This window comes from Sciurus vulgaris (assembly GCF_902686455.1).
Source record: "Sciurus vulgaris genome assembly, chromosome: 14".
Lineage (NCBI taxonomy): Eukaryota > Metazoa > Chordata > Mammalia > Rodentia > Sciuridae > Sciurus > Sciurus vulgaris.
The window spans coordinates 1129248-1251143 of NC_136475.1; the positions used below are offsets into that span (position 1 = coordinate 1129248).

The following is a 121896-nucleotide window of genomic DNA, read 5'->3' on the forward strand; positions in this document are numbered from 1 at the left end:
TTTCCTACATAACATGGAGTCTCAGAGCAGAATGGAGTCTGTTTAGTCATCTCCCTTAGAGTCTGGCCTAGAACACTCCCATGGAGCCAGATCTGTCAGCCTGTCACAATGGAAATATCAATATCAATTCTTTGTACTGCAAATACTCACTCCCATTGTTTATCTTTTAAAAGATTTGCCGATCCTTTCATTATGTATAATTACAATGCACAACAGAATGCATGGAAAAGTACCTATTTGCTTACTGAGACGGCAATAGGACCACAGGTACCGGTAGGCCTCCCGTGGGTAGGCCGTGCTCAGAAGAGCACTCTTCCTCCCCGCTGCCTCTGCGCCTGCCTCTGGTCCGCAGCACCTGTTGGATGGTTGGATTCTTTTGGAATTTTCTGGCTCTTCTTCGCTTACTCACATTTATGTCACCAAATCCGTTCATGGCGTCCTCCGTATGTTAGAACACGCCCAGAGGCTCAACAAGCCCGTCGCCGATCCTTGAGACCTGTCCCGCCTGGCCTTTGCCGGGCTCCTGTGTCTCCTGACATGCCCCTGACTTCACTGTGTTACCGTGCGTCAGCGAGGCCCAGTACTGCCCTGCTCGAGTCCTCACTGGTTTCCCAGCAGGTCCTCAGGGTCTGCCTGGGTGGGCGCAGGACCTCGGCCAGCACACTCTGCTCCTGTTCCAAGCCTACGTCCACCGTTGGTCCCGGGGTCCTTGTCACCCGAGAGCAGCAGATGGTCCACTTCCAGATCCCTGGGACGGCTCCTGGCATCAGCTGTCCTATGGTTCCCGTCCTGAGATGGAGCAGGGCACAGAGAGGGTCTTCGTGTTTACGAGGGCCGTGCAAAGGGCGTGAGGAAGGCAGGGCCGCAGCCTCCCAGGCCCGGGCACGTTGCCCCCTCAGAGTTGCCCCAGACCGAATCGAGGGGGCTGTGTCCACTGGTGGTTGGTGTGTGAGGGCTGCTCCCACCAAGGGCAGTCCCACTGCCAGGGCAGTTCCCAGGGAACTCGGTCAGCAAACAGCCCTTCCAGCAGCTGCGGATGGGTGTGTCCGCCCAGGGTGGCCACGGGGAGCGCCTGGCCCGAGGCAAGGCCCCTTGGTCTGTGTCACCACATGGCCAGTCATGCCGCTCCCTGCTGCCTCGTACCTACAACATCTCCCCCTTGTGCCTCGGGGACTCTGGAACTCGACTCCGCACACCCCTCTGTAACTTCTGCGGAGCCTCAGGAGGGTAGAGAGGGCTCCTGGGACCGCTTGTCCCCGACATGTCAATCACCCATCATTCCTTTGGCCCCCACTGCTCAAGGGCGTGGGACTCTCCTGCATGGTGCCACAGTGCCCTCGAGAAAGAGGGGACGGAGCTCCTGGGCTCAGTCCTCCCCGCTCACACCATCTCCGTGTGTGCTGTCCAACCAGCAGCCATGCCCAGGAAGGGGAACGTTAGTTTGAATGAATGCAAGCTCTTGCTTCCAGGGGCGTTTCTGTGTGTGTGTCGTTGCTGCCCTTCCATGGGACTCTTGAAAAGAGAAGGGAGTCGGTCACACAGTGACTTTATAAGTGTCTGTTAGAATCCAATTCCTTTTGATCATGCCGGAAGCTCTTGGAATGGGTGAAGCACACTGGATCTTTTTGTTATGCAGCCCGCACGTCTTCACCAAATGGAGCTGTTCACAATCCCCACCAGACAGAACCCGCTCTGGCAGGCGGAAGGCTGAGGAAGGGGCCTGGTCTTATCCCGTGACTGTTGGGAGGGCACATCAGCTAAGAACAAACTGGGCTGGGAGGCTGGGGGTGGTGGGGCTCCGGGTCCTGGCCCAGCTGGGGGGCGTCTGGCGCTGCCTCAGGGCGGCTCTCTCGGGACTGAGTCACCTTGCTGAGCTGCGGGTTTCCTTCTCTTTCTGCTCTTGCACAGGGGTGGGGATGCGGGACTCAGACTTCAGAGATGATAGGCAGAGGAGATGAAAGGGGCAGAAAAGACCCGCCTCCCCACCCGGTGGCTTTGCTCCTAGGGAGGAGGCCATCTGAGCGCCAGCGTCCATGAGACCCTGCTACTGAAGGCCGAGGCGCACAGGCTCCTCAAAATGCCCGGTGCCTCTCGTGTGTGTGTGTATGTGTGTGTGTGTGTGCGTGTGTGTGCACGTGTGTGTACACGGTGCTGGGGCTCAGACCCAGGGACTCAAGTGTGTGAGCAAACGCTCTGCTTCATCCCCAGCCCTCATAGTCTCTTTTAGCTATAAAGATAACATTTGCTCAGTGTGGGAAACATGGAAAATACAGACAAATAGGAAGAAAAGGAGGAAAATTGGTCCTGACCCGGGGTAAGCACCATCCCACATCCTTCTGGTCTGGTGTACACACGCCCACTTTTATTATTCTAACTTAATTGGGAATATGCCATAGACACATTTTTGTCCTTTTTTTTCTTTTTACATTCCACCTTGAGTATATTTCTATTGCATTAAAATCATTTTAAATGTCTCTTACACCAGCACATAATCTTCTGTCTTAAAAACGCACTGTGATTTATCTAATCATCCCCCAGGGGCGACTTTGAACAATTCTCTTCCTCTCTTGTGAATGTCCAGGCAGTGACAATTAGTGGCATCTGCTTCTGTGGCTTCCTAAGATGGAACTCCAGGTGGAAGGGCAAAGACCTCTGGAAGTACCGGGTGCCTGGGCTGGGGGCTGGCGGTGAGCCTCTGCCCACTGACCTGCACCTATGGACCAGCCACGCCATTTCCTACCAGAGGTGGCGTCCCACACAGATCAAAGGAGACCCCTTCCTAGCGTCCTGACTCGAGAGGTGGTTGGGAGAGTGTCACTTACCAATTCATCATTTTTCAGCTCCAGACGCTCCCTTTACGCCTGCTCCATCAAAGCAGGGCTGGGCCCTTCGACTGTTCTTCCTTTCCCAGTGAGGCACTGCAGGAGCACAGTTCTGCTCTGGGGTCCGGGGCCCTGCTTTCTACGCAGCGGCTTCTCCGCCCCAGGCTCCGGTGCCACGCAGAGGCTGGCAGCGTCCCTGGCACTCGGTGGCAGTTTTACAGTGCAGAGGCTCCAGCAACTCCCAGGTGCCGCCTGCCCAGCTCTCGGGGCTGGTCTCCAGCAGGTTCTGCAGGCACAGACCTCAGCAACTCTGCCGTCCTGTTGTCCACGGCAGCCTGAGTTGTGGCTGCTCCGTGCATGTCTGCCATTCCTGTGGGCTTTGGAATGATCTTTGCTTTTTACTAGTGCATCCCTTGTGGCTCAAACCATTAATTTAACTAACTCTTAGTATTAAACTTTCCCTGTTAAATCACTGTGTGGTTTCTGTCTTCTGCTTGGACCCAGACTGATCCAGAGCCCTAAGCTCAAAGATCTCTCCCTCGGCATTCCTCTTTTCCATGTATTGCTCCTACTTAGCACCAGGGGCATCTGGGACAATCTCCAGCCACAACCTTGGGTGGTTAGTGACCTTGTGCACGAATAAGCATCATTTATTTCCCCTGTCCTGTTATTATCAAAAGCCACCAGCAATGAACCTGCCCAATTTGTCCAGTGCATTAAAAACATCAAGGATAACCACGATTCTGCTCTGTTCAGTGTAAAAGAATCCCTCAGTTAAGAAGAGTTGAAGCCTTAGTAAGCCATAATAAACTCCTGCTTCTCTGCTTGCTGGACTTCACACACCTGCTTCAAGATCCAGATCACGAGTTGCTGTTACCAGTGGTCCTAAAGTTCTCTTCCTGACCTGTGGTGCTCGGCCGTTGGCCCTGAGCCAGGCTGACCCTGCATCTGCCACCCTCCTGTGGACTCCTGTTGAGAGGGCACAGTGTCCTTTTCACTTTTATGCTGACTCACAGTAAGTGGTAACTGATGGAGGCTACGTCAGCAACAGCTCACGTCCTGAAATCCTCACTCCTTTTCCACTGGTAAACATGCCCGGGAAAACTGCCACCTGGTAAAGTCACCTGGAGGCAAGTGGTTTTCAGACTTCTCTCTCATCAGAGGCCTGGGGAGGCCCTACGGGGATGGTTCTTATCCAGCTGGTCTGGGGCGGGGATTCCAAATCCACAGTTTTAGCAGGACCCTGGGCAAAGCCGAAGCTGCTGGCTGGGACCACACTTGGGACCACGAGGCTATCGCACAGCTGTCCACCTGGAACCCCCACATCCACTCTGCAGTCCTGAGATGCACCCCAGCTCCTGCGGCTCCCACCCCAGGGCACCACCCGTCACCGTCCCAGAGCCCACGGGCGCTTCAGCACGTACCTTCCAAGTTTTCTTAATCTTAACTTTACACCCAGGTCACAAATCTCTTGGGCACTAGTGGCGCCAGGTGTCCTGTTGCTGTCAGGTTTGACCCTCTCAGGGCTGGACAGGATAGTTCCTGCCCCACCCGCCTGCCTGAACATGGGGCTGAGGTGCCGGCTGGGCAGCACCAGGACTGTTCTGCCATGCCAGCTGCCGTGGGCTTCGGGGGCTGAAGTGTCACCCACCTGCTGCTGACGCCTTCTGCTCTTACGGTCTGGACGCAGCCACCGCATCCTCCGCACCCTCCGCCCTCCCACAAACCTGCTGGCGCAGCAGATCTTCGAAGGCCCTGAACCCTCGCCCAGCTGCTTTGGGGGCCTTTCTGCCAGCTGCCCCAGAGGGCAAGCCGGTTCCTGGCGGGGTCGCCCAGGATTTCCCTTCTGGGGCCTTCCTCTGGTAGCACGGCTCTCCAGGGGGAAAGCCAAGTGGCCCAGGCTCTCTTCTCAGGGGACGATGGCAGGATGCAAGCTTCTGGGGGTCGGTGGGGCAGCTGTCAGCCTGGGTTGGGTTGTGGGTGTAGACCCTGTTCCCACTCTACATTCCTGTGTGACCTCAGGCAAGTTGCTCACTGTCTCTGGAGGCTTGGGAACTCACAGGCCTCTGGTGGAGATACAGCAAGAAGGCCATGTAGGGCTCTTTGCACCAGCCTGGTGCACAGCATCGCTGTTGGTTACTACAGTTACGTTTGGATCGACCCATCTCCTCTTGAGTTGGTGTTCTGTCGTCAGACGGGGTATGTTAGTGGAACCACAGCACAGGTCTGCAGTTAGCAGGAAAGTGGGGTGGCTGGGAGCGCAGAGCCGTCTGAGGGTTGGGGGGCAAATCGAATTTAGGGGAAACAGTGTGACAGTTTTGCACCCACTGTTTTAGATGATTCTTAGAGTAAAGGAAGCCACGGAGCTGCCAGGTGAGAAGGGGGTGCAGGGAGGCCAAGCCACTGCCCAGGGAGCACAGCCGGGGTGGACCCTAGATCTGAAGGCTGTGCCGACAGAGCTCCCCAGTCCCTGCTGGAAGCCAGGGCAGAAGGAAGCTCCAGGTGAAGGCACCCTGGGCAAGACCCAAGGGGCTCAGAAAGGAGAGGGCTGGTCTCAGAGGATACTGTCCCCTGGGGGCTCCCCTGGAGCCCACAACAGAGGCCAAGTCCCTAAGCCCACACAACCCTGTGCCCTGGAAATCATATCCAAGCCTGCCTGCCTGTGACGTATACCAACTGTTTCTCAAGACTGGCTGCAACTGGACCTGTCACTTGACTGAGGCAAAGGCTAGTGGCCTAATGAGAAGTGCCTGGGTTTGTGTCTAGCCAGCTCACCAGCTCTGCCACTAACCAGTCCTGCCACTAACCAGACCTGCCACTAATCAACCCTGCCACTAAACAGTCCTGCCACCAACCAGCTCAGTCACTGAGCAGCCCTGCCACTAACCAGACCTGCCATTAACCAGCTCTGTCACTAAACAGACCTGCCACTAACAAGACCTGCCATTAACCAGCCCTGCCACTAACCAGTCCTGCCACTAACCAGCTCTGCCACTAACCAGTCCTGCCACTAACCAGACCTGCCACTAATCAACCCTGCCACTAAACAGTCCTGCCACCAACCAGCTCAGTCACTAAGCAGCCCTGCCACTAACCAGACCTGCCATTAACCAGCTCTGTCACTAAACAGACCTGCCACTAACAAGACCTGCCATTAACCAGCCCTGCCACTAACCAGTCCTGCCACCAACCAGCCCTGTCACTACCAGCCCTGCCACTAACCAGCCCTGTCACTACCAGCCCTGCCACTACCAGCCCTGCGGCCTGGAGCAAGCCACTGAGCTGCCTGGGCCTTAGCCTCCTCATCTGCAGAGTGGGGAGAGGATGGTATTCACCTCCTAGGACTCTCTTGACATGATGGATTGTATCTGAGAGGCCTCAGCACAGAGTCTGGCACACAGGACGCACAGATCAGCGTGTCCAGCGGTCAGCCTCTCCCCAGCCCTCAAGGAGTCATTGCTGTCCCTGGGCAGCAGCAGTCTCCTCTGCAGGGACAGCAGAGCCCTTGGCTAGAGCTCTCAGACGTCCTGCACTCCTGACATCCCGACCACCCTTGGAGACATGCCACACTATCCCCATTTCCCAGCAGGGACACTGAGGCTCGGAGGCGAGGGGTGTGGGTCACAGGACTGTGGCGAATCAAGTCCGGAAACGGGTCTTTCTTCACTGTCCCATGATAAATCCTGTGGGTAAAATGGCTCCCCAAGGCCCGGCCTGGGGGCAGGGACTCACCAGGAAAGGACCCCGTGCCAGGACCCTGTGCCAGGTGCTGCCTGCCTCTCCCCACCTCCTCCTCCAGCTCAGGACTCCATGGGGCCCTTCCCTCTGCGCCCTGAGGGGTTGGTCTGGACCCCGTGGACACCTGGATCTGCGATGGTCATGTCCCTTACCTAAAATGGCACAGTGTTCCCATAGGCCCTACGCACGTCCTCCGGGTGGAGACCTAATGTGAGGTAAGCCCTGCGTGAACTGCCTCACTGTTGTGCAGGAATGACACGGGGGACCCTGTGTGGGTCTTCCTTCCAAACGGTCTACCCCGCTGTTGGGAGGCTGTGGAGGGAGCCGTGGAGACGTGGCCGGTGTCTCTCCCTCTCTGCGCTCAAGGGCAACACCTGGCTGTAGGATAAAACAGGCGGCCCCTGAAGCACAGCCTCCCTTGGGCGATCCTTCCCCTGGAAGGCTCTGGATCTCCACTCCACTCTTTCATGTAAGAATCGCAACGGTTTTTATCTCCCAAGGGTGGAGGCTGAGTGAGGAGGAGCCTGGGGGCTCTCGGCAGGAGCCATGTCTGTCTCTGCAGATCTTCCCACCACTGTATGTTGCTTCTCCGGCTGAGCCGTGTCCGAAGCCCGGGCCGTCTTCAGCTCTGTGGTTTCTCCTTTCTTTGTCCGTGCACATGTCTTATCTGCCCGTCTTTGTTACTTTCTAGCTCTTTGACCTTGAACACGCTGCAAGGCTGAGATGCGGCAATGCTTATAAAAAGCGCTCGGCACAGTGCCCAGGGGCATGGCGCTCAGCGGACAGCAGCGTTCATCTCGGCGACATCATGAATCTCTGTATCACAGATCCAAACGCCACTGGCCTCCTGGTTGTGTCCCCAGCATCCGGTTTGGCAACGAAACTCTGCTCGCCCGTGAGTGCTCCCCACAGACTTGGCCCTGGCATCGACTGCTGTAGCGGTGTGGAGCCCACCCGGCCGGGACACCGCACAGAGCTGGCAAGGCACTGTCAGAGGCCGCCTGTGGCTGCTGCCTCAAACCCCTGGCGCTGCCCACACGACAGAGAGTCCCACCCTGCCTTGCAGACCAGGCAGAGAGCTCTGGCCACAGAGCACACGGCTGCAAAGGCAGGTCCAGGCGGGGCCTGGAGCCCCCGGTCCTGGATGCGTGGGCCTCCATAACCAATGACCATAAGTCAGGCAGTTTAAAAAAATGGATTCTGTCTTAGTTCTGTAGGCCAGAACTCCAAAATAAGGTGCTGGCTGTTGGTTACTGCTGAGGTTCTGAGGGAGGATATGTTCAGGCCCCTGTGCAGCTGCTGGTGATGAACTGGGACCTGAGCGCGTTGCTCCAACCTGCCCCCTCATCCTGGGCCTCTTCCCTGTGCGTCTTCTCCCCACTCCTCCCCTCCCCCTCCCCTCCTCCTCTTCCTCCTCTTCCTCCTCCTCCTCCTCCTCCTCCTCCTCCTTCTTCTTCTTCTTCTTTCCCCCCCGCCCCCCTCTCTCTCTCTCTCTCTCTCAGCTGGGGATCAAACCTGGAACCTCATGCATGCTACACAAGCTCTCTACCATTAAGCTACACCCAGGTCCTCCTTCCACTGCTTGTAGGGACACCAATCTCAGGAATTAGGGCCCAGCCCAGCCTAATCACCTTAATTACATTTCAAAACACTCTATTTCCAAATAAGTTCACATTCTGGGGTTCTGGTGGGTGTGTATTTGCAGGGAAGGTGAGTCAACCCACTCACTCCCTTGCCTCCCAACCCATCAGTGGGGTTGCTGCTGTCCATGGGTTATGACCTCAGACCCTCTCAGGGGAGAGAGAGATACATGGTCTACAGGCCTGGGGACAGAGAGGAGAGAAGGTTGGGGACAGAGAGGAGGGAAGGCTGTGGGCAGAGAGGAGAGAAGGTTGGGACAGAGAGGAGGGAAGGCTGGGGGCAGAGAGGAGAGAAGGTTGGGGACAGAGAGGAGGGAAGGCTGTGGGCAGAAAGGAGGGAAGGCTGGGACAGAGAGGAGGGAAGGTTGGGACAGAGAGGAGAGAAGGCTGGGACAGAGAGGAGGGAAGGCTGGGACAGAGAGGAGGGAAGGTTGGGATAGAGAGGAGGGAAGGTTGGGACAGAGAGGAGGGAAGGCTGGGACAGAGAGGAGGGAAGGTTGGTACAGAGAGGAGGGAAGGCTGGGACAGAGAGGAGGGAAGGCTGTGGGCAGAAAGGAGGGAAGGCTGGGACAGAGAGGAGGGAAGGTTGGGATAGAGAGGAGGGAAGGTTGGGACAGAGAGGAGGGAAGGCTGGGATAGAGAGGAGGGAAGGCTGGGACAGAGAGGAGGGAAGGTTGGGACAGAGAGGAGGGAAGGTTGGGATAGAGGAGGGAAGGTTGGGACAGAGAGGAGGGAAGGCTGGGACAGAGAGGAGGGAAGGTTGGGACAGAGAGGAGGGAAGGTTGGGGACAGAGAGGAGGGAAGGCTGGGACAGAGAGGAGGGAAGGTTGGGACAGAGAGGAGGGAAGGTTGGGACAGAGAGGAGGGAAGGCTGGGACAGAGAGGAGGGAAGGTTGGTACAGAGAGGAGGGAAGGCTGGGACAGAGAGGAGGGAAGGCTGGGACAGAGAGGAGGGAAGGTTGGGATAGAGAGGAGGGAAGGCTGTGGGCAGAGAGGAGGGAAGCCTGGGACAGAGAGGAGGGAAGGCTGGGACAGAGAGGAGGGAAGGTTGGTACAGAGAGGAGGGAAGGCTGGGACAGAGAGGAGGGAAGGTTGGTACAGAGAGGAGGGAAGGCTGGGACAGAGAGGAGGGAAGGTTGGGACGGAGAGGAGGGAAGGTTGGGATAGAGAGGAGGGAAGGTTGGGACAAAGAGGAGGGAAGGCTGGGACAGAGAGGAGGGAAGGCTGGGACAGAGAGGAGGGAAGGCTGGGACAGAGAGGAGGGAAGGCTGGGACAGAGAGGAGGGAAGGTTGGGACAGAGAGGAGGGAAGGTTGGGACAGAGAGGAGGGAAGGCTGGGACAGAGAGGAGGGAAGGTTGGGACAGAGAGGAGGGAAGGCTGGGACAGAGAGGAGGGAAGGTTGGGACAGAGAGGAGGGAAGGCTGGGACAGAGAGGAGGGAAGGCTGGGACAGAGAGGAGGGAAGGTTGGTACAGAGAGGAGGGAAGGCTGGGACAGAGAGGAGGGAAGGTTGGTACAGAGAGGAGGGAAGGCTGGGACAGAGAGGAGGGAAGGCTGGGACAGAGAGGAGGGAAGGTTGGGATAGAGAGGAGGGAAGGTTGGGACAGAGAGGAGGGAAGGCTGGGACAGAGAGGAGGGAAGGCTGGGACAGAGAGGAGGGAAGGTTGGTACAGAGAGGAGGGAAGGCTGGGACAGAGAGGAGGGAAGGTTGGTACAGAGAGGAGGGAAGGCTGGGACAGAGAGGAGGGAAGGCTGGGACAGAGAGGAGGGAAGGCTGGGACAGAGAGGAGGGGAGGGTGGGACAGAGAGGAGGGGATGGTGGGACAGAGAGGAGGGAAGGCTGGGACAGAGAGGAGGGAAGGTTGGGGGCAGAGAGGAGGGAAGGCTGGGACAGAGAGGAGGGGAGGGTGGGACAGAGAGGAGGGAAGGCTGGGACAGAGAGGAGGGAAGGCTGGGACAGAGAGGAGGGGAGGGTGGGACAGAGAGGAGGGAAGGCTGGGGGCAGAGAGGAGGGAAGGCTGGGACAGAGAGGAGGGGAGGGTGGGACAGAGAGGAGGGAAGGCTGGGGGCAGAGAGGAGGGAAGGCTGGGACAGAGAGGAGGGAAGGTTGGGGGCAGAGAGGAGGGAAGGCTGGGACAGAGAGGAGGGAAGGCTGGGACAGAGAGGAGGGAAGGCTGGGACAGAGAGGAGGGAAGGTTGGGGGCAGAGAGGAGGGAAGGCTGGGACAGAGAGGAGGGGAGGGTGGGACAGAGAGGAGGGAAGGCTGGGACAGAGAGGAGGGAAGGCTGGGACAGAGAGGAGGGAAGGTTGGGGGCAGAGAGGAGGGAAGGCTGGGACAGAGAGGAGGGAAGGCTGGGACAGAGAGGAGGGAAGGCTGGGACAGAGAGGAGGGAAGGTTGGGGGCAGAGAGGAGGGAAGGCTGGGACAGAGAGGAGGGGAGGGTGGGACAGAGAGGAGGGAAGGCTGGGACAGAGAGGAGGGAAGGCTGGGACAGAGAGGAGGGGAGGGTGGGACAGAGAGGAGGGGATGGTGGGACAGAGAGGAGGGAAGGCTGGGACAGAGAGGAGGGAAGGCTGGGACAGAGAGGAGGGAAGGCTGGGACAGAGAGGAGGGAAGGCTGGGACAGAGAGGAGGGAAGGCTGGGACAGAGAGGAGGGAAGGCTGGGACAGAGAGGAGGGGAGGGTGGGACAGAGAGGAGGGAAGGCTGGGACAGAGAGGAGGGAAGGCTGGGACAGAGAGGAGGGAAGGCTGGGACAGAGAGGAGGGGAGGGTGGGACAGAGAGGAGGGAAGGCTGGGACAGAGAGGAGGGGAGGCTGGGACAGAGAGGAGGGGAGGGTGGGACAGAGAGGAGGGAAGGCTGGGGGCAGAGAGGAGGGAAGGCTGGGACAGAGAGGAGGGGAGGGTGGGACAGAGAGGAGGGAAGGCTGGGACAGAGAGGAGGGAAGGCTGGGACAGAGAGGAGGGGAGGGTGGGACAGAGAGGAGGGAAGGGTGGGACAGAGAGGAGGGAAGGCTGGGACAGAGAGGAGGGGAGGGTGGGACAGAGAGGAGGGAAGGCTGGGACAGAGAGGAGGGAAGGCTGGGACAGAGAGGAGGGAAGGTTGGGGGCAGAGAGGAGGGAAGGCTGGGACAGAGAGGAGGGAAGGCTGGGACAGAGAGGAGGGAAGGTTGGGGGCAGAGAGGAGGGAAGGCTGGGACAGAGAGGAGGGAAGGCTGGGGCAGAGAGGAGGGAAGGCTGGGACAGAGAGGAGGGGAGGGTGGGACAGAGAGGAGGGAAGGCTGGGGGCAGAGAGGAGGGAAGGCTGGGACAGAGAGGAGGGAAGGCTGGGGACAGAGAGGAGGGAAGGCTGGGACAGAGAGGAGGGAAGGCTGGGACAGAGAGGAGGGAAGGCTGGGACAGAGAGGAGGGAAGGCTGGGACAGAGAGGAGGGAAGGTTGGGGGCAGAGAGGAGGGAAGGCTGGGACAGAGAGGAGGGGAGGGTGGGACAGAGAGGAGGGAAGGGTGGGACAGAGAGGAGGGGAGGCTGGGGGCAGAGAGGAGGGAAGGCTGGGACAGAGAGGAGGGAAGGCTGGGACAGAGAGGAGGGAAGGCTGGGACAGAGAGGAGGGAAGGCTGGGACAGAGAGGAGGGAAGGCTGGGACAGAGAGGAGGGAAGGCTGGGGCAGAGAGGAGGGAAGGCTGGGACAGAGAGGAGGGGAGGGTGGGACAGAGAGGAGGGGAGGGTGGGACAGAGAGGAGGGGAGGCTGGGGGCAGAGAGGAGGGAAGGCTGGGACAGAGAGGAGGGAAGGCTGGGACAGAGAGGAGGGAAGGCTGGGACAGAGAGGAGGGAAGGCTGGGACAGAGAGGAGGGAAGGCTGGGACAGAGAGGAGGGAAGGCTGGGGGCAGAGAGGAGGGAAGGTTGAGGGCAGAGGAGGGAAGGCTGGGGGCAGAGAGGAGGGAAGGCTGGGACAGAGAGGAGGGAAGGTTGAGGGCAGAGGAGGGAAGGCTGGGGGCAGAGAGGAGGGAAGGCTGGGACAGAGAGGAGGGAAGGCTGGGACAGAGAGGAAGGAAGGCTGGGGGACAGAGAGGAGGGAAGGCTGGGGGCAGAGAGGAGGGAAGGCTGGGACAGAGAGGAAGGAAGGCTGGGGGCAGAGAGGAGGGAAGGTTGAGGGCAGAGAGGAGGGAAGGCTGGGGGCAGAGGAGGGCGGTTGGTGCAGGCACACAGGCCTTGCTCTGCCACCCCACAGCCTGGCTGCTGCTTCCTGGACACGGGGTCCCTCCTCCCAGGCCGCTCCTCACCCTGCACCTTCCCTGTGCCTCTGGAATTTGAGGACTGGACTGATAGGCCCTGAATTGATCCCAAGTGTGTCCCCTCAGCTCAGATCCCTTCCAACACCGAGTCCCCAGTCCCGCCCCCCAGAGCCACCTGAACCTCAGTGATAAAACCACAGTGCGTTGACCGTGGCGGCCAGGACCCGTTGGCCGGGCTGGGGAGAAAGCAGATCTCAGGCCACACCCCACAGGGTCATCTCTGACTTCACGGGTCCTGGGCTTGTCTACATCTCACCATTTTACCACTGCATTGCTTTAAAAGAACGCCATCCAGGGCCCTTCTCACTCTGCCCGCGCCTCCTGTGTCTGGCCGGCCACCCTGGGCATTAGCACGGGAAGGGAGAATTCACACGTGAACTGTCACACAGACAGCACCTAGAGGAAGAGAAGATCATGTTTTCAGAAGTGATCCCAAACACAAAAGAGCAAGAGCAGGTCCCAGGAGGCAGCCTCGGGGGATCCCAGGGCCAGGCGAGACTTTGACCCCCGCCTACGGCACCCCAGGGGACAGTGGGTGGTAGGGCTGCCTTGGTAGGACCGTCTCCTGGAGCGGGAGGTAGAGGCAGAACAGAGGTGGAGGGACCAGACACGCCCCTGGCGATGTCAGCCTTGGTTGGGACACTGGGGCACAGGGCCATCAAAGAGGCACAGGAGGGCTGGGGAAATAGCTCAGCTGGTAGAGTGCTTGCCTCAAAAGCACAAGGCCCTGAGTTCGATCCCCCGTACTGCAAAAAAAAAAAAAAAAAAGGCACAGGAGAGCTTGGGATCCACCCCCAGCAACGTCGCCCATGCGCAGACATAACCCACACTTGCACAAGGTGGAGTGCGAAGGTGCGTGGAGGCCAGGTCCCCTCTCCCCTCCAGGGCTGCTTCCTGTTCTCTGGAAAGGGGATGCGGCCTGTCCATCGTCCCCTGCAGCCCCCTTCTCCTGACCAGCCTGGAACACCCAGCAGCTCTGAGGGCGCATCAGAGTCAGCAAGCTGGCCAGGACCCAGCCCTGAGCCCAGGCTCCTATGTCCATGCACACTCCAGAGGGCCCTGGCGGCACTGCCCACTGTGTCATTGGGCCTTGCTTGTCCCCCATCACCCACTTTAATGAGCCCACAAGTAAAAACGTGAGAAGCAGCTTTCTGGGCATTTTCTCTGGGCCGTGGAGCTGGGTTCACATCTTATCCCTCTGAGGCCAACTATCCAGAGCACAGCTCTTCACTGCAGGGTCAGCCAGCACCCAGCACATCTGCAGGGCCTCCTGGGTGGGGTCAGCCAGCACCCAGCACATCTGCAGGACCTCCTGGGCGGGGTCAGCCAGCACCCAACACATCTGCAGGGCCCTCCTGGGCAGTGTTAGCCAGCACCCAGCACATCTGCAGGACCTCCTGGGTGGGGTAAGTTAGCACCCAGCACATCTGCAGGACCTCCTGGGCGGGGTCAGCCATCACTCAGCACATCTTCAGGGCCTCCTGGGTGGGGTCAGCCAGTACCCAGCACATCTGCAGGGCCTCCTGGGCAGGGTCAGCCAGCACCCAGCACAGCAGCATGGCCTCCTGGGCAGGGTCAGCCAGCACCCAGCACATCTGCATGGCCTCCTGGGTGGGGTCAGCCAGCACCCAGCACATTTGCAGGGCCTCCTGGGTGGGGTCAACCAGCACCCAGCACATCTGCAGGGACCTCCTGGGTGGGCTCAGCCAGCACAACAGCAAGGCCTCCCAGGCCAGGCCACGCAGCACCCACATCAGTTCCAGGTGTGTTCACTAGAGTTTATGGTGGCCACTCACCCAGCTCCACAGAAACATGTACAGAAGGAAGAGGCTGCAATTGATTCCGAATTAAATTAACTAGGAAAAACTGAAACCCTCGCTCTCTCATCTAGCCATCAGAGAAAAGCCAGTGCAGCCAGAATTCAAGCTTCACACACTCAGCTGGCTCAAAGTCTCAGCGTTGACCTTGTCTTCTAAATAACCATTTAACTAAATCAATTAAAAGATAAAAGCGAAAGATGATTTTGTAAAATAATGGTCCCTGGTTATTGAATGGAAAGTATATAAACAGCAGTGTAAATAAACGTGCTTATGTGAAATACATACTCACATTGGTATTTATGTGTGATATTGTGCTATATAAAATATCTTTTCTGAATCATATATGTAGGTGCTACTCATGTTTATGCTGTACACACACACACACACACACACACACACACACACACACACACACACACACACAGGTTCTGGACCCGTACACTCTCCTCACTTGGTAACCTAGACTTTCCTTTCTGTGTTGCTGGGCGGGAGCCCAGGGCCTCTGCCAAAGCCACAGCCTCAGCCCTCAGGTCCGAGAGGATGCTGTCACTTTGCTTCTGTGGTTGGGAAGCACTGAGACTCAGGGAGCAATTCCTCTGTCCACCTGGTGTCACCTGCACCCTGGTCCCCCCTGTCCACCTCACTGAGTTTTAGCTTATCATGTAAACAGCCTGTGGAGATGGCCATTTTGTGGATAAGCACACGGAGATTCTGAGTGCTAGTTGATTACTAATTCCTCGGGGATGAACTCTTCTTTCTGGAGAAACCTCAATCCCCTCTCGAAGGCAGGGCGTGACAGGTTTCCTCTGATCTGGACCCTGGCTGCACCAGGTTTGCAGAGAAAGGCTTGTTTTTCCGGACTTCTCAGCCAGTTCTGCTGAACAATGGTGTTGCAGAGAAGTGTGAACTTCCTGGAGTTTCCCAGTGGGCTGCTACCCATCCACACCCTCCGGGCCTGGGGAAGGAGGGTGAGCTGGGAGCCGGCTTGTGGGGTAATAGAGGAGCCCTCAGGATGGTTGCCATGGAGGCTGCAGTTGCTCTGGAAGGATGCAGGAAGCTCCAGAGGCTGGGGCAGGAGCAGGCTGGGGAGAGAAGCCGCATCGCTCTGCTCTGGGCTTGATCCATGCTCCGGGGAAACACGGTTCTCTTCTGGGGGGCTGCCAACCTGGGGGAACGTAAGCCTGGGACCATCTCGTCTTTGGCCTTCTGTGCGGACAGTGTAAATATCAGACAGGCAGAGAGAGAAGAGGAAAGGAGATAACCAAGGCGATTTGGGTGAAGTATTCCAGAGTAAAGAGACAGGCAAGCCCTGGGAGCTTGCCTCACGTTTTCATTTATTCGGCAAGGTTATAAGGAATGCCTGTCAGATGACTGCCAAGGGCCACAAGCGAGGAGCAGAAACCGAAGAGACCCCACCACGTTTCCCCAGTCCACTGGGATTGAAGGATGTGCGAGCAGAGACCAGCTGTTGCGGCTCTACATGTTCCAAGAGCAACACTCCTGGAGAAGCCAGTAGAGAGTGGATGGGGTTTGCTCTAGACAGGTCTCGTGCGATGTGCCAGAGGCCAGCAAGATGAGAGAAGCATCCTCCTGGCCCTGAGCATGGCCAGGATAAGGCCCAGGTGGACGCTGCATGCCGTGTGACCTGGGACAGGGTCGTGGTGGCAAGCAGCCCCTGGAGCCTCTCCCTGAGCCCATGGCAGTCTCAGGAAGTAGGAAGGGCACAGGCCATCCGTCTTCACAGCTGGAACAGAAACCTGAAGCTCAGGGAGGTTGTGACTGGCTGATCTTAGGAAGCCTGGCCTGGAGGGGCCAGGGCAGGGCCGGCCTGGGACCCCAGGCTGGCCTCGCTGCCCAGTCTTCTCTGAGAGCCTGGTTGGTGGCGGCAGCATCCAGGCCTGCCCCTGCCCCACCTGCCTGCTTCCTACAGGTGCTGTGATGGCCAAGCCACGTGTGCGTCCGGCTGTGACAGAGGGGCCGGCTTCTCCTGCAGCAGGCCTTTGTTCAGATCAGAGGTAGTGAGTGACTGACACACGTCTGTCCCCTCCGTCCCCTGGATTCCAGGTCATGCTGAGACTTCTACCTCGTCCTCACTCTTTCCCACTTTACATCTTCCGTCCTGACTGCCTCCCTGTGGACGAAAACCTGCAGCATCGGAGGAGACAGGAGACTCCCAGAAGCAACTAGTCAGCTCCCACAATGCCATGAGGTCAAATCTTGTAACAGAGAACATACAGAGATGGGTGGATGGCTGGGTGGCTGGGTGGGTGGACGGACGGATGGACAGAGAGAGAACGACCCTCTAGTGGCCTTTCTTCTCTGGTTGATACATTCTATGTATTTCTACTGACTACATGTCCCTCTGTCCCCGCTCAGAGAAAAAGGATGTCAAATTTAGGATGTCTTTCTCATTCTTATTTTTGTACTATGTGTGTTTGTCCATGGAGAACACACAATGCTGATTCTTGGATCCTCATTTACTTTAATGATCAATTAAACAATGGCCCAAGCCCCTGCTTCCTTGACTATGATTCCCAGGTCCTTCTAGCCCCACAGAGTATCTTCCAAAGTAGCCTCAGGGGTCCCAGAGGAAGTCTTCACATGAACCCACATACCCTTCTGTCCACTAAGGTTCGCTGCAGCATAGCAGCACCTTCCTGTCTTGTTCCCAAGATGAGGAGAGCGTTACCACGGCCACTACCAGTGATGCTCCCAAAGATCACAAGCGTTGTGCCAAAGGAGTCACCTCTCTAGCTCCTGGCTCACTTGACCCTGTGGCCAAGCCAATTTGGGTCCTACCTGCAGAGATTGAGGAAGCCCTTTCCTCTGTCCACAATACCACACATCTTTACCTCAGTCCCAAAGCAGCCCAGCTGGTGCCCAGGGTCCCCACACAGTCCCTCATTGAATAGACACTTCCTCTTGTTCCCACAAGCCCCAGGCTTGTGAGCAACACGCTTCCATCCACCAAACCCCACCCCACCCCATCACCACGCAGGAGACAACCTCTCAGGCAGAGAACCTTCTCCGACCGACCGTCCACTGCCAGACGCCACCTGCACACACTCACACCTTATTAAAGAGAACCAGAGAGACGGACAGAGGGGAGGCTGGAGTCCCCAGCTGCAGGGGCCCAGCGGGCTCCTCAGGCTGGGTCCACGTAACAGCAGTGCCCACCTCTTCCCCAGGAACGACGTGGCACAGGCTCTCCACCTTGAGGGAAGGACGGTCGTCCTGGTCATCTCGGTCAAGTCGCAGTTGTGTTCCCACCAGGGTCCCCTGTGAAGTGAGGTGCTGGGTGAACCCAACTGGACCCCGCCCTGAGTGGGCGGCCAGAGCTTGGGCTCCAGCCCCAGGCTTCTTCCAACTCTCGGGCGATGGCTCACTCCTTCACCCCACGCAGGTGCCTTCCCTGAGAATTCCAGAAGTATTCCGTAGCCCAGGTTTTAGGCAGAGCATCCCATTACATGTAATAGGAACAAACTTAGACCCATTTTCTTGAGGTATCGTTTTCACCTAATAAGTCACAGGATTTCAAGTGTACAGCGCTGAGTTTTAAGAAGACGTAGGTGCCGAGAAGTGGCCACCACAAGGAGGACGTGCAAGAGTCACCTGGGAAGCTCCCTGCAAGTCGCCCAGTCTTCTCGCTCCTCCCAAACGCCCATCAGCCTTCTGTCCTTCTAGATTAGAGCGTCTTCCTAGAGTTTCATATGATGGAATCGTACATTGTGTCCTCTCTCATTACTGTCGTGGTGGCTGGCAGGAGAGAGGACAGCCAGGGACAAGACACACCCTTCAGGGACATGCCCTCGGTGACCTCCTTCCTCCAACTAGACTTCTTCCTGAAGTTTCCATCTCCTCCCAATAGTGCCACCACATCATGACTCACCATTGCATCAATCTACTGATGAGGTCGGACCCCTCGTGGCCCCCCGTGCTTCGCCTCACTGGGGACCAAGCCTTTGGGGACATTCCAAATCTAAACCCTAACAGTGGCCTCAGGGACATCACGCTTCTTTTATGAGCTCCAAGAATGGGTGGCAGCTGAGGTGGAAACGGCGTGCCCTCCACGCCTGGCCTGAGTCCTGTGGAATCACTTCCCTTCAGGATGGCGGTGGAACCAGCGCACCCCAGATCCAGTGCAGCGGGACAGGACCCACCTCCTGAGGGAGGCCAGCATTTGCAGCCAGTGTGTAGAACCCTGCACTGTCCCCGCGTTTCCGTTAGTCTGCTGGACAACGTGAGATGGCATCACCAGCCCCGTTGTGTAACTGAAGAAAATCAGGCTCACGAAGGCCAGGAAGTTCACCACAAACTAGCCACGTCCTGAGCTCATGTGCTCCTGTGCTCAGGGACCTCGGCCCAGACCCACCCCCACAGCCACCCCCGTTGCTCAGAGGCCAGGCCTGCCTTCCCACCGCCGGCTCCTGGCCCCCAGCTCTGCTTCCCCAGCTCTGCTTCCTGCTCTTGGCTTCTCGCGGCTCCTCTGGGCTCCCGGCGGGGCGGTGCCTCTCTGAGTTTAACTGCCCCCCCCCTCAGTCCATGCTGGTCTGGCCTGAGGCCACGAGGACTTGGACCACCTCATTCAATGGCCTCACCCAGTACCCGTTAGATAGGAGGTGGCCCTGACAGCTGGACCATCCCTCACCGACGTCTCTCAGAGGTGGCCTGGCCAGGGACACACATTTATTTCTCAGGACTCTTCCTTGCAAGCACTAGAGGCTCACCCTGTGCCCAAAGGAGGGATGTCCTGGGTACACTTAGGGAGCACAGGAAAGGCAGCAAGGTCACCAACCAGAGTTGGGAACCGAGGAGAACACTGCCATCATCCCCCCCTTCTCTCCTGTCTGCGTGTCGACTTAAATTCCTCCGATCCTGATGATCTTCCACACGAGGAGGACAGTGAGAGAAACAGCCTCGGAGTCAGACCTTCCCCTCTTCGCGGGATTCTTACAGTTCCCCGCTGCAACTGGGAAACTCCCGGGGACAGGATCTGGTGGACTTGCATGAGTCAGATACCCACCAGCCATGGCCAGAGACGTGTCAACTGCCAGACTGGACCACTCCGGCCCCACCCTCCGACATCCAGTTGACCCCTTGAGCCCCACCCTCAGACATCTAGGCTTGACCTCTGCCCTTAAACACTTGGGTCCTTCCCCCTGAGTCAGGTAACCACGCTATGCAATACATACCTCATTATGATGACCACTGACCGTGGCAGGGACCGCTGACCATGGCTTAAATAGCAGATGGAATAAAGAAGTGTCCCATTCCTGTCTGCCTGAGAGTCGGCCTCCTGGTGTCCAGGCTTCTGCACACGGCCCTGAGCAGTGAGAATGGGGTTGGTGGCCTCTGGCATTGCCCACGCAGACCCTTCCGTCGACCTCTGTTCTGCTCCACCGTTTCATCTCCACCACTTCCCCTAACGCAGGAGGGGAAGTCCTCAGTGTGTTTGGGTGGCAGGGGTCCCTCTGTCTCCTGGCTGCTCGGTACAACCCGCTCTCCAACCTGTAGGGCAGACTCCAAAGCTCCCGCTCACCCAGATCCAAGAGCAGGGGCCGTGCAGCCGGCCCTCACGAGGCTGCTCCCAGGCCGCCTTGCTGGGTGGCTCCTGCTCTCCTGGCTCAGAGCCAGGCGCCACCCTGTGGAAGGCGTGCTGAAAACGTCAGTCTCCTGGCTCAGCTGGGTCCGGAGAGGCCCTGTGGCCTCAGGGGACCAGATGCCAGTGCAGCTGGGAGGGTCCTGAGGCGCCTCAGCAGGAGGCAAGATGTGGGTCAGGTGACATTCAGAGGTACCTCGGCCAGGGCCAGGGCGCGAGGATTAGTTTATTCCTCCTTTCCTGCCCACACACTTGAGGCGCCCCTGTTGTCAGTGCCTACGTGTGGGTTTTCCAGGTGTTAGAGACCCAGCGAGCACCTGAGATGTGGTCTGAAGCCTCTCTGTCTCAGGCCAACTCGGGCACCACGGGCTTTTCACTGTCCTCCTCCCCCTCCCCCTCCTCCCTCCTCCCTCCTCCTCCTCCCCCTCCCCTCCTCCTCCCATCCTCCTCCTCCCCTCCTCCTCCCCTCCTCCTCCTCCTCTTGCCCCTCCTCCTTGGCAGGTGGCATGAGGTTATTTCAAGGAAGTCCAGAACTATGGGATGGGGAAGTTGGTAGGAGCTAAAATTCCCCAAAGAAGAAATCCACATGGCCAATCAGCAGATGAGAGTGACCTCCACCAAACACAATGCGGATTGCAAATGAAGTATAATAAAATATGTGGGGGAGTGTTGAGGTTTTGTGAGGACTGACACTTGTAGGGGTCCCCCAAGCTGAACCTCAACATTAAATATGAATGTGAACATTTTCGGGAATGAGAAAAGAAATCACAACAAATGACACATTTTAAAAAGCTGAAAACTACCACCAATGTCACTAATGCCAATAGAAATAGCACAGTAGTTTTGTCTAATATCCTTTAACACACGTCCCCTACGCTTTCTGGTTTTGTGTGTTTTCATCCTATCTTCCTTTGACAGGAACCTTGCATTGCCATCTGCCTTGCCTAGCATGTTGGAATGAAACGCATTTCTCGTTATTTAGAGTTGGAGTCACGTGCATCGTGACTCCACAGGTGGATTAGCTGTCCCTTTTTCATTGTAGTTTTGTTTTGCACCCAGGACCTTAAGAAGCGAGGCTCTACCACAGCTCCACCCAGCCCTGACCTGCTCTTTGTAGTTCACCACAGGTTTGTATTTCACACACTCAGGAATGCTATATATTCCACATCACGCCCATTGAGAAAGCAAAGAGAAGCTACAGTGTATTTGCAATGGCCTGCACTACATTTGGAATATGTTCCTGAAAGAGGAGAACCGTTCTGATCAGGCACTGACGAGAAGCATCCTCCACCCAGACTGTCCAGGTCTGACCGCTGGGAGAACATCACCCCGGAGACTCGGGCTCTTAGATTTCAATCCTGCTCTCTCTTCCACTTTCCCATCAGTTCAGGGACAAGGCTGTGGGACACGATCATGTCAGCATGCCGTCTTCAGCTCTGCAGCTTTGTGTCACGAAGCTGGGTGAGTCTGGCCCCTCTGGCCACTCAGATGACGGTCAGCACAGTGAGAAGTGTGTCGCAGAGTTTAAAAAACAGCTTAGTTGGAATTTTAATTAAAATGTTCTACTTTTGCACATGTCACATACACATATAATCACGTGACCATAGAGCGGGGGTCTCAGCCAGGGCCTTAACTAAGCACCTAAAGCTTTACCTTCATCTCTGGGTGTACCTGGACCTTACACTGAGTTTCTGTGTTGATATTCATGTTCAAGGCAAAGGTCTGTTTGCCATCAAAATTCTTCATTTGGCCCTGAGTGGACCAACACAGCCAGTTCTTCCAACAGGGTGGATCAGATCTCTTCATATTTTTGTGCATTTCCAGTCGGAACATTGAAAGCCCTTAGAATCGTGTTGTACAAAGAATGCGAACACATGAGCCCTAGGGCCACACGCAGGGTGGCCACTCAGGAAGCGAGTGCCCCACACATCAGCACATGGCACCTTCCCACCAGGCCATGACCCTGCCGCTGTTTCCCTGCCCCCTCCCCCCAGGGTACCTGGAGTTAAATTCCAGGGGATTTTTCATCGTATGGTGAGACTCACACTACTACAAGAAGCCCAATTTTCAAAAATTGAGGCAACATTTTTAAAAACTTTTTTGGGAATATTATTTAGCGTTAGACACCAAAAACCCTAAAAAAAAAAAAAAAAAAAAAAAAAAAAAAAAAAAGTGCACAGCCCCAAACATTCGGTTTTTGGGAATTTATCCTGACAAAATCATCATATACTAAAATAAATAGCTACCGATATGTTCATTGCTAGGTTATTTTTTAATTGGTAGAATTTGGAAATAGGGTCAGATGTGTGGTACATACCTATAATCTCAGTGATTTGGGAGGCTAAGGAAGGAGGACTGGAAGTTCAAGGCCAGTCTCAGCAATTTGGTGAGACCCTCAGCAGTTTGGTGAGACTGTGTCTCAAATGCGGTTGTGGCTCAGAGGCAAAATGACCCCTGAGTTCAACCTCCTATACCTCTCCCAGAGCGGAAAAAAAGAAACAAAGAAGAAGGAAAGAGATTAAAAATAAGGATGAGGACGTAGCTCAGAGAGAGATGCTTGCCTAGCATCTGCAAGGCCTTGGGTTCAACCCCCAGTACCACCAAAATAAAATAAAACACATAAAAAATGGAACTGACCCCAGGTCTACTGGTAGGACCCGATTAAATGAATCCCGACAGAGTCAGGAAACTAAACACAACACACGGATCAAAATGGCAACGTAAAGGATTGTGTGAGGTCTGCTACAGGAGAAAAAGCGAATGCTCCTAAGGACATGAACGAAAATCCGAGTAAATGACAACAAGGAACCTGCGCTTGGATAAAAGGATGAAGGCCCGGCCGCTGCCAGTTCTAAGTCACTCTACAAATTCAGCACCATTCGGACTGGAAGTAGCAATCAGAATGTTCTGAAGTGAGGTGACTCTAAAGCCTTCCAAAAGTATAGTCGGCAAGAGTCACCAAAGAGGCTGGGAAGTGAAGCACCACACCCACTAAGCGGCCAGACGCGTTCCTACGCACACCGCACACCGAGCCAACGGGCCAGGAGCTCCTGAGAGGAGGTTCAGAAGGGAGTCCAGGCACAGAGGCTGAAGTTAGGAGCAGAGTGCAGGCCAGGGGCCTTCAGACCAGGGAGAGGCGGCCTCAGGACAGCGACTTCTACACTAAAACAGATCCCAAGGGCATGAAAACAGAACCACAAAAGCAGGAAACTTGAGGGGATTTAAGAACATCTAAAACTTAAAAAAAAAAAAAAAGAAAAGAAAAGAAAAAACGTGCGACTTTAGGGTGGGAGAGGCTCGTGCAGAACACACCCACGTAATCACTATAATCATGCAAATACGACCACACGGAGTCCCGGCAGGAAGAGAGGCCACGGAGGTCTGAAGAGGGAGACGACAAGCTGAGACGTCCCTGACGGACAAGCAGCTCGCTCTCCGTGTTCAAGCGTCACCCGTAAGTCAAGGAGGGCCAGACCAACGAGAACGGGTACCCACAGTCACAGAGCGAGGCGTCCGCATCGTGACCAGGTTCTGCGGAGGCAGACCCTGCACCACCACCTTCTCCACTGCAAGCGCGAGGATGGGCAGGGTTGGCACAGCCCCACCACGGCCTGGACGCAGGGCCTCCTTCAGCCAGCGAGTCCCTCGCGCCCTTCTCCGTGGATCCGTCCCCTCCCCTGACGCCTGGGACCACAGACGTCCTCCTGGCCCTCCTGGCCGTGTCACTCTAGTGTCACAAGGTGGGGTCCCGAGGGAGACGCTCATTCATGGTGGCTCCTCCCAGACGCTGGTTCCTTCCCCTGCTGTCCGGCGTCCCTGGAGGGGGATGGGAGAGGAGGCCCCGGGGACTGAAGTGGAGCACCTTACCGTCCAGACGAGGGTGACCGTCAGAAGGAGCCCCTCTACTAGTACGACTCTAATGCTCTAATAAAGGCACACGAAGAAGTCACTTGTACCTGTAGAGACCCGCCAGGGGACTTTTCTGCGCGTGCCCGCCCTGGTGCTTCTGCCCTCGCCACGCGTGCCTGAGCTGTCCCGCTTACCAAGAGACGGGCTTTTGGGCCCCCGCTTTGGAGGTTTCATCCGTGAGGATTGGCCTGCCGCTTGGGGGCCTGTATGGAGGCCGCACTTCAGGGCAGAGCAAGTGGCAAGACAAGGCCCTCACACGAGGCAGGTTGCAAAACAGGGAGCAAGGGCTGGCTCCTGCTGTCCCCTGGGGCAGCCCCGTGACCCTAGGAGCCCCAGACCCTCCCTCAGGCTCCGACACCACTCTGGGAACAAGCCTCTAACACAGGGGCCTGCAGAGGACAGTCTGGACCCGTAGCAGCGGCTGAGCTCCAGCTTCTCGCTCTCCTGCCAGGACCTAGGGCAGTCTCCTGACTTCTCCCCTGTGTGCAGAGACGCCTTGGGGTCCCCGTTTCCATTGCCCTAATGGCGGGTGAGGCCAAGCACCTCTCCATGCACTTTTTGTGTTGCCGTCTTATTTTCCCTGGCGAAACGCCTGTTCAAGCTTGACAGGATCTAAGGACCTGGTCTTCTTTCTCGGTCGGGTCTGGGTCTCTCTGGGTCGACTGATTTTCCACTGCTGGACTCACCATCTCTGCCAGTCTGACGAGTCTTGCCTGCATGCTGCACATTGGCTTAGCCCATCTTTCCGCTGTCAGACACCCACCACAGACTGGGTCCCTTGTTTGAAAAGGAAAAGTGTTTCTGGAGCTCTGGAAGTTGGGCAGCCCAAGGCTGAGGGGCACATCTGGGGCAGGGCTTCCTGTGGCGAGGTAACTGCAAGGGCATCGCCTGCTGAGAGCAAGGGGACGGGCCAGAGGAAGCAGAGGGAGCCAGGTTCCTGTGGCTGACCCACCTGGCGGGCTCACCTGAACCCTCCTGGACGCCCCACCTCCCAATGCAGCAACATGGTCAGTTAAATTTCCACATGCCTTCCAGAGGGGCCACTCAAGCCAGAGCAGAGCTGTGATGTTATTTAGTGGGTGCTCAGTTTTTAAGGTGTTAGAATTACTCACCCCTCAGCCCCCACCGCTGCTGCCCAAGCACATTTAAGTTGCTTAGGATCAGGTTGAGCCTTTTGAGGCTGCTTGATTTCAAATTTTAAGGCAGGTCAATGTTTCGTTTAGGACTAATTTAACCTCACAAGTAAGAAGTCCTGAGACTCTGTGAGACACATTGTCTGTAAGAGGTCTCTCTGTTTCGGCTGGTGTGAAGATGACCAGCCTGTGTGGGCTCCAAGAGCTTTGTGGCCTCCTGGAATTTCACCGTGCGCCTGCTCAGGACGGAATCAGTTCCCCTGAAGACTCTGCCCTCTGAGGTCCCTTCCTGCTGGCACTCCGTCCCGCAGACTCTACCACCTTAGTTTCCCTGAGCCCTGGATTATTATTATTATTTAACTATATTTTTAGTTGTAGATGGACACATTACCTTTATTTTACTTATTTTTATATGGTGCTGAGGATTGAACGCAGTGCCTCACGTGTGCAAGGTAAGTACTCTACCACTGAGCCACAACCCTGGCCCTCTGAGCCCTGGCTTCTGCTTCCCCTATTCTGTGGTTGCTGGGCTCTGGGTTCTCCGCCTGCTTCGGGATAGAGAGTGGGACATTATAAGACTCCTCATTTATTTTTCCCTGGTTTTCTAGTTGTTTACAATAGAAGGGCATTTCTTGTGGCGATTAATGCTTCATGGGTGAAAACAGAAGTTTTAGTCCTGTTTTCCATTTAAAGACTCCTAGTCGAGAATTTGGCCCAGTTTGTCTGGTGACCCCTCCCCCCTTCCATGAGCCAATCAAGGTGGGACAGAGTCATCATTTCTAAGGTTAGAATGTGGGAGAATCAGTTCCCAGCGAAAAACGAAGAGCTCTTCCAGAAGCGAGAAGGGCGGGCGTGGGGGTGGCAGAAACAGAGAAGAGATGCCTGGTGTAACAGGAGTTCACACGAAAAGGATCTCAGAGCGAAGCAAGAGACAGGGCTGGAAGAGCCCCGTGGTCTGGAAGGCTGAGTTCATTCCCTGGCCCGAGTTTTCCAGGGTCAAGGACAACGCAGAGGCCCTGCGTGCAGATTCTGAGAGCAACAGTTGCACTGAGAGACAGAGAGAGACAGAGAGACAGAGAGAGAGAGAGAGAGAGAGAGAGCTGCAAGCAGCATCACGCTGTCTGCCTCCTCCCACCCCCGCCCGTCAGCCCTGGGCTGTGGAACGAGCCCTCTCCCACCTCTTGAGAGAGATCTGGGGCTGGTCCACCCTTCCAGACCTCCACACCTTTTAACCCCATGAAGAGTTTTATTTTGCTAATTGAAATGTTCAGTTCTGTGCAACAGTCAGACCTAATTCCATGTGAAGCCGAGTGCTCGGGAAGGCAGCTGCAAGGGTCCATCTGCGTCTTCTGTCTTCCCCAGGCCCTCTTGAACCTCAGGCCCTATCCCAGGACGGCTGTGAGCACCTTCTGACCTCTCCAGGGAGTGGAGGGAGGGCCTGGGGGGGTCTCAGGAAGTCCCCGGGCTGCCTGCCCTCCAGGTCTGGCTTTGGTGCTCTCTCTGCTCAGTCATTGTCCAGAACTTTTACTGCAGGGCCTTGTTTTAACTCCATCACCTCGAGTGAGGTATGGTGAGGCCAGACGCACACCAAGAGAGAGAAACAAGTTTTATGGTGTTGTTCTCCTCCCAGATCCCTGGGGAGGCCACAGGGCGTGCCAGGTCACAGACGGAGGGAGAAAGGGAGGCGTCTGGCAAACAGCACACTTGTGGTTTGGGAGGGCAAGAAAGCGGAGGAGCGACAGGGCTCAGGACCCGCTAAGTGAGGACTCCAGGGCGCTCTGGCAGGGCTGTCTCCAGCGTCTGGTCCTTGACCCTAGGGCGTCCAAGGTGGCTACACAGTGGCCTGGAGCGTGAGAGTCTGATAAGAAGGGAACTAACCAGCCTCCAGCCAGGACCTTGAAATGGAGTCAAGCAGCATTAAAACCCCCCGTCACGGGTGTGCTGTGGGTTCCCTGGAGATCCCTTGCCACAGAGGACGTCCGGGTGTGCGGGGTCTGTCTCCCGCCTTGCTCTGGCATGTGTGCATACACACTTTCCTCCACAATGGAGGGCTCTTTCTGGCCTTCTCTGCCGAGGTCTGAGGGCACCTTCCTCTTCCAGAAGCCCGCTTGGGCAGAATTCCTTTAGAGAAGGCTCACACAGGTCTCTCCTGTGCCTGTCACATCTGCCGCTGGTTCATAAATGGCATGAGCATCAGCAAAAGAGAACAGGCCCCCAGAGGACCAGAGAGGACCCAGGCTGCAGGAGGGTGGGAAGCACGGCCAAGCTGAGGGTGAGGACAAAGCTCGCCTGTGTACCAGAGGGCCATGCAGGCCCACCACGGGGTGAGCTCCAGGGTCCCGAAGGGAGGGCAAAATCAAAGGGGCCCCACGAAATTCAGTGGTCAAGATAAACCTATTTAATGCGATATTCTTAAAAGACATTAAAATGTTTATATTGGGTATAAAATGTCCCTTTTGCCTGAGCCGCATGGCCCTGTGGGGCTCCCGCAGCAGCAACTTCCAGCTCTCCAGCCCTTCAGCGGAGGCTTGAAGAGACTAAGGCCAGCGGTGAGGCCCGGAGAGCTCGGTCGCGGGAGGACCATGCGCCCGCGGCGCACAGAGCTAGAGGGACAACTGGGGACCCATGGTGGCGACAAGGGTGTGGGCAGCCGGGATGGTGTAGGGACTCTGGAATCGACCAGGGAGACACACGCCTAGGGCTGTTCCTTGGCCTGTGGGGGCCGATGAAGCGGCCGGTCTGGGTACCGGCAGCCGGTCCCTCCCGAGGCTGGCGCATTGTCCGCTTGGGGTGACGGAATCCCATCTCGACAGGTGCAGATGGACTCCCGAGGACCCTGTCCGCGACCCCGCGGGCGGGTGCCGGGGCGCGAGGACCCGCCGGCCTCCGCGGGGGCCGAGGCGACGGGGCGGGGCGGGGCCGCGGCGCTACCCGCGCGCCGCCCAATCGCCGCGGGCCCGGAGCCCCGGGGGCTGGGGCGCCGCCGGACGTGCCGCGGCTGCGCCGACTGCGCCAGCGCCGGGCGGGCAGGGCGCGCTCAGTCTGGCGGCGGCGGCCGTGCGCGCACTGACGTGCCGAGCGCCGCTCCGCCCGCACCGAGCCGCGCCGCCACCGGGCCGCGCCGCCGCCCGCCATGGTGTCGTGGATCATCTCCAGGCTGGTGGTGTAAGTGCCTTCGCCCCCGCCGCCCGGCCGCGCGCCCCCGCAGCGCCCGCCCGCCGCGCTATTAATACCCGGCGCCGCTAAATTTAGCAGGTGGGGAAGCTGCCGGGCGCCTGCGGGCCGGCGGGGTCGCCGGGCCGGGCGCGGGGCTCGGGGCTGCGCCTCGCCGCGCCCCGGCCGCTTTGTTCCCGGCGGACTGATTGGCAGAGGCCCCGAGGGGCGCGCCGCGGTGACACGCGTCCCCGCGGGGACAGATGCTGGGGTCGCAGGGCGCCCGCCCGGCGCCACGCTTTTGTCGGGTGGAAAGGACCGACGAAGCCAGAGGGGCGCTGCCCGGAGGGTCCGCGCGGAGACTGGGGAGACGGAGACGGAGGCGGGGCCCTCCAGGTCGAAAAATCCTCCGTTTTAGGTTTCTCAGATGGACAGCGGCGAAGGCAGGCGGGACATAGGAGGATGGCTATGAATCGGGGTAGACACCTGCGTCCCCAGGTCTGATTTCCACGCAGGGGGTTGGGAGGCCGGGGCAGGCATCTTCAGGAATGCTCGGGAAATTTCCAGGTGACAGACAGCCCCCAGGGCGGTAGCAATGACACCTCGGAGCAGGAGAGCGGAGTCATCTGGGGTGAGGCCCGTGAAGTCCTTGGGGATGGGCGTGGGGACGTTTTTATCCTAACCTTCCCTGCCTGGGGCAGGACAGATGTGCCTGCCACCTGCTCAGGGGAGCCAGGGCTGGCATGGGTCTGGGGTGGCCTGAGGGGAACCGGCCTGGGCTTTTTCTTTGTCTGAGCAAGAGGGGACCGCAGGATTGTGCCTCATCACACACAGGGTTCGACATGTCCCTCTTCCCTTCCTTCCCTGATTTCCAGAGCGGCAGAAGCCCTTCCCAGCATTGTCTCCCAGCACCCTGCTGCTGTCTTCCAAAGCCAGTACCCTTGTCCTCACCCCTAGTCAGTCCAGGAAGGCCCCTCCACAGCTGTCGCCAACTGTTAGGGCTTGGGCTGTACCTTGAGAGGGCATGTTAAATATTTAGAAGATTACTGCGGGCAGAGCGAGCATGAATAACCCAGGAAAGCACCCCAGCGCCACGCCTCAGGCCAGGCCAAAGCCCTTCTTGCCTTCAGGGTGCACTGTGATCTTTGCTTTTACCAGTGGCTTCGGGAGGGAAGGGTGGGGCCGGAGAGGATGGTGGGACTGACTGGTGCTCTCTATAGGTCCACTGGGCTGGGGTGAGGCTGGTCCAGGGACATGTGACCACCTCAGTTTTATTAACACACCCTGCTCCCAAAGGGGGCAGTTGAGCAGAGTGAAAAGCAGAGGCAAGGATTTGGGAAGGGCGTCTCAGTGACTTTCTAAAACAATTACACTCTGCAGAACCGGACTTCAGAGAATTTGTATGACCCTGAGTACTGCCCCTCGGGTCAACATGCAGCCTGTAGCCCAGGGGAGAGTTGGAAGGATTTGGGCTGTTGGTCCTACAGTCAACTCCAAAAGGTCAAGACGGATATCACCTATCCCCTAGGCCCGATTCACCATTTAAGCCCAACCTGAAGTACGAATTATTAGCGTCCCTTTTAACGAGCAGTAACACCTGCCTTACCTGAGTAATGCCTGCTTGTTGCAGGGTAATTAGAAAATACAGGTGAGTAGACTGGAGGTCATGCACAACGGCCCCACACAGAGATAACTCATAATAATTTTGGGAGGCATATTCTTTAAGAAGTTTGCCCTTATGCATATATGCCCATGTGTTAACTTTACAGTTCAAGGGAATGGGTGATTAACCCAGTGCTCCGGATACCTAGAGGAATCTTAGGCAGGGGACGGATAATGTGTTTGTACTCAGAAAACCCTTGGCTCAAATCCCATTTCTGCCTCTTGCCTGTGGTCCCGGGTCACAGCCTGGATCACGACAGAGCTCAGTTCACAAGCGGATTAAGCTCATGTTGCAGTGATTTCAGTGACACATGATGTGTGGATTCCCAGTAGCCGGACTGCACTGAGTCAATGGTGACTCCTGTCCTCCTGAGTACATCACCAGAGGGTGGAAGAACTCTGGAAGGGGTTCTTCCCGCTGGACTCCCTGAGGCATGGTGGCCCTAGTATGTGGGCTCTGGGCTCCAAGCCCTGTTTTAACTGCTAATGGAACCACTGGTCTAGTCCGCCCGGCTTCTCTGTCAGGTTGGCAAAGGAAGGAATGTCCCTTGCTCAGAGACAGCTGAGCAGGTGAGGAGGACAGGCTCCATGCCCCTCCACCTTGGAGCCGTGGTGGGCGGGCATGCTGAACTGCGCTCTCTCCAGCTCCTGGGCCCCTGGCAGGAGGGCAGCCTGTGATTTTGTCTCTAGATCCCATTTCCTGTAAGCAGTCTTTTCAAGGTTGTGTGAGCCTTTGTCACATCAAAGAACATTAAGGAAGCCCCATCGCCGTGTTCTGAGGATGGAGAGGGAGGGCCTTCCTGTCTTTATGGTCCTAGGCATCCCCCCAGGGCAGACAGCCGCACTGGCCGCGCGTGTCGAAGGGCAGCAGTTGTGGCTTGTTTCCCTCTTCAGCCCCTGGCCCCTCCCAGGGTTATTTTTGAGGCACCTGTGCCACCCAGCAAAGGTTGGTTGCCTTGACGAGATCAGAGGTTCTCGGGATAAGCAGGGACACTGTCTGGTGTTGTCCCTTGCAGGTGGGTCCCTGGGCAGGCACCGTGACAGGCCCATGCCCACTGGGCAAAGCTCCTGGCATGGCATCAGTCTGCAATTCTCCTTTCTGGCCAGCTACCATTCTCCTTGGCTCACCTCGGGAAGAGTTAATGAAGATATGTGCAGTGTCAGGTGGACCACTGGACAGACAGCTGATGTCTGTGGGCAGACGTGTGGCCCAGGCGTGCCGCGCCTGTGTAAAATACTTTGTTTTCTTTACAGACAACTCAAGGCCTCAGCTTGATGAGTTTCACACTGGGGAGAACATGTTCGCACACACCCTGAGGGCGGGGGACACAGACGTTCTGTGACTTGGGAGAATGTGCCCTTTTGTAGCATTTATTCCAAGAATCAAGTGTTACTTCGTTGCCCCTGGACCGAGCTTTGGCCAAGGTCCAGGTGGTTGGTGAACGGAGTCAGAGCTCCCCAGTCCACAGGGGTTTGAAGACCCAACCCTCTGTTCACTGTGCAGGAAAACCATCTGAATTCAACACAATTTTCTGAATAACTGATGGCTATGCAGGAAAATAATTACTTCCACCCTGCACACCTTTAAAACGTCAGTCTTAGGAAGGCGCAGTGCGATGCTCCGGTGCTTAGCTAAACGGCTGGCGCTCATGATCCAAGAGAGGCTGTGGAGAGATGTGTGTGCCTCCTGGGTCAGGATGTGAATGTGTGGGCGGAGGGGAAGGAATGGGGTGTGTCCTCAAGATTCCCCACCTGCTGCAAAGCAAGTGGGAGACCTGGAGGACCACCGCCCTTAAACATGAGCCCGCCTCTCTTTGGAGGCGGCTTTTTAAAAGTGGAATGTGGCAGATGACCCTGTGGAGGGTTCTGGCTGGCTGGGGCACCGTCTCCTGGCACTGCAGGGTGGCCCGCTGTGGGAGCTGGGTCAGGAAGAGGGAAGACGCTGGTGTGAGCGCGGGACCCTGGCACAAAGGCTCTTACCCCGTCAAAACCTCCCGCCCACCCGTCCACCCAGGACCTGGTGCTGACCAGCATCCCAGGGGTCCTGCTGTATAGCCGGTGCTCCTCCAGGCCCGCTTTGCCCCACCTGGCCCTGGCTGCACCACACCTATTAAAAAACAGGAGGTGTCCTCAGGGAAGTGACAAATGCCAGCCTGGGCTTCGCCACGGTTCAGCTGCCTGTCTCTGCCGCCTGCTTGCTGGGAAGTGGCTCCTGAGGTTTCTCCCCGCTGTGTCTTATTGGAGGTTAGGCTGACAAGGAGGTCTCCCCTGCTGGCTACCGGTCTTCCCTCCTTCCTTCTAAAGAGTGTCTCCTTTGGAGGGTGGAAGGGCCCTGGGAAATGAGGGAAGGGGAGGTGGGCCCTCATCGCTGCCACTGAGCTGCCTGCCATTCTACTGGGGACAGCTGGGCAGTGCGGGGGCTGCAGCCCGTGGAAGTTCACTGCCAAGGGCGAGTCTCGCACGTGCCCTGGTCACCAGCTGCCAACAAGAGCCGCGGGCGTCTGCGTCTGGGCTCCGAGCGTGCCCTCCTCTACTGAGGGATTGGGGCCTGGATAACTGCACCATTCATCCCGGACCTTCAGGATCTTGACTGTCTTCACCCAGAAGTACGTTGTTGGCCCCTCGGAGTTTTTTAGTGACTCCCTAGAAATATGGAGAAAAAGGAAATGCCAAATGAAAATGTTTGGTGCATGGAGGAGGTGCTGGAGGAACCCCAGGGGCCGCGGGTCAGCCCTGCAGCCCGGCGCTGCCTCACGGAGCAAGGGTAGCACACCGGCTGTGTCAGTGAGAGCTGGGGAGCACCAGGCCGGCCGGGCCCCGCGGGGCTGGGAAGGAGCCCTGGCATCCTGCAGGCAAGGTGGCATTCCTGTAGCTGGCTCAGCGTGGGCTCTCCCGGGCCTCGCCTGTTCCCAGTCAGGAGGAGGCTGCCCCGCTGTGAGAGGTACAGGTAACAACCAGGGCACCCACTGCCTGGTCCCGTCCCTTCTGGCCGTCCTGCTGACCAGGCCCTCAGACACCCAGGTGCCCTATGGCAGCACAGGGGGCCATCCAGCCCTGCTCCGTGCACCACCTCCTTTTCCCGGGAATCGCGGTTCCACCGAGCTCCCCCTCCTTTGCCCTCTGCCAGCGACAGCGCAGTTCCTGTCCACGGTGTTCCTGTGCGCGTTTGCTTGTGTTCTTTCTGCCTCCTGGATGGCGCGGTGGACGGTGCTCCAGAGCAGAGTGGTCCTGTCCTCTTCCGCCAGCACACCCACCGGCCGCTCCCTCTCCGTGGGGGCCCAGGAGGAGCTTGGGCCCAGGGCGCACTTCCCTGGACACAGACGGGCCCAGAGGTGGGCATGTGACCAGGCTGAGCCAGCAGAGCCTCCCCCAGGCTTCCTTGATCTGGAACTGGGAGAGCGGCCACACCCGTGGTGCGGGCCTGGCGTTGGACAGACTGAGGGGCACTGGCACCTGCAGAGCCCAGTGCCTGCGTGGAGAGAGCGGGGAACAGAGGCCGCAGAGGGCCGTGGGGAGAAGGAGGAGGGCCGAATGCTTGCCACAGGGTTGGGTGGACGGCTGGGTGGCATGTGACCCCCAGCTGGTGGCTCAGAACAGAGGTTCCTGTTGTGCTCAGCGCTCTCTGCTCACCCTGGCTGACCGGAGCCCATGCTGACCCTCACTCTCAGGGTGTGGCTGCCACATTGGATCAGTGGACTGCCGCGGTGAGAGAAATGGTCTGGAGCGCCTCCACGGGGAAGCGGTAGCCTGTCCCCTCTTTGCCGGGGCCACGCCTGAACCTGGGCAGCGGAGGGTCACGCTCTCACCTGAGCGTCATGAACAGCGGGAACCAGAAATGGGCAGGAAGAACTCCCAGCAGCCCGCCCAGCTCCGGCGTCCTTGGTGGGGCACGACTCCCCTGTGCCAGGTCCTGCACGTCCTGTACCCTCTACCTTAGACGTCGCTGGCCCCTCGCCTCCCGCCCAGCTCCGGCGTCCTTGGTGGGGCGCGACTCCCCCTGCTGGGTCCTGCGGGTCCTGAGCCCTCTACCTTAGTTGTCGCTGGTCCCTCGCCCCCCCCCACCTCCTTTCCTTTGTTGTTTGGTAGATCAAACAAGGAGGAGGCCTTTGTGTGTTTTTTGGGTTTTTAAAAACCTGTTCTTTTTCGTTATCCATGACAGTAGGATGTATTTTGACAAATTACACGTCCGTAGGGCATGACTTATTCTATTTAGGATCCCATTCTGTGGCACCTTAATTTCGAGGAGGCTTTGGGGATCTTGGGAATGCGTGCCATTCTGTGTCTGAGCGCTGGGCCGTGCCCTGATCTCCTCTGCATGTCCTCTGTCCTCTGTGTGTCTCTGGCTACCTTTCTGCACCAGGCCTCCTGTGGTCTCCTAACTGGAGGAAGAGTCCTTTCCTCTGGGTCACTTTGTGCCTGGTGATATGGTGGTCTGTGCGTTTACTCCCCTGTGGGCCCTGTTTCTTTGTCTCCCTCTTTTCCGTGTGCAGTAGGTGCCTAACGTGTGCATGTTGAATCCTGAGTGAGTCACAGACTCACCACTCAGGGTGTGGTCTGGACACAGGCCTCGTCACCCTGGAGGTCTTAGGAATGCCCAGTTCCAGGCCCCAGTAAGACCTGAGGGGATCCCCACGCTGCCGGGCGGGGTGTGTCGGGGTTGGGGTACCGGTCGCCTCCCGTGTGGTGCCCACGTTGGCTGTAGAGCTGGGGCTGCCCCCACGCCTCTCCTCTGTGCTAGGCGGTGGCTCACGCGCTGGTCCCGAGTCCTGACCTCTCTGGAAGATCTGAGTGATGTGATTCCACAGGGGCGCAGGGACCAGCCGGACGCCTTGCGCAGGTGGCTGCCCGGCAGAACCCCGGTTTGTCACACTGGGCTTGGGGCTGGCAAGGTGGTGCCTGGCAGGCCTGCTGGGGGCTGGCAGGTCAGTGCTGAGGAGAGTCGGGGCAGTCCGCCTGGAGAGAGGGCAGGACATGGCCGACTGGTTCTGGACTCTTGGTGGGTTTCCCGGAACCTGCAGCTCAGAGCCTGTGGTCCACAGGACTCCCTCCTGAGCAGCCGGGCTCAGGGCACCTGTGGGCACTGCTGGCAGGCCCGTGTGCTATGTGGTCCTCGGAAGTCAGCTCTATCTTCAAAACGCCTCCAACTGGCCATGGCTCACATCTCCCCGAAGACCACACCCCAGCCCCGGATACTCCTCTGGACCATCCAGAACTCTCCGTTGTCCCCGCTTCTGTTCCTGCCCCGCCCGTGATTAGTGTGCTAGGGTGTGGATATGGCTGGTGTGCCCCAGCTCTGTGGGAGAAGTGGTCCACAGTGTGCGGTATTGGGGGTGGGGCCTTGGAGTCGGGGCCTTCTGGGAGGCCCTTCAGCCAGGTTGGGGGCATGACCTGTCACCTCTGAGTTCCCTAGCACATGATCTCCCTGTCTCACGCCATTGCTATTCATCATGAGGTCACATAGCCAAGGGGCCCTCGCCCAAACCCGTGCAATACTGTTTCTACTTTCAGCCTCCAAACTGTGAGCTCAGCAAACCTGTTTCCTTTTAATGTGAGCCTGCCTCAGGTATTTTGTTATAGTAATAGAAACACACATATAAGATGGGTCTCCTCTTTCCCCTGCTGTTTAATAACTGTCTGTAACCCTCCCATCCCATGGAGAACACAGCACAGTTCCTTACCATTCTCAACAGGTCTGGCTCCTACCCATCTGACCTCACCATGGGCTGCCCTTCAGCTCAGCCTCCTTGCTCTTCTGGGAAAGAGAACACATCCACCCTGGCTTCTCCCTCTGCCCACAGCTCTGCCCTGGGTTGTCCACGCCCTTCTCTGTCCAGTTAGGGCTCTGCTCAGGCCCCCTCTTCCGGAGGGTTCTTTCGTGATCACCCTCGCAGAAACCCCCCTTCCCATCACCCTCTCCCGGGTCATTCCTGGAATTGTGCTTTTGATAAGCTTGTTCACAGTCTCTCCTTCAGCACTCTGTCTCCATGACTTTCTACCATCCTCTTGTGCTCAGGTATTTTCCCAGTGTCTGGAGCAGTCCTGCGCACATAGTAGGTCTTTAAAAATATTTGCTGAATGAATATGGTTCCATAGTCCCTTTGGGGTGAGAAGATCATTTTCAACCCCCAGTTTTATAGAAATTGATCTGTGATGGTGGCAAGGAGTTTAATCCCTTTAAGCCTTGGTTTTCTCATCTGTAAAATGAAAGATTTGATTTCTGTTCCTGGAAATATGAAAGAGTAAATAGTCTGAAAACCCTCCCTAAAACTGGATTTAGAACTTCTAAAGATCTTGGAGGAACTATATCAACAGCCCAGGGATCTAATGACTGGTCAAGATCGCAGCCCGATCAGCTAGTCCCAGATTGAGGGCCACGGCTCCACTTTCTGAGAATGTTTTAATGTGGACAAAAAGAGACTTGTGTTTTGTGGCCAGGTAAGTGGACCAGTGGGTCACTAGAAGGCACATTTTTGGCATGACAGAAGGAAAGATTTCCATTAATAGGCACTCACAGTGCCCGGGTTGCCTTAGGAGCAGGACCTTCCGATCCTGAAACTTGAGGTACTTGAATACCTCCTTCGTCGGGTGGAGGAAGAGAGAAGAGTGGGAAGTTTTTCTGTCTCACTGGTTAGGACTCCGTCCCTGCCTAGGAGTGATGATGGATGGATCCGCTCATTGCTGGGTTGGTGGTTCATTGATTTGCAACCTTGGATTGACCATTTGCTATGTGCTGGGCCTACACTGGGCACCGGGGATATACAGATGGATGGGTTAGGGTTCCGTCTCGAGAGCCAGTCCGTGGCAGTGGGACCTGAACTCAAGGGCACCTCCCGCCTGGCCAGGGCTCTTTCCAGGGAGGTGTTCTGGGGCTGACTTCCCTGGTGTTGGTGGAGTGCCAGGAGGGGCCTTCCAGCAGGGGAACGGGGGCATCTGACGTGTGAAGGGCTTAAGCCACTGCAGCGTCCCCCTGCCTGGGGACCCTCGGGAGAGAATGGAGGGTGGGGAAGGGCAGGCTGTGCAGAGATGGGCGAGGTGGAGACCCCCACCCTCTGGCTGGTCTGCCATGGCTGTGGGCTGTGGTCTGGACAGTCCTGGAGACCAACACTCCAGCAATCTTTGGAGTCAACACCAAGGTGTTGGCCAGGCAGCTCCCCAGTCCCAGGGAGACCGTTCCTCCCCCTTCCCAAGTCACCGGCAGGCCTCGGCCTGTGGCTGCAGCGCTCCAGTCTCTGCCTGTGATCACAGGGCTTCTCTAGCCTGCGTCTCCCTCTCCCCCCGCTTCAGACACTCAGGTCCCACCTGAGTAAGCCAAGGCTCAAAACCCTTGGTCCAGTTGCTTTGCCTGAGGAGGTGACACCTGCAGTCCTGGGTTGGGACCTGGCCCTCTCTGGGGCACTGCTCAGCCTTCCTCACCCGTGGTTGCTGGTCCTATTTTCGGGAAGGTGAGGGGAACCCATCTAAGAACAGCCTGAGAGGAGGCAGGGGGAGTGGGCAGTGCTCTCTCGTCTCCTGTCTCTCTCTCTGGGCTCTCCTTGGTTTGTGAAGATTCGCTTTTGAATCAGGCAAAAGGGTTGGAGCACAGTGGATGAGGGCGCAGCGGGTAGCCTGGTTTAAGAAAGAGAAGGTTACCCCTGGCCATGGCGGCGCACAGCCATCACCCAGCGACAAGGGGACTGAGGCAGGAGGGTTCCAAGTTCCAGGCCTACCTCAGCAACTCAGCAAGACCCTGTCCCAAAACTTAAAAAAAAGGGGGACTAGGGATACTAACTCAGTAATCAGCACCCCTGGGTTCAGTCTTCAGTACCAAAATACATACACGTGTACGTAACCTTCATTGTATGAATGATTGCAGTTATCCATCAGACCCTCGGTGCGGGATGGAACCCAGGGCCGCTTAGCCTGAGCCACATCCCCAGGCCTTTTTATATTTTACTTAGAGACAGGGTCTTTAGGGCCATGCTGAGTTTGAACTCGCGATCCTCCTCATCTGCCCCGAGAGCTGCTGGATGGCAAGTGCGCCCTGGCGCTCGGCTCCACTGAACTCTGATGGACACTTGGGTGGTTTCTGGGCTCTCCTTTTCCTCTTTGCTCTTGGGAAGAGTGGTGGGCTCTCATGCGTATTCCTGGCTGGGCGGGCTGGGCGTGGGGCCTCTGCTTCCTCCCTTGGCTGTGTGGCCCGGGTCCTACTTGCACAGAGGAGCAGACTGTGCCTGGGCTCTGCCTGCGCCCGCTGTCAGCATCCCTGGCCCTGCACAATACCATGCCCGCTCGGTCCCCATGGCCTCAGAAGTTCCTGACACCTGGCTGGCTTCCTGGGTGCCCCCGTGGTGGCCGTCCTGGCGCAGAGGGTGACTTTGGTGTGCCTCGTCTTTGTCAGCACTTAGTGTAGTCCCACGGGCATTTCTGCCAGTCTGGAGGTACGGGCAGAGCCTCGCTGTGGCTCTAGTCTGCATGTCCCTGGAGGCTGATGAGGCTGAACGTCTTTCCCGTTCTTGGCCACCCCTCCTCTGTGAAGTGCCCGCTCGCCTCTTGCCAGCGTCCCTCCATCTTGTCTTGGTGATCTGGAGCAGGTCTGTGAATATGCTGGAAGTGACTGCCGTCACCTCCACGGTACAAATGCCTCTCCCTGTCTGTGGCTGGTTTTCTCATTTTCTTTATGTGTATTTTTTATTCTAATTTTTAAGCCTTTTTTTTTAGTTGTGGATGGACACAATACCTTTCTTTGATTTATTATTTCTTTGTGGTGCCTCACAGGTGCCAGGCTAGTGCTCTATGCTGTGCCCCCACCCAGCCCGTGTGGCATACTTTGGTATTGATGCGGTTTGTCAATTCTCCGCTGACACTCTGCCCTTGGTGCCGGGAAGCCTTCCCTCCTGGAGCCCTGAGGATGTCCTTCTGTGTTGCTCCTGGTGGCTTTGTCGCTTTCCTATTCACATTTAATTTCCTGGCCCATCTGGAGCTGGTTTTTGTAAAGGACGTGAAGCCGCAGCCCAGATTTCTTCCTTTGCCAGCAGCAGCTTACGAGCGAGTTCCTGCTCTGCACCCGCAGTGCCTGCCCTGTCTCCAGGCAGGCGGCCTGCCCTGGGTCTGTTCCTTCTGCTCATGCTGCAGTGGCCTGCCTGGCCTGCACCAGCACCTGTCCTGGTCACCATGCGCTCAGGGAGTGCTCCGTGTCCTGTGTGGAATTGGTGGTGAATTACTTACTTCAACACACACACGATTTTAAGAACCTGTTGGTCTTTTGATTGGAATAGCCTGGAATGTACAGAACAACAGAAAATTGATGGGTGGGGGTATTCCAATCCACGTGGCATCTGCTTCCACCTATGCAAGTCTTCTCCAATGACCTCCAGGAAAACGCGGGGCCCTAACGTTATCCAGGCCTGCCTTGGATTCGTGCTCTGGCCCGTGACTTCGGCAGTGCCGTTGATGCAGGATCGTAATAGAATTCTGTCGCACTCTCCCTGTTGGACAGTGGCCTCCCGAGGCCTGAGTTCTCTGGGTTTCCACAGTCACTTTGACTAGGGTGGTGCCCTGTGTGTCTTTGCAGTCACGCCCGCTGCCCTGCCCCAGTGCCCAGCTCCTGGTGACTGCAGACTCTCGTTCCTAGTTAGAGGGAAGTCTTCCGTGTCTTCCTGTGGTGTGGCTGCTGGGGACTTTCAGGAGCGTGCTTTGTCACTTGAGAGCTTTGGTTTGTGAAGCTTCTATAACAAATGGTGTTGTGCCAAATGCTTCTTGTGAGATTGCAGTTCAGAGGCAAACTACTGATTAACCTCACCGTTAACCTCACTGCCCAGCCTTCCCTGGTGGACTCTGCAGTGGTCTGTGTAGATTGGTGCTTTCTGAACAGAACTTCCCAGGTCAATCATCAGGGTCATCTCAGTTGATTTTTGTAAATGACATGAAGCAGAAGTCCACAATTTGTGTTCTTTTTTTTTTCCATGTGAAAAATCAATTGTCCAATTTATAATGAGTTCCTTTATTTCATAACTGCTTATGATTTCTTTTTCTATGGGAAGATTCTAGAGTACGGATTCAGTTTCTTTAATGGCTGTAGATTTCCTCTTTCTTCTTGGGTCCATATCATTTTAGGACTTGTTTGACACTCTTTCAAGTTTGCTGACATCTGACAAAGCTGCCTCTGCGTGCGGCCGCTTCTCCTTCCAGCTCGCAGCAGACCCGGGCTGGATGTTCTTCCTCCGTCTTCCAGCCGCGTCTTTCCTCATGCTGAAGTCTTTCTCTGTCCCCACTGCACCACGGATGCTTCTCTGCATGTCCTCAGCCACATCTGACCCGCCGATGAGCAAGCCCAGGGTGTTTAGATTTCTCCCGTCGTATGTCAGAAGTCCTCCTCACCCAGTCCCACACAGCTCGGCCATATCATGCTGCCTCTTCTCGTACATTTTAAATCTACTCCCATCCTTCATTTTCAATGTGCTCGTGTTGTATTGGAGTCGCATCTTTCTGGCATCCTAAGCGGTTTCTGAAGGGCAATGCGGCATCTCCTTCCTCCTTCTGTGTGTGTGTGTGTGTGTGTGTGTATGTGTGTGTGTGTGTGATACTGGGGATGGAACTCAGCGTGCATGCCAGGGGGTGCTCTGCCCGTGAGCTGCACCCCAACCCCGAGAATCGAGGTGCACTGTGAGTTTTGTAAGTTCTTTCCCACTGTGAGTGGGCATTCCTCAGGACTTCCTCCCGAGGGGCCGTCTGAGTCCTGGCCTGAGGCGAGCTCTTCCAGAGGAGTCGTGCCTCGGCTTCTGCTGGGTGTCCAGGTTCACCTCCCGTACTGCACTTCTGCAAAGCAAATCCCTAAAAAAGATTTTTTTTTTAAAAATCTGACCGCTGGGGCCATGTGAGTTGGGCTGCTCACTTGGCAAGGGCAGACTGCTGCTTCCAGATTCTCAGGGAAGTGTCTTCTGTCCACCTGCTGTGAGCGCAAAACAGTGGGCCTCTCTTTCCTGGGCCTCGAGGCAGCTGGTGGGCTCTTCTCTCATCCCCTGCTGCGGGTGGTGCGGTTCTTTGAGTACTGGTTCCCGAGAGCTGCTGTAATAAGGCGACACAGACTGGGGAGGCCAGTGTGAGCTTGTGGCAGGGCCATGCCCTCCCAGGGCCCTGGGGCGTCCAGACCTTGGCTTTGCTTCGGGGTTGCCAGCCGGCTGGCCTTCCCTGGCCCTCTGGTGACCGACTGCCTCATCACATTCTCCTGGGTCTGTCTCCTGCCCCTCTGCTAAGGACACCAGTCACGCTGGATTTCAGCCTGACCCGAGACTTGACTTCACTGGTCACGTCTGTCAGGACCCTGCTTCCAAGTGAGGTCCCACGCACAGGCGCTGGGGGCGGGACTTCGACGTATCTTCTTAAGGGAACGGTGGGGTGCACAACAGGTCCCACTGTGCAGAGGGACGTCCTGAGCCAGCACTGCCCCAGGTGGCCTCTCCTCATGAACCGGGAGTTCATCAGGACGGTACATTCCCAGCCCCAGACCTGCCAAAGGAGGCGCCCGAGGTGGACCTGTGCATCTGGGTATTGATCCGCTCTCCCGACTTCCTGCCAGCTGCCGCCTAAAGGAGTGCAGCCTGAGGTTCAGCACGGCGGCCCAGCAGGTGCCTCGGCGTGCTCTTCTTGGCTTTGGCTTCTCGGGCCCCCTGCTGTTGATATGGTGTGTTTGATTTTTCACATTGGCTCCATTTTCAAGTCTGAAAGCCTCTGGCTGTCACAGGAAGTCGGTGGCATGGCACCATGAGCACCGGAGCGTTCTTAGCCTGCTGTGCTCTGTCTTCCATGTGCACAGTCTCTGCTGACGTCTGGAAGCAGGCTGCAGACCTGGGCCCCACCTGCACACTTCAGCATGTCACCCAAGGACGGGTCACCCAAGAACCCAAGCTCTCAGGCCAGTTGGTCTCAGGACCCCTTTACGGTCCTAAAAAATCTGGTGACCCCCCAAAACTTTTGTTGATGTGGCTTATCCCTTTTCAGTGCTTACTACATCGAAACCGAAGATAGAGACATCTCCAGATGTGTACTTATTAGTTGAAAATAATAGAAACCTATTACGCATTAAAATAGAAACGTATTTTATGAAAAATAGTTACATTTTCCAGAACAAAAAAGAGTGGCAGGAAGAGGACTTGGTGCCTGTCTGCAGGTCTCTCCGGTCAAGGTCGATTGCAGTGGGGACTCCGCAACCTGACTAGTGAAGGTCCGTCTGTATTATGCTCGGCTGGACCTCGTACCCACGTGTGCTCCTGTGACGGAGGCTGTTGGCTCTCTGCGTTAGGTACAGATTTAAACGTTGGCGTATTTGTTACACAGCAGCAAAAATAAAGCTCCTTGGCGTTACCTTGATCTCATCAGAGAAGCCTTCCAGGGTTGGCACGTGGCCACGTTCACGAGGGTGGACATGGATTTTTTAAACTCAGTGTTTGCTTGAAATCGTTAGCAACAACACTGGTCATTTTCTTGGACACTAGGTATTGCTCATTTTCTTTGAAATCCTTGCTGATAGCCTTGGTGTGTGGGCATTCACGCGACAGAGGTGTCCGCGAAGCCCGGTGGCTCAGCGCAGGCTCGGTGACGCCCTGCTTTTCCTGGTGTGCCGCACGCGGCCTCGGGTGCATTTCTTGACTGTCCCAGGTGGCAGAGACGCCGCCCCCAGGGCCGGAGGTCCAAACGTGACTCTCCCTGCACTGCTAAAGCCCCTCTCCAATGGGAGCGGTTCTTCCCGAGTCACAGGGCGAGCCCGGGCGGCAGGCCCAGTCGGGGCGCTATGCTGGTTTGTGGGAGGCGCTGGTGGTGGGTCGCCCCACTGATTCTGTACCCCCGTGCAGACTCAACACAGCAGGCAGAGGTCCTGGGCCCCTGTGGGGTTGCTCTGACCTCACAGAGGGGTCGCGGCACCCCCCGGGGGCTGCGGGTCCTAGTCTAAGGGCCACTCGCTGTCGGGGACCATCAAAACCACCACTTCTTCACCTAAGAAAGTCCTCGGAGCCCGCCCCGCCCGACACGCGGTTTGTGCTCAGACTTCTCGTATCTAGATTCCTTCCCTGTCGTTTCTCCCGTGTGTTTGGATCCAGCTGAATTCACATACCGTATTTGGCTCAGCCTGACCAGCCAGCTCAGGCTTCCTGGGACTAGGCTCAGGTGTGGCACGAGCACCACGGAGCTGCCCCTGCAGGGGACGGGCTGCCTCGCAGGGGGTGGTGCACACGTGGCCATGTGGCAGAAGAGTCACGTACCTCCTTTGTGTGTGTTGATTTATTTATGGCACCGGGGGTGCTTAGCCACTGAGCCTCATCCCTGCCCTTTTTGTATTTTATTTAGAGACAGGGTCTCACTGAGTCGCTTAGGGCCTCGCTAAGTTGCTGAGGCTGGCTTGGAACTTGCAGTCCTCCTGCTTCAGCCTCCTGAGCCGCTGTGATTACAGGCATGTGCCATCACCCCAGGTGCACCTTCTTTAGATCCACAATTTTTAGTTGCTTTCAGTGGAAGGGTAAGTCAGGGTATCTTGTGTAATGCTGTTGGAAATCATCGTCTCCTTTGGATTCTTCGTTTTTGAGATTTTCAGACATGTCAGAATTTCATTTTAAGTACGACTCATGCAACTTACATATCTAGACTGTTCTGGCCTCACCCAGCACCTCAGGGTGGGCTCCAGAGCAGCAGGTGGTCTGGTGGTTCACATAAGGCTGGAAGCCCTCGTGGGTAGGAGAAGGCGCCAGCACTTCCACCGGCTTCGGACTCCTCCCTCGTGTCCTGCGGAAGGTGGGCCTGTCCTAGAGGGAGCCCCTCTCCTGTGGAAGAGAGTGCTTCCTCCACAGACGCCCCGCAGGCTCTTCCTGCGTGCCCACTAACCTCGGCCACCGAGGACCCACCGGGATCTGGGTACGTGGTCAGCTTCTCCAGGCACAGGCCCCCAGGGGACTGGGCAGGGACACAGAGAGTGTTTGAGTCCCTTCACCAAGATGAAAGCCAGCTGGATGGGGAGTGGCCACTACTGCAGACTCCGTCCACCCCCATAGCTTTCCTGGCCACACTAACGTGGAACGCTCCGCTGAGCAGCTGCGCCGTGGCAGGCCCGTGTCCTGACAGTCTTGGTCATTCGGCAGTTGCACCCAGTTGTCCTGCTCCACGGAGCTGTGGCCACCACCCAGAGGAGCGGGTGGGGCGTGGCTGCGTGGTTTCTCACATGGGGCTCAGCCATTCCCACGTCACAGCCGCCTGTGAGAGGGGCCTGGCTGACGGGGCTGGAGCCCCGCCCAGGTCAGAGGCGGTGCTGGGTGCAGATGAGCGTGACCGTCAGCAGCGCCACCTGGCCTCGGACCAGGAGGGACTCAGCATGTGGCTTCAGGTCCCAGTTCCACCTCCAGTGAGCTGGGACACCGTGGGCACAGGACTGTGCTTCCCAGAGCGTCGTGGAGCTGGGGGCTACACCCCCAGCAGGCGAGCCCCCAATGGCTCACACCATCCCACCATCTACACCTCCAGAAGAGCCAGCTGCTTCAAGTGAGGCAGACCCTCGGGACATCGCAAGCTTTGAGGCTTATGAGGAGGAGCTGGAGGGGACAGGAGAATATGGAGGAGGCTCTGGTCCTGCCTTGCTGTGCACACCCCAGCGGGAAAGAGCAGCTGAGGAGTGCAGGATTGACTTCCACCCATGCAGGAGAATGGATTGAAGGCACCTTCGGGGATGCCCTGGTCCAGCTACCTTTGCAACAGGTTAGCACTGTGGCTAGGCTTCCTGTCCTGGCCACGGGGTGCTCACCATCCTGCTCAGCCCACCTGCCGCCTTGTCTCAGGAGAGGCCAGGATCCATACTGTGTGGCCAGCCTGGGCCAGCCCCAGCCTCTGGGAGTGACAGGCTCAGCACTTTCCTGGAGGTACTCATCCAATTTAAGCTGGCTCTGGGCAGGGATCTGGTTTCCCTGCAGGGTGCAGATGCCAAGGCAGCAGAGCCCATGCCCAGGGCTGGCAGCAGGGTGAGGCCAGCTGTGGTTCTGCATGCCCAGCCCTGGGCGAGGAGCTATGGAACTGTTGATGTGAAGTTGCTCCGATTCCGGAAGGAGAATCTGGAGAGGTGTCCTGGGCAGGTAGACGCTGGGCTGATCTTTCCTTCGTTAGCACTCCACGTGGAAGTTTGCAGACTGCTCTCTTGTGCATCGTGGGATCCAGGGTCACAAGTTGGTGGCTCCTGGGCTGAAACCAGCCTGAAGATGCCCGCATGGCTTGCAGTGTTTTAGATTTGAATAGTTACCAACGTTAAGCTGGGAGATGTGGCACCTAAATCCAGATTTCTGGCTTCCCCTGAAGAATCTGGCCGACCTGGCACTGCAGGATGGTTTCTGCAGGGCACCGTCAACAGGGCTGGGGGCCGGCTCCCCAGGGTGCCCGCTCCCCAACCACTCGGCCCTGCCAGGCCCAGGGGGTGTAGGCTGGCTGCTGCTGGTCACCGTGTCTCACCTTCTGCCTGGTCTCTCTGTCACTGGCCCAGAGCTGGCTCTGCATTTCCAGAGCAGCCTGGGAGGCAGGTATTCCTGACCCTGTTCTGCCACTGAGGTGACTGTTATGGTTTGGATATGAGGTGTCCCCCAAAAGATCACACGTGAGACAATGCAAGAGCGTTCAGAGGAGAACTGATGGGGTTGTGAGAGTCTTAACCCAATCGGTGAATTGGTCCCCTTGTGGGGATTAACCGAGTGGTAACTGAAGTGGTGGGTGTGGCTATGGGGTGTACATTTTGTATCTGGAGAGCGGATTCTCTCTGCTTTCTGATCACCGTGGTGGGACCTGCTTCCTTCTGCCACCCTCTACCGCCATGATTTCCTGCCTCAGCTCAAGCCCCGAGGAGTGGAGCCAGCCTTCTGTGGACTAAGACCTCTGAAACCTGAGCCCTCAAATAAACCTTTTCCCTTCTACAATTGTGCTGATTGAGTCCTTGTAGTCACAGCATCGAAAAAACTGAAACAGTGACCAAAGCTCAAACTGGCTTCAAGGTGTTATGCAGGGCAACAGTCCTGGCTCTGCCACCTAAGGGCTCTGTGGCCTTGGGTGAGTGACTTGTCCTGTCTGAGTGGCCGTCTTCCTACTCACACCTTGAAGGGGTTGGGTGCTCGCTGTCACGTTGCTCAGCACGAGAATGGACGGAGTCCAGCGAGCCCGGGAGGAGAGGGGAGGGCGTGGGTGACGAGCAGCAGAGCAGAGAGGCCCAGCACTCCCGAAAGGGTCTCTGACATTTGCTTTATCTGTTTGCTTTGCTGTGATATTAACTCTTCTCCTAGAACTTTCCATAAAATTGGCTGTTTGCACTAAGGGGGGGAAAAAAAAAGAAAGAAAAGGTTAAATGCTCACCGTGCTTCCCACCTGGGCTGAGCCTATCCCTCTCCCCCTGCAGCATGAAGGGAGGTGTCCGCGGGTCACAGATCTGTGCCTCACTCCCCTGACCCAAAGGCACACTTCGCTCTGTTTACATTAATAAAAGTAAGCTGGACTCTGGACATGGACCTGCACTGTACAGCAACAGTTGCGTGGGCGGTCAGTGTACCTGGCTTCACGTGACCCTGGCGGTGGCCCCGTGGGGTGGGTGGTACCCTTGCCATTCTGTAGTGCGCAGTCTGGGTTTAGAACAGGTCAGGAATGTGTCCATCCCTTAAACACGGACAGAGCCGGGAACTTGGTGTGTCTGATTTCGCAGTCCTTGCGATCTCCTTGCCTGAGCGGTGCTACCAGGTCCCGTGCGCCTGCAGCAGGAGGAGTCCTGGAATGCAGGAGGACGCAGGCCGGGCTAGCTGGGCCCATGGCGGGAAGAGCAGGGGTTGTTCTCTGGCCAGGGAGGCACGGCCGGGCGGTGTGAGCAGCAGGCCAGTTGTGCCAGTTTGAAGGACCAGGTGGGCTTGAGAACTCCTGAAAGGTCGTCTTGGAGTGGGCGAGAAAGGCAGACTCAGATCAAAACAGAGCTTTGTGTTTAGGCAGAAGCCAGCCAGTGAGGAGGCGAGGCGGGAAGCCCTGTGTCTGTGTCAACCCTGAGGCGACGAGGGTTGAGTTGATCCAGAGCCTTGGCAGAAGGAATGGACAGAGGCTGAGCTGGCAAGCAAGCAGAACAGAAATAATCGGCAGGACTTGAACCACAGAAGCGTGGATGGGAAGGAATGTCGAAGCTGGAGTCCCGTCGTGCCCCTGTGCAGGGTGTCTCCCGCGACCACGTCCTGGCAGCTAGTGGAGAGTGGAAGGGCACCCCCTGCCTTTGTCCTGAAGCCGGCGACCACGGGGCGCCACACCGCCCTGGCCGGGACTGTGCCCCAGGTCACGTCCACCGAGAGTCTCAGAATGTGCCCTTATTTGGAAATAAGGTCTTTGCAAGTGTGTATCAAGTTAGGACGCGTTCACCCTGGATCAGGGGTGTCCCTGATCCAGTGCTGCGTCCTCCTAAGAAGGAAATCGGGGCACAGACTGAGACATGCAGGAGAACACCTGGGACATCCGAGGCAGATTGGAGGGAGGCCGTCCTGGCCAGGGGAGGCTCCCTGCCTCCGGAGGAACCTGGCCCTGCTGCCACCTGGTTCAGACACCTGAAGAAGTGTAGAGTAAGTGTCTGCTGTTCGAAGCCACCAAGTTTGTGGTCCTGACCCGGGAAGCAGACGCAGCAGCCCTTCAGCCCTTACCTTGAAACGCCCAAGGGCCCTGCTGGCCTTCCTAGCGCAAGTGGGGACGAGGGCCCCCGGCAGGCCGGTCCTTACAGAACCACCGCAGCCCGGGATTCTCTTTCCTGCCTGGTGCTCACAGGCCTCTTAATGACTGGTCTAGAATTTTGCCTTGGCATCCAGAACCTTCATAATGGATCCCAGCACTGTTCCCAGACTGGCTCTGCCGAGTGTCAGCTTCCTGCACCTTGACAGGGGCGCGCTGCCCCTTCCTGATGGCCACTCCCTGCGACCCTCCCAGCTCTATCCACCCACCTCGGCTGCCTACCTTTCCTCCCTGGGCCCTCCTGGTTAATGTGGATCCTTGGTTCTGCAGCCTCCGCACACCGCTGGCACCAAGTGCTGAGCACCATCCTACAGTACTCTGGAGACGGTCTGTGCTTTTGTATTTCCTAACTCATTGATTAATTTTGAAATTTCTCCAGTGTATGTCTTGCCTCTTGGGCTCTTGGCTTGGTTCCCCGAGGACAGACAGCCTGCCGCTGGCTTCCCTTCTTATCTATACTCGGTGTGCACTGTGATTACTTAACAGATGAAGATAAGAGAGAGGCTGTTAAGCGGTAATGCAGGATAATTTTCCTGGTCTGGGAAAGATTAGAAAGGGAGGTTAGCTGGGCACAGAGGTGCACACCTGTCCTTCCAGCTACTTGGGAGGCTGAGACAGGAGGATCACAAGTTCAAGGCCAGTCTGGGCAACTTAGTGAGAACCTGTCGAAATAAGTGAGTAAATAAAGAAATACGTAAGCAGGACTGGCGAAGCTCAGTGGTGGGGTGCCCCTGTGTTCATCTCCAGAACCCCAACCCCAGAGAAAGCAGAAAGGAACTTGAAGCAGCCCCTGTCGACCTTTGGAGTAGACGGTGTGTTCGTGTCCGTCCCTGGAGCACGGATTCTCGTCCTTCTGGTCCTTCCAGGCTGCCCTGTGGGATGCGACAGCAGAGCAGTTGAGCACCTTCCCAGCACCCGGCTCTGGGATGAGTCCTGGGGACTCTTGTTCTCCATGAGTGCTGGTCTTGTCGGAGGCGAGGCCAGGAGTGGTGGTCACTTCCTGACCGGCTTCCTGTGCCCTTCGTCCCGGCGGCAGAGTGCAGTCAGGCCTGCAGGTCAGGAGAGGCTCTGGCAACCGCAGGTGCTGTGGATGAGGGACTGGGGAGTCCGCCGGGCCAGGCCTGAGATGGGCCCGGCCATCTCATATCCTAGGCTGGCTGACAACTTGTCTCCCTCCTGTTCCTGTGGCCACCCTTGCCGACATCTCGAGAGCGGGACCCGAGCCCTGGGACAGGAGCACTGAGCACGGAGCCCCCTTCGGCTCCCGTCGTTGTTTTAAGTGTACGTTTTATACGCGCTCACAAATCGGTACGTGTGTAGAGACAGGAAGAATCATCTCCTTTTCCACCCTGCTTGCCCTGCAGGGACCACGCGGGGAATTGCCCGGGGCCGCCTCTCTGGGTGGATTGATTCACAGAAGTCCGTCACTGATTACGCATTAAGAATTCTGTATTCCACTTCCCCACTTAGCAGGGCCCTAGAAGCGGTTTTGTGTGTTTCATGACTATCTTGCTTCTGGAGCGTACAGGAACTGAACCGGGTGCTTTACCACTGAGCTGCACCCGGCCCCTCATTCCTTGTTTGGTCTTCTAACTGGCCAGGATGCGTCATAAGCATGCAGATGCCCTTTATTTATCCACGAGGACGGTGGAATCATCATTTGAATTTCACGAAACACCAAATACGATCCACCCGAGACGACAACGATGCGGACGCTGGTTTCTTACACAGACGTACCAGGCTGTACAGGCTGAAAGCTGGCACTCGTGTGCATAGTGACAGTTGGCATTTAAAACGAGTTCGGTCGTACCTCTCCATCCTTCTTTGAATCTGTTCCCGTCAGTGAAGAGTGTGAAGAGGGTTAGATCTCAGCTGGAAATCGTTCTTCTATCCGACAGCAAAGGCCGGACGTGGGTGACGGGCATGCCCTGCCCTGGACCTCAGCATGTCCCACCTGCTGAGCGACACCTGGGTGTCTGCCTTAAGGAGACCGTGCACTGGGCTGTGCCCGGCTGGGTGGGCACATGCTCTGCCCAGGGTTATAACTGAATTCCCGCTCAGGCGGTGGCGCCCTTCAACCTTCCCACGGGTGCTTTCAAAGGGGCAGGACCGTTTGTCTCCACAGCACGGTTGTCATTGTTCTCCCTTGGGACCAAGGCCGTGACAGGTGGTCCAGTGCCACCTACTGAGCTGACGGGCGAGAGGACTGGGCTCAGCCTCTGCCGATGCTGCACGGCTCTCAGCTGTTCCGTATGTGCCCTCTTCTCAGGGACGGCCCTGCCATGTAACCTCCTCTTGCGACTCCTCAGCTCTTGGGTAATGCAGCCTCCCCCAGGGTCCCTGTGTCTGTGTCCATGGGTGCATGCCATCTTGCCTGGGGCTGTGTAGGGGAGTGCTGGGCCACCTCGTGGCCGCCTGCCACGCTGCTGGCAGCATCCTGGGCTCGTCGGGGCCCATTTCCAGGACCATCAGCAAGGACTTCACATTCCACCACCTTTTCCAGTGGTCACTGGGAAGGGTGTTGATCAGTGAGGTGTGATCCCAGGGGACGTCGTCCCCCGGAAGCTGGCTGCCGTTTCTGACTCCAGTTCTGACCCCTCTTGGATTGTTGGCTCCCGTCTCTCCCTCTCCTGAGGACGGTAGGGTTGTCCTTTTCCCATCTTCAGCCTGGACAGCTGGTGTGGCCACAGCAGATCTTTCTTCCGCTATCTCATCTTGCCAGGTGAGAACAGTCGCCTGTGGATATTCAGCCACGCAGGCCTCCTGTGTAACAGTTAGGGTTAGGAGGATCCAGTGCACAGGGCCCCAGGAGCTTCTTCCTGGGTTTGGTCATATATTAAAAGAAACAGCTTGCTCCACACTGTTCTGTCTTCAGCCCTTCAATACGGCAATACCGTCAATACGGCAGCCGCTGCATTAGTGGCAGCAACAGCAAGGAACATGCTCCCTGCTGGTGATTTTGCATCACGTCTGCTCTTCACATTCACACTGAAAATATGCTCGTTGCAGCACTAGTGACGAACTCTGTGCGGGTGGGGTGGGCCGTCTTACCCGGAGTTGCTCAGCTCCACCCCCTTTTCCTGCTCTCTGAAGAGAGACTCACCGTGCTCTTCACCCCAGGAAGCTGCTGGTCCTCCAGACCCAGCTGGGCCTCTCTCGATCTGGTGCTCGGGATCCTTCGCCGTGACATCGTCCGCAGCCCGGCCCAGTGGACAGGAGGTTTTCCTGTCTTCAACAAGCTTGGTGAAGAGTCTAACTGGACCCTACCCAGATTACTTTGCCGTTTCCTTTGTGGAAATGTTTCATGTCGCCGTCTTCGTTAGGGGCTTGAGCTCTGACCCCAGCTGCTGTTGGTTCCTGATCAGCATCTTCCTCCCCAAACAACTGGTCTAACAGGTACTTTGCCCATACCGTGTAATGGCTGGGTTCTGAAGGTGTGTGACGGATCACCAGCCAGGAAGCTCTCTAGGTTGGCTGAGGAAGTCGTGCACAACCCTCTGGCACGCCCTCCTTGGTGGCAGCTGCTGGTCCAGGGTTGCCTGCACTCCCACTCAGAGGGACGTCAGCCACCAGACACGTCCTCCTCACGTGGCTGCAGCTCTGTTGTCTACCGCATCAAAACGTGGAGATTTTCACCTTCTCGTTGGGACTCATGATGCCCTCGTGGTGAGCTACGAGGTCAGCTTTTGGGTGAACCCGGCGCGCTCTGCTTGGCGACCGTGACTTTGGTCTCCCCACGTGTTTTTGCCTGCCTGTCAAGCTTGCTGACCTCGATGGTGTCTGGATCAGTCAGAGGAAGTGAGCGAGTCCTTCCTGGGCCATCAGCCACCCTGCCCACTCACCAGAACGCACTCTGTGCCCAGCTTGCTCCCCTCCCACGTCCAGGACACCTGAAGACACCTGAGGCTCATGTCCAAGCCGTAGGTGGAATCTCCAGTCCCAGGTGGATGGAGAAGCTGGTGAGCACAAGGTTCTCAGGGCCGCCTGTGCCTCCAGCACCCGGCTGGCCCGCCGCTCCCTGGGCTGCCCGTGAGCCCCGACAGAGGCAGAGGTCTTATTTTCCATTTTGAAACAGGCTCTTGCTCATTTCTTAGGGCCTCACCAGGGTGCCGAGACGGGCCTCGAACACGGGATCCTCCCACCCGGCCCCAGTCACTGGGATCATAGGCGTGCGCCCTGCTAGAGTGGCCGAGGTCATCCCGGTAGGCTGACTCAGGTGTCCGCCCAGTCCCGCGGGTGTGAGTGAACCACAAGCAAGCAGGGGGGCGTCAGATTCTAGTCGGCTTGTTAGCCACTGCGTCTTTTCCCACGGGCGCATACGGCTGCCGGTGGGCTCTTGCTTCACGTGGGATTCCATGGAGTTGTGGATAAACAAAGGAGCCTGTTCTGAAGGCTCTGGGTGCACAGCATCGAGTCGCCCTTCACGTGGAGCCGGTTTGCCCCCTGCCTACCCACGCTGCTCCGGGCCGCGGAGAGGCCTGTGGGAGCTTCACCGGGTCTTCTGCCGAGACCCGAGACTGGACAGGTGACGGACAGGTGGGGATAAAGGCGCGTTCTGTTGGTGCTGAGGTCGGGAGCAGCCCGCCCCACCCTGCTGCAGCTCAGGTGTCCCCCGACTTGTGCTCCCCTGTGTCAGGCTCCAGGAGCGCTTCCGTGGTGACGCAGGGTCCTCCAGGCGGCAGTGTTAACTTGGGGGGTGGATGAGCAAGACGAGGTCCCAGGTGGGCAGCTGGGACCGGTCACCACCACACTCTTCCCAGCAACACCTGGGCAGTGGGGGCCAACGGTCTTGCGTAGACATTGGTGTGCGTCCTGGGCTGGGGAGGGAGGTTGCCTCACAGAAGAGGAGGGACTGACCTGGGAGGCAGCAAGCGTGCAGGGTGCCTGGGTGAGGTTAGGACGCACAGAGCGAGTGGGCCAGGGGTGGGGTCCGGGACAGCCAAGCCAAGAGTCCAGAGGACGCTGGCCCTCTGCGCAGTCACCCAGCAGCTAAGCGCAGAAGACGCTGTGACCTTAAGAAGCTGTGAGAGGAAAGGCGGGATGTTCGGCTGATTTAAAAGGCGGCTGGACGGGTGGGTGGTTTTTCTAATTAAGTAAACAGTATGTTAGGGCCTGGCAGGTCCACCCGAGCACTTACCCAGGAGAGATGAGGGCATGTCCTCCAGGACGCAGGGCTTGGCGCGTGTCTCTGTGTCCCATCCGTGATGGTCAAGGGTGGGAGTGCCAGTGGCCTGAGGAGAGAGCTGCCAGGGGAGGGCTCTGGCAGTGATGGGCAGGTGGCCCTGGTGGGTCAGCGGGGGAAGGAAGCGGTCCGGGGCTCTCACGGTCCTCCAGGAGGGACAGGAGAGAGCCAGGACTGTGGAGGAAGAGGGCTGGCTCCACAGAGAAGGGACCACAGAGGGAGTTCACCGTGTGGAGCCTGCTGGACGGAGGTGCCCAGGGAGTGCCAGGGTCACACCAGACGGGAGGCAGGCGGGTGCCCCAGCTGGACGGGGCAGCGGGCTTCCATAGGGGTCCCTGTGCCCAGGGACAGAGCCGGGGTCACACCAGACGGGAGGCAGGCGGGTGCCCCAGCTGGACAGGGCAGCGGCTTCCATGGGCATCCCCGGTTGCACCAGACGGGAGGCAGGCGGGTGCCCCAGCTGGACAGGGCAGCGGCTTCCATGGGGGTCCCGGGCCCAGCTTAGACCTGTGGAATGGCACCTTGGGTGCCCAGGGGCCTACTCTGTAGCTCTCCTGGTGGGCTGCACGCACCCTCCGGGACCAGCCGTGAAGACTGGAGGGCTGGCTGGAGGAGAGGGCATGGGCTCCGAGGGCTGCTGCAGATGGGGGCCAGCGTCCAGGAGGAGACCAGTGGGCAGACAGCAGGAGTTCCCTGGGAGAGGACGTGGGTGAAGTGGGCGAGGCTAGGGACTCTGTGGGCTGCCTCGGTAGCAGCACTGACCTGCTTGCCAGCCTGGGCGGGCGGGATGCATGCAGGAGGCCTGGGGCCACTCCTGGGACCCGAGGGCCTGGGACAGAGCTGCCCCAGCCGCCCAGAACATCTCTCGGGTCTGTCGCACTGTCTGCCCCTTTTCATTCATTTGGCCAGGATCCGCTCAGCCTCTGACCCTGGGCCTGCTTTAGGTCCCGCGACGGGCTGTGGAAGACGGGGCGGCCCACGGAGTGTCCAGCTTCTCTCCCTCCTGTTGCTCTGCCATAGCACAAAGTGCCGACCCCGCCAGTCCTGCTCCCTGCAGGCGTCCTCCTCTGCTCTGGGGAGCGTGTCTGGCGGCCGCCCCTTAGCTACTGAAGTTCACGGTCTATTCTGAGTGACCTGCAGACGCTCAGCCCTGCCTCTGCCTTCCTGGGGTGGGGCATCCAGGAGGCAGGAGACTGGCTTGGGCCCCACTTGTCCACAGCGCCTCTGGCTGGAAGCTGGTCCCTGGCACTGGCCCTGGCGGGGTGGGAGGGGTGGGCCTCGCGGGAGGCTCGCCCCAGGACGGCTCTCCCGTGCTTGCTGTGTGGGCTGTGGGAGGAAATGGTGTTTGCTCGCTTGTCCAATAATGGAGCCTGTGCGGGGCTGTGTGTGGGGCTGTGCACTGGCCCCTACGTGCCCTGTGCCCAGCAGAGCTGGGGGCAGGATTGAATCCCTGCTAATCTTTTGGGGTGCAGCCTGCCTCTCCCCAAGAGTCTGTGATCACACTGGGAGCAGCATGAAGGTGGGCGCCTGGGCCCGAGGGCACGTTCTGGCCCAGGGACAGAGCCGCTGCTGCCTCCCCTCCCACTGATGCCTTTCGGCTGGGGGAGACCTGCTTCTCTGAGCCCCCACACATCGTCTGCCCATCCCTCCCTTCATTCCTATTCTCTGCATCCCTGCTCTGTGCACCTGCTGGTCACCTGCACCTGGGCTCAGTGAGGTCCAGGATGGCCGCACTGCCCCTGAGTCGCACTGGTGATGGGTGGAGGGCCAAATGCAGCCATGGTCAGCAGGGCGGGAGAGAAAGGAAAGGACTGAAAAAGTGGAAATCGTTCTTAATTCCACGGCTCAAAGGCAGGTCGGGCCCTTGGGACGTTCTGAACACAAGTATTTCATGTGGTTGAAGTCGCCCTGTCTTACTGTCTTACTTTTCCACTTAACATTAATATATTAATACTTTTCTTGTCCACAAGAGTTACAAATAAGATTCTAGTGACCTTTTCATGTTCTATGACCAATTCCCGCTTTACTGTTGGCTATGTAGACAATAGCCCATCTTTGACATAAAAGTACCATGGAAGATATTTGTCCCCTGATCTCTGTTTGCCTCTGATGATTTCTTTTGGATGATTCCCAGGAGTGCAGTTACTGAGGGAAGGCAGCGCTGTCGGTCCGAGAACGAAGGTGCCTGCCTCCGAGACCTCCGCCAACCCCCTCCCCCCGCCAACCCCCTCCCCCCACAGCGCCTGCCTCCTGCGTGGGCAGAGTCTGTGCGTGTGGCTGGGCCTGGAGCCCACTGAGCCTCGCCCAGCCCGGGTCTGTGGATCAAGAGGACAGGGCAGTGAAGAGCTCAGTGGTGCGGGCCTCAACCTGGAGGAAGCGGCAGCTTTTCTCCTGCCAGAGCAGGTGGGGAGGAGGGCCTGTCATGCTGCAGCCGGAGGCCTTGGGTGAGAGGGCCAGCTACTGCCCGGCCAGCTACTGCCCAGCCGCCTTTCCGGGCAGGACTGGGGCCAGCGCCTCCTGCAGCCCCCGGCAGCCTGCCAGTAGCCACAGGTCCATGCATGGGAGCCTGGGCTCTGGAAGCCAGGCTGAGTTTCGAAGCCCCCTGGGAATTAGAGCAAAGGGGTGGGTGAAGCTCTGACTGCTGACCCCGTCAGGAGGCCTCGCTGTGCGCTCGCTCCGTGGGCCTCCTGGCTACGCAAGCCCACAGCAAGTGTGGCTCTGAGGCTGAGCACTGCCCGTCGTTGGCCTGGGAGCCCTGCTGGCCTCTTGGATGTGCACGTCTGTCCAGGCACCAACATCTGTCCAGGTACCAAGGACGCCCTTGCTCAGTCTTGCTGACGCTGGTGTCTATGGACGGGGTGCCTTCAGAGGACGTTTGGAAAATACAGTGAGCCCCGATCAAGTTTTATTTCCAGCTGATCACATAGAGTGACGCTTTTCACGAATCATGTTTCAGAGTGGACGCTACGATGTCACTCGGTAAATTAGAAAATGAACTGAGCTCACGTGAATGAGATTAGAGAGGAAGTCATAGCTGCTGAGCATCATCCTGCTGGTCCGTTTAAAACTCTTGCTTCATTTAGTCCCTGAAGTGGAATTGCATCTGTTTCTTGTTTTCGGAGATAAGAAGATTGAAACCTGGAGAAGTTTAATGACGTCATGTCATAAAGCCAGTATGTGGTAGAAATGAGATAGGGCTCTGCCTCCAGAGCTGGCCTGCCCAGTAGGCAGCGGGGTGTCTCCCCTACTGCCAACTCTGCTCTCAGGGTGGATCTGTGGCCCTGGGAAGCCTGCCGCCAAGCTGCCATCTGCTGAGCACACTGGGAGCTGGCCCCAAGGGACTCAGAGAGGAGGGGTGGACAGCACCCAGCCTCCCTGGTCTCAAGGTCTTCTGCAGGGAAATAGAGAAAGGTCATTGGCTGCTGAGGTAAAGTTTGAACTGGACGAAGGTGTGAAACCTCCCAGTAACAGAGTTAGGTCGGGAGAATGGAGAGCTCCTGAGTGGCCCCTGGCGGGCTGGCCTGCTGGGTGATGGCCGTTCTTGTATCAGCAGGAGTCCAGCCTCCTCCCGGGCTGAGCGTCTGCTGGGGTGGGCCCGCTGGCCTTCTAGTGGCCACGTCAGTCTGGTCCTGGGTGCTGCGTCCACTGCAGTTGCTTCTGTGTGCTCTCCAGGTGCAGGGGAAAGAGGGGAGTGACAGATACAAGGGTGCACTGGTGCGCCAAGTTGGGGGGCAGTTCCCGCAAACCCGCAGTTGAACCTCGGTTATCACTTTGGGTGGAATTGTGAGTTCTCTTGATTTTTGTTCTCTCTCCTTTTCTGTTTGATTTTTTCTGCAGTAAGCGTAAATGAAATATGTTTATGTTAGCTCCAAGCAAGCTAAACCCAACGGTTGGCTTTGCCTAGGGCAGTATTTACTAGATGGCTACTCTGAGTGGCCGTGGGCCCTGGTCCCTGCCCTCAAGGAACATGCAGTCCCACGTGGAGGGACAGTGTGACTGCAGGGTCAGGAGGCTGTTAGGTGCCAGGCGGGGAGAGGCACGTGTGTGGCACAGCCCGATGGGCAGCACTGGACCCGGTGCAGCAGACTGGTTCTCACCGGGGGCTCTGTTGTCCTCAGGGACATCTGGAGACGTGTTCGTTGCCACTAAATGGGCACAGGAATGCGATTGGCCTGGAACGGCTGTGAGCATCCACACGAGCTCCACAGAGAGCCGCCTGGTCCGACGCCGTTCGGGGCTGCTGACCCAGGGCACTGGAAGCACATGGGGGGCTTTGTCAGGCCACGCCCAGAGAACGGGGCTGAGTGTGGTGGAAAACTTGGGTGGACAGGGGATTAGCCAAGGGCACAGCAGCTCAGTGGTTAAGCACCCAGTGCAGCCGATGTCGGAGGCCTCTGGTGCTGGGACCAGCTGTCTGGACGTCCGGCTCTGGGCAGTGGGGCTGGCGGTTTCTCGAGCGGTGGGTTTCCTCACTGAAGTGGTGTCGCTGCGACAGCCTGGCTTTGCTCCTTGGCAGTCACGGAGGCCCACATGCCAGGCTTCCCGTTTGCCTCCTCTCTGTCCACTCTTTGTTTCCCACCATCCAGAGGAAAGCTCCGTCAGCACTCTGCCCTGCTGACCCCGGATTCCCATCTGCTGGTGACAAAGGACGCAGGACGCGTGATCCCACTGACCACTTTGCTTCCTGCGGTGATCCACGACGCTTCCTGTGACCGCTGTGGGGCCGCTGTGCTCTGTCTTCTGTAGTTTGTGGGGTCTTGGTGCCGTCTCGGGGTGCCGCGTGCAATGTGAAGGGGCCAGTTCATGTCCCGCAACCTTCCTGTGGTGGAAGCCGCTGCAGAGGCCAGGGCTGCACCCAGGGCACCAGCTCCTGGGGAGACCCTGCTCCCACCCTGCTGTGCTGTCCCCTTCACTGTGTGTGCCCCCACAGCACCTCACTGGGCTCCCACCGCACCCCAGGCCCAGTGTCCCTGTCCACCACGCCTGGGACCAGAGTGTTTTAGAGTTAGGATTTTTTTGAATTTGGGGACATTTGCACGTATATAATGGGATGTCTTGGGGTTAGGACTCAAGTCTAAAGACAGATCCACTTATGTTTTATAGGCACCTTATACCTGTAGCCCGGGGCGCCTTTCTTTTTTGGTCCCAGGGATGAACTGGGGTGCTTAACCACGGAGCTGCATCCTCGACATGGTTTGTTTTTTATTTGTTTTTATTTAGGGTCTCGCCAGGTGGCTGAGGCTGGCCTTGAACTTGCCATCCTCCACCCCGGCCTCCGGCGTCACTGGGATCACAGACGGGCCACTGTTGTTAGCTCTTCTGCACTTTATGGCGACACATCCCGTGAGGCCACATGCCCCTGTGGCCAGATGCCCCTGTGACATCACGTGGTGCTCAAGGAGTTCTGGACCCTGGTGCTTTTCAGACTTCTAGATTCGGGTCCTCGGCTGGCAGTGGGCGGGGGAGACAGACGTCTTCTGCATGAAAGAATGAGGGGTGAGGGGTCCAGGTGCAGGGAGGGTGTGAGGGCCCAGGATCACCCCACCATTGGGGTCAGGACTGAACCTAGGACCCTGAGCCCTGCTGCCCTCCCTGGGCCACATGTCCCTTCCATGCCAGGGACCCAGTGCCGCATCCTAGGCCATGACCAGGCACCTGGCTCCGCCCTCTGAGCCCCTCCTGTTCTTTGCTCCCCAAACTAACCAACCACCTAAAACTGCCTTGCCCTTCGGTGCCTGCTGCTGGTGGCCACAGGGCTGCTGGGTCACCTAATGGCAGGGACCGTGGGTGATGTCAGCCGTGCCCCTAGGCGTCCCCAGTGGTGTCTGAGCCCAGGCATTGCTTGGCAGCCCATGCAGGATGGGCTGGGAGGTGGGATGCTCCCTGGTGCTGAAGTTCAGGACAGACACATACAGCAGAGGGCATGGCGTGGACTTTTGGTCCCTCTGTTTTGAGAGGGACCTGGGCTGGACCTCAAGTGTCCTCGGGACACCCCAGAGCCTTCTGGAAAGAGGCTCCTCCTCCCGATGGCAGACAGCAGAACCAATGGGTGGGAGGAGGTGCTTTTTGATTCCATGGAGACCATGGTGCCCTCCCACACCTGCAAAAGTATCCAGTGGAAACTTTGTTCCCTCTTCTGCCCCGACCCGGGACAGTCTGTCCTGCAGGCAGTGGCTGTCCTGGCCTCCAGTCGCGTGGCTTTTCTGGGTCTTAACAGGTATGGGGCTGACCCAGCCCCACGCAGGACTGGTCGAAAGCTCCCACCATGGCTCCCGTGTCGATGCCCACTGACTATGGGCACTGTAGCCAGCATCTGCTGGGAGCCTCCTTAGGAGGAAGCACTTGGCAGGCCTCTGCTGCATTTCCAAACCACTGTACCTTCCCACCCCTTCCTGCAGGGACAGCAAGTGAGCTTCTGGGCGTCTGTCCAGGGTCCAGGTCTGGTCAGCAGCGTGGCGGGCCGCCTGGGCCCCCGAGTTCCGTGGCCTCCAAGGCTGTCCCTCGTTCCGTTTGTGGCTGAGGGCTCAGAGGCTTCACAGTCAGGCAGGAAGGAGGCCATGTCCCCTTCACACGCACCAGCCGCCTGGGGGCAGGGAGAGCCTGGCTCGTGGGCAGGTGGAAGGAGATCAGGTGGTGGTGGAGAAGGCCCCGGGGAGGTGCTCTGAGCATGTGTGTCAGATGGGCACCGGGCAGAGGCTGGCACTCCTGCGGGAAGTCCCAGGGGCAGGTAGAGCGGCTCAGGTGACTGTTCTCAACCCTGGTCAGGTGGGCGTGTGTCCAGTGACCTCCTGTTCTCCGCGGGGCTCACGCTCCTCATCGTGATGCGTCGTGTCCAGTCAGGGTCAAGACGTCTGAGGTTTAGTCCCAGGCTGGGTCTGGAGCCTGGTAGCCAGGACTTGCCATGTGACCCGGCCTGGCCATTTCTCTGCCCACTTCCGTTTCTGTCCTGGGCAGTGGATTGGCGTCGGCGAGTGCACCGGCGGTCCTGCACGTGTGATACCCGCAGGCTGCCCGCGCTGTGGCGATGCGTCGACGACACTTTCCAAAGGCGGCTCCCTGGTCACAGGCAGCCTCGTGGGGTCGTCCCTTACGCCACCCGAGCTTCTGGCCCCTGTGCCCAACAGGGCTTTCTGACGTTCTCAGCGTTTCCTCCTTCCTGTTGACCTAGTTCTTTCTATTCTCAGATTTGCAAAAGCAAATGGCACAGTCGCTTTTGGTGGCAGTTGAGCCTCTATTTTCTCAACAAAGCAAGCTGTTTGTTTTATTTTAACCTCTTAAACAGTATTCCAACATACTTTCTAGATCAGTCCCAAGGACTGTTGTTCAGAGTATGAAAAAAACACTCTTCAGACTGGCCTCTCCTTGTCTCTGGGGCCAGGGCTGCACCCAGCACCCCAGGAGCCGGGACCTGGGCCGCTGGCTGGCGTCCTCCCAGGGACAGGGGGCCTCCTACGGCTTCGCAGGGCAGGGGCGCAGAGCTGCCTGTGCCCCCACCCCCCGCCACTGTGCCCCGTGGCCCCTGGGTCCCAGCTCAGGAGGAGGCTCCGGAGGACGCTGGCCAGGACCCTCCACAGTATCCGCTGTTTGCTGATGGCTTTCCCTCGCTCAGTTAGGACGTGCTGGAAATCCTCTCGTGACCTGAGGGGACCTGGCGCTGTCCCAGCTGGCTTGCTTCTCCTGGGGTCTTGGGGCCCAATCAGGGTGGCATCTCTCTTGTAGGCCATCTTTCTCCTCCCAAGCAGGTGAGAGGTGTCCCTGATCTGGGCTAAGCTGCTTTCCTCTAACTCCTCCCTCCCCTGGGGTCAGGTGTCGGCCCCATTGTTAGCGTCCCTGAACATTTCTGCTGACAGCCAGTGTCCTGAATCCCGTAATTACTTACAAGCTGCACAGTTATTTATAACCAGTCTACCGCAGGTCCTTTGTACAAAAATACACAAGATATGAGGAACATTTCTTCCTTTCCTTCTTTTGTGCTGGGGTTGGAACCCACGGCCTCACTCTTACTGAGCACGGACTGTTCCCTTGGGCCACACCCCCAGGCCCAGTCTTGAAGGATGTCACTCTACCACTGAGCTACATCCCCAGCCCTTTCTATTTTTATTTTTTTAAAATTTTGAGGCAGGGTCTTGCTCTTTCCAAGACTGGCCTCAAACTTGTGATCCTCCTGCCTCAGCCTCCTTATGTGCCACTGCACCTGGCCAAAGCCACTTTGGAGAGAGTGTGATAGACAGCGATTCTTGCTCTGCACAGCCGGCACCATTTTTCAACTCTTGGCATTGACTGTCAATCTGTGCTTCCCGGCGATGTCACTTTGCAGTTCCGCGTGCGCTGCTGTGCGCCCAGCCTCAGGACTTTTGCACCTGTGCAGTTGTGCTCAGAAATTCTGCCTGTTGGTCTGATACTTGCCGACTGCATGCCTGCTTCCCCAGGTGAGCAGGAGACCACTCCAGAGCCGTGTGCTCATAAGTGGAACCGCTCAGGGCTTGTCCTGCCGGGCGTGGCTGACTTCCCTCAGCATGAAGTCCCTGTGGCCTTCCACAGTGCCCCAGTGTCAGAGTCCCTCCTTACGCTGAAGGACATCAGGCCTGCACATACCACCTTCCTGTGCACAGGCAACTCCAGCTGCTTCCACCTCTTGCTGCCGTGGGCAGAGCCGCTGTGGGGTCAGCCTATCCTGCCCCCTGACATGGCTGAGCTAGCGGATGAGGTCGTCAGCCCTGCAGCCCCACAGCCGGGTGCAGCGGGAGGGAGACAGCCTCGGGGTCCAGGTGAGGGTGGGAGGACCTGGTTCCCCTGTGGGCAGGTGTGTCTGGGGGAGCCTGAGCCACGGACCCACATCTCGGCCACAGGAGCAGCTGCAGAGGGAGCCACACGGTGTTGGGCCTTGGGTGCATACGGTGAAGCTGGCCTCTGAGAGGCAGGGGGCGTTGCAGCCCTGGGAGCCAGGAGGGCGCCTAAGGCCCGGCACCCAAGTTCCCGCGTCCCATTAGCTGCCGCCGTCCTGTCTGCCTGGACTGGCTTGGTGTGGTCAGAGAGGTTGCACCATGACCTGTGTAGATGGGACTGCAGGGTCCTGGTGGCAGGGGCCGTTGTCTGCGTTGGCCGCTCTCCTTGGGCTGCCTCCTCCCTGCCGGAACGGCTCTGGCCTGGCTCTCGGGCCGCTCGAGGCCAGGCCGTGGAGCCCTCTCTTCTTCCTCCCATGGTGTCTTCGGGGTTCAAGAGCAGGGTTTCCTGGGGACCGAGGCTTGTATAGTGGGGGGTCAGAAAAAAATCATGCAAACATCTTATTTTGGGCAGAGCTGGGATCAATGCGCAGAGGCTAATAGGCAGGTGCTCTCCACCGAGCGGCCCCCGGGCCGGCCAGGTCCTGGGGTCCCCTTGCCTGGAGGGCCTGATGTTCCGCTTCCCCACTCCTCCGTGGTGCTCTGTGCGCGCCTTCTTTCTCTTTCCCCACTTTAATAATAGGGCACAGTTTGCACACGGTGGCCTATGCCACGTGTGCTGCGAGCCCCGACAGGTGAGTGTGGTGGTTGGCACTGCCTCGGTGTGAGCACGCCCAGGCCCGGCCCTCCCCACGGCCCATGCCCCTGGCCAGCCCTCCAGACCCACCTCTGGCGGCTCCCCTTTCCACCTGTCCTTGCCTCTCGGATGATGCCCAGGGCCCACTCCCCTGCCTTCCCCGGGGTCCTTGGTTCCCTCCTCCAACAGCCTGTGCACACGGTGTGGACCTGCAGCTGGTGTCCCCAGGGGGTCCGCACCACCAGCCCCTGCATGTGGGAGCCGCGGGGGCACCAGCTGAGCAGAGAAGGCCCCAGAAGACCCCCAAGGCCAGGCCAGAGAGCCCTGCTTACTTGCACAGACAGGAAGACCTGTCCATCCTTCTCTCTCCCCACACATTCCTTCTGGGCAGGGGGCCTCTCAGCTCTTGGAGGGGCAGCAGGGACTCTGAGTCAGGTGGCCCCAGACGGTCCCTGAGCACCAGTCTGTCCTCTTCAGCGGGTCCATGCTGCCTGTTGTTGGTCAGTGTTGTATTTACTGTGCGTGTGGCTGCCTTCTCTCCAGGACCCGAGCACACAGTAGGCTCACCAAATAATCACTGAGTGGAGAATGTTTTATGGTTAAAAGAATTGACATTGGAAGCCAGTTGCAATGGCTCACGCCTACGATCCCAGCGGCTCAGGAGGCTGAGGCAGGAGGATCGCAAGTTCAAAGCCAACCTCAGGAACTTAGTAAGGCCCTAAGAGACTTAGTGAGACCCTGTCTCAAAATAAAACATTAAAAGGGCTGGGATGTGGCTCAGTGGTTATGCGTCCCTGGGTTCAATCCTTGGCCCCCCCCCCCCAAAAAAAAGAAAAAGCTAGATTGGCACTTCTGTAGGGAAATAGGGACAGGAGCAAGTAGCTGCCATTCGTGTGCGGCCCGGAAGCAACCCCAGTGGCCCACGGGCGTAAAGGTCCGTCGACTTCCCTGGTGACGAGGAGGTGCAAACACAGCTCCAGTCTGCACCCCTCAGACTGGCAAAGCGTCTCAGGCCCGACCGGACCAGCGTGGCGAGAGTGGGCGTCAGCACGTCCCTCCACGGGGAGGAACGTCAGCCGTGCCTCTCTGCGGTGGTGGGCGTCACCCGGTGAAGGTGCCTGTGTGGTGACCCAGCCGTTCCCCGCTGCCGGTGCCCTCAGGACCGTGCCAGCCGTGCACGAGGAGACCTGCATGAGGATGTCAGTCACAGCCCCCTGTGCCCTGGGGAGCCTGAACGCAGAGCCAGGGGGAGCACAGGGCTCACGGATGGGCTAGGACACAGTCCCAACAGGGTCACACCGCCTCAGAGAGCGTCCCGCGAGTCCGTCCCGTGCTGCTCCAACAGGGAGAGCCTATCTTCTATGCATAGCTCAAGTAGTTAGCTCACCATGTCCCATCACCCTGGATGTGACAGCTGTCAACATATAGGACCCTTATAAATTGTTCAGTTTAAGTTATTACAAGTGTCCTGTGTATAGGATTGATGGCACATAAGGGGTTTAATAAAATACAGTGCAAATGATAGATACCAACTCACAACAGTGGAGACTTTCGGGGCAGGGGAAACGATTGCAGCAGGAAGGTGTACATGAGGGACTTCAAATGTCTCTCATATTTCAAAAGGTTTTTTCCATATTGAAAATAATCGTAGCACATCTATGGGAATGCCAAAAGGAACTCAGAAACCAAGGAGCATTCTTCTGTTAGAGTAGGGAGAATAAGCTGGGCGTGGTGGTGCACACCTGCGATCCTAGTGACTCAGGAGGCGGAGGCACGAGGATCACAACTTTGAGGCCAGCCTCAGTAATTTAACAAGACCCTAAGCAACTTAGCAAGACCCTGACTCCAAATAAAAAGTAAAAAGTGCTGGGGATGTGGCTGGGTGGTTAGGCATCCCTGGTTCTGTCCCTCAGAACAACAGCAAAATGTCCCCAGCAGAGGCAGTCTGGGAGACTCACTTCCATCAGAGTGATAAAAACTGATTCTTAAGCTTTTACCAAAAGCCCTCGGGGAATAGTGATTATAAATTATTTAGTTTATCATTAAGACAAAAAGTACGAAACATCCTCAGTGTCAATTTTTATTGCTTTGGATGCTAAGAGGAAACAGGATGCCTTCGTGAGCTGGAAGACCTCCATGCAAACGCATTTCTTGCACGCATGCCATTTTTTTTAAACCTCCGAAGCACAACACGCGTACCCGGAGTCCAGAGACCACGTGTGTACCTGTATGTTCACGTGCATCCACAGACCGTGCGTGTAGTGCATGGTCGCCAGTCATAACCAGCGCACAGAGGAGGAGGTCGAGCGCAGGACTGGATGCCACCCAGCTCGGGCTCGGGCCCAGTCAGTGAAGGGCGTCTGAGCTTTCCCGTCGCGCGGTGGAGAGCGAGCCCACCCATGGTCAGCCCGCACAAGGGAGCTGACCTTGCCCCGCTGCCCGGGGCCACAGGGAGGCATGAGACTTCCCAGCCGTGGGTTTTTTCCCTTTGGTTTCCTGAGACAGGTCTTAAAGGGTCAGTGGGCTTCATCAGGGAAAGCAGACAGGTCCAGGGGTAAGGGAAGGTCGTGCGCTGGGGTGGGGGCTCAGAGCGGCTAGTCACAGGTTGCTGGCCCCGACACTGGGACTGCTGCTGGCCGGGGTCCTGAGCTCCAGGGCTGTGTGTGGAGAGGACCTTGGCAGGGCGCGGGTCTGGGGGACGGAGGCTCCAGTGCCCCTGGCTGGGACTTCCAGAGCAGATCAGGAGAAACCGGCGCTGGGTCCCAACCTCCTTCCCTAGGGAGGTGACGTGCCAGTCGTCACTGAGACCGAATGCAGGTTGTCTGTGTGGGACTCAGGCAGGGGTGCCGGCTACCAGCTCTTGGCAGGAGGGCCCTGCGGCCCTGCCTGGGGGAGGCCAGCCTGGCAGACACGTGATGACCAGACGGGAGCAGCGTACTACCTCCCAGAGTGGGCGGTGCTGTGCCTAAGCTTTGCTGAGTTGGTCCCCGCAGCCGGCCTCCATCATGCGGCTGAGGCCTCTGACCCCAGGTTGCGACGTCCCGGACGGTGCAGCTTCGCCCTGGAACGCTGTGCAGGGACCGCCTGCTTAAGCAGTCCCCCTGTGCCAGCCCTGGTTGGTGGCACTTGCCACCAAACACCGGACAGGCCCTCGCAATGTTCTGGACAGGGCGCAGCAGCCAGGCTGGGGTCAGCAGCGGATGGCCACTGGGTCTCGCCAGCGCCGTCTTCCTGCTTCTGCATCCTCCCGTGTGGCTGGGGTGGAACGCAGGGCCTCGTGCACGCCAGCCAAGTGCTCTACCACGGAGCCGCACCTCCACACTCTTATCTTCTTATTTTGAGACAGGGCCTCACTCAGTTGTTGAGGCCAGCCTTGAACTTGTGACACGCCTGCCTCGCCTCCGAGTTGCTGGGATTTCAGGGTGCTGGTGGCCCCCCAGCCTGGCTTGCTTCTGCATCTCAAGCACAGGGGTCAAAGCGGGTGGGATGCGCTGTAGACAAAGGTGTTGACCCGATTTCGGTTACAATCGGAAGGCTGCGGGATCGGAGGTCAGGTCAGAGTGGGTGGGCTTTGCGGGGCTTCAGAGGGGGCCGGCAGCAGGAGGGAAAGGCGGCCGTTGCTTTCAGGGACCTTGGCTGCTGGGCTGGACCCCAGACCACAAGCTGAAGGAAGTGGGCTGGATCGGCAGGGTTCTAGGGACAACTCTGGTCAGCAGGAGAGCTGCAGGGCAGGGGCAAGTTCCCCGGTGGCCCTTCTGTGCCCTGGAGAAGGGCTCCAGCTCCTGGGCAGACTTCCCGTCAGACAGGAAGCATGGATCTCATGGCTCCTCTCTCCTCCCCCCAGGCTCATATTCGGCACCCTCTACCCCGCGTACTATTCCTACAAGGCTGTGAAGTCCAAGGACATTAAGGAGTATGTAAGTAGGCTGCTTGCTCTGCAGGCGTGGCCGGGGGGCTGGTGGACTGGCTGCCCTGGGGTGGGCCCTGGACAGGCAGAGGCTTCTCTGGAGTGGGTCAGTCTGGGCCTTGAGGGTTCCCTGAGGAAAGCGGGCTGTTCAGCCAGAGGACATGCGCCTGGAACCACACCCCAGGCCTGAGTGACCCCCCTGATCTCAGCCCTGTTTCCTTGTTGGGACTGACTGGACCCTTGGACCAGCACTGGGATGGCCGGACACGAGTCCCTCAGACCTGGTGTCTTCAGGCTCCGGGGCTCCCACCTGTCCGCTGGACACCCCGCCCGCCCTGTTGCCGCCTCCCTCTTTGACAGCAGCTGCTGTTCGCCATCCCAGGTGGTGGTGCCCGGCACCTCGCAGAGTGCATGCAGTGGAGAGGCCGGGAGGACCCCCGCCTGGGAGGAGCGTGGTGTTTCCCTGGGCACTGCCCCTGGACGTGCTGCTCCCTTCCACAGCACTGCTAAGCCCCCCTGATTGACGCAGGCACGCGTGGTGGTGAGAGAAGGTGCCCCTGCCCCGGGGACACACCCAGGCCGTGCACAGGATGTGGACTTGGGCCTGCGGAGCCTGGGTCAAGGCCTGGCTTGCTGTCCCAGGACGCCACGCTAGACCAGTGCTCACCTCAGGGTCCTCCCTGGGCAGGGGTGGGTGACGACAGCCCTCTTTCACGCACATGTCCCGGCAGTTTGATGGAGGTAAGGAAAGCATCCAGAGTGGGCGGCAAGGTCCTTGTGGGCTCCCCAGGAGCCTCGGCCCAGAGGCCAGCCCCTCCTGGCCTCTCTCCAGGTCCCAGCACACCTCGCCTGGCTTGGCTCTGCTGCCCCTAAGCAGGGGCCCCGAGGGGCAGGTCCTCCTCTGCAGAGTGTCCCTGGGCTGCAGGGAAGGTCTCGGCGAGCCACTGGATAGCAGTGACCCTGCGGCACAGGACCTCGGCAGCCTGGCCTGGGCAAGCCTTGCAGCCTCTTCCCGCCTGACCCTCCCTCAAGGGCAGCGCACCAGGGAGGGACCTCGCGGGTCAGTGTGGGGCAGGGATGACCCTCTGCTTCCTTGAAGGGCAGAAGTTCCCCCAGCAAAGCTTCACCCCGGTGCACGGCTGCGAGCTCACAAGACCCTGAGCCTGGAGTGGGAGCCCCTTAGCTTGGGGTGGACACTGGTGCGGCCACCGTGTTGTCCACCAGGGAAGCCCGGGTCGGAGGGCTCTGGGCGAGACTGGGCGGAGGAGAGCAGGTGTCAGGCTCCTTTCTCTGCTCCTCCTGTCCACGCTGCCTGCCGTGGTCACACACTGTCCCCTCCTCCTGTCCACGGCCGCCTGCCGTGGTCCCACACTGTCCCCTCCTCATGTCCACGGCTGCCTGCCGTGGTCCCACACTGTCCCCTCCTCGTGTCCACGGCCGCCTGCCGTGGTCACACACTGTCCCCTCCTCCTGTCCACGGCCGCCTGCCGTGGTCACACACTGTCCCCTCCTCCTGTCCACGGCCGCCTGCCGTGGTCACACACTGTCCCCTCCTCGTGTCCATGCCGCCTGCCGTGGTCACACACTGTCCCCTCCTTGTGTCCACGCCGCCTGCCGTGGTCACACACTGTCCCCTCACTTGCGTTGCTCTCGTCACAGTGTCACTCAGGCAGAGGTGCCCGCACTCGTGCCCACACACCCGCCCCTCCCCGTGGCCCTGTGTGCGGGCAGCGGCCTGGGTCCTCTGCGCCCTCCCTGGACGCCCTCATGGGTGTGCCCGGTGGCCCTGTCCCCAGCTGCCCGTCCTCCCCAGCCCCTCCTACTCCTGCTGCTGGGCTTGGCAGCCCCTCCATTCCCTTGCAGGGCTCCGTGGCCGCCGCCTCCCTGCCATGGCAGGTCACCAGGAACTGGTGGCGTGAACTGGCGCCCGTGTGTCATCCGGTTCCACAGGGCAGCAGCCTCTGGCTGGGCTACGTCGGAGGTGCGGCCCCGTGGCAGGCTCTGCAGGAGGCCCGGTCAGCCTCCTGTGCCTCCTGAGGCCGCTCCTCCTTGGAGCCAGCCTCTGGGCGTTCTGCCAGGTCCCTGCTCCCTAGACCGCAGGAGGCTTCTCCTCTCCCAGGGACACAGGAGGCCCTTCCCTCAGGAAGCCCTGGCACCCCCTCAGCCCGAGCGCCACCCGGGGCTGGGGGCCTGTGTGTCCTTGGGGAGCCATGTGCTCCTGGCTGCTCTGCTGCTGAGGAGCCGGCACCCTCTATGGGAAGGAGAGGCCATGTGGGAAGTTACAACCGGCACGTTACGCAGAGCACAGCGGGGGAGAGGGTGCAGACCAGCTGCCGTCGTCCCCCGACACTGGCCAGGAGATCATCATGTTTAAGTCTGGGGAGCAAATATAATTTTTAAAGGGCAAATCATGACTCTGACAGATAAAAATAAATAAATAAATAACCAGGCGGGGCACAGTGGCCATGCCGGTCATCCTAGGAGCTCAGGAGGCTGAGCCGGAGGATCAGGAGTTCAAAGCCAGCCGCAGCCATGGTCCCTGTCTCTAAATAAAAGAAAAATAGGGCAGGGGGGTGGCTGAGTGCTGAGTGCCCTTGAGGTCAATCCCTGGTACCAAAAAAGAAAAAATTTTAAAAATAAACACATGCTGAAGCTTTTCCTTAACTCGCTAATTAGTGAAGGAAGCGGTAAGGGGTAAGCGTAGCTCAGAGGGGCCCCAGCTAACGGATCAGACCCCTGCGGAATCCAGCTGCTCCGGGGGACCCCCAACACCCAGTCCTCCCGGCTTCCCTGCTCTGGCTCCTGCTCATGCCCGGGTGGCCTCCGTTCTCTTGGGTAGAGGCTCCCTCTTCAGTGTTACAGCCCAAACCTGCGCTTCCACCGGGTTCTGCAACGGCCCACGTTCACCTCCATCAGGGACAGTGCAGGGAGCCCCCAGAGGACCCTGGCTCCTCCCACCCCAGGTCCCCGACGGTCAGGATGGTCACCTCGAAGCCCGCAGGTCCCCTGCACCTGACTCCTGCTGAGCGCCTCGAGGTGACGGTGAAGCCTCTGCTTCCATCTCACCCAGATCATTTTGTGTCCCTGGTGGAAGCAGCCATCTCTTGGGTAATAAAACCCTTAAAAAGCGGTTTGTGGGTGAGGGCGAGGATGTGACGGGTGGGTTGGGCCACAGCAGGCACGAGTGAGCAGCGCAGACGCCGGCCCTGGTCCAGCAGGTCCAGGCTGGGTGGCACACTCTGCACTCTGACGGCGCTCGGAGGCGATGCCCGTGGTGTGGCTCCATGGACCACACCATGAGCCACAAGGAACTGGCCTTCACTGGCTTCTTCCTGAGCCTCAGGCCCTGGCTGGTAGGCGGCTGTGTGTCAGGGAAGAAATGCATCCCCAGGATAGCACACCCACCCCAGAAGGGGCCGGCTGCCTGACTCTCCTCCCGAGCCACCAGGCTGGGCAGTATCGGGGGAGGCCAGCAGCCTCAGGGCTCCCGAGTCTCTTGTGCTCCGAGGGAGGCCCTTGGTGAGAAGCAGTGTGTGAGGTACACCCCAGGAGAAGAGCCCTCCAGAGCCCCGGCTGGCTGTGTGGCTTCCAGAATCGAGGGAGGGGGCAGGCACTCCTGTGTCGATCAGGACTGCATTCTGTGTGGCCCCTGTGCTGCGAAGGGCCCTGGGCACGGCCCTCTCCTGGGGCTGGCAGCTCGTCTGGGGGCTGTGGCCAGGTGGCACTGGGGAGAGGGATCCTGTCCCTGAGCCCTCGAGCTGCCCCGTCACTTCCTCTGGGGCTCTTGGTGCCGGTCCACCAGGTGCCTGCGGTGAAGCCTGAGGGAGGGGCCCGGCTGGTTCCCGGAGCCCCCTGCGGTGGCCTGGGGTGGCTGAGCATGGATGCCCTCCCTCCCCGAGCCCCTGACATCATCCCAGACCACCTCCATCACCCCACCTTGCCTCCCCTGAGCCTCCTCACCCTGCCACCGCTCACCTGGGCTTTAAAGCACACGGGGCCTGTCGTCCTTGGGGTGGGAGACACAGAAAGACGGGTCTCAGCCCACGGTGACCAGGAGCAGGAGCACAGCATGCTGGGGGCGGGGGCGCTGGGGGGAGCAGAGCCAGGCGGGAGGGGACGAGGCAACAGCCTGAGGCTCCATGGGAAGGGAAAGGCCAGCAGGGGGAAGCAGGCCAGGGCTGGCTAGCAAGGGGTCAGCAGGCTCTGCCTGCCTGACGGCGGTGCTTGGCCTGGCGGCCGTGGCTGGGCATACAGGCTTCACCATGACCGCCCATGAGAGGCAGACTAGAGGGTGGCCCTGGACTGGCTCTCCTGCATGGAAGGTGCACATGGGGACAAGTCTTGCTACTGCTACGCACCGGCTGTCCCAGGAGGGTGACTCCAGTCCTTAGTCCGTGAGACCACAGACGCTGAGCATCAGGAGTACGGAGCTGGGCCCGTGTGGCTGATGCCCTGGGCACGGTGCGCACACACCTCCTTCCTGGGTGAGTGCGCGGTCGAGTTGTGCCTGCTGGGAGGTCCCACTGCCAAGCCCTCCCAGGGCCCCACCACAGAACAGCGTTTGTGTGACCTCCCACCAGTTGGTGGTGCAGGGTCTTCTGTGAACCAGGCTTAGACTTTTATCTTTCTTGGCACAGAAAAGCTCTGTGAGTCCAAAGCAGGCCCAGATGCAAGAGGAGTGTGACAGGTTTGGGGAACCCCAGCGTGTCCAGTGGGAGGACAGTGGGGGGTGAGCAGGGGCTGCAGAGGGCGCCAAGGCGGCCGCCTCCACAGCCCCCAGGTCCACAGCAGCAGAACAGGGTCCACGGAGTGGGGGATCCCCACCAGCCCCCTGCTCCCTGCTGCACCTGGAGGATGTTCGCCGTCTCTCCCAACTCCTGGTGCTGCCCAGCTCCGGCCACTCCAGAGCTGCTCAACGTTGCCTCTCACTTCAGCCCAGCTCCCTCTCGGGCCTCTGGCTGATAGCCTATCAGAGTCCTCCGCTGTCAGGCAGGGAGGTTTGAGTAGAGTCCTGCAGGCCTGGGAGAGTCCTGTTTCAAACCCTGGAGGGAAGTAGCTGCCTCCTGGGTCCTCAGAAGCTCCAGGGGAAAGCCCTTTCCTGGTTGTCGAGAGGAGCGTGGTCTCCATCTCTGAGGCACCATCATTACCCTGACCTGACTGGGCTCTGTGGTCTTAGAGGAGCGTGGTCTCCATCTCTGAGGCACCATCATTACCCTGACCTGACTGGGCTCTGTGGTCTTAGAGGAGCGTGGTCTCCATCTCTGAGGCACCATCATTACCCTGACCTTACTGGGCTCCTGTAGTCTTAGAGGAGCATGGTCTCCATCTCTGAGGCACCATCATTACCCTGACCTCACTGGGCTCTGTGGTCTTAGAGCAGCGTGGTCTCCATCTCTGAGGCACCATCATTACCCTGACCTGACTGGGCTCCTGTGGTCTTAGAGGAGCGTGGTCTCCATCTCTGAGGCACCATCATTACCCTGACCTCACTGGGCTCTGTGGTCTTAGAGGAGCGTGGTCTCCATCTCTGAGGCACCATCATTACCCTGACCTCACTGGGCTCTGTGGTCTTAGAGGAGCGTGGTCTCCATCTCTGAGGCACCATCATTACCCTGACCTTACTGGGCTCCTGTAGTCTTAGAGGAGCGTGGTCTCCATCTCTGAGGCACCATCATTACCCTGACCTGACTGGGCTCTGTGGTCTTAGAGGAGCGTGGTCTCCATCTCTGAGGCACCATCATTACCCTGACCTGACTGGGCTCTGTGGTCTTAGAGGAGCGTGGTCTCCATCTCTGAGGCACCATCATTACCCTGACCTTACTGGGCTCCTGTAGTCTTAGAGGAGCGTGGTCTCCATCTCTGAGGCACCATCATTACCCTGACCTGACTGGGCTCTGTGGTCTTAGAGGAGCGTGGTCTCCATCTCTGAGGCACCATCATTACCCTGACCTGACTGGGCTCTGTGGTCTTAGAGGAGCATGGTCTCCATCTCTGAGGTACCATCATTACCCTGACCTTACTGGGCTCCTGTAGTCTTAGAGGAGCATGGTCTCCATCTCTGAGGCACCATCATTACCTCGACCTCACTGGGCTCTATGGTCTTAGAGCAGCGTGGTCTCCATCTCTGTGGCACCATCATTACCTCGGCCTCACTGGGCTCTGTGGTCTTAGAGGAGCATGGTCTCCATCTCTGAGGCACCATCATTACCCTGACCTGACTGGGCTCTGTGGTCTTAGAGGAGCATGGTCTCCATCTCTGAGGCACCATCATTACCCTGATCTGACTGGGCTCTGTGGTCTTAGAGGAGCATGGTCTCCATCTCTGAGGCACCATCATTACCCTGACCTGACTGGGCTCTGTGGTCTTAGAGGAGCATGGTCTCCATCTCTGAGGCACCATCATTACCCTGACCTGACTGGGCTCCTGTGGTCTTAGAGCAGCGTGGTCTCCATCTCTGAGGCACCATCATTACCTCAATCTCACTGGGCTCTGTGGTCTTAGAGGAGCGTGATCTCCATCTCTGAGGCACCATCATTACCCTGACCTGACTAGGCTCCTGTGGTCTTAGAGGAGCGTGGTCTCCATCTCTGTGGCACCATCATTACCTCGGCCTCACTGGGCTCTGTGGTCTTAGAGCAGCGTGGTCTCCATCTCTGTGGCACCATCATTACCTCGGCCTCACTGGGCTCTGTGGTCTTAGAGGAGCGTGGTCTCCATCTCTGAGGCACCATCATTACCCTGACCTGACTGGGCTCTGTGGTCTTAGAGGAGCGTGGTCTCCATCTCTGAGGCACCATCATTACCCTGACCTCACTGGGCTCTGTGGTCTTAGAGGAGCGTGGTCTCCATCTCTGAGGCACCGCCATTGCCTTGACCTGACTGGGCTCTTGTGTCCCCCTCAGGTCCGGCTTGGTCAAAGCGTCTTTAAGTGAAGGAGTGCGTCATGGAAGCTTCTCCAGGCTGACACAGCCCCCTGCCATGGCCCCCTCCTCTCTGTCTATGGGCTCAGCCTTCCGCTCTGGTCTTTGGTGGGTCTGCTGGGCCTCCCTGTGTGCTCTCTCACCCTCAGCCTCCTGGAGCCTCCCTGAATTGGCTTTCTCTACTTTCCTTTGCGGCGGTCCTGTGGCCATCAGTCACAGTGCCCAGGCTTCGGCAGGTCCCTGTCTTCCCGTGCCGTACAGCCATGCACAGGGGGCTCTCGTGGGAAGCAAGGGTTGCCTCCAGGCTGTCTTTTCTTCTTCAAAGTCCATCTAGGAAGCGTCTGCCAAGTATGCCTGTCCCTTCTCCGTGTTTGGGTGCCATGCTTCTTCCCATCCGCAACGCCAACATGAAGATCCCGTTCACTCAGCACCTGCTGCATGCCAGGAGCTGGATTGATACGTGATCCCGCGCCACAAGAACATGATCCGCCCTGAGGAGCCTGCTGTGGACGGGAGAGCAGAGCAGTGAGCGGGCACCTCCACTGTGGTGCCCTGGGCGTTGGACGGGTTACCAGGGGCACCTGGGAGGCAGAGGAGGACACCTGGACTTCAGGCACTTCAGGAGGCCAGGACTGGAGGCTGAGGACTGAGGGCTGTGGTCCAGAGGCAGAAGAAGGCACCTGCAGGGGATGATAAGTGGGTCGGAGTGCGAGGGCGAGGAAGGGACTTTGAGGACGACAGCTGGGGTCCCTGCCGTGCTTTTCAGACCATTGAAGGCGAAGCTGCCAGAGAATGGCCCCTTTGGAATCAGATCACCTTGCCTGGCGTGAGGAGGACAGGTGGGAAGGAGGCCGAGGTCCGGAGAGGGGCGCGAGTGGCAGTGTGGTGTAGACAGGACTGAAGTGACCCCGAAGGACGGGGAGAAGGCAGGGTCATGATGAGCTGGAGGCAGAAGGGACGGAACTGGAGCGTCTTCCTGTGGGGGCGGCTGGTCTAGAGAGCCCCCAGCGAGGGGCGGAGAGCCTGAGAGGTGGCCGCCAGGCAGAGGGACACTGGGCAGTTTGGCCTTCGGGGCGTCTTGGGGTGACCCTTTGCTCCTGCTGAGAAGTCCAGTCAGGGCGAGGTCATCAGTGGTCCCTGACACCCCCTGAAGCGTTAGGCAGTGGAAACCCGGTGCTCAGAGGTGCCATGTGCCCAGCAGGTGGGGACGAGCCAGCTGACCGCAGGGCGGGTGAGCTGGAGAAGGCCGCACTGACCACCGTCTAGGGAGGGACAGTTGCTTTGGCTTCTCCGTGGGGGTGTCTAGGTCTCCTCACTGGACTTCCCTTCGACAGGTCAGCTGTGCTCCCGAGTGACTTGGGAGGGCTCTGGAAGTGGCCTTGCTGCAGGGGAGGCAAGGCCAGGGTGTGCCCGTGGTGTCCCGCCACCCTGCCCTCCTGTCTGGAGGGGCCCTGTCCATTCTCCTGGTCCTGCAGAGCCGCATGTCACCGTCTGGAAGGACGCTCTCCCTCCCGCAGCCCGACGCTCGGTGTCTCCTCGTGTGGCGCTGGCGAGGACTGCCCAGTGACGGGCCCGAGGGGGCAGGAGAGCACGCCTCTGCCTGGTCCCTGGGTCCTGCGTGGCCTCTCCGTCAGGAGAGGGGCTTGGTGCAGGGCTGCCTGCCTCTGTCCAGGTGGGCGGTCCCCTCCCTGCTTTGCCGAGAGCCTTCCTCCCGGGTGCTGCTCAGTGGCTGTGCTGGGTGTTCTGAGCGCTTCGCTTTCGTCTCTTGCTGCTGGGATGGAGCCCAGGGCCTCGGCGTGCCGCACACTGGCTGGGCCTCCGCCTCACAGCCCCGGCCCGACTCGCCGCCTGTTGACCCAGCTCCTTGACAGATGGGCCCTGTGGACGTGTCCTTTCTTTTTCTTTCTTCCCATCTTTGTAAAATCTGTGTCTGCTGATTCTAACACCGGTCATCTCAGGCTCCGTCTGTGGACACTTCTTATCCCTGTGGACCGTGTTTTCCTATCGCTTTGCCCGTGTGGCCTTTTACTGTACTGACTCTGTGTAGGACACACAGCAGGAACACAGCTGTCTGCCCTCCTGTGAAGAGTGAGTCGTGTCCAGTGGGTGGTTCAACTGTCACTGCCGCTCTCTGGAGGGTATTTCAGTTTTGCTTTGTCCGAGGGCTGATCTCCTGGTGCCGAGGTGTGGATTTCATTCCTAGGTGTGGCCCTTCGGATGTCTCTGTAAACTCCCGAGGTACTTCCTAGGCCCTCTAATGTGGCAGGACTTGAACTCCAAGCACTGATTCCCCTGTAGTGACTAGAAACAGAATTCCTGCTCAACTCCTGCTTTCCAGTTGTTTTGTTTGTTTAATGCAAATATAAACATCTTGGAGTCCTGTTGGCTCTGTGCTGTTCAGGAGCCAGCCAAGGATTTGAAGGGACATCACATGTAGATTTGGGGGCCTGCCCCTTTAGGCTTCCCCGTCTTTGGGGTTTTCTCCTCTCAACTTCTAGCAACTCTGGTCTCCACCTCCACTCTCCAGGTCCTCCGACAAACGAGACTGGATTTCTGCTCACATCCTCTTCCTCAGTCTGGAATTGTCCTTGGGTGTTTTGACTGGGTCGGTCCTTGTGCGGCTTGTTCAGAGTTGGACTCCTTCTGCTCCCTGCCTGTTCCTCCAGGGCTTGGACTCCTGCTTTCTGTCTGTTCCTCCAGGGGTTGGGCTCCTTCTGCTCTCTGTCTGTTCCTCCAGGGGTTGGACTCCTTCTGCTCTCTGCCTGTTCCTCCAGGGGTTGGACTCCTTCTGCTCCCTGCCTGTTCCTCCAGGGGTTGGACTACTTCTGCTCTCTGCCTGTTCCTCCAGGGGTTGGGCTCCTTCTGCTCCCTGCCTGTTCCTCCAGGGGTTGGACTCCTCCTGCTCTCTGCCTGTTCCTCCAGGGGTTGGACTCCTTCTGTTCCCTGCCTGTTCCTCCAGGGGTTGGACTACTTCTGCTCTCTGCCTGTTCCTCCAGGGGTTGGACTCCTTCTGCTCCCTGCCTGTTCCTCCAGGGGTTGGACTCCTTCTACTCCCTGCCTGTTCCTCCAGGGGTTGGGCTCCTTCTACTCCCTGCCTGTTCCTCCAGGGGTTGGGCTCCTGCTCTGTCTGTTCCTCCAGGGGTTGGATTCCTGCTCTGTCTGTTCCTCCAGGGGTTGGACTCCTCCTGCTCTCTGCCTGTTCCTCCAGGGGTTGGACTCCTGCTCTCTGTCTGTTCCTCCAGGGGTTGGACTACTTCTGCTCTCTGCCTTTTCCTCCAGGGGTTGGACTCCTCTGCTCTCTGCCTGTTCCTCCAGGGGTTGGGCTCCTTCTGCTCTCTGCCTGTTCCTCCAGGGTTTGGACTTCTGCTCTCTGCCTGTTTCATTGCTGTCTCGTACCTTCCAATATTTGTTTTGACGTATTTGCTTATGAGTTAGGGCTCATCACTGCTGTCAGGAGTTCTGCCCAGCCCAAGCCATTCAGCAGGACTGAAGGGAAAGGAGGGGACCAAGAGTGTGGACTTTATCCTGGAGCCTGGTCGACTTTAAACAGGGCACAGTCTGATGGTGCACTCGGGGAGGTCAGGGCCTGGTGGCTGCTGGGCAGGCCAGGGAGGGGGAGCCAGGAGGCTATGGGTGCACTTAGGGGACATTTGTAGGAGCTCAAGAGAGAGGTGATGAAGGTCCTCATTAGGGGAGAGGGAAAGGACACCACCAGGGAGGGACTTAAACAACGGTTCTGTCCTGCAGGTGGCCAGTCCTGGGCCCGCCCATGAGAAAGGGTTCTTAAGTGACCCCTGAGGATTACTACATTCCCCCCAGAGTCTGGCCTGGCACAAGATCATCCTGGGACATCACCATGGAGGCTGTGGTGTTGACCCACCTGATGTCCTGGCACAATAGCTGGGCTGACGCTTGGGCACTCCAGGTCTCTCCCTGCTCACCTGAGGCTGCTAAAGGCCACCAGGGTCTAAAGGTCAGGTCTGACCTTGAGCCTGGTCTGCTGAGGCGCAGCCTGTATGTAGGGCGGGGCAGGAGGGCGCAGACCACCCAGGCAGCCACACACACCTGCTGAAACCCTCTCTCCTAGCTCTGTGCTTTCTCTCCGCAGGTCAAATGGATGATGTACTGGATCATATTTGCACTTTTCACCACGGCAGAGACCTTCACGGACATCTTCCTTTGCTGGTAAGAACTGCAGAAATGGGGGTGTTTCCAAGGACGATTTGGCAGGTGTCAGGGAGGGGAGGGAGGGCTGAACCCCAAAACCTCGGCTCAGGTCAGAGGTGCAGGTACAGGGGTGTTAGCTGGATCACTTTTGGTAACTGTGTCTATGAAAGTTGTTCTGCAAGTAAACAGGTCTTGAATGGCCTTGAAGAGCAGGCATTGTTCAAGGCTCCTGGGTTATGGGCAGTCCAGGCCCAGCTCCCCCAATTAATGCAGTTGGTAAAGAAGCATTTATATGTCCAAAGAAAAGGAAAACAAAAAACAGCTGGACGCGGTGGTCCCGCGGCCCAGGAGGCTGAGGTAGGCTGATTGCACTCTGCCACTAATGTCCTTTGATGGACGTTCAAGTTGATTCCTACTATTTCTCTTGTGAGCAGTACAGCCGTGCCTAGCAATGGAATGATTGAAAGTCATTTGTTCTTTGTATGGATAAGTCGCATCTCAGGTGAAGAGGCTGTGAATGGTCCCTAGTATCCTGCTTAGAGTCACAGGGCCTGAGTGCACCCACACTCAGTGCATGTGTGTTAGTAGTGTTGTGGGCAGGGCATGGTGGTGCATGCCTGTCATCCCAGTGACTTGGGAGGCTGGGCAGGAGGATCTCAGGTTCAAGGTCAGCCTCGGCAACTTACGCCCTAAGCAATTGAGAGAGGCCTTGTCTCAACGTGAAAGATAGAACTGGGGATGTAGCTCAGTGGCAAGGCATTCCTGGTTCAATCCCTAGCATCGAGAACAAAACAAAACCAAAAAGTAGCATGAAAGAGACATGAACCAGGGCTGTTCCTCCAACTCGGAATCCCAAGGTTGGTTTTGCATTCGCTATTATATGAATCTTCTACCATGACCAAGTATCATCAGAGAAATAGGTGAATAAAGATTCTTTTAGAGAAGAACAAGCTGTTACTCGAAGAGGACCGTGTGAACTTGCCCTCGGCTGTCGTTGGCCGGGGACAGGCCTGCGGGGCACCTCTCTGTTTGGGGTCAGTGGCCTGGAGCTGCAGGGCAGGAGCCTGATTTCCTGGTTCAGGATGCTCGTGCCATCTGCTCTGAGCCAGAGGGCCCAGCGGGCTCCTGAGAATGGCGACTGGGCCTCCTCCATGGAGGCCGAGCTGGTGGCGCCATCCCTCCTCCCCCAGGTGCAAAGGCGGGCTCTGGGGCTTGGGCGGTGTGCAGAGCTGCATCAGGGAGACCATCTGATCCACAGCGATGAGGCTGACGGGCCCGGGGACTGGGTGCTGGAGCTCGCCCTTTCCCTGGGCACTGGGTCTCAGGGTCTCACACTTCCCGAGTGCTCAGTGACCACTTTTGCATTTGATCTGATTTTTATACACAAGTCACCTCAGTTCCCTAGTGCCACCATTGCCGATCAACCCTTGGAGCTCTCGTTCCAGGTTAGCAGGCCGGGTAGAATTGACCGCCCAGGACCTCATGGGGCCTCATGGAGGTGTGGGCCCGCCTGGGCTGTTGGGATGCCCCGCGTGGCTGGTTCTGGTTGTCGGGGCCCCTTCCTATGGTTGGAGGGCTTGCTGCCGCCACCCCTTCCTCTCCAGCTGAAGGGCCTGGAGCCGCCCCTTCTTTGAACCTGTCTTCTGCAGAGGGAGCTCTGCCTCTGCTCTAGACCTCCTTACGAGGGCCGCCCCAATAATCTAGGAGGACCAGCCTCCTTTCTTAAAGTCAGCCGGACGTAACCTTCATTTCACCTGTGGAGTCCCTTTGCCCTGGAAGGAGTATTCAAGGGAGTAAAACGGGGGACAAGGTCTTGGGCCCAGATTTGCCAACGGCCGGGGAGTATCAGCATTGGGAGCTGAGCAGGGGCGGGCAGAGCCCTCGTGCCCACAGCCGCCCCGCCTGCTCCGCTTCTGGCCTCTTAGCTGGAGGCGGCCAGGAGTCTGGGTGGTAGCAAGGGTCCCGCGCTCCTCCTGGAGCCTGGCTCTGCCCCTGCAGGGACCCGTCGCACACTCCGCTCTTCGCCCTGCTGGGGGACAGTCTGCTCTTCATGGTTAGGTCTTTAGTACCTGCTCCCTGATGGGAAGGCTGGTTAAATGTGGCTTAGACGGACGGATGGGGACTTGTTTCACCATCCGTGAGACAGTTGCATCTTCTTCAGAAGTCAGGACTGTGTCCAGTGCATGGCAATGCGAAGTTGAAGCCGCACACTAAGCGGTGATTCCAGGGGCCGCCGGGCAGGGCTGGTGGGGTGTGAGCCCTGGTTCCACCCGCACACCACCCCTTGAGGAGGAGGAGGGCAGGAGGGGTCCGTGCCGCCCCTCAGCCCCTCGGCCCTGTCCCAGAGGCCCCACCATGAAGTCTCCCGTGCTTTCTTCTAGAATGCTCTGTATACACAAGTCACGTATTCAGACCGTTATGTTCCATGGTCAGCCTCCTGGAAGATGGCGACCCCTCCAGGGTGTGGAGCTGTGGGGGAGACCACAGCTGCCCCGTGTCCCCAGCGCTGTGCCTGTGCCTGGGCTGAGGGCACAAGTGTGGGTTCCTCTGTGCTCCTGGGTCCTCCAGGGGTCCCCACAGGACGAGCAGGCTGGACAGTGGGGCAGGCCGGAGCAGGCGTGGGTGGGGGTGGTGTTGGCAGAGCTGGCGGACCCAGCCTCTAGGAAGCCCAGGGTCCAAGTGGCTCCACCTGGTCCTGATTCCAGAGGCCACCGTGCCCCTCCCATCCCTACACTGCAGAGAGACCCGGGGCTCACCAGGGCCAGCGCACTTTGTGAAGGGTCAGACAGTGCGTTGAGCCGTTACCGCCACTCCTAACAGACCCGACGCGGGCCTGGCCATGTTCTAGTGCGACTTCCACTGATGGGCTCAGTGGACGGGCTGGACCCGGCCCGGGGTCCTTGGGCCTCCAGGATCCAGACACTATGGAGACCACCTCTGAGAACTGAAGGAAGAGAAAAGAAGACAATTGTCGGGGATGGTTGGAGTGACCCACAGCATGGAAGAAGAGCGGGAAGACTGAACTTTGGAAGGGGAGGAGCTGGGGCATCTCAGTGACCCTGGCATGGAATCTGTCCACTGCCTGGTACCCCCAGCACTGTCCATGTCCACGCTGAGGGCCTCTTTGTTCCAGATTTTACTCTCCTGCCATAGAGTTGCTTAGTACTTACTACTCAGTACCACCTCAGTAATACCTAGTACATGGTACTCAATACTACCTTAGTAGTACTTAGTCCTTAGCTGTGCTCTGGAGATCACTAAGCGTGAGCAGGGCCACAGGGACCCGCCCACAATGTCTAATGGCGGGAGCAGACAGGGGAGAGTTTCTAGGTAATACAGATAAACAGTAAGGAAAGCCTTGAGCGGGGAGGACGTTGGAGCCACCAAAGCAGATGGGGGCAGGCGGAGCTCTGGCCCCCACCCCAGCGCCTGCGTGCTCGATGGGTCGCCTGTCTTGGCTCCGACTCGATGCCACCCCAGGGCAGGCACGTCCATCCTTCTCCGCACACCTTCAACCTGCAGCTTTTCAGCGGGGTTCTCCCAAACGAATCCCTCCTAAGCAGGTCTCTTCTGCAGACCAGTGGGCCAGGCAGGAAGCTGGAGAGGTGGACAGGGAGCTAGGGACAGCTCACGGCGGCTGAGTCTTCAGATGCTGGTTGTACTACCAAAACACTCGAAAGAGCCTGCTTTGAACCAAGGGTCCCAGGGAGGCCTGGAAAGGGCCGGGGCGGCTTCCTTCTATGCTCTGGGTACTGCTGCAGCCTTTCCAGCCAAGGAACAAACCACGTGTGTAATTCTACACCCAGCTGATTCCCCTGCCCCAGAGACCTTCAGCCAAGCACCATCACCCCCGTGAGCAGGGGAACACAGCTCAGCACCGCCTCATACAGTCCAGAGCTACCTGGGAGCAGCGCCCGATGGGCAGGGCTGCTGGGCACTGCAAAGCCTGCTCTGAATTAGTCCCTGGAGAGGTCCTTTTGGCCTGACAAGACGAGGCCTGGGAAATGAGCCCAGAAGATTGGGAGATTGGCAGGAAGGTTTTCAAAGGCCGTGACAGTGCAGAGGGGATACACCCGAAAAAACGAAAGCCAGAGAATAAATGGGGCCTGAGCAGTCCAGGAGGGCTGTGCAGGATCTTGCATGCAGCTCATCCCACAAGCCCTAATCGCACAGCCTGGGGCAGAGGCTCTTAAGTTGGCCGTACTCCATGAGGCTGTGGGAATCAGGTGCTCTTCCCACAGCTGCATGAGGGGCCTCTTCTGACCACAAAGCACACGCAGCAGTTCCTCTTCTGGGCATTTGTGCTGCACACAGTGTCCACATGCTGTGTAAAGAAGCACACACCAGCTGGTCATGGTGGCGCAGACCTGTGATCCCGGTGACTCGGGAGGCTGAGGCAGGAGGATCACAAGTTCCAGGCCAGCCTGGGCAACTTAGTAAGACCCTGTCTCAAAATAAAACTAGGGCTGGGGATGCGGCTCAGAGGCCAAGTGCTCTGTGTTCAATCCTAGTACAAAAAAATGAAGCACAGGGGGCTTGCTTGTAGCTTCCTGCATAGCCAAAGATTGCCACCCCAAGAATGTCCCTTGCGGGGGCTCGGGGGACGCTCCGTACCTGTTTGCCGCCGTGGAGACTGTGCTGTGTGAGACGGGGCCAGGGCCTCTGTAGTGGAAGGGGCCGTGTGGAGGCTGCTGGGCTCATGGAGGGCAGGCAAGGAGTCCGTGGCACCTGGGATTGCATTTGCCCAGCCCCTGCCTCTGGAAAGGTGCACCAGCAGCGGATGTTTTTACCTAGGAAAGGGCGAGGGGAAGGAGACTCTTGGCTGCACACTCAGGGCCTTGGGCATTGTGGTAGCTTAGCGCCTGCCTGACCTACTTTTTGAAGGTGCGTCTTTTACGTAATGAATAAGAGAGTGCGGCAGATGCCCTCAGGGCTGCCTGTGCCCTGGTGGTGATGCCTCAGCTTGCCAGGCTCCTTGCTTTTCCTGGGGGCTGGCGAGGACTTGTTCTCAAAACAAAAGTTCCTCGGTGATTAATCACCAGGGCACTCCTGGCGGGAGACGTGGCCAACGTGGGAGGACCACGGCTGTTCCTCAAAGCCTCTTCTCTCGCTGTGAAACATGGAGCAATCCTGCCAGCAGTGTGCCCCTAGTTGCTGAGGGAATAGTCTGGAAGGCCTTATAGAAAGCAGAGGGGCCCAGACCTTGGTGAGGAAAGGAGAAGAAGGCAGAGCTGCACATCTGGGGGGTTCTGTGTGAGCACAGAGGACCTAAGATGCCTTGTTAGAGATCCTTCTTTTTTTCATTGGTCATGGTGGTGCAGCCTATAATCCCAGCATCTCGGGAGGCTGAGGCGGGAGAATCCCAAGTTCCAGGCCAGCCTGAGCAACTTAGCAAGACCCCATCTCAAAATAAAACTAGGGCTGGGGTGTGGCTCGGGCAGAGTGCTTGCCTGGCATGTAGAGGCCCTGGGTTCAGTCACCGCTACTGCAAAATAGAATTCAAAGTAGTTGATCTCTTTCCCTTTGGCTCCCTGCCTGAGCTGGGTGCCTGGGGAGGACTTCCTTTCTGAGCCCTCAGACTGGTACAGGTGCTTCAACGTAGCATCGGAACACCCAGATTGTTCCCATCAAGTGTGGCAAGCTGCACAGACATGGAAGTGCTGCCGGGCAGGAAGAAGTCAGTTCCACTCTCAGAGCCCAGAAACAGGAGAGCAGCCGCCCACGCCAGGGCAGAGGGAGGCCGAGGGAAGGACAGGGCCCGGAGGCTGAGCTGCAGCCTGCACAGGGAGGAGTAGGGCAGCAGGCTGGCGGGCTGCGGGCTGCCAGTACAGATCCTCAAAGGGCCCTGGGAGCAGGGCTTCCCTGGGGCCTGGTCCTGGTCCTGGGGTGACTGGGGCGGTGGTCGAGGTGGAGGGTGGCTGGGTGGTGGCTCTGGGCCGGCCGGTTGGTACGCGCAGGCTGCGCCTGGGTGTGTTCTGTGCCCTCTCTGCCTGCTGGCCAGGGCGTCCCCTCCGCCAAGGCCCCCGCATGTCCCCCAGCAGAGCACAGGCAGGAAGACATGCTTAGTACCCCTGGGCCCTGGGACGAGGCTGCACAGGAGGCTTGTCTGGCTGAGCAGGTGATGGAGGTGGAGATCCAGACCAAGCTGCCCACCAGCCCTGCACCCACGGGTCTGCACCCAGGGGAAGGGCTGGCTCGGATGCAGTCAGGGACTCCGAGGGGGCAGGCAGAGGCCATGTGGCACTGCCCAGGTTGCCGCTCTGTGATTGTTTTTGAGTATTTTTAATCTGTTCTTTTTAGTTATGCGTGACAGTGGAGTGTGTTCTGACACATCACACGTACACGGCATATAAGTTCCCATTCTGTGGTTGGATCTGACGTGGAGGCACATTATCATGTGTCCACATATGAACCTGGGAAGGGATGTCCCATCCATCCTGCTGTCTTTCTCATCCCCATCGCTGTCCCTTCCCTTCATTTCCCTTTGTCTGATCTGCTGAACTTCTATTCTTTCCTCCCCACCCCTAGCATGAGTCAGCATCCACATATCACCAGAAGGAATGTTCGGCCTTTGATTTTTGTGGCGAGGATTGACCTATTTCACTTAGCATGAAGTTCTCCTCCACCCATTTACCTGCAGATGCCGTGATTTTATTCTTCTTTATGGCTGAGTAATATTCCATTGTGTGTATAGATACTACATTTTCTTTACCCATTCATCCGTTGAGGGGTACCTAAGTTGGTTCCAAAGCTTAGCTATTATGAGCTGAGCTGCTATGAACATGGATGTGGCTGCATCACTGTCGTATGCTGATTTTTAAGTCCTTTGAGTATAGGCCAAGGAGTGGGAAAGCTGGGTCAAATGGTGGGTCCATTCCAAGTTTTCTGAGGAATCTCCAACTGCTTTCCAGAGTGGCTGCACCAATTTGCAGTCCCACCAGCAATGAGTGATGCCCTGTTATTTCTGATTACCTGGTCAGTCTCTGCTTCCCTAGTGCCAAGGGTGCCAGAGTTGCATCTGTTTTCCATAAGCTCCAGGAAGGCAGGGACCAGGCCTTTCACGGTCATCTCCCCAATGCCTGGCACAGGCTGGGCACGCGGGTGCTGGGTGTCTGTGGGACAAATAAATGAACGGGCTCAAGGGTATCAGGATGCAAACTCCAGAAGAGTGTCTTACCTGCATCCCGACCTCTTCTCTGCTTTGACACCAAAAACTCAAGATCCGTTCACCTGCCGTGGACCCGGGCAGGGTGAGCGCTCTCCTTCCCTGTGCCCTGGGCCTGGAGAGCCTGAACCTCCTCCTGTGCTTGTGCCCTCTTGGCTAGGAGTGCAGAGTGGGCCTCTGGGTGCCAGGCCCGGCCTGGTACTCTCCATCCACGGCTGCAGCCTCCAGGAGGCTGCCTTCTCTGCTGCCGGCAGGGTCGCAGGCCGCAGAGGGCAGCCCCTTCCTGGGTTGCTCAGGCAGCAGCAGAAGACATGGTCCCGCTCCCAGGAGGCTGCGCGGGGAGCGGCGGGGGGCAGGCCTTCCGTGGGCAGAGGAGGGAAGGACTGGGGCCTGGCCTGCCCGGCTGAGGTGTTCACGTGCCCAGCTGGGTTTGCTGGGGACCTAACAAGACCCGCACCCTCTCTTCTCAGGTTCCCGTTCTACTACGAACTGAAAATCGCTTTTGTAGCCTGGCTGCTGTCCCCCTACACCAAGGGCTCCAGCCTGCTGTACAGGAAGTTCGTGCACCCCACGCTGTCCTCGAAAGAGAAGGTAACTGAAGCCGCTTCCAGAGAGAGCTGAGGTCACTGTCAGCATGAGAGGCTGGCCACGTCATTGCAGGAGACCCCTCGGAGGGGTGCTTAGTTCCCGCTAGTCTTCTCGAATGTTGCGTATTTATTATTACTTGATCGTACCAGATGTGGGGTGCAGCATGAGAATTCAACACCCGAACCCAGTCTGTAAGGGTCAGCCCAGGGTGAGCGTGACCCCTCCGGGTCCAAGGCTTCCCAACCCTCTCCGAGTTCTTCCTACACGTACCACAGTCGTGGGGAGCACCAGCCTTTACTCCTGCCTGTGCTTCTGAACCCCGGCCCTGCCTCCTCCTCCCCCACCGCCCTGTCCCTCCTCCACATTCAGGTGAACACGGTCAGCACCCACATGGGAGGGAGAACTTGTGTCTGGCTTATTTCGCTGACGTACGTGCCCCGGTGCCACCCGCTTTGCCCCAGCTGATAGGATGCCATTCTCTGATGGCCGCATGATAGTCCACATGTGTGAGGACCGCAGTCTCTTCCTCCATTCGTCCACGGGTGGCATCCAGGCTGGTCCCATAGCTTAGCTTCTGTGAGCAACAGGGTGGGGGACAGAAGCCGTGTGACCATCTCCCCAGGCACAGAACGCCCTGCAGCGTTCCACAGACCTTCACGGTGAAAGCGGAGCAGGTTGGGTGAGGAAGGAACGCACTCTTCATGAGAAGGGCCATCTGAGCAGACCCACGGGCAGCGTCCTGCGAGCAGGGCAGGCCGAGGGCCTTTCCTCTGAGATCTGGGGCGGGACGAGGTGCGCTCTCTCACCCAGACCCCACAGTGCTGGCGGTCAGAGCCAGGGCAGGGGAAGGACAGGGCAGGGGCCAGAGGGGCCCGGCACGTGCAGCTGAGGTGAGTGCACACGGGGACACGCCAGGGCCCGTCAGAACTGACCACGAATGCAGTGGACTGGCAGGAGGCCAAGCCAGGCCAGGACGGCGTGTTTCTCAGTCAGCAGGGGCAGCTCTGCAAGGAGAGAAATCATGAAAGCGACTTTTCTTTCTTTCTTTCTCTCCCTCCCTTCCTTCCTTCCACAAGGAATCGAACCCAGGGGCGCCAGGGTCTTGCTGAGTTCCTCAGGGCCTCGCTAAGTTGCTGAGGCTGGCCTTGAACTCGTGATCCTCCTACCTCAGCCTCCCGAGTCACTGGGATTGCAGGTGGGAGCCACTGCGCCCAGCTCATTTTTTTAAAAGTATATTTTTGTACATGTTAGAAATAGTGGTGAAACACTGTAAAAGATGCTATTTATCATTCTGGATTGCAAAACATTTCCATAAATTAAAACAAAAGAAATAAAACATCCACTCACAGTTCAGCTGCCAGGCTGAACTCCTTCCCTTGGTCTTGGTTGTCCCCGCTCTTTCTGCAGGTAGATTGTAATGTAACTGTTTACAATTTTACATAGAATCATTTTTTAAAATACTTGTAAAACATAAGCTGGGTGTAGTGAGGCCCCACCTAAAGACAGACAAGACAAGCCTCTTAACGTGAGCAGAGACACCCACATTCTGAGATCGTAGATGTTTGCACATGATCACATCCTGGTGTCTTAGTGGTGCCTGCAGGGGCAGAATTGTTCCTTGCCACGGTTTAGGTCAGCTCTTCTTTTCCTGGTAGAGACCATTCTGCAGTGAACGCCACCAGGCATAGGGTGGAGTTCCTTTCTTCATCTTAGAGTAAGATCCCAAGAGCAGGATTATTGGGTACAAAGAGTCCAACATTGTGTAATTCCTTAGTTGTATTATTTTCTAACCTGGTGGTGTAGAATAGACCAGGTGCCTTGGCAAACACCTGTAATCCTAGCAACTTGGGAGGCTGAGGCAGGAGGATCAAAAGTTCGAGGCCAACTTCCACAACTTCAGGAGACCCTGTCTCAAAATAAAAAATAAAAAGGCTGGGGAGACGGCTCAGTGGTAGAGTGCCCCTGGGTTCTATTTTCAGCACCACAAAAATAAACTCGGAACCCTGCGTGTGGCTGGGAGTGTTACTCTCTACAGCCTCTGGAAGGGGAGGCTCTGAGAGGGAGCTCGGCAGCGGTGGGTCGGTCTGCCTGAGACGTTTCTGGAAAGCTCTTTAGGAGTGGGCACTGTTCCTCTGTCTGCAAAGGTGATTCAAGGCTTGGGTCCTGCTCTTCCTCCTTGCCTCCCCCAGAGCTGGGCCTCCGCTTCAGTTAGTGTCATCAAAGCACAGGGGACTGCTCCTTATGAGCCCAAGTCACTTCCAGAGGGCTGGGGGACTTCCCGGGAGCCTGGACAGGGAGTCCAGCTGGCCGCCGTCCCTCCTCCTCCCTCCAGCAAAGGGGCACACTGTGTGCTGGGCCTCGAGCAGACAGGCCAGGTGTCAGCATGGCGCTGAGCTCTGAAATGAGCCCCTGAGCCTCAGGCAACCAGAGCGAGCCGGGAGCCAGTGTGCACCCGACTGGTGCTGCCCGAGGCTGCGGTGCAGAATGAGGCCTCGGCCATGCCCTCCCTGGGCCTCCTGGAAGGGCATGGGAGTCTTCTCGTGTCTGCTTTTACTCCAGGGTCTGGAAAACAGCCTCCGTGTCCACAGAACGACCTTTCTTTCTGCCTCCCGGTCCCTCCCGTCCACACGCATGGGCCACGATTGGCTGTAGACCTAAACAGCAGGGCAGACAACGGACCCGCACGGCCCCTCAGGGACAGGGAGACGACTCTTGCCACCCGCCAAGCCCAGCTTGGTGCCGGGTGCTTGGCGGGAATGGCCTCGGCCAGCCCTCCTGAGCCGCGAGCTCCGAGTCGTGATTGTCCCCTTCCCGGATGACCGTAGAGGCCCAACAGCCACGGTCTGCAGCCAGCGGGCGCAGCTTTCGGAGAGGCCGACCTGGAGGCCCGTGCTCTGCCCGGTTCTGGCATGGCTTCTGGAGCGGCCACGTGCAGGGCGGCAGGAAGCAGGGGCTCCGCGGTCCAGCCTGCTGGGTCAGCACCTCGCTGGCTCCTGGCGGGTCCCCGGCCTGCACAGCACCCTCGGGGGCTGGCGGCTTCCGGCCCACAGGCCTCGGGAGGCAGGTGTGTGGCAGGTGCTCAGGCCCTCTGCTTCCCTCTGACAGGAGATCGACGACTGCCTGGTGCAAGCGAAGGACCGCAGCTACGATGCCCTGGTGCACTTCGGGAAGCGCGGCCTGAACGTGGCGGCCACAGCCGCCGTCATGGCTGCCTCCAAGGTACCGCTGACCTGGCCCCTCGGCTGCGCGGGCGTCTCGGGCCCCAGGCGGCCCTGCGCGGCCCCCACTCTCCCAGGGTGTTGGGTGCTTATCTTTCTGGGGTTCCTTAGAAATCAGAGAACGTGGTGACTCCCCGTCCTCCACACACACCCCGTGCGCATGCACGAGTGTGTGCAGTATCCGCACCTGGGCGCTCCGGCCGGCCAGGGCGAGGGCCTCCCCTGCTTGGAGCGGAGGCCTGGAGGCAGAGGTGGGATGACTCCGGCTGACTCCACATGGACAAGCGCACAGACCACCTGGGCCAGGGGTCGGCCTCAGGCTCACGGGCCAGCAAATGCAGGAGGGGAGCCCAGGGTCCCAGGGTGAGTGGCCTGGCCCCAGCCTGGAGGGCGCCAGGGCCTGGTCGGGAGGAAGCCGGGGGCGGGGCCGCCCCGTGGGTGGCGGTGTCTCCAGGACCTGCCCCTGTGCCCTCCGTGGTGCCCTCTGCAGGAGCCCCTGCTCGCTCCCGGCTCCTCTCTCATCACGCTCTCTTGGTCACTGTGTCGGTAGCTCTTTATGTCCTCAGACCTGGACAACTGATTGGTCAGACCTGTTCCTCTTGGAGTGAATTTGCAGGTGGCCCCAGCGTTCCTGGGTGACAGCCCCTTCCTGGAGCCCAGATGGGGGCTCGGGGTCTGTGGGAGCTGGTGGTGGGAAGGGAGGCTGCCGTGGGGTCTGGGGAGACTCCGTGGCCGGGAGGTGCCGTGTCAGCAGAGGGAGGTTCTGCGTCCTCCCCGGGCAGGTCTGAGGCTGGGCTGGCCCTGGCCCTGGTGGGCCCATGGCACCGGCCGTGGTTCTTTCTAAAACCCCTTCTGCCTGGGGCCATGGAGAGCAGCAGCCGGGCGGGAGGCCGGGGAGGAGAAGGCAGAGGGCTGCTCAGAGGCCCAGCTCCTGTGGCGCGGGAAGCCCCCTGCCCACCGCTGGGACCCTCGGGCGCCTGCCCACCCTCTGCCAGGGCTGCCCACACCGTGATGGACGCACGAGCTGCTTGGCGAGGGGTGCTCCAGGTGGCGCCCCAGGAGACCTGTGGACCGCGGAAGGCACTGAGCCCGGGAGCCTTCCATCGGCCGTGCCGCTGGCTACACTCTTGTTTTTAAGTGAAAGAAAAGAGAATGAGGAATCGCTAGGTTCTGAACTATCAGGGGGGCCTCACACCAGGTCGCCACGAGCCCTCTACGGGTGCCTCTCCGGGTGCCGCTCTCCCCGCTTCGCCGCCTCTGCAGTCAGAGGGAAGACGGGCAGCTCTGCCCAGTTCAGAGCGGGAGCTTCGTGCGCCGGGGGGGCGCCAGGGTCACACGGCCACTCGGCTGCTCATCTGTGAACTGTTCTGCTGGTGACTTCCCGCGACCGTCCTTCCCCGGGTCTGCCTCTAGCCGGAATTGCCAGAGCCTTATGCCACCCTGGCGGGTCACTGCTGCCCCCAGACCACCAGGGAAGCCCAGGCCCAAGGCTTCCCCAGCCGGGCAGCACGTCTGGAACTCAGCTCCGGGGAGAACTGCACGTCGTGGGATCCGTCCAGGTGGGCTGACACAGCGAGGGGATTTGGTTTCAGAGGAGAACGCGTTCTGCTTTGTGGGAGCTTCGCTATTTCTCTAAATATAAATATCTGGAGAGAAGAAAACATCTCTCTTCCAAAAATAAGGCCCTCTGCTTTTGAAACAGATGTGTACTTAAAAAAAAAAAAATAGTAAAATCCAAAAATCCAGTCGGGCTGGGGTGCACCTCAGTGGTTTCCATAGCAACAGTGGATCACACCAGGCAGGGTCAGAGGATGGTGACTCACCAGCAGGTCCAAATCTGGCTTTCGTGACCAAACCACCTCGGAAGCTTTGTTTTTGATTCTTTAATAGATTCTCAGATGCGCTGAGTCAGAACTTCAGGCCGTGGGCCCAGGGGGCTCTATCTTTAACAAGTCCCCCAGATGGTCTCTAAGTGGCCAGCCCCGCCAGGCCGTGGAGCCAGCAGCACAGGTGACAAGGGTCAGCCAGTTCCCCTCTGCACCTTTCCTAGGAGGTGGCTTACCTCCTCCAAGCATCGACCTTGGGAACGAGGGCAGCAGTGTGTGTGTGTGTGTGTGTCTGTGTGTGTGTGTCTGTGTGTGTATGTCTGTGTGTCTGTGTGTGTATGTCTGTGTGTCTGTGTCTATGTGTGTGTGTGTGTGTCTGTGTGTCTGTGTCTGTGTGTGTATGTCTGTGTGTGTGTGTCTGTGTGTGTATGTCTGTGTGTGTTTGTGTGTGTGTGCACTTCCCCAAACGTAATGGCAGTTGAGAAATACTGCCTGTCACTCAATGGCAGGAACACACCCAGAAGCCCATCAGACGGCCTGCGAGCCTGCTGCACACCCAGGCTACATGGCAGGTGCTTCTCAAGGTGAAGGGCTCTGGTTTCTCTGCCTCTTGGTTAGAAAGTAAGCAGGATCAGAACAGTCCGTTCGTGGTCTGGCGCTTTGCACCCCATGCCGCTCCTCAAACCTTGTCAATGGATCTGAAGTGACCCCTTTGATTCCTCCAGTTCTGCTCTGCCCAGTACGGCAGCCACATGCCACATCGGGCTACATAAATTTAAATTAATTAAAATTAACCCTAAAATTCAATTCCTCGGTCGTAAGGCATGCCGCCCCCGGCTGGAGTCCTCAGTATGGCACATCACATTCTGTCGCTGGAGAGATTTCTACGGGGAGGACTGCCCCAAGCCCTCTGTTAACACTTGTGGGTTCTCCTCTCTTTCTTTTTTAGGGGGGTGGTTCCAGGGATTGGACTCGGAGGCACTCAGCCACTGAGCCGTACCCCTATTTTGTGTTTTATTTAGAGACAGGTTCTCACTGAGTTGCTTAGCACCTCACCTTTGGTGAAGCTGGCTTTGAACTCGTGATCCTCCTGCCTCCCCCTCCCAAGCCCCTGGGATTACAGGTGTGGCCACCATGCCCGGCTCTCCTCTGTCTTATATCAACCCTGTACCTGTAGCTGCTTTGTCTTTGACAGGACACCCCCAAACCTTACCCACTGAGTTCCTTGGGCCTCTCTTTATAAGTTTCACCAGGAAAATGGAGGTAGAAACTCAGCTGTAGGGGCACCATGCTATGGCCCTCAAGTGACCTCCCCAGGTTCACCCCATTTCCAACTCTATCCCCAAACTCAGGCACTTTGCCTGCAATTATGGTCAGCAGCCACCAGGGGGTGGCCAAGCAGCTGAACAGCTAAGCCTGAACCACTAGGAGATAAATTACCATGTTTTCTCTCTTTTAAAAAAACTCACTCAATTTTGCCCTAAAAAAATAGAGAATAGTTCAATATAAATAGAAGGGAAAAAGCCCTCCCTCCCTCTTGTCCCCCCTTTTATCCATCAGTGCTGTATCTAAACCTCTAGCTTGAACAAAGTGCTGCTTTCAAACCACAGTGAAAACTTATTCTTGGGGGTCAGTCCGGGAAGCACATGTGCCCGTGATTTGGGGCTCTGACTGACCATTCCTGGCCCCCTATCTACAGTCAATCAGAGGCAGGCAGTGAGTCCCATTCCCCTGTGCAGCCTGGCTTAGAGTCACTGCCCAGGAGGGAGAGGCACCAAGGGCTGTCAGTCCAGGACCGCACCCCCTTTCTCTGGCTGCCCACCTGTGCGGCTGGATCTGTGGGGCCAACTCCTGGCGCCTGACTGTCCCTTCCCTCAGAGGAACGCTCCCCGGCGGCCATGCCAGCTCACACGGCGAAGCCCTTCTTGTTTCAGCCAGGACTGTGGGACAGCAGGCCAACATTTAGAATTCACCACGGCAACCAGCTGTAAACAGCACCCGTCCCAGGGTTGTGGACAACCTGGCCAAGGCACCTGGAAGGGCCCCTCCCTCCGGCCCCTCTCTGCGCTCACCCCGGCTCCCGCGAGTCTCCGAGGGACCCCGGAGGCTCCCTGGACGCTTGCTTCCCTCCCTCCACGGTGGAAATACCTGCATCTCAGCCAAGCGGGAGGCCCGGGAGGCACCAGCTGCGACCCGACGTGCTGCCCCTGGGTGCCAAGTGGCTTCGAGGGTCAAGTCTGCCTGCGCAGCCCTGGTGAAGAGCCTGGCTAACCCATGAGGTCCCGAAGATGGCCTGACTCCCACCAGGGGTGGGCCACATGGCTGCTGCTCTCTGCCCTCACCCGCGCCCACCTCCCAGCATGCCCCCCGCTTGTCCCACCTTCGGTGACCACCAGACGCCGGGCAGCCCTGCCGGTTCCTCTGCTTGGGGCTCGGCCTCGGCACCCTCAGTGGACACTCCTCATCCCAAGTCTGCCCTGCCCAGGCCTGCCTTTCTGATGACCGTGTGGTCACCATCTCTTGGCCCCCACTCCAGGTCTTGGCCACCCGTGATGCCACCCCTTCCCCACTTGCTCCTCAGGTCCCGGCCATTTGACTTCCTTGTCCTCCTCCTCTGGCCTTCCTCCTCCTCTGCCTCCCTCAGCTGGGACCAGTGCAGCAGCCGCTTAGAGGTCCACTGCCCATCCGTGGCTTCCTCTTCCCCCTTGGAGGCCATGGTGCTGTGCCCACAGCACCGCCTCCCCTGTTCTGGAAGCGGCCAGTGGGCACTGCTTGTGGGCACTGCTTGTGGGTGGCGTCCCCTCGCCCCGCCTGCGCTCTGCTGCTCCTGCAGGCCTGCTCTGCTTCTGAGGTCCTGCCCACCCTCAAGGGTGGGTTCGCCTCCGTGGATTCCCCCTGCCCCCGGGTGGAGCCGGCTCCCACCCTGTCCTCTTCTGTGTGGTCACTTACCTCTGGTCCTGCCCACGCCGAGAGGTGCCCGTGAGCACTGAAGGAGGAAGGGTCTCCGTGTTCTTGGCTGCCCCCAGGAGAGCACCAGGTGCCCCCAGGGTGGGCTTCCGGACAGCGCCCTGGCTCCTGGCCAGTACCCGTTGGCTGTGACCTCCTCGCCGTGGACAAGCACTGGCCCTGGGCAGCAGCAAGGTGGACTGGCCAGGGTGGCCATTCCCGCTCTCGTCCCTCCCACATGCCCTGCCTTCCTGGTGGGCTTTCCTGCCAGGGCTTCCTCCTCTTGCTGGACAGCCCCAGGGTGGGCCTTGGAGGGCGTCGCCATCCGCTCACAGAGCAGGAAGGCCAGGGTGGGTGGCTGTGCAGGATGGGGCCTCAGCGCCCAGCATGGCCTCTGCTCAGGAGGCAGCTGGGCTCTTCAGCAAGGTCCCCCCGCTCCTGACTGCCACGCTGGCCTCACAGCGAGGCTCCTGGTTCCCTGCCCAGCCCACCGACACTGAGCAGCGGGCCTTGCGGAGCCCCGAGAGACCACTGCTGGCCAGTGAGGATCTCAGCCTCAGCCACAGCCCTGGGCTCTGCAGGGCCGCCCCACCCCTTCTAATCCCTCTCTGTGGACACCAGAAGGAGTTTGAGGGTGCGTCCACACACCCAAGGATCTGGCCAGGGCCTGCAGCTCCCAACCTCAAGGCCAGGGCCCCAGGCAGCTCCCAACTGCCAGGCCAGGGCCCCAGGCAGCTCCCAACCTCGAGGCCAGGCCCCCAGGCAGCTCCCAACCTCGAGGCCAGGGCCCCAGGCAGCTCCCAACCTCGAGGCCAGGGCCCCAGGCAGCTCCCAACCTCCAGGCCAGGCCCCCCAGGCAGATCCCAACCTCCAGGCCAGGCCCCCAGGCAGCTCCCAACCTCCAGGCCAGGCCCCCAGGCAGCTCCCAACCTCCAGGCCAGGCCCCCCAGGCAGATCCCAACCTCCAGGCCAGGCCCCCAGGCAGCTCCCAACCTCCAGGCCAGGCCCCCAGGCAGCTCCCAATCTGGAGGGAAGCGTAGGCGGCATTTCAATACAGAGTTAAAGAACCGGGACCACAGATTTGCCTCCATAAGGTGCAGTTTCCGTGAAGCTCTGCGGTGGGAGGGCAGGCTTGTGCACAGGTGGCCGTAGCTACACTCTGCTTTGGGGATGGACGGGGTGTCCTGGCAGAAGCCTGTGTGCCCCTCCCCACTTCTCACCTCCACCTGCCCCTGCCGTACCCCAGGGAGAGAGATCTGCGCTCACTCCCTCTAGAGGAGCTGGCCAGGCAGAGCATCCAGCAGGTGGCCCTGCGCAGTGGGCAGGGGGCTGTGGGCTCTGGCCTTGTGTGCTGCCCTGTCGCCCTGCTCCTCCCTCCTCGGGGCTCCACGGGCACCGGGTCCCCATGCCGCCCACCAGCCTTCAGGGTTTGGTTGGCCTGCTGCTGTCACGGCACTTCCCAGAGGGAGGCCAGGAAAGCCAGTCCTTCTTCCCGATGTCCACTGCCAGCTGCAGGCTGAGCAGAAGAGGAGGAAGACCTTGGGCCAGTCCTGTGCCCCTGCAGGTCCACAATGTTCTGACGGTTCTAAGATCCGGCTGTCCTCACACGGCCTACTGCCCGCACCCAGGGGCGTGCTCAGGTTTTGTCAAAGACCAAGCCTGGCCACTGGAACCCGCTCTTGCCCGCTGCCCACACCAAGGTCTCCTCTTCCAGGTGGGCCCATGCAGTGTCCCCAGCATGCCTGGACCTTCCCACGTCCATGCCCCAGCCTGGCCACCCCTCCTGCAGAGGCCTCCCCTGAGTACCCAGTGTCCAGCCAGCGGTACACCCTCCTGCCCTGGACTGCCCCTGTTCCCCTGCTCATTCATGTCCCACGCCCAGCTGGAGCTGACCTCCTTGGGCAGACCTGCCTGGCACCCACCCTGCCCCTCTGCAGGACCACATAGAGCCCAGCATCCCAGCAGGGCTGAGGGGGCTGCTCGGGGAGACAGTGAGTAGCCTGGGCATCCAGGGGCTGAGGGGGCGGCTCAGGAGCCGTGAGTGAAGGAAGGAGGCGGCTGGGTGGCTTCTGGCCACTGGTAGCGTGGCCCGTGCGTGGCCGCGGCCGCTGCTTTATTTGTGTCCCTTCCCCTTTATCAGGTGGCTCGACTCTTTCACCTTGTCTCCTCTCTGGACGTCAGAGAAGGGCAGGTAACCCCGCTGAGAGGTGTGACTAACCCAAACTGATCCAGCTGGGAGCGAGGCCCGCCGCCCTCTGGGCCTGGTCTGGGTCAGGTGGTGCCTCCGCCCCGAGTGTGCGGTGCTCGTGAGCCGGTAGCGTCTGACCCTGATTAACCAGCCCCGGGTTCCTCCTGATGCTGAGAGCGAGCGGCCTGCTGCAGCTGTGGTGACCCTTCCTGCTTGTTGTCTTCCGATTTCTCCACGAACAAGGCCTGGCCACCTCGCGGCAGGAGGAGGCGCCTGCCTGGCTCTGCAGGGGTCGGGCACGCACCAACGCCTGCTGGACTGCAGCGGGGCCTGGGCAGACCAGTGGCTGCGTCAGCTGACGCGCTAAGGGTGCCCCTCCTGGGGCGGAGGGGTCCCCTGGGAAGAGCCGCCTCATGGGGGGCTCCGGTCCCTCCCTGAGGGAGACCCCACGTGCTCCCTCTTGGTCCTGCTTTAAAGTTCATTTTGCTGTTCGAGGTGCCCCGCCAGCGTTTGGTGTAGGCGGCACTTGTCAGCCTCCGCCAAGCCCGCCTTCCTGAAACGGGGTCCCCAAGGTGCCTCCAGAGGGTAGTGGGCGTTGCTGGGAATTAAAGGGCGCTGCTTCCTTAAAGGGAAGGCACAGCCCGTGCCGATTCCGAAGGGACCACGGGGCGCGTGGAGAGAGGCTCCCTCCCCTGCTGCCCACTGGCGGGCACCTCCTCTGGTCAGCGCTCCCGGCCCCTCGGAGGTGGATGAGGCGGTGCTGCCAGGGGCCACAGGGTCTGAGAAACTCGCTCCTCTTCCCACCTGGTGCCATCTCACCCAGCTGGCCCCTGAGGCCAGTGGAGGGCAGGCCCCCAGGACCCCGGCCTCTCCCACGTGCCCCCTGCCGCTCTGGTGCACTCCTGTGGCCACACCCCAGGCCCCTCCGCAGGATGCTGTCGGGGGACCTGCCGCCGCCACACCTCTCTGCAGGCAGCTCAGGAGAGAGTGGAAGACCTCCTGTCTGTCCAAGTCTGCCGTAGCCGTGATGGAGGGGAGCCAACGGCAGCCACGCCGGGCTAGGGGGCCGCAGGCGGCGACGGAAGCGGCCGGGCTGCGGTGAGGGCGGCCCGAGCACAGTGCCCTGCCGCCCGAACCCCCTGCACCTAGCCAGCCTGGCTCCTGGCACAGGGCGACCTCGAGTGCCATTCAGGGGGAGAGCGGGGCACAGCGCTCCTTCACTGAGGGGCGGGCGGCCATGCAGACACACCGTCAAAGGACAACGGGCAGCTTCCTGCCGCCTTCCTGCTGCCACTTCTCACCGCCCGTCTTCGGGGTCACCTCAGCTCAGCCCGTCTGTCACCTGGGTCCTCCGGCCACGGGCTGATGGCGCCTCCACGTGGGCTGCTGGTACCCCGGCTGCTCTGAGCCGCCGCTCTCTTGCTGGGAGGTGCCCCAGACAGCAGACTCCGGTGCCTTCCTTGGACTCTCAGCCTCCAGTCAGGACACAGGGAGCCCTGGCAGGCACGCGCAGCCGTCAGCAATGCCCGTCTCAGGTGGTGCAGCGCCTTGGGACGGATGGAAGCCCTAGACAGGAGGCCGGGGGCAGTCACGCTGTCTCGTTCCCCTGGCCGGTTCTGTCGAGACTCTGGTGGGTGGCCCCGAGTCCCCTTGTCCTGAGACACTGCTCTCGGAGGCAGAGAGCAGAGGACCGCCTGCCTCTTGACCTTCGGGAAGAGAAGACGCCCCTCCCAGAAGCCCCGAGCAGAGCGCCTCGCCTCCGGTTTCAGGAACAGGGCCAGAGACGTCCGGGAAAGCCTGGGTCGAAGAGCCCGGAGCACCGCAGGCCTCCCGGCTGCGCATGGACAGCAGTGTGGCTTGCTGGACCTCAGGAGGACACTTTGAGCCCTTCCAGACCTTGGGGATCCAGATTCACTGTCCCACAGCAGGGAGTCCAGTTCTGCAGAATAGCCAAGGACGACTGGTTCTCCCAGAAGACAACATCCAGAACATCAAGACAGCTGAGGGGCAGGCCGTGTGGGCATTGTAGGAGGTGAACGGAAAAGAGGCTCTGAGTGGAGGCCCAGGAGGGCCAGGAGGCCCTGAGCGGGGACCCAGCAGGGCCAGGAGGCTCTGAGTGGAGGCCCTGAGCGAAGGCCCAGCAGGACCAGGAGGCCCTGAGCAGGGACCCAGGAGGGCCAGGAGGCTCTGAGTGGAGGCCCTGAGCGAAGGCCCAGCAGGGCCAGGAGGCCCTGAGCGGGGACCCAGTAGGGCCAGGAGGCCCCGAGCGGGGACCCAGCAGGGCCAGGAGGCTCCGAGGAGGTCGAGATCCCCGCCGACCCGACCGCTGTGGTGTCAGGGCTGGCTTGTTTTCAGGAGTCTTTCTGTGACGTTCCGGTTTCCTTTGGCAGGGGGCCAGGTGGGTGCCGAGCCATTCCCAGCCTCTGTATCCTCACCCTGCCCATCAGCACCGTCAGTCTTCATCATGCAATGACACTGACTGGACGGCTGGCTCCTGGGAAAGCAGGTGGACACGGGGGTGCCCATGCTGCTCCCTTCAGGTCTGCGCACGTGCAGGAGCTGGCGGCCACGCCAATGGAGTCTGCCCGGGCCGTTGGTGTGGGCTTGGGGTCATGAAGACCCCGTCCTCTGGCCGGAAGCGATCTTCTTCTCCAATGTCCACAGCAACACCGGCGCCTCAGGGAGCAGCAGCAGGGCTGAGGAGGTAGCTCGGTCGGTAGAGAGCTTGTCTCGCAAGCACAAGGCCGTGGGTTCGATACCCAGCACCGCAAAAAAAAAAAAAAAAAAATTGAAGGGAGCAGCAGCTCGCTGGCGCTCTGAACACCCTCTGTGGGGTCTCTGCAGGGGCATCCGAGGGCGTGATTCCACGGAGTCCTCGCAGCACCCGGCGGGGGGCCTGAGAGGAGAGGCACGCGTCCATCTGTGGACGGTGCAGTGGGGTGTGCGCCTGCCTCCCAGGGCTCATCTCTTCCGGGGCTCGGATACAGCTCTTGGTTTTGCACTTTCCTCTTACATTTTGTCAGAAATGGAGCTGCGTTTTTGCTCCTTCCCAGTAACATCTGCTGCAGGGTGTGGTGGTAGAAAGTGCCCAATAAGGGCTGCTCGGCGGGAGGAGCAACAGGAGAGCGCACGTGCCCTCCGGCCTGCCGGCGGCCTCCCAGGTGTGCTCAGGCTTGGTCAGTGGACTGTGGCTCACACTTTCTGGAATCAGTCTCGTCCTCCAAATTCTGAACGGCAGGGGTGGTGCCGTGGTCCGCGCTCACCTGGCATGTTCCATGGTCAGCACTGCACAAATAAAGAAATACATCGTCCGTGTCGGAAACGTGTTTCTGAGTCAGCTCATCGTGGCTGGCTGGCTTCAGGTCTGGAAGGGATGTCGCGGGGGGCGGGCGCAGCCTCCTGGTCTCGGAAGAGGCCCCGTGGCCGGGCCTGAGAGCCTGCCTCCTGCCACTCTAGAGCGGCCGAGGGTGGTGCTGGCTGCTCCCGGGTGTTCTCCCCGCACGGTGTGGCTTGGTGTGTGCATGCGGCTGTGAGGACTGATTCTGTGAGTGCTCTTCTTTGGGTTGTTGGTGGTTCCAGCGCCTGGTGTTTGTGCTCTGGTGTGTTGGGAGCTGCTGCTTCACCTTCTAAAGCACCTTCGCTGTATCCGCCCTGACGCCTCTTCCAGACCTTCGGCCGGTCCCGTCCTGCCCTCCTGCACTGACGCCCTTATCCTGTCTGCAGCTTCGACTCCAGCAAATCGCCGTGCTTCGTTGGCCTAATTTCATTGCCATGATTTTTTATTAAGTAAATGAAAAAACTATCCAGGCTCAGAGGTGCAGGCTTGTAATCCCAGCGACACGAGAGGCTGAGGCAGGTTCAAAGCCATCCTTAGCCACTTAGTGAGGCCCTAAGCCGCTTAGCAAAACCCTGTCTCTAAGTAAGAAATAAAAGGGACTGGGGATGTGCCTCAGTGGTCAAGCGCCCCTGGGTTCCCTCCATTGTCCAAATAAAATACCTCTCCCTTTCCTCGTCCCTGTTTCCACCACTGCTGGGCGCACCAGGCTGTCCACACAGGGTTCTGAGCTGCCCGAGTTCACCGGCTGGCCTGGCAGTTACGGCCCGTTTCTCCGCCTCCTGCCAGCCCTGCCCCACCCCAGGTCTCCTTCCCCAAGTGGAGCTCAGCTGGGTGAGGCTGCACCCCAGGGTGCTATGGTGGGCACCTCACTGTCCACCATGGAGATGCTCCTCCCAGGCAGCCAGGGCCCCTCCCACCAGTATGATGATTTATCCCGATTTCTTAAGCCAAATAATAATTTCCCTCCCTGATTCATTCCGTGGCTCCTTCACAGTAGGAAAGGGTCACAGTGAGTGGGTTTTTAAAAAATATATTATTTTCCCTCCCTGATTCATTGCCTTTTGGGTATTTTATGAAGCTCAAATGCACAGCATAAATAAACGTGCCTTATAAATAGTAACAGCTGCACAGAAAAAAGAAATGCGTGTCCTCAAACATTAAAAAACATGGTCTGTATCCGATTTCCTTTGGAAAGACTGAGGACTGGGCACGTGGAAATTAGGTTTTGGTTTTCTTGTGTGTTGAGAACAAGGAAACGTAGCCATATATGGACTTTTACTTGTGTGAAGCCCAGGAGGCCTCCTGTGGCCTCTAGCGAGCAGAGGTGCGGCCCCTCGCAGGGTCTGCCGAGCCCCCAGCTCTACATGGGGGTCTGCAGAGGGCAGGAGTCTGGAGACGAGCCTGCAGAGCCCAGAGCAGGCAGGACGCGCTAGGTGGACCCTCCTGTCCAGCACTGCCCTCTGCAGGGTCCTCCCAACCTCGACGTCCACCTCGGGGCCTTGGGGTTGGGTCTCCTGGCCTCCGTCGCCTCTGCTCCCACTATTGCCCAGCCATGTCCAGTCTCTGATGGGTGTCCCCCTGTTGTGCCCAGGGACAGGGCGCCTTGTCAGAGAGACTCCGGAGCTTCAGCATGCAGGACCTCACCACCATCAGGGGCGACGGTGCCCCCGCTCCCTCTGGCCCCCCGCCGCCCGGGCCTGGGCGGGCCAGCGGCAAACACGGCCAGCCCAAGATGTCCCGGAGTGCTTCCGAGAGCGCCAGCAGCTCAGGTAGGTGCCGCCCCGTCTCCCGTCGTCCCCCGCCTGGGCCCCCTGCCCTGAGAGGCCTGGTCCACTGTGTACTGTGCACCCTGGCCCTGGACCTGCCACCAGCAGAGGTGTCCCGCAGACTGTGCCAGGCCAGCCAAGGGGCAGCGCCACTCAGACCACGCCAGGAAGCTGGTCGCCTGCACCGGAGGGTCCCGCCTCCGTCTGACTGCCCAGAGATTTGGGGTGAGGTGGTAGTGCCAAGCGTGGAGGCCACAGAGAGGTGCTCTCTCCTCCCTGGCCCCACGCTCCTACGGCCTCACCTGCGCTGAGCACCTGAGCGTGTCCACCCCGCCCCTGGGCCGCAGCCCTCTTCCTGGGTCAGTTCTGCCCCTGACTGTGCTGTCTCTGCTCATCCCTGACCACGCGTCCACCTGCAGGCCCCTGCCCCTGTTCCAGCTCTGAGGTCTGCACTGCTGCCTCCAGGACTAGCTGGCTGTCAGCGCCCGCGTGAGGCTGCCTGCGGGGATTGCCCGGGGCCTTGTTCAGCAGGCCGAGTCCAGGCCCATCCCTGGGGTCTCAGTGGTCTGCGGTTTGAGGTGCTGTGTGTGGGACCCTGGCATCCGACCTGTCCACCTGGGCTTCAGGCTCCTGGATGGCAGGGCGTGGACCTGGGTTTTCCAGATGTTCTTGGGAGCTGATGGTTGCCTGGGCTCTCAGCACAAGGTGGACATGGGTGTAGGGATGGTGCTGGGTCAGCGCCTCCTCCCCTCCCTGGCCTAAGGGGCAGGAGTGGGCCTTTCTTTGGAAATCTGTGACCCCAGCTTCTGACCCACTGGACACTGCCCACATGTGACTCAGAGGCCAGAGCAGGGTCCCCCCGTCCTCTCTGAACCTCAGACTCCTCATCTGTATGCAGGAATGACACCGTGTGGGGGCTGTCATGGGGCCAGCCAGGTGGAGTACTTAGGACATGCCTGGGACCAATGTGTGGAGGCCATCGCTACCCATCTTACCCAGGAGAGCGCTCTGTAATGCTGGACTCTGGTAGGAGTCCTGCTGTGGTAGGAGGTGGTGTCTGTGGCCCTGAAGCCCCTTTCCCTTTAGAGTCCACCTGGCCATGATAGAGGAGACCAAGTAGAAGCCAGCCCAGAGAGGTCATGCGCCGTGCCAGTGCTGCACAGGACCAGACCCTGGGCCTCCTGCCTAGAACGCCTCCGGGTCATGCAGAGCAGTCTCAGAACTGTGTGAGAGGCTCGGGTGTCTAAAAGGGACAGGGTGTCTCCAGGTCTCCAGCATGCTCCCGGCGTGGGGACCATTTGCTGGGGAGATGGTCTGCCGCCCTCAGCACCCCCAGTGGCTGGAGCGTGCTGTGCTGAGACAGCCTGTCCTCGCTGCCTCCCCCGGCCTCTGCACCTGTGGTGGGGGACGGGGAGGGAGGTGCTGACCCAGCAGTGAGACCGGTGATGCTGACCCAGCTGTTGTGGGGCCTAAAATAAAAGCCTTCTCAGCAAGGACAGAGGGCAGGGGGCCCAGGCCCAGTGGAGGGGCAGGACTCGGCACAGCCCAGTGCAGCCTCAGGTCCACGTGGGCGAGGGGGAGGTCAGAGCAGTGGAGCCGCCGAGGGGCTCGCTCCTCCTGGGCCGTGCGGACCCCGTGAGCAGGGTACGCGTCTCAGAACAGTGCCCAGGGCCCTCCAAGGACGCGAGGACTCAGTCATGGGCACGATTCCCTCAGCTTCTCCTTCTCACGAGGGCCAGATAACCTGGATTGGGCGGCTGTGCCTCAGGACTGAGAGGGGAGGAAGGTCGTGGCCAGGGGCAGGAGTTGAGGACTCCTGGGGGCGAGCCAGGGAGGTTGAGGCAGGAGGGCCACGAGTTCAAGGCCAGCCTCAGCAACTTAGCGAGGCCCTAAGCACCTAAGTGCGACCCTGACTCTAAATAAAATACAAAACAGGGCTGGGGATGTGGCTCAGTGGCCGAGTGCCCCAGGGACCCTTCCCTGGTACAAAAAAAAAAAAAGTGTATGTGCTGTGCCGGGTGGCCAGCTTGCAAGGACGCCTTCAGATAGGAGGATGCTCCTCGTGGGGGGAAGGCCGGGGAGGTCTAGGATGGAGGCTGCGCAGGCAAGTCAGGAGGCAGGGAGCCCCACGGATCCTGAGACCCATTTGCTGGAAATGAGAAGAAAGCTCCTCGGCTTCTGCGTCTTGAGAGCAGCGAAGCGGCCACGGCGGGAGGCAGAGGGCCCCGCGTGGCCGACAGGCAGGCTCCTGGTGGGGTGCCTCCCTCAGTGGCCGCCCCAGCACAGGCGCCCAGCGCGCTGCACGTGGGCCCCGCCGGCACTCCAAGGAGGACGCGGCGCCACCCCGGATGGAGAGGGATGGGCCGCCCTGCTCGCACACCTGGGCTGGGACTGCCAGGCAGCCACCTGCCTCCCAACCGTATGGCGTTCAGGCCCTCGAAGGGCCAGGGCAGGCAGGGCTGAGGTTGCCCACCCCACAGAGTGGACGGGGAGGGACGTGGTCACCATGCACGGACTGCCTAGCATTGGCACCAGGAAGCATCACAGGGAGCGGGAAGAATGGATCTGGAGTCGGCACGTCCTTGTGGAGTGCCCACCCTGTGCCAATACCCCGTGGGCACCAACACCCAAGCAGCACACAGGCAGCAGCTGACCAGACGCCAAGCACTCGGGGTCCGAGACTGGCCTAGGGCGGTGTCCAGAGGACTTCTGCTCCGGAGGTTCTGGAGCAGGAGGCTCTGGGAGTGGGTGGTGGTTATTCCCAGAGGAAACTGGAACCCTGCCCACCTTCCCTGGCTGCAGCAGGCAAGGCCTGCTTTCGAGGGCCAGGCAAGGGGTGCTCAGGAGCACCCCCTCCCACGTGGTGTCTCGGCAGACACCTGCTCCGGGGAAGCTCCCTACGGAACGCTGGGCCTCCCTGGTGCCTGGGGCTGGTCCTGGGGGCGTCACTGATGGAGCCCCGTTCCCACAGTGTGCACCTGCTGCTCCACCTGCAGGACGCGGAAAGGTGAGTATGCAGCGGCTCGCAGCCTGCCGGCTCGCCAGGAGGGCACGCTAACCAGGAGCAGGTGCCACCCGGGCTCCCTTCCAGCTGCATGGCCAGGGAGGGTCGGGGTCACGGCGCAGCAGAGGCATTGTGCTTCCGTGATGCGGCAGGTGGGAGCGTGTGGCCCCTTGGGGTTGCGGTCCCAGGGTGGCCAGGCCCCGTCCTCCGCAGGTTTGAGCTGGAGGATCATGCCCACCTGGCCTCTAGTGACTATGGGCTGGAGGCCCGTGCTCCTTCCCACATGGGCCTCTCTAGGGCCGCTTGAGCGTCCTCGTAGCACGGTGGATGACTTGACCCAGCGCGAGGGACCGCAGAGGGAGGGCAGGCGGGAAGCCACTGTACCTTTTGTGACCCAGCCTTTGAGGTTGCACCTGCCACTTCTCATTCTTTTTCTTGGAAGTGAGTCATCAAGTCCATCCCACGTCCGAGGGCAGGATTAACCTCCAGGCCTTGAGGAAAGGAGTCGCACAGCCAGGAACTGTGGCACATGCCCACAGGCCCAGCAACCTGGGAGGCTGAGGCAGGAAGGTTGCAAGTTCGAGGCCAGCCTCAGCAACTTAGTGAAGCCCTGTCTCAAATGAAATGAAAGGGCTGGATGGGCTCCATGGTAGAGCTCCCTGGGTCCAAGCACTCGTACCCAAACAAAGATGTGTCGGCCATTTCTCAGTCACCACATGGTCATGCATCCCCGTACTCTGGGAAGTAAGGGCCCAGGAACTTGACAAGACCCCCAGGGGGTAGTCCTGATGCAGCCAAGGGAGCCCTGGTCCTGCTTCGCCACTTACTAGCTGTGCAACTTTCTGTAAATCACCTAACTACTCTGTGCCTTAGTTTCTTCATCTTAAGATGGACACGAAGGTCCCTGCTTCTCCAGCTCACTGCCCTGTTGTGAAATAGCTGTGAAAGGCTTCCCAAGGGTACTGTTAGCACCCTGTCCTAGAGCAGCCAGGAGACTCCAGGGAGGGCAGACCAGTCTGGGGCCTCCTAGTGCTGGACAGGGACGCCTGCTGCTGCCTGCACGGAGTGTGAGTGACCGCTTGGTGGCCAGGTTGTTCTCCTGTGCCCTGCTCCTGTTTGCCTGGCCTTAATGGAACATGCCGGGGTTCAGAGAGTGCTGGACTGACCAGGCCCTGCGCCCCTCCTGCCTCCCAGGGAGGAGCTGGCTTGGCTCAGGAGGCCGGAGGCACCGGCCTGCAGCCTGCCGAGGGGAAGGCAGGCATGTGGCCCTGTTGCTGTCCGCTGGCCTCTGGGTCGCCAGTCCAGCCCCAGCGGGACACTGTAAGGTGGTGGGTTGGCCTCGACGGCCCTGGGTCCTGGCAGCTCTGATGGCAGTGGCAGCGGGTGGTCCTGGGGAGGTTCTCAGGCACCCGAGGCAGAGGGTGAGAGGAGAACTCAGGCTCACGGACCCTGTCCTCCTGGTCCCCTGAAGTGGTGTCCCCTGGGGGCCGCTGGGCCGGAGCCTGGGGGCTCAGGCGTTCCTGGGCACGTGTGGGGCCCCAGGACCCCTGAGCAGAAAGGGCAGCCTCCTAAGAGCTGAGGCTGCAGGTCTTAGTGCAGGACGGGGGTGTCTCGTCCTGGGGCCGCCCCAGCCGCCCCGGAGCAGCAAGGTGGCGCACCTCAGGTTCCAGAACGTTCCCTCCTGTGGGTCCCCTCCCGCCCCTGCAGCCAGCTCCCCTCCCCGTCCCTGGGCCCTGATGGACATAGACCTGTGCTCAGGATGGCTGCCCATGCGCAGGCGGAGGACCCCTCAGATGAAGCACGTGGGACGTGGTTTAGGTGGACCTTCTCTCCTGCTCGGGCGCGGTGGTGGGGAGGGCGGGGCAGGGCGCTGGGCCGCCAGGAGCTGTGTGCACACTGCTCACACGCTGCTGGAGCGTGTGGCTCTCGCCCCCAGCGCCTCTCCTAACCTGTCTTCTCTCCCTCGGTGGCGGTGGCGGCGGTGGGCGTGGATGTAAGTGTCGGGCCTGCCCTGGGTGTGTCTTTGGTGTGTGCCGCTAACGTGTGCCCCTAACGTGTGCCACTAACATGTGCTGTGTGGGCTGCTCGCTAACCTGGGTTCTGCTGCTCTGTGGGGTGGGCGGCCCAGGGCTGGCACGGCCTTTAAAGTGCGCAGACTCGGCCTGTCCACTTCCAGCTCCCATGGAGAGAAGAGGCCAACCTGCTGGGAGTGCTAGCCGGTCACTGGCAGAGACGGGCAGCCAGGCCACATGCCTATACCCCTGCCAGCTGCAGGCCTCCAGGCAGCTGCTCCATGGGCTCGGCTCCGGAGGTTCGGAGTGGCCGTGGCCATCGCCCGGCTCGGGAGGCCGCTGGCGCACGAGCTCTCTCTGGGCCATCGGCACAAGGGTGTGCCCAGCGACAGCCTCTTGGGCCGCTGCCAGGGCTGAGGACTGCCGGCCACATGTTCTGTGCCAGCCTGCGGGACGGGATCACTGAGGGGACTCACTGCAGTATCCTGCCCGGCCACTCAGCTTCTCCCCACGCTCCTCCCTGTTCCCAAATGATCTGATTGTGGAAATGCATGTGATGCAGAAAATCAAAGTAAGAGAAAGGACGCTTGGTGAGCAGGATGGCCAGGGACCAGCAGGAAGTCGAAGGTGTGGCCATCAGTGGGGTGTGGCCAAGGTCCCTGTTGCTCCTCACTCTGTAAGGAGGAAGGACAGGCTTGGAGGCTAGGTGCGCAGGACACTTGCCCTCCGAGGCCCGGAGGGGAAGAGTATCACCAACACTCTTGGCAGAAACAGCTAGGGACTCGGTGGCCAGGGGACGCTTGCTTCTGGGGGGCTGCTTCTGCCCCCAGCCGCCCGCACCAGCCTCCCTTGCTCCCAGACTCTGCTCAGCTGGGCACTGGTTTTCTATTCCTGCTTGAATGGCTGGGCACACCTGCACTCCTAGGGGCTGTAGGGACGCTCTTTCTGACCCCTAGCCCTGGTTCAAGGGTGCAGTGTGGAGAAGGTGCGGGAAGCCCTTTCGTCCCTCTCGAGGTGATCATTACTATTTTGGTGACGTGTGAGTTCACTGCTCGGCCTCAGTGCATACAGGCCAGGAGAATGGCCGACTTGGGAGATGCCCTGGGATCTTGAGGGGACTCTGGGCCGCCTTTGATGCCCACAGCCTTCAGTACCGGAATGCCCTTGAGTAGGATGTAGAGGGAACCGCACGTGTGTTGCAGAGGCATGGACTCAGCCATGTCAGGCCCAGGCCCAGGATGTGGGTTCCCCCTGGAGCGGAGCTGCTTCTGCAGGCCTGCCTTGCCCTGGGGGCTTTGGGCCCTGGGTCCTGCTGCCTGGTGTTCCTCCTGTCAGTGAGGAGGTATATGGGTCCAGAGCGGATGGGTGCTGAGCTCTGACTTGGGACCAGCATGTCATCTCCGAGACCATGCAAGGGTTCACGTAGTTCAGTGGGTGTGGCTGCCCCCAGCCCTGGGCACAGGGCTCAGAGGGAGTAAGGAGGACCAGTGTGGCCACACACCTCAGGACGCTGTCTGCTGGGCTGAGCTGTGAGCTGACGTGAGAGCCAGGCTGTGTAGCACCAGCTGCCTGGTACAGACCCTAAGCCTTTGCGGTCTCTGGTGGGGGAAGCCCGTGGCGGGTCAGTCTTCTGGAAGTCTCTCCCAGACCGTGGGTGTTCATGTTCAAGGTCCTGCGTCTAGCTGGATTTGGGCAGGGCAAAGGACCAAAGTGCAGAGCAGACAGGCAGAAGGAGGCACAAACGGAAAAACACAGGGAGATGGATGCTCTCAGGCCCGCCCTAAGGCGCAGCCTGGCAGAGGGCCCTCAGTTCCCCTGGGCGAGGCCTGGGTAAGGCAGCCATGCTCTGCTGCTGCCCCCTGCTGGCCACATGGGAGAACGGCAGCAGAGGGTCCTGGTGCAGCCAGGCCCCTGCGGTGGAGGCAGCGGATGTTAGGAGGCGCTCAGGTTTCTATCTGCAGACCACAGGGTGGTTGGACAGATGGGCCGAGGGCTGTAGCTCGGCCTTCCGTGATTCTGGGCAAAAACAGTGTATGCAGCCTAGAAAGCCGAGTCTGTGCATGTCAGATGAGCGGGGTGGGCGGAGAACAGTCTGCATCTGAAGTCCGTACAGCCTGCTGGTAGCATGGAATGGACTGCAGCACCAGTGAGCTGTGGAGCGTCTGCGGAGTTTTTCAGGACAGACTGAAAGAGGAACCTTGCTGGGCCTCGCCCCAGAGCGGCTACACTCAGAGTCTCCTCCCTGGGCTCCTCTGCCTTTCTAGGGCTGGGCCTCAGGAGTAAGGCTCTGCGTGGGTTACCCTGCGGCTTCCTGGAGAGCTCCCTGCTGTCTCAGAGAGTGGGGGGCTGCCTGCACACGTGCAGCGCAGTGTCAACACTGTCCTGTGTGTGACGGAAGCAGCGGGCTCCCCCAGCCACCCCGCTGTCCTGTCTAGAGCACAGCCTTCTCCAGCCAGTGGGGGCCGCGCTGTCCGTGCCTGCCTCCTTCTCCTTGGCGGGTGCGCTCTGAGCCTGCGGTTGTCCTGTGCACGGTGCCTGGGGTCTTGCAGTTGTCCAGACCCGGGCCGCGGCTGTCCTAACAGGTCTGGCGTGTGGTGCTGCGTGCCTAACCCCAGCCTGCCCACCCGCCCACGCTGACCCTTCCTGCTGCCCTTTCTCCTCCATGTAGATTGTACATGGACATTAAGTGGTTGAGGGAGATGTGGCTGAGGGTGGTGTGAAGGCCTGGGAGCCCCACCGGGTCCAGAACCCACTGGCGTTCTCTGACGACGAGGAGGAGGACCTGCTGGATTTCATGTACAAGTATAAAGCACCGAAAAGGACGGATTCGCCCCTGGAGGTACCGGGCGGCGCGGGCTGCGGGCTGGAGCGTGGGTTTGCCTAGGCGCTCTGCCTGGAGAACTAGGGGTCCTGGCAGTGGCATCCTGTGGGGTACCCAACACCTCCTGGTGCTGAGCTAGCAAGATCTTCCTTCAGCAAACCCCTGGGCACCCAGGCTGGGTGGCGTGGGAGACCCTGCTAATCTTATTAGAAATAAGAAAGGTGGCAATAGGTTTCGATTTTTTTTCCATTAACGCCAGCAATTATTCACCTAAGATGATGTGTGAGTGAAAGGCAACCTAAATCCGTCTTTTTGGGAAAGGAGAACTCGGAACGTGCTGTCTGATGTACTTATAAAAAAGCTTCTCCCCGCCATCTCCAGGACACACGTGTGCCCGGTGCAGAGCGACTGTCCGTGGCCTGGTCTCAGGGCCCAGTCCTTCAGAGCTTGCAAAGCCAACACTGTCCGCACGGGGCACGGCTGGCCACAGATGTAGACAGGGTGTGGGCAGCAGGAGGGCCTTGTTCTGAGACGTGGTGGGGACTCAGGGGCAAGGCCAGCAGAATCAGGGACCCCAGAGACTTCCTCCCTGCTCCGCTCAGTCTTCTTTCCAGTTCCCCATTGCTGAGTCCTGAGGTCAGGGTGGAGGTGTTGCGATGCCCCCCACAAGCACAGTGGCCTGGTGTCCCAGCCACCCCAGAAGTGTACTTGGGCCACCTTCACGTGCAGGATCTGCCATGCTCCTTCCAGGACGGGCACCCCTGGGTTGGGTTTTGGAGAGACTGGACGCCCTGCCCGGGCCTGGCCTTATACTGAGCCTCCCGGGGCGGGGGGCAGCTGTGCTCCTTTGGTCTTGTGGTCTGCAGCTCGCAGCCCGCTCCACTGCTTACTCCAACTGCCCAGACAGGCCTTAGAAAGCAGGGTCACCACCTGCTGGGCTGTGGCCAGCAGTGCTTGGTGAGCGTCCCAGGGCGCTGTGGCCTGAGGATGGGCGGGAGGCTGTGCCTGCTCTGGTCCTTTCATTCCCTCACTAGGGGCGCCTGCTGGGCACTGAAGTGGACCTGGCCTGTCCCCAGGAAGGGAGAAGGCTGGGCAGAACCCCCCCCCCCAACCCCAGTTACCAGGGTGCAGAGTCCTCTCGTGGACATGGGCAGTACTCTGAGGACAGAGGTGGCAAGGGCCCAGGGAAGCCTCAGCAAGGTGGCTTTTGAGGTGGGCGCTCAGGGGCTGGTCGGAAGGTGTGAGGACGCCGCGGGGACAAAGCTCTCCCTCCGGGGACACGCACAGGCATGGGGGCTGAGGGTGCCCCACCCTATGCTCTGCAGGAGGGGTCTTCCCTGTCCTTTCCCAGCAACTGTGGCCTTGTCCATGGAAGGAGGGCCCCTTGAGAGCCACCTGTGGGCTGGGGTGACCCTTGGTCTAGTCCCTTTGCCTATGTGCCGTGATCTGTGGGGCGCCGGCCGGCTTTGCTTCCAGAGCGGGAACTGGGTACTCAGGCTTGTCCCAAGAGACACAAGGCCAGTTCCCAAAGGAAGTGCAGAAGCAGCAGAGCCCAGAGCTGGAGGGGCGTCTGCCAAGTCACTGTCCAGAGCGCTGCTGCAGGCGGGCACAGGAAGACTGCCCTCTGCCCCAGGGGATTGGCTCCCATGGGGAGCCGCCTGTGGGAGGCGGGGCCTTCTGGCGGGCTCGGCCTGGGGGTGGGTGCATGGAGACCCAGGGAGATCCCTCTGCCCGCGCTCCTGCTGACGTCCTGCATGGCTCGTGGGCCGTGCCACACGGAGGGTGTCTTCTGTTTTCTATGCCAGGCACCGCCTAGACTCCTTCGATCTCGCTTCAGGAAGAAAAGTACCTCATCCTCGGCCACCGAAACCACGTGAGTGAGATGAGCCATCAGCTGCGGACCCACAGAGCGAGTCTCCTCTGCCTTAAAGAGCTGGTCCCACTCGGCTCCGCCTCTCCGCGCACTCCGCCTCCACGGATCTTTCTCTTTTCCCCTTTTCTTCTCTCCTTCTCTTTGTTTTGCTGGGGAGAGGCTGGAAGGAAGGGTGGTAGTGGGGTGGCCGTCACGCCCTCTGAGGTGGGTGCGTCTCCACCACGGGTGGGCGCTGCAGACAGCAGCGTGCTTCCTGTGCTGCCCGGTGTACATCTGTCATTTGTTTGTTGCACACTTAGTTTTTAGTCCTGTAAATGCAAATGAAGCAATTTTTTTAAAGACCTTTTTTTTGTTCTTGGTACTACTACTTTGGACTCTGATGTACATATTTATGGCTTTTGGCTTAATATAATGAACTTGCAAGGGCTGCCAGAGGTTCCAATAAGTGAGAAAACTGCAAAAACAATTGTAAAAAAAAACCCTGATCCTAGATAACGTCTCTGATGTGCTTATAAAGCTTGCAAATCCAGCTGCAGCCAAGCTTCCCTCTTCCTGCAGGAAGATGGCGTCCTCGCCATGGCGGAGACACAGCAGGGTGGAGCAGGCCGGGAGGGCCAGGCAAAGCTCTGGGCCAGGGAGGGTCGCGGGAGCTTGGCCCCTACTCGGGCCAGGGCAGGGCTCGCCGGGCGAGTCTCCTCGGTACCGCACTTTGCAGAGCTGCCTGAAGGACTTTGAGTGTCTCAAAAGTGCTTCTCCCTCGCAGCTGCCCGGCCCGTGCTGCAGCCGATCTCCCCGGGCAGGGCGCCTCCCATCTGAGCACCTTTGGAGAATATGAAGCAGAAACAAGCAAACAAAACAGAGAAGCCGAAGCGTGCTAGGTTTCAGATATGCTCCAGCAGCCGGGACGTGCCAGCCCATGGTGGCTCCAGGAAGGGTCAGAGGCCGAGGGCTCCGCGGACCAGCCCTGCTGCCCAGACCCCGGCAACCATCCCGCCACCCGCCCCCTTCCCCACCTGCTGCATGAGCAGAACGGACCGCTCACGGGGAGTCCGGCTCCGAGAGGACTCCCTGCTTAGACTGGGGAGTCTGAGTGACAGTGTGGTCCCAGGAGCCGCCCGCCCAAGAGCTGAGCCACACGTAGGACTAGCGTATTGTGTGTAGTTGGTGTTCCCGTGTACTGCATGCCATGACCCCATGCCAGCACCCATGCGTTTGGATCGTGTTTGTGCATAGATCTGCCCTCAGGACTAGAGTAGTGTTGTCTGCCACTCTGAGCTGTCCACCGGCTGTAAACAGGCCCAGTTAGGAACCACCCCTCCCCGGCCCTGCAAGCAGGTGTCCATCTCACAAAGGGGCGTAGTGGAGGCTGACTGGCCGGATACACACAGCAGTCCCTTCGTCCCGCAGGCCCTCTGACGGCGATCATGAAGTTTATAAGGATCTAGGAAAATCAGCCTGAAGGTGGTTTCCTGGCGGTGAGGTCAGAGGCCTCCTGCTGTCTGTGGCCCACTCACACCAAAATGCCCAACCTGCTAGGGAAGACAGAGAACCCCCAGAGTCCACAGAGGAACAGGCCTGGGCATACCCAGCGTCGTCAGAAACAAGTGCAAAAAGCTCGGGTGAAGCAGCTCTCTAGCAATTGTTTGTTAATTTTGCCAAAATAATAAATGGCTCTCGCAATGTTATGTCATGTTTCTGTGGTTCTACAATGGACGGTGGTGACCGTGCAGAGCATCAGTCTGCGCTCGCGTGCCCTTCTCATCCAGGTCGGGTGCACGGGCACCCGCTGCTGTCCCAGGGCAGCCTGCTTTCCTCCCACTGCTGACCAGGGAGGGGCTCGCAAGACACTCATGCACATGTGCTTTTGGCAAAATGCGTCTACTGACGTGACAGAATGTGAATGCTTCAGTGCACACGAGCGGTGCGCTGTCTGGAGGATGCCATGGGATGACTTCAAGGCACTGACTTACAGACAGGCCGTTTACTGGTCACTCGCTTGAAAGTCTGTGACTTCCCCGTCATGGCGTTCAGCACACTGGCTCGCACACCTGCTGCTTCTGAGAGGTTGAGCCAGGTGTCCTGCCTCACTGCAGAGCCTCGTCACTCTCCCTCCCTGCTGCTGGCCCCCGCCGCGTGTACTCCGTGGAACCTCCCTGTGTCTGTGCAGTGTGTGTCCACCACCACCCTCCTGAGCCCTCCCCCTCGCCTCCCACAGCACTTGAGTGGCAGGGGACGTACTTCACCCGGTCACAGCACATGGAAGGAACCGGCGCTCTGAACAGTGACTGCTCCCTCCAGCTCTTCCTGCAGTCGTGACAGAACCATCTGCATTTGGACTGGACTGGACTGGACGGTGCATTGGAGGGATGTAAATGACAGTATTCCAAAGGCTGATGTTCTGCTGTTTTGTTATGATGCTTGATACACATCTTGAATAAAGTCTTAACATCTTTCTTTTAAGAAACATCTTTGTAATGTTGGGCTTATGAAAGGGGGAATGTTTTTCTTTAAATGTGGAAGGGCTAGGCATGGTGGCACATGCCTGGGATTCCAGCAACTCAGGAGGCTGAGACAGAAGGATTGCAAATTTGAGGCCAGCTTCAGCAACTTCGTGAGAACTTGTCTCCAAGTAAAAAATAAAAAATAATTTTTTTTTGGTACTGGGGATTAAACCCCGGGGTGCTTTCACCCCTGAGATGCACCCCCAACCGTTCTGATAGGATCTTGCTAAATTGCTGAGGCTGACCTTGAACTGCAATCCTCCTATCTTAGCCTACCAAGTCACTGGGATTACAGCAAGTACTCCTGCAACCAATTCAAAAATTTAAAAAAGGGCTGGGGTATGCTCCTGGGTTCAACCCCAGTACCACACATGTGCGAGCGTGTGCATGCACACAAAAACACACATGACACGGAATATAACAGGATTAGAGCAGAATGCTCAACCACTAGCTGGCCTGGACACTTGGCCCCATGCAAACTGTATAGAATTATAGGAGAAAGAAAATTAAGTGATAATATGTTTGCAAAACCACATGATCTCTCTAAAAGCATGTTTTATGTTCTAAAGATCATCAGAAGAAACTGGGGAGCCGTGAAGACAAAGTAGCTCCTGTGCAGGCAGGCGCAATTCTGCAAAGACTTTGGGTCTGTTGCTCTCCTCCTGAGTGCTTGTCCATCTGCAGACAGGGCAGTGCACACACAGGGCACTGGGTGGGGTAGTGGTGCCTCAGTCCTGCCACGGCCCACCCTTACACAAGAACAGGCAGGCTGGAGCCTCCCTGGGTGGGCACCAAGACTTGACAACGTCACAGTAAGCACAGGGCCACTTTCTTTGGCTTTACAGTCCCACGGCCTACCTGTCTGACACAAGACTGCTGTTTGGCAAGAGGCAGCAGAAAAGCAGCAGGTTCAGAGGACAGAAGGGAGGAGGTGGGGATGGAAGGCCTGGAAATCCGTTCAGTTTTTCATTGAGCCAGATCCAGTGTCAACAAATTAGTCAGGTGAACGGTCAACAGATAACAGGACAGCAAAGTTATAAAATGTCACAGATGAGTTAGGCGCAGTGGCCACACCTGTCATCCCAGCTGCTCGGGAGGCTGAGGCAGGAGGATTGTGAGTTTGGAGCCAGCCTCAGCAACTGAGCAAGGCTCCAAGCATCTCAGTGAGACCCTGTCTTTAAATAAAGTATGTATGTATGTCGACGTGGCTCAGTGGTTAAATGCCCCTGGTTCAATCCCTGGTGCCCAAATAAACAAACAAATAAAATTTCAAAGATGAACTGAGCAGGGTGCAGTGGCCACTCCTGTAATCTCAGTTACTCAGAAGGCTGAGGCAGGAGAGCAAGTTCAAGTTCAGCCTGGCCTCTCTCAAAATAAAAAGGGCTGGGGATGCAGCTCAGGGGTAGAGTGACTGCCTAGCATACAAACCAAAAAAAGCTTAAGTAACAGTGTTACAAAATATTTAGTATTTGCAGTGCGACATCAGTCACTTCCTGGCTTAGATAAGAATGTCCTTACGCTATCAGAAGACGGAGGGAGAGGACACCAGGAGTCTGACTTGGGTCTTGGGGATCATTAGCTGTACCTCTGGGTGACTAATTTAACACTACACTTCCGTTACCTCTGATTTAAACCAGGAGTCCATGGCATCTCCTCTGTAAGGCATGCAGTTGAGCAGCCTTGTGGGTTTGTGCCTGGTCTTATAAATATGTTGGGACACGTTAAGTGTCCAGAAAGACTAAACTGTCCACGCACCTTCTAAATTACAAACACACTTGAGTATCACTTAACAAGAGCTGTTTTATTATCCAAACTCTAAAATCGTTTTGATAAGCCCTCCTACCCACAGACCAGTGTCCCCTATGTAGTGTGCCCACTGACCCGTCCCCCTCAGCCCATCTCTGGATGCTGAGGCCCTGCCTGCCAAGCCTCCTCTCCCGCTGCTGTTCCTGGCCTGGAGGAGCCCAGGGGCCCTGAGACCCTGTAGCAGAGACCCCAGGCATCCATGTTCACGCCCCCGTGGAGGCTGTGGGCAAGGTCCTGCTCCCCAGCTTCTCAGACACCAGTCACACCGCCCATGTCAGCCGGTCCCACCAGACACACGGCCCTCTGGCTTCAGAAGCTGTCTGTTGCCCCTTTCTACTTAATGAACACACACAGGCTTGGGGACCACCTCATTCTGACACGAGAGGAGCCTGTCTCAGCCCCTGAGGAAGGGGTCTGACGGCGACCCGCTCCTGAACTGACAGTGGCTTCCAGCCCACGGCGCTTCTGAGACGCCTCCCAGATGACTGACAGGAGAGCTGAGGGCCACTACCCGCCCTCTCCACAGAAACCGTGCTTCACCCACTGGGTCGTTTCTGAAATTATCTCCCCCCTTAAGAGTCTACAATGCATTTCTGAAATATTCTGGGAAAAGTTTACTTTTTTTTTGGTCCTGGAGATTGGACCCAGGGGCACTTAACCACTGAGCCATAACTCCATCCTTTTTTATTTTGAGACAGGGTCTTGCTGAGTTGCTTAGGGCCTCACTAAGGTGCTGAGACTGACTTTGAACTCGTGACCCTCCTGCCTCAGCCTCCTGTGCTGCTGGGATTACAGGCGTGCACCACCGCACCCAGCTGAAGAGTTCACTCTTACGTATGAAAACATGAAATCTCAAGAGGACAAACTGACTTTTGAAGTATTTGTCCTTTTTTCTTGTACAGCCCCCCGTCTCACGAAGGCAGCTCACGCTGAAACGCTATGCCCTTACTCTTGTCCTGCTCCAATGAACGACATGAGAACCCCGTGAATAGTGAGCCGGGGTGCTGGACGTTAAGCATGCTGCCACACTGCGTGCACCTTTCAGCAAAACTGCTCCTGTTTCTGCTCCCAGTGAAGCAGCAGAGACACCCAAGTGGGTTGGGGGGCTCCTGACCTAGGAAGGACCATTTGCTACACCAGAGGTGACCCCAATGAGACCTGGGGTACATGGGAGCTGACTGGCTGGTGTCTCCTGGCAGGTGGACAGGACAGCTGAGGTCAGGACGTAGAGGACCTCAAGGGCGCAAGCTGCCGTCGCTGCAAGGGGACGGGAGTCGTGTGTAAGCAGAAGCCGTGACCAGGAGAGCAGGTGAGCGAGGAGACGGCGGATGTGCCTGCAGAGCAGCAGCCTCCCTCCCTGGCTCGAGGCCCAGGAGCGCTGCTGACACTTGCTCCTGAGGCAGGGGCGGGGGTGTCCCAGCTCATCCTTACATAGGGTCACACTGCCTGCACTCACCGCTGGTGCCAGTCTTCTGAGGTTTCCCTCGCTTTAAACTCCGTGCAGCTAGACAAGCCTAACTGAACAACTAGTGAAGCCACTACCAAGCGAGAAGCCACGCACAACTCAGCTCGGTTCTGACCAAATCCGGGCACGTGTAATCCATTAAGCTTTACGGCTTCAAGTTTAATGTTGGTATTGTATGTTCATCAGTACCATTTACTTCAAGTCTTATGTTCTTCATTTTGCAAGGACATCACAAGTACAAAGAGAACACTCTGTGACTGGGAAGCCCAAGACTTCTGCTCTAGACCTTGAGGTTCGTTCGATCGTGATACTTCTGATAGGGGTCATCAACGTACCAGTTCCGCCTCTTCCAGAAGGACGTTGTCATCTTATCCAAGAGTTTACTTTGGGTTTTATTGCAGAACACGAATTCCCTCAAGCGTCTTTTTCTTGCAGCTGTCTTTTTCCATAATTTTTTTTTATAACCAGCCTGCGAGATAGTATTACAGAAATATTTGAAGCACTACATCATGTAGGAAACAACAGATCATCTTCACAACTCATGGTTTATGGACCCAATGGGAACAAACCCAGACTACGACAGAGGCTGGGACGTGTGGGGAAACATAGCTAGTGGGGAGTGGGTAGAGAAAGCATTTGTAGTTTGAAAAAACATACATATTAATAGATAATTTAATGTTCCAGAAAAAGATGATTTAAATTAAAATCACAGAAAGTAGGCTGGGCAGGGTGATGCACACTTGTAATCCCAGCAACTCGAGATCCTGAGGTAGGAAGATCACAAGTTCAAGGCCAGCATGGGCAACTTAGCCAGACCCTGTTTCAAAATAGAAAATAAAAAGGGCTGAGGAGGTAGCTCAGTGGTACAGCACTCCTGGTTCAATCCCTAGTACTGAGAGAGAGAGAGAGAGAAAAGAGAAACAAATAAATGCTGGAAACTTTTTAGGCAATTTCTAGGTTCAGAAATGGAAGGAGGGAATAAACAGTAAGCACCAGCTACACCTGGGTGGAACTATGCCACAGAAAACACTTCTTCTGTGTTAGTGTAAATTAATCAATGCGGGTTTTTTGTTGTCCTCTTTGAAGACCTTGGTTTGAACCAGGCTGGTGGTACACATCTGTAATTCCAGCATTTGGGGGGCTGAGGCAGAAGGATCAATCTCAAGTTTGAGACCAGCCTCAGTAATTTAGTGAGGCCCTAAACAACTTAGTGAGATCCTGTCTGGAAATAAAAAATAAAAACGGCTTGGGATGTGGCTCAGTGGTAGAGCACCCCTGGGTTTAATCCCCAGTACCAAAAGAAAAAAAAAAAGCTTGGTGAAGCACATGGTATACTTTTTGGGGCACTGAACTGGAACAAGGTGTTAGGACTGAAGAGTTCAATCAGGGTAACATGAGGGTTTTAGAGCCCAATAAAAGGGAAACAGAAAGGAAGGAAGGCAGGGAAAGCCATCCATTCTATCCAGGGCCAGCTGAGGGCCCGGAAATCTCTAACTGTATGATCACAAAGGAAAGCAAGTGTCCAATGACTCCAAATTCACAAAACTCAACCATCAGAACTTCAGTTCAGCTACTTATGGATAACGTGAGCAGCTGATGGGTGTAGGAAACCACCTACCCCATGCCGTTTCACTGGAAAAGTGGGTTGAGCGTTCCAATCAACTGTTTATCGACAAACCTAGGAGTGCTTCTGAAAGGGGGTAACCTGTCACCCTTGCAAACGAGGGGGCCTGCCCCACCGCAAGTGCTCTCGCCAGGGTGGACAATACTGTTAGGAAGGCAGGGGCTTCTCTCCTGGGTCACTGCAGAGGCCTGCCAGGCTCACAGCTGGAAGAGGTCCAGGTAAGATGGGGGGACACGGCGTGGAGAGGCAGGACTCTGCATCGTGACTACTCACACTCCATCAATGAGGCAACCAGATGAAGACTCACCTTTCTCCTCAGCCAAAGGCCAGAATGAAGTCGAAGAAACCGATAGATGACAGCTTTCACAGTCTTTCTCTTCCCTTTCCGGGTACTGCAGTAGGTCAGGGTTCTGACAGGAGGCTTCAGGATGCTGGCGAGCAAAGGGGCCACTCTAAAATACATTTAAAAAAACAACTAAGCAGACTGATTAAAGGATAACGTCTATTTCTACATAGCACTTCGGGGCGAGTGAGGCTGCTCCCTTTGAATGGAGGAGAACTTTTAATATACAATATTATTCCAAATGATTCCTTGGACTCAGTGTAAATGAGAATAGCAACCATCAGCTGGGCCCAGTGGCTACTACTCGGTAAGGGCACAAGTTCTAAGCTAGCCTGGGCCACTAAGCCAGATACGTCTCAAAATAAACAGGACTGGGGATGTAGCTCAGTGGTAGGGCACCCCTGGGTTCAATCCCCAGTGCTACAAAAATTAAATAAAATCAGAAAAGAGCATCAACCCCCACCAACTGCCAGCCTTCTAAACTCCACCCCTGCTGGAGACGGAGCAGGGGTGGAGTTTGCGTAGCATGTGCAAGGCCCTGGGTTCAATCTCCAGCACCAACAATAAATAAAGCCTTGGCCCCTATGAAAGAATTTACCCTACTGTATTTTAATTACCTGATTTCTAATCCAACTGCCCAACAGATATAAACTCCTTGAGGACTTCTACTCATCTTTGTCCTTTCTGCCAAGTACAGTGCTGGGCGCCCACAAGTGCCTACTTGCTGACTAAACAAAGCACACATAGCACCTCCTCATAGGCTGAGCCTCTTGCACAGCCTCTGCTTTGCCTGATGCTCCCATCAGGAAATCACATGAGCATCGGAAGGGTGCTCTGGAGCTGGGGATGTGGCCCTGGGTTCTATTCCATCCCACGTATGAATATTTTAAAAATTTTCATGCACCGTGTTTACTCTACCTATTAAGGACTGTAACATGCCCACATGTCAGGTTTCCAACAAGTCTGGGAGCAGAGGAAACGACTGGTGTCTGAATACAACTGAAACGTCCGGTGGACAATGCAAAATTAACACAGGCATTCTGGACACAGTTTCTGTAGGCTGAGGATGCCAAAATATTCAGGGGCCGTAGGATTCCTGTAAAGATAGAGAAGCACATGTGCTTAATATGATACTCCAAAACAAACATCAAGACATTTAAAATCAATACATCAAAGCAGCCAAGTGTTAAACATGATTAAAGTGTTCTGAGCATCAACTCACCCAGGGAGGTTTTTATCAACTACTGAGGTATAACTTACATATCATGAAATCAACTAATTTTATGTGTTCAAGTCAATGATTTTGAGAAGTTAGAGAACTGTACAACTGTCATCCTGATCCAGGCTGATGCATCCTAGCTCTATGTCCAGTACTAGAGGACAAGGTAAGTGGAGGATTAATTCCCACCCCAAGATCTTACGACCTGGGGCGAGGACTCCCACACTCAGTGCCACGGCAGGCCAGATAAAACTCTGTTCTTTCTGAGTGGAAAGAACAGAGTGCAAGAGAAGGATGAGTGATGAGAGCAGAAGAGGCACTGGAGCTTCCTCTCAGAAGTGCACAGGCCTGCTGGCTGTGGCGGCCTGCTACTCAGGAGGCTGAAGTAGGAGGATGTCAGCAACTTAGCGAGACCCTGTCTCAAAAAATTTAAAAAGGGGTTGGAATGCAGCTCAGTGATAAAAAGTGAACCTGGGTTCAGTTTCCAGTACCAAAGGGGGAAAAAAATCATTTGAGGAGGAGGAACAAATTTCAGGTAGGATGAACTTTAGCAAAGGCTTGGGGGTGGGAGCAAATGCAGGGGAGGGGACCAGATCTGTGGTGAGGCTGGATACCGCTGGCCAGATTGCAGCAGAGCAGGCTGGGGACAAGCGGTGGGGAATGAGGCAGAGCGGGTCAGAAGGCAGGATGGAGAGGACAGAGATGTGTCGGCAGATGCTGTCCTCTTTACCAGACCTTCCCATGTGGCCACTGTGCAAATGAGAACCACTCTGAACTCTGACTGCACTTGTCCACTATAAAAGTTCATCAAATTGTACACACAAGACAGGTAACTTTATATTAGGCAAATCCTACCTCATTCAAGTTGCTTTCTAAAATAGCTCCACCTGAGTCTGAGGTTCAGCCTGTTGTCCACTGCACTCATCTCACCTGAGAAACAGGCTAAGTGGGGCAGAAGGGAGTGCTAGACCCAGACTGGTCCATGTTTTAGCTCTGTTACTGACTTCAGGGTCACTATGGGCAAGTACTTAACTCCCTGTCCCCAGTTTCCTCGAATTTAAGTTATGTTTACTATGGAGTGGTAATGAGAATAAAATGAGATAAAACATTAAAGTGCTTGGAGGAGTGGTTGACATAAGAATACATAATGGGGCTGGGGATGAGGCTCAGTGATAAAGCACTTGTCTAGCATATGTGAGGCCCTGAGTTCAATTTCCAGCACTGCCAAAAAACATTAATGACTGCTAAGAGCTGAGGAGTCTGGTGTGGCGGGGCATGCCTTTAATCTCAGCTCCTTGGGAGGCTGAGGTAGGAGGGTTGCAAGTTCAAGGCCAGCCTGGGCAAATAGCCAGACCGTCTCAAAAAAGTGGGATGGGTTAGCAGGTGTAACTCAGTGGTAGAGGGCTCACCTAGCAGTGCAAGGCCCTGGGTTAAATCCCCAGCATAACAAAGGAAAAAGAAAGGAGAAAAAACACATGTCAGCCTTAGAGAAGATACTGGACACACATAAACCAAAAAGAATACACATATCCAGAACACATGAGGAACTGCTATAAATCAGTGAGAAACCCAATAGAAAAATGAGCAAAATATTTAAGTGAATATTTCATAAAAGAAATTTAAAGGGCACTACACATGTGTAAACATACTAAGGCTCATTACTAATCAGAGAAACATTTAATTTCAGTGACATACCCCTACACTCCCATCAGACCGACAAAAATCTGTAAGTCTGACGATACTGAGTGTTGGTGAGGATGGGGAATCTCTTACCCACTACTGGGTAACCCCAAGCACATCACGCTGGAAAACATTTTGGCAGCATCTGGCAACGCTGAGTATACGACTCAGACCCAGAAGTGCCGCAGCTAGCTTTACACTCACACACTCACAGATACCCTTAGAAACACACTTGCACTCGTGCACCAGGACACAAGATCAATCAGCCTTGCACATAAGGCGCCCAAACTGGAACCGCCCGAGTACCTGCCAACAGTAGAATGGAGGATTGCGAACAGTCACATAAAGGAATATTACACTCGAGCAATGGACAGCACGGGCTACACGCGACACGGATAAGCCAGGCACTGGAGGATGTGCTGTGCAGTTCAAGACGAGGGGCACATCAGACGCTGGAGCCACCGCGAAAGGCCGGCAAGGAAGCGGGCGCTGCGGGTCGCGCGGGGAGGGCCAGGGCGGCGCGAGCGGGCGAGGCCCACAGGCCTGCAGGAGCCGAGGGGCCGCTCGGGCACCTCCGGAGGGTGGTTCCTCGCGGGACTGCGCTCTGCGCACGCGCGCGCCCACTGCGGGGCAAGTCCGCGCGGCGCCTCGTCCCGACCTTCTGGGCAGCCGCTCACCCGCGTGCGGGCTGGACCGCGGTCGGCGGGGACGGGTGCGGCCTCGCCCTCCGCCCCGCCCGCCCGCGGCCCGCAGCCGCACCGCAGCCGCTCCGGGCGCCCGAGCCGCGGCGACCCCGCAGCGGCCGTCTGCGCCCGTGCCGCCCGTTCGCACCGTGTTCGGGGAGCGCGGGGACGCGGCCTCTCCGCTCAGCCTCCGGACTACAAGCCCGCCCCGTCCCGCCGGCCCCTCTGCGAAAGCAAGAGCGCCGCGCGCCGCTCTCACCCACCCGAAGCGGCTCTCACGGCGCCCGAGAAAACGAAGGCGGCCATGTTGCCGCGCTCGCTACGGCGGCCGCGCTGGTCCTGAAGGGGCCGGAGCACAGGGGACCGTAAAGCGGCCGGGCCGAGTAGGAGGAGCTCAGAATGAGGGCGTGGCTAGCGCCGCCTCCGCGCAGTGCTGCTCAGGCGGTCCTTCAGCTTCCTCCTCCCCAGCAGCTTCGACTACAGGAGTGATGACAGGTGATGGAAAGATCTATTTAAAGCACCCAACATATTGAAACAACTTTCTTCTTTTATTGAGCTTATTTTGGAGAACAATACTTTTTAACCTTCTAAAACTGGAAGATATTAGGATGAATGAATGGAAAAAA

General features: G+C 58.3%; 2 protein-coding genes across 12 annotated transcripts; one reads left to right on the top strand and one right to left on the bottom strand.

The window, feature by feature from the left end:
• The first annotated feature begins 27937 nt into the window (after nt 1–27937).
• Nucleotides 27938–114015, top strand: REEP1 (receptor accessory protein 1). 11 transcript variants are annotated; one of them, XM_079111279.1, is made up of 11 exons: nt 27938–28120; nt 66055–66127; nt 77147–77223; nt 84841–84961; nt 88064–88177; nt 95089–95139; nt 100065–100242; nt 103211–103246; nt 107943–108094; nt 109882–109949; nt 112165–112301. In XM_079111279.1, exons 1-11 carry the CDS (start codon nt 28089–28091, stop codon nt 112169–112171), a joined length of 909 nt encoding a protein of 302 aa, XP_078967405.1. In that variant the 5' UTR covers nt 27938–28088; the 3' UTR covers nt 112172–112301. The 11 variants fall into 11 exon arrangements, with proteins under 11 accessions (XP_078967405.1, XP_078967408.1, XP_078967409.1 ...); XM_079111287.1 differs by having other exon boundaries at nt 28071–28120; nt 66055–66123; XM_079111285.1 differs by lacking the exon at nt 27938–28120 and adding an exon at nt 28466–28606.
• A 1831-nt stretch (nt 114016–115846) lies between these two features.
• MRPL35 (mitochondrial ribosomal protein L35) lies at nt 115847–121678 on the bottom strand. Its single transcript, XM_079109998.1, has 4 exons — nt 121534–121678; nt 118607–118784; nt 117653–117797; nt 115847–116190 (listed from the first exon to the last, which is right to left on the bottom strand). The coding sequence occupies exons 1-4, from the start codon at nt 121574–121576 to the stop codon at nt 116002–116004; spliced, it is 555 nt and encodes a 184-aa protein (XP_078966124.1). The 5' UTR covers nt 121577–121678; the 3' UTR covers nt 115847–116001.
• Between the last annotated feature and the right edge of the window lie 218 nt (nt 121679–121896).

Coding starts and splice junctions, on each gene's coding strand:
- REEP1 (XM_079111279.1), top strand. CDS start 28,089: ATGGTGTCGTGGATCATCTCCAGGCTGGTGGT. Junction 103,247..107,942: donor CACCTGCAGGACGCGGAAAG/GTGAGTATGCAG, acceptor ATGGACATTAAG/TGGTTGAGGGAGATGTGGCT. Junction 108,095..109,881: donor GGACGGATTCGCCCCTGGAG/GTACCGGGCGGC, acceptor TTTCTATGCCAG/GCACCGCCTAGACTCCTTCG.
- MRPL35 (XM_079109998.1), bottom strand. CDS start 121,576: ATGGCCGCCTTCGTTTTCTCGGGCGCCGTGAGAGCCGCTTCGG. Junction 118,785..121,533: donor CGCCGTGAGAGCCGCTTCGG/GTGGGTGAGAGC, acceptor CTATCTTTACAG/GAATCCTACGGCCCCTGAAT. Junction 117,798..118,606: donor CATGTTACAGTCCTTAATAG/GTAGAGTAAACA, acceptor AATGTATTTTAG/AGTGGCCCCTTTGCTCGCCA.